This window comes from Hypomesus transpacificus, chromosome 11 (genome assembly GCF_021917145.1).
Source record: "Hypomesus transpacificus isolate Combined female chromosome 11, fHypTra1, whole genome shotgun sequence".
NCBI classification, from domain to species: Eukaryota; Metazoa; Chordata; class Actinopteri; order Osmeriformes; family Osmeridae; genus Hypomesus; species Hypomesus transpacificus.
Window position 1 is genome coordinate 2,949,519 of NC_061070.1, and position 139,990 is coordinate 3,089,508.

Below are 139,990 nucleotides of genomic sequence, written 5' to 3' on the forward strand. Positions count from 1 at the left end.
ATGTCATGCACTAACCTACATGAGAATATCACACGTGTTAGCAATGGACGTATAGCCCCCCCCCCCCCCCCCCCCCCCCCCCGAATGAACGAATGACTCGAAAAAAGATTTGTTCATTTTACTGAACGAGATTCAAAGAACCGAATCAGTAAAATGAAACGAACTTCCCATCACTATGAGCTATTAGCAATTATCTGGCTAACACGTCAATACAGCCAACAGCCACAACATGGTCAATTAATTGTTCATTCCATAAATGAACAACATGCATAACCAAAGACCTCATATTCAAACATCCGAACTGAATGCATCACACTGCAATTATAATTTTGACAATTTGAGCTTGCATTTTCCTTGCCTTCTTACCTTGGACTTAAGGTGCCTGAGGACGGTTGGTTTGGCTTTGCAAATCCCGCGTTGCATTGTTCAACCTGTCTTCTTTGTTGAGCAGCGCATTAGGTGCATTGCGCCACCTTCCGCTTCGGAGCGTTGAAAATTATACTTTTCGACCCATTTGGCAGGAGGATTACAGTTTTATTGCTGAGCTTCTAAACCAAATGTTTCCTTAATTATTCCCTCATATGTTGTCTTTCTTGATAATACTAAAGTAGCATTCAGTACGTGATTGCATGCATAGCCCCATGGGTTAGCGTTGGTGTTAGCCAACGGTCACCATCAGTGACTGTCATAAATGAGTAGCCTTTTAGTGGTCGCATGTTCAGGTAAATCAAAAAATAACAGTTCAATTAACTCAAAAGGTAGAAAATGTCACACAAACACAACATATTTAAGTAAGTTGGATTTTTTTTTTTTAATTAAGTTTACGCTACTCAAAATATTTAATTTCTTTGAACATTTGGGTTTACAGTGCAATAACAGGCTTAAATGAACTGACAACATAAGTTATACGACTTACAGTTCTCAAGGACGCACACGTGCAATCTCAACTGCGCTGTGAAGCGCGTCTGTGCTATTCTCCAACATGCGCTCTAATAATCACGGCTGATAGACGGACACATTTTTTTTACAGCTCTAGTTCTGATACGGTGGCAGCAGAAATTTAACCGTGGCGGGCCGCCACGGAAAAACCAACATAGGGGAAACACTGAGCCTCAGTTTGATATTTCCCGGCATGACCTCACTCTCGGTTAGTAAGTAGTTAATATTGTGTGTATATGTGTATATATATGGAGCCAACCACGTGCTCCATATTGTACCAGTATAATTCACAGCTGAATCTACCCACCCACCCCTCCATTCTCAAAGAGATCCATTTAAATGCAGAGAGGTTATACAAACAGCTGAATATCTTATATCAAGCAACAATGGTTTTAAAACTACAACAGTTATGTGTGTGAGTGAAGTTATTGCGCATATCAGATGAGAAAGTGTGCTTTTTGTGTGCCGTCTAGATGCAGCAAAGACAGACGATCCATTACCAACCAATCCTGCTAACTGGCCTGCACATCTCAAGGACACAATAAAGACAGAGCAGTTTGTTCGAAGAGGACCAAATCAGGTAACACCTGATTTCATTTTTTCGAGGAGAGATGATTGGAGAGAGGTTGCCACCACCAGTACTTCAGCAGGACCTTAGTAATGGAGAAAGGATTAAAAGAAGTTGGTTGACATATTCGAAAAATAAAAACAGTCTTTTTTGTTTTTGTTGTCAGCTTTTCTCCCCCCAAATGTGTTATTAACACATGGAGTACTGTCTGATTGGAAAAATACAAGTGCTGCTTTAAACAGCCATGAAAACAGTCGGGAACAGTTGGCGTCATGGAAAGAATTGGCAGTTTGATTAAAACAAGGTACAACCATTGACAAAAAAGAGCAGGCCCTCTTAGAGGCAGAGTCGGTGGAGAGCAGTACTGACAAGACTGGTTGCAATTGTACAGTCGCTCGCTGTGCGGAATATGGCATTTAGAGGACACGCAGAAATACTCCACTCTCCTTCAAATGGTAACTTTTTGAAAGAGGTTGAGCTTATGGCACAGTTTGACCCAGTGATGAAAGACCACATCCACAAGGTTAAATGTGAAACATCACACCAGAGTTACTTGGGCAAAACCATCCAGAACGAGTTGATCCAATGCGTCAGTGGAAAGATTCTCTCAACAATGGTGCAGGAAATAAAGGAATGCAAATACTTTAGCGTCATTTTAGATTGCACCCCGGATGTTAGCCACATTGAACAGCTGTCAGTTGTGATAATAATTTTGACAGTGGAAGAAGACCCCCAGGTTAAAGAGCACTTCATCAGATTCCTGGTGGCAGAGGACTCCACTGGGTCTGCCCTGATTTTGAAGAAGCTGGAGGAGTTGGAGATTACCTTCGATGACTGCAGAGGACAGTTGTACGACAATGGGGCAAATATGAGAGGAAAGAACAAGGGAGTACAGCCTAGGCTACTGCAATTAAACCCAAGAGCTTTGTTCATGCCTTGTGGGGAACATACACTTAATTTGGTCATTTTTGATGCTGCCAAAAGCACCAAAGATGTACTATTATGTTTTGGTATTGTGCAGAAGCTGTACTGTCTATTTTCTGCCTCTACACAAAGATTGGCCATCCTCAATTTTTTTTGGAACCTTTCGCTGAAAATTTGGTCAGAAACCAGATGAGAGAGCAGAGTGAAAGCTGTGGAACCTCTGCGATATGAAGCCGCAGCTGTGAGAGATGCACTGCTTGAGGTGAGAAACCAGCCCAAAGACCCAATTGTCAGGATTGAAGCCCAGTCTCTGGCAGAAGAAGTGGGATCATTCCGCTTTTCACTGTGCACAGTGTGATGCAGTTAAATTCAACGTACTAAGTCCTTGGATCAAAAATCTTTAAGTTTGAAACAGCACAGGAAATCCAACAGAGTTTGATGCAAAGTGTTTTATTAAAATCCAAAAAGGCAGGGTGATTCCACAAACATGAGTGTGATTCTGCAGAACCAGACTGAAGAAATTGTCACCTAACACTCTCTTTTATATCAAAACGTTATCAGTTCTGTAAGTTTACTATTGGTACTATATTTGTTTTGTCACAATTCATGTTCCTTCTTATTGGTCTCTCTCTGAGAGATTCAGATTGCAGGTGCATAGAGAATTCATCTATTTTTTGTAGACCTACTCTGACCTTGGAGGCCAGTTACACTGGGCTCCGGCCTTATCGCTGCTGGGTCTTGTAGTTTTTCTTATGATAGGAACTTGCTCACATAGCCTTCTCTCCCACCCAGTCCCAATCATCCAGATAAACACGTTGGGCTTAATTTTCCTTCTATATCTTTGGGGAAGTACTAAACAGTCAACAGCTTTGCATCAGGCTTTTCCAATAGTATAACATATAAAAGCATAAAGTATAAAGGTATAAAGTATAAAAGTGATTAAAAGACATTCTTAATTATATACTCCATACTCATTCTTCATCTTTATAATTACAACAGTGTGATATTATTCCACTTCAAGTGGTCTGGTATGATGTGTTGAATCAAATTCAGCACGTGAGCAAACTCTTGCAGTCCTAAACCATGCAAGTGGATGTAGCAGTAAGTCTACTGAAAAAGACAGAAAAAGCTCTTTGACTCCTACAGAGCCACAGGCTTTTTGGCTGCACAAACATAAGCCAAGGCCATGTGTAAAGAGATGAATGTGGATGCTGTCCTTGTGCAAAAGAGGCTGAAGTCCACAAAGTGGACTTCTCATGTGAGTCTTCTGATGAGCCATTGAGGGATGCCTTGCAAAATCTGGAGGTAACCTTCTTTAATGTGGTGGTGGATGCTGCAGTGTCAGCACAAAAGGAAAGTTTACCACACTTAAAGATGTGGAAGACAAGTTTGGCATTCTGTCAAACTTCCAAGACCTGACACACCAAGAGCTGATGAAGCAAGCAGAGGCACTTGCACACACCTTAAGCCATGGAGAGCAGTCTGATTTGGATGGGAAGGAGTTGGCCCAGGAGTTGGAAAATGTACCTGACTTGACATGCTTCAAAGAGCATGTCAACTCTTGAGTTGTTCAAATTCATTTAAACAAAGCAGCTCACAGAGATATATCCTAACCTTTGTATTGCTCTATGGATCAAGGCAACCCTTCCAGTTACAGAAGCTTCAGCCGAGATGAGTTTTTCCAAATTAAAACTTTTAAAGACATAACCGAGGTCAACCATGGCTCAAGTACGCCTCAGTGGTCTGGCTGTGATTAGCATCAACCATGAAGTTGGTGGTCAGATTTGATACAATGACGCAGGGCTCTCAAGTGTCACGCATTGAGAATGACAGTCACTCATTTCGGTCTTTAGTCACGCCCTCCCGCCACACATTGTATTTCTCACGCAGAAAAAAAATATTTATAAATATTTAATATGCCGCAGCACCCAACCACAATTCCTCTGGCTGCTCCACTCTCACTATGGAACCGGCAGTCAAGCGCGTCTCCCCTGGAGTTCTTAGTCGAGCCTGCCACTTATCGGCCAATCAAAAAAAAGAAAGGGTCTATACAATAGCCAATCGGAAAAAAGCACCATTGTATCTGGGTAAGTTTAATGCAACAACCAATGGAATAAAAGCATATCCTGTAATTGTTTGTGATTCTGCTACGTCTTCCAAAAGTTTTGTTCACCTACAAAGCAAACCGCTGGAGCTCGAGCTTCACTCTGAGCACAGTCATGATCTCCTGTTTTAATGTTACAACAAATTCACGCAACTTGTTTGACACAAACAATGACAACTTGACTGCTGTTAAAAAATGTTTCCCAGATAATTAGCATCAGTTTTTCACGAGTCTCTTAACCAACAGTTTTACAGCCTGTTCACTGACCTGCTCAGAACAAGTAGTTCATAGATGTAGCCGGTGTGTATCGGTGAAACTCACTTGTCAGATAAGTAAAATTCCACCCGCATCAACTGAGATTTAGCTTTTTGATGGCGTAGTTGGTAGTGGCGGTGCTTGGGATGTCTGTCTGAGGTGGCAGGATTGAACCAAGTGCAGGGTAAGTAAGGGTTATTATTTAAGGGTTAAATAATGTCTGCCTTTAAGATGTCAGGTAAAAAGCAATTAATTGATTAATTCATTTTGATCCCCTGACGGGGGGGGGGGGGGGGGGGGGGGGAAGAATGTAATTCTTGCTTGTCTTCAAAACTTGAGAGCCCTGATGACGTCATTGATGACTTTGCAGCGAGGAAGGCCAGAAGGGCTGCACTGTAGTTCTTGAAGTGTGGAGTGAAATGTATATAGTTCTTCATGCGTTTATTTGCACTTTTTATATTATACAATGTACTTGTTTATTTTTAATATTATATTTTGATTATTTAACTCTCTTAAATGTACATATATAATTGTATTGTTTGTTATTATTAGTGTTTGTTAACTAAGTTGTTGTTTGTTTTGATTCTATAGTGTACACTTTGCACTCTTGTTCTTGCAATGAAGAAAGCAGTACTTTACTTTGGGGGGGGGGGGGGGGGGGGGCGCTACGAGTGAAGCTCGGCCCTAGCTCCAAATATGCTAGGGCCACCCCTGGTAGCGACAGTTGCTAGCTTATTAACATTACCTGGCACAAATCACTCCCCTTAAAGCGCAAGCTCCTAACATTAGTCACTCCAACATTGTGACGTTGGACGAGGAGAGCTATGCTATTTCTCGTGAACAACAGGGCGCCTGTGAAGCTAGCTTTACAGTGCGTTCACACTGCTGCGACGCGAATTGCTTGCCATCGCTTGCCTTCCCACAGTTCACCACGCTCGGGGGCGTTTCAAACAGATAAATGTAGAATGTAGTTCTCTAAAGTCGCTATTGTAGTTGTCATGGCCAAGTGTGCAGACTTGGGTTTACGTAGTTGCAACATCGATCAAAATACAACTTGTATACAACATACAAAACTGTTTAATAGACATACACGTTGACATGTGTAAAAAACGTTTTACTATATTCCTCAGTCTCTGCTAATCTGTCGATACGATAGGGAGTTCCAGCCGGGCTAGCTAGCTAGTTACCACAGAACAAAGATACGTAATGTCACTAGACTGAATTAGAAAGTACAAGCACCAACAACTTCAGCAACCTTGCGCCATGCATTGTTTTTTTTAAATGAACATCTCTGTACAAATACAGCTATGTATCGTACAGGACTGGGTAAGCAGCCACACAAACGATTAGTTTATCCTTCACCTTTAAACCTAGAAAGCTAGAAATGTTTGCCATGGTTAGGAGAAACAAGAAAACACTCCGATTGGCCATCGCTAGCGAAAATCGCTCCTCATTTGCATAAAGTTGAGAAAATCTCAGCTCTGTCGCGTCGCTACCCACAATGCACTACGCAAGCGATTCGCCTGGCTTCATAGAAAATGAATGGAAAACATGTTGTCGCTTGCATCGCGTCGCTGCAGTGTGAACGCACTGTAACACTCACCTTTCTTTGAAAAAAAAATCGATGATATTCTGGGCTCCTAATATGCTCCTGGCCTCTTTTCTTCCTCTCCATGGGCAGAAATCCCGGGGGGAAATCCCTGGGGAAAATATGATTTGTCCCCCCCAAATAAATCACTGTAAACATAACTATGTAATTTCAATAACATTCTTAAAATGCAATGAAAGTGCTTTGCTGATTATGGACACAATGGCACTTTTTTAAGTTTTAAAAGATTGCGACCCCCGCCCTTGGTCCCGCAATGGTTCGATCCATGGCCCCAGCCCTCAGCGGTGATGCAGGTGCATGTGTGAAAATTGGACAGTGTCTGTGTGTGTCGTTGGTGGCTGATGTCCAGTGAGTAGTTGTAAGAAAGGATTGGTTTGACAATTTATTTCTACCACTCAGTACAATAAAGCATTCATAACTGTCACCATTTTCCCTGCATTGGTCACTATGTTAGCTAGCTAGCTAAGTAACATCACCAGCTGTTTGAATTACAGTCAGTGACTGAGAGAAGCTAGCAATTGAAGAAGTTAAAATTCAACGTACTAAGTCTTAAGTCTTGGATCAAAAAATTCTCTAAATTTGAAATAGCACAGGAAATCCGACAGAGTTTGATGCAAAGAATTTTATTAGAATCCAAAAAGGCAGGGTGTTACGGCCTTTCTGGCCTATCATAGAGGAAAGGGTGGTGCGGATAAAACGAAGCGCAGCGGTAACGAGGGAAACAATGGAACAACGAACGGTGCCAAAGAAAAACCCAGTAAGACCCTGTCTACAAAACCATAATTATCCCTACCTAAAAACATACATGGGGTGGCACCCGTTCCTTACCTAGTGTGCAAAACAGGAGGTCTACTGCGTGATGGTGTGTAAGCCCATGGGCAGCTTGCCTGTCCCAGAGCCCCCCCCGTGCGAGTGAACAACTGGCGAACAAATAATACACGATACAGAGTATCGGACAAAACGAAAATTAATCAGGGTTTTAGCGCTACTTTGGACCTGGACAACACAGCGTAAGGTCTCACAGACCGCAAACACGACTAAGGTCTCACTGGTGCCTTTTTCTCCTCAAACACACAACAACCAACAGGTCTCGATAAAACTGAAAGAACGCCCTCCTTCCACAGCGAACCGCGTCGGTCTTTTATGTGGGCAGCCGGACCGCTGATTCGAGGTGGGCCAATATGGGGGCTGGCCGCTGGTCCGCCGACATCCAACCACCGACACACCGGACAGACACACCCTGCAAGCAAGCTGATTGGGGAAAACAGAGGAGAACAGACACACAAAACATTCCCACACGGATGCAGAACAAACACAGTCCCATGAAGGACAGGAGTCCGTAACACAGGGTGATTCCAAGAAAACGTGAGTGTGATTCTGCAGAACCAGACTGACGAAATCCTCTCCAAACACTCTTTTATATCAAAACCTTATCAGTTTTTGTAAGTTTACTATTGGTACAATATTTGTTTTGTCACAATTCATTTTACTTCTTATTGGATCTCGCTCTCTGAGAGATTCAGATTGCAGGTGCATAGAGAATTCATCTATTTTTTGTAGACCTACTCTGACCTTGATGGTCAGTTACACTGGGCTCCGGCCTCATTAATGCTGGGTCTTGTAGTTTTTCTTATGATGGGAACCTGCTCACATAGATTTATCTCACATCCGCAATCATCCAGATTGACACTTTTGGGCTTAATTTTCCTTCTATTTCTTAGGGGAAATACTAAATACTATTATCTAGTAGTATCTAGCACCTGCCTTTCTCCAGTTCTTTCAAACAGATCATCTAGACAGGCGTTAGCAATAGGCCAGACTGCAATTCGTTTTCTGGCTCTTTTTTTGGAAGCTTCCCTTCTAATGCCGACTACAGCTGGTCTAGCTAGAGTCATTTGTAAGTAAGTAAGTAAGACTTTATTTGTATAGCACATTTCATACAAGAATTGTAGCTCAAGGTGCTTTACATAAAATCTATAAAAACAATAATACAAGTGATAAAAGTAATTATTAAAATAGCAACAATAATACAACTATTAAAAGTTTTAAAACCCTTCGGAGTTAAAATCACTTAAATGTTTCGGTAAAAAGTAAGGTTTTAAGATGTCTTTTAAAAATGTCTAGCGTGTTTGCTTCCCTAATATTTATGGGTAATTTGTTCCATAGTTTTGGGGCATAATTAGCAAAGGCCGAATCACCAATCTTCTTATGACTGCTTCTGGTGACCTCTAATAGGCCTGCATTTGATGATCGCAGTGTTCTAGCTGGTGTGTAGTTTATAAGTGAGTTAGCAATGTAGCTAGCTCCTTGTCCGTGTAGAGCTTTGTATGTGAGGAAAAGGACCTTAAAGTCAATTCTGAAGGTAACAGGGAGCCAGTGTAAAGTAGCTAGGACAGGACTAATGTGTTCTCTCCTTTTAGTTTGGGTTGGGTTAATAATCTAGCTGCAGAATTTTGAATGAGCTGTAGTCTTTCACTGGTTTTCTTGGGAAGAAGTAGTCCAGCCGGCTGGATATAAAAGCATGAATTAACTTCTTTGCATCATTTTGGTTTATGAATGGTCGTACCTTTGCTATATTCCTCAGGTGAAAGAAGCTGTTTTGGTCACTTTATTTATGTGAGAGTTGAAATTCAAATCTGAGTCCAGGATTACACCGAGACTTGTCACCTCTGGTTTAAGACAGGGGGTTAAGCCTCCTAGATTCTTAGTAAGCATCTCTCTTTGGGATTTGGGGCCACAGGGTAGGACTTCGGTTTTGTCTTCATTTAATTTAAGAAAGTTATCATTCATCCATTTGTTTAATGCCAACAGGCAGTTGGTAATGGAATTGATAGCCGTTGCATCGTTGGATTCAGTGGATATATATAGTTGTGTGTCATCCGCATAGCTATGGAAATCTATGTTATGTTCTCTGATTATGTCGCCGAGTGGTAACCTATAAAGAGAAAAAAGTAATGGCCCTAAGCAACTTCCTTGAGCAACCCCGTAGCAGTTCTCATGTTTCTTGGACCTATGGTCTCCTAAACTAACATAAAAAGTCCTTCCTGTGATATGATTTTATCCAGTTCAATACACTATCCGTGAACCCAATAAGCTTTTCCAGTCTATTGATTAGGATGTCGTGATCAATGGTATCAAATGCTGCACTGATATCTAGCAGGATAAGGATAGAGACTTTATTTGCATAAGAGTTTAGTCTGAGGTCGTTAATTATTTAGCTGAGAGCAGTTTCAGTACTGTGATATTTCCTGAAACCTGACTGCGGGACTTCCAGGATGTTATTTTCTTCAAGAAAATAATTTAATTTTACTAAAACTATCTTTTCCAGTACTTTACTAATAAATGGAAGGTTTGATATTGGTCTGTAATTTGCAAGTAGACTGTTATCCAATTTGGGTTTCTTTAATAGGGGCTTTACAACAGCTGTTTTGAAGGCATCTGGGAAGACTCCAGTTCTAAGGGATGTGTTTATAATATCTAGCACCAGACCTGAGACACTATCAAACACTCGCTTAAAGAATGTTGTGGGTGTAGGATCAATATCTGAGGTTTTGGAGTTAGATTCGCTGACAATTTCAGAAAGTTCACTAAGTGTGATACAGGTAAATGTGCTCATGGTTATGTTGCAGAATCTACTGATGTCAGTTTCGACCCCACTATTAATAATACTAACTCTGATCAAAGTTATTTTGTTCTTGAAGAACAAAGCAAGCTCTTCAGATTTAACTGCTGAGGATGGGGGTGGGACAGGGACAGTGTTGCTGGTCAATGGTGGAGAAAAGAACTCTGGAATCTCTGTCATTTTCTGTAATAATGTTTGAGACATATTTTCTCCTTACTAGACGGATGGTTTTGTCATAGGTGGTTAGTGTGTCTTTGTAGATACTGTAGTGGATAGTGATCTTTGTTTTCCTCCATTTTCTCTCTGCTGCACAGCATTTTCTTTTCGTTTCACAAACATTTTTATTTCTCAGCCATGGGGAGGTTCTGCTTGTGCACTTATTTTTGGTTTTCAGTGGTGCAACAGAGTCTTACACAGATAATAGTGCATCATTGAGGTTCTCTACCATTTCATTCAGAGAGCAATCATGATTAGTTGGCTCATATAGAGCAAATTGTTCTGAAAATTTCATTATAGCTGTATCGTCTAAATTTCTTCTTTGGACTAAGAATTATTTTGTATTTTTCGTTAGGATAATTTCCACATTAAAAAGTCTATAATGATGGTCTGAGATGGTCAGTTATCGAAATATTATTGATAATATTTCGATAACTGATCTACCCCATCAAATATCAATTGATATTTAGTCCAGTTGTTATCACTAGAGCGTGTGTGTGTGTTTCCTTGCTGGTGTGTTCGGTCTGTTATGTGTTGAGTTAGATTGAAACTGTCGAGGAGATTTAAGAGCTCAATAGTTCTTGGGTCTGCTTTTTTATTTACTTGGATATTTAAGTCTCCATTTAAAACGACTTTGTCATATCTGGTGACATATAGTGATAATAGTTCAGAGAATTATTGTATGATTATTGGCGAGTGCTTGGGTGGCCGATATATAATAACAAAAAGTATTGATTCGGTTTATAGCTCTATAGCAAGATATTTATATGATGTGAATTCACCTAGCTCTGTAATTTTGAACAAAAGTTTAGAGGAGGAAATAGCTGCGACTCCTCCACCTTTTTTTGATTTCCCAGAAACTTGGTGAATGCTGTAATCGGGCGGACACGCTTCTATCAGAGTTTCTGTTGCCGTGTCATTGTTTAGCCAGGTTTCTGTTAGACAGATGCAGTATAAGTTTTTTTTTTTTTTTTTTTATCAGATCATTAACTAGAAATGTTTTTTTATTTAGTGATCTAACATTTAGAAGGGCCAGTTTCATCTGTGGGGTATTAACAGATAGAACAGGAGTTGATAAATCTGTTGGAAGAATATGGATAGTTCTGTGAATTCTAACACTAGTTTCAGGTTTGTAACCATGCATTTTACCATGCCATTTTCTGTTTGTGATGATGACAGGTATGTCTAATGAAATAGACCAATTATCACCCTACGTCACAAAACAGTCAAGCAGGCTCAACTGTGCATGTCGGTTGCAAAAGACAAACTTCTCCCCGGTCTATTACACTTGGAGGGTCGATCAGGTCATCATATATCTCTGGCAACTGGATTGCAGGGCTTGATATTAACTTTTTGAGGCTCTTGGCCTTTGGACAAATACATTTACGTTTCACTTGTCTATGCACAAAAGTCACTTGACCCCGATACCCTTAAATAGCCTGACCAAGTGATCGGACAAAACTAGCCTGGCTAACGGAGGTCGCTTTCTCAGGCAAATGACGAATTAAACAGGCTTGGTTAAAGAAATCCGAGATGCTGGCTATCTTCATCAGGCTCGTATCTACATTAGGCAGTCCTCCCTGACGTTTCTGGTGTATAATGGAGTGAAATACAACATTGTGCACACTGCCAGTGAGCGAGTCTGACTGAGGCTAACGTCAAAACTGTGTAACGGGGACACAGTCTCACTCAGATCGCCAGTTTAAACAAATCAGAAAAATAATCGGACCAGCTGGCTAAAAGCAGAATTCGCATATCTCTTGAAAGCTGCCCTGCTCGACTTTCTAGATGTAAAATTGACTGTAAAACTGTAAAATTATGAACTTTGTGACATGAAGTGAAGAAATGGATTGCCACTAAACTATACCGACCATGCGGTCTGTACCGGGCGACATTCTCACTCAAATCTCAAGATTTTCGTGACCCAAATCAAAATTCTGATGCGACAGGTCAATGGGTAATCGCTTTCTCTCTTGTAGGCTCCTCCTCTACCTTTTTTGTCTTTTAAATCTAACTATTTGTATTATCCCTGTGGTCCTTTTGCCATTTAAAATGCTATCCTTTCCCGGTTTTCTGCAACCACGTTGCGCGCGCATCCTGAATGTTTACAAACAAATAATTGGTCTATAGCATGGTGGCTGTCCTAGCGTAGCTTTTCTTTGGGAAAGTCTATGTCACAGAGCTGTTCCATCACAAGGGAATTCGTCCGGGGGGTGCAGATCTGTGCACGGCCCATGTCCTTGCAGGAGGCATATTCTTATGAATGCGGAATGCGAGCCTACTGGCTTACATTTTGTTCGCACATTATGGGCTATGATGACTCAACACATATATTATTGGCTAATATGTGCTGTTCACAATAGATGTCCGTGCTAAAAAAGCGTTCATGAAGGCTGGAGCCAAGGAGCTGGTGATGGTTGGCCTGAAGACTGCAGCTTCCAAAGTTGTGGAGGACCTCATAGCAGCTGCAGTAGAGATGGTTCACATGACCACTCCCCTGGATACACAGGTCTGGCATCATTCATCAAAGCTAACTTTGCTGTTCAGACAACTGTACATGTAACTTATTTAAGTCTTTACACTGATTTGCTGTTTACAGATCTCTCAGACACGGAAGGTGGCCCTCATCATTGGGAAGTGTGAGATTGCTGCAGAGGATGTTCTTAATGAACTCCTGGAGAAGGTTGTGAAAGAGTCTGAGAAGATGAGATCCCTGGCCCTGATCTCTGTCTCTGACTGCCCCCCCTTGGCGACTCAACTTGTTCAGGTAAGAGACAATATGGGTTAAGATTTTTTAAGGTTTGTGCACCTTGCTCTTTTTTACTGAACACCATCTTCACCCTTGGATGTTCATTTCTGTGTCTCTGTATTCAGCTCACCGATCTTGTTCCTGAGCAGTACAGTGGAGAGGCTGCAAAGTGTGCTGGTGAGTTATTCAAAGCTCTACGATCAGTTGGCCACCATTACCTTAGTTTGAAATGCGTGAAATTAATTCCATGATGTATGCTGTTAGTATTCAACACATGAAGACAAACGGGTGAAGAAGAAGAAGAAGAAGGAGAAGGGAATCCGTGCATTCTTCAGAGGGCTTTGGAAGAGGATGATATGTTCCTCTGGAATCCCCAAGGATGACTGAGGCCCTGTCACCTACGATTGTCTGTGCCCCTACAATTAGCACACAAAGTTTTTAACATAATTCATTAATATGTGATACAAAAACCCAACAAACATTCAATTGAAAAAAAAAAAACTGTTGAACTGAATGTTTCTTAAAAAGTTCTCCTCTTAAATCCTTATGATCTAATTAGTAATAAAAATTGTCGAATATTGAAATAACATGTTATAAAATTAAAGAAAGAATTCTGTAAAACATACATCATACTGATGATTCTGTGTGCTGACAATCATATCACAAAAGTTCATGTGTCTGTTACTTAAAAAAATCTGAGATTGTGCATGCATGTGTCTTTATTTTTATTTAGTAGGTAAGTTTTACGAACAGAGTAACCCACATTGACATGAGGACTACACTAACTGCACCAGTAGAGGGCATTGCGTTATTCACAGGAAAAATAGTGGTGGCTTTTGTAGTCACAGGACGAATATTGGTGGATTGTGTAGTCACAGGACGAATATTGGTGGATTTTGTAGTCACCGGACCAGCAGTGGTTGCTGTGGTAGTCACTGGACCAGTATTGGGGCTGTGGTAGTCACATGACCAGTAGTGGGGGCTGTGGTTGTCACCAGATCAGTAGTGGGGGCTGTGGTAGTCACTGGACCAGTAGTGGGGGCTGTGGTAGTCACCAGCCTGGTAGTGGGGGCTGTGGTAGACACCGTACCAGTAATAGGGGCTGGTTAGACCAGGCACAAAAGCAGCCAGGAGAGACACGGTGCACATATTTGAGGATACACAGCCCTTGAAGACACCATTGCCTGCTGTAAAAGAAGAACAAACATACAGACCATCTCTTCAGTGCACACACGGTTCAGTAGTACAGTTAGTACTCCAACACATGTTCATGATAATTTCATCGTTGAGACACTCACCTCGCCACCTCGCCACAGCACATGTATCCTCCAGTCTGACACAGTATGCCGGGGTGTTAAACACAGTGTCTGAGGGATTGCTGCAGGAATCACACTGTATGCCATTTGGCACTGAATTTGGGACTGCAGAGAAACAAAGATACCATCAGATTGATTTAATGTCAGCTTCCCACCTGTAATCAGACTCCTCCCCACAAAAGATGAGCCTAATGTGGCTGGTGTCATCCGCAAACATCAGGTGGATGACTGACGACTGGAGCTGCAGCTGTTGGTGTACAGGGAGGGATGTCCATAGGTCTGGTGCTGATGAGCCGGGTGTCAGAGACCTAAGATGTTTACTTCTAGCCCTTGATTATCAATTTAACTAAAAAAAACATACCGTTTTTCTGAATGTTTCCTAAAAAGTTCTCCTCTTAAATCCTTATGATCTAGTTAGTAACAACAATGGCGAACTATTGAAATAACATGTTGTACAATAAAAGAAAGAAATATCTCAAAATAAAATAGGAGTAAACAAGTGCATTCTGTAAAACATACATCATACTGATGATTCTGTGTGCTGACAATCATATCACAGTCGATATGTTTCTGTTACTTCTGTTACTTACTTAACAAATCAGAGATTGTGTATGCATGTGTCCTTTTGTTTATTTAGTAGGTAAGTTTTACCAACAGGGTAACCCACATTGACATGAGGACTACACTAACTGCATCAGTAGAGGGGTTGTGTAATTCACAGGACGAATAGTGGTGGCATTTGTAGTCACAGGACGATTAGTGGTGGCTTTTGTAGTCACCGGACCAGTAGTGGGGGCTGTGGTAGTCACTGGACCAGTAGTGGGGGCTGTGGTAGTCACCGGACCAGCTGTGGGAGCTGTGGTAGTCATCTCACAAGTGCAGGAAATCTGATCACTTGTTAGACCAGTTAAAATAATGCCCAGAAGAGACAACAGTGCACATATTTGAAGATACACAGCCCTTGAAGGAAGACACCCTTGCTTGCTGTAAAAGAAGAAAGAACAAACATACTGACTTTCTCTTCGGTGCATACAGGGTTCTACAGTTCAACTTCAACACATGTTAATGATAATTTCATCATTGAGACACTCACCATTGGCCACAGCACATGTATCCTCCAGTCTGACACACAGTGCAGGGGTGTTACACACAGTGTCTGAGGAGCTACTGCAGGAATCACACTGGAGGAACTAGTGACTGCAGAGAAAAACAGAACACATCAAATCTACTAGACTGTCCTGTTTCAGTTATATTCATTATTGTCTCCTCATCTTTAGGAAAGTTGTTTTGCAGTTTTTACTACCCAGTCAATTTGTTTATGTACTTACTGTATTTCAGATTCCAAATTGTTCCTGTCCAACTCCCATTCTCCCACAGTATTTATTGTTCAGAGAAAAATACTTTTCATTTCAATAAATACATACATGATATATTTATACATATAAATCTTACAGATTTTTTTGCTGACAGGGTTGAGCTAAAAATATAACTTTATACATATAAACTATGAATTTTAAAAGTAGTTCTTACCAGGTTGAGACTGCTGGTTGCATCTGTCTGAGTCACAGCAGAGCTCAGATCCAGACTGCTGGAAGAAACCAGTGTTGAAGGAATAAGAAAACCGAACGTTCAAAGTTCAAGGATGAACAACGTTCAATCCAAGGATGGTCTGCAGCTCTTCATTACTGCACCTGTGTTTCCATCTGGCAAAAAGAAAATTCCAACACAGATCAAATCAGAGCATTTATTAAAATGTTCTCATTTTTGATACTAAACAAAATACTAAATCCAATGAATGCTAAATGAAACGTATATAAGTAAACCGTTTGGATGGTGGAAAACAGTGAAAGAAAAACAAGGCCTCAAACAGTGACAAATAAATAACTTTACCTAACCTGGTCGTCGTCATGCATACTGAGCCTGATATACAAGAAGTTAATCCTGGATTTGTGCATGGTGGATCACATGAAAAACACTGCAATGGTTCCACTGGAAAAACAGAATAAGACAAATAAACATTTAGAACAATTGTTAAAAAAAAACTGATTATAAAAAGTCTATAGAATATACAGTATAGTAAGGACTCAATCAAATCCATACTTAACACCTCCTTTCACCTGCATCCCACCATCATTCATGTACATTTTTGAGAGCCTCCTTGGTTGTGGGTCAGCTAAGTAGAGTATGTTGCGTTACCTGTGAGGAGAAGAGCCCAGGTAAAGCAGAGAGTCAGGATCAGCTTTACCTTGGATCTGCAGGTGATCATCTGAACATTAAATTTGGAGCAGCTCTTTAAAAAGTACACTATACTCACTATAGGAATGTGGACCAAGACAAAAGAATGTGAGATGACAAATAATGCTGCGATGTTGTCAACGTTCTCAATGTTCCTAAAAAATAATTGTCTGACTTTTTAAAATAGTTTTTCTTTTTTAACAAGATGCTTGATTGGAATATGATGTTCCTGAATGACCTTTTGATTGCTTTTATAACAAGCTTCCGACTGACCAGTGAAGGTGGTGGCCTGTTACCACATGAAAGAGACAAAACACTAACTGCTTTTAGTTATCACTAGTTTAAATTCATCACTAAAAAAGATACATTTCAGTTTGAATCTCTTGGTGTCTTGGCCTGAGTCAGGAAACTGTTTTACACTCCTAGACATCACACCCTACACAAACTCAAACATTCACTTTTTGATTCAAAGCTTTAGTGTTGTCTGGAACAAGGTTTTGTAAAGGTTAGTTCAACTTGGTCTGACAAATTGGTAGTTTCAAAACTGTAGCTATCAGAACACCTCAAGTACATCTGCTGCTGGCTTACAAACTTTACCCTACAGACCTTACCATAGCTCCTTACCCTGTCTGGCTGAACGATGGCGTCCAAGTCCCTCCTCTCCATTATGCTACTTTTCATATACTGAATGTGTTTGCGAGGAATAATGGATAGATAAGGGGAAGGTTCTGACTCTCACTATTCTTATAAATAATAGATCTTCAATATTTACATCCCCTTTACATTTGATCCATATAGAAGATGCTGTTCTAACAATGTTTGAGTGGTTAGTGCCAAGGAATGGTGTGCATGTGAACCAGAGAGCAAACATAACAAACCCTATGACCATGTTACATAACTATATTCATAGTACAGTGTACTAATACAAATAAATATAATACTGTGCTGTGTTTCGAACACAGTGCTACAGATCTATTTCTAGATGAAGCCAACACCTTTCAGTGCTTTCAGTACTAATGTCCAATTAACATGTCATTGTAAACTATTCAGAAACCATCCATCTCTAAGATGATTGTGTGCTCCTGTTACAGCTTCTGTGTGTTTGTGAGTGCATGTCTGTGTGTGAAGTGAACACATTCTACTGATTACTTTGCCTCTGTGGTTGCGTAGACAGACATTAATTTACTGCAAAACAAAGTGTGAAATCTTTTTACTTTATAACTAAGAGAACAGAAACTAGGCTGAGTGTGCATGTGTTTGTGTGTGCTTTTAAGGTGCAGGTTTTGCTTGAAAGTTGGAAGGGACCCATGGGTGGTGTGGAATGTGAGAAGGAGGTAAACCACAGGTTATACTACATGAGGAATATTTTCTGAATAAATAAAAAAAACTAATAATGCCAAACTAGTAATGCCAAACTAGTAATGCCAAAGAGTTTGCGGTGGACTTCCGGAGAAAAGACAGAGAACACAGACCCATCACCATCAATGGCACACCGGTGGAGAGAGCCAACAGCTCCAAGTCCCTTGCTGTCCACATCACTGAGAAGGTCACATGGTCTGTCCACATCACTGTCAAGATGTAAATTATGTTCCTTGTACTTATATGTTATGCCAGGTGCTTGCGTTGTCTTGTCTTACGAATTTCAGTGCCCAGTCTAACCTTGTGTTGTTCTGTGTACCTGACAAATAAAAGACTTGAACATGAACTTGAAGGTCACATGGTCTGTCCACACTGAGCCTGTTGTGAAGAAGAGACAGCAGCGCCTCTTCTTCTTGAGACGGCAGAGGAAATTCAGAATGAACCACCACATCCTCACGATGTTCTACAGCAACACTGTGGAGAACCTCCTGACTGGCTGCATCGCTGCCTGGTACGGCAACAACACTGCCCTCAACTGCATGTATTGTGTTGTGTATTTTATTGTACCTGTGTATTGTCTATACATATTTTTATTTGTTAGGTGTATATTGTACATTGTGTTGTGTAACGGATGTGTAAATAAGAAGTTCATGTCAATTGTTATAATTGTTATATAAAGCTTATTTGCCAGAAACTGTACCAAATACTTTCCCATCTCTGTTGCAGTCCTGTATGGTTGAGTGAAAATAAAAGGGTGTGATTTGATTTTGATATGATCAAAGGCGCCTCCCTATGGAAATAAAACCCAAGAGTACTGCTTCTTTTCATTTATCCATTTAATTTATCAGGGATAAACTAGCATTTTGTAAACCATTGTGATCCACAGTCATTTTGTTTGTGATTATATGGTTTGACTGGAGATTTTAATCATACAGGTAAAAAGAAAACAACTATGTACTTTGTCAACATCATCTTCACATATTTTTTCCCCAGTTTTGAGTTACTTCCTTTCTAAATGCACTAGATTCTTCTTTTGACTCATTTATATTTAAAGTTATTGGTATCCTTATCGTTTTGATTAATTTATTTATTTATTTTCGTTGTTATTGTTTTGTTTATTGAACTGTAATGTTATTTTTCACCATCAGTGATTGACAACTATGTACTTTGTCAACATCATTTTCATATACTTTTTCTCCAGTTTTGACTTACTTCCTTTCTAAATGCACTAGATTCTTCTTTTGACTCGTTTATATTTACAGTTATTGGTATCCTTATCGTTTTGATTAAACTATGTATTTATTTTCGTTGTTATTGTTTTGTTTGTTGAACTGTTATGTTATGTTTCACCATCAGTGATTGACAATAGAACCGCACGGATCTGTTAACATTGAGTTATTGGAATAAATACGTCATAATGGGTACGTCAAAGGTTAATATTATAAATGAAAAGACAACACTTTGAGTCACCAGAAGTTATTTGACATCGATCACGTTACGACCAATGTCGCGTTCAGTTGAATAATTTACTGCAAGAGAAGAAGAAAAACACAACGAATTCGCCTATTTAAATAACCAAATTCTCAGCTAAGGCTTACGGTATGTGGTATTTTATTTATTGCTTAAAAAGATTAAGTCTTCTTTTCTATGTCAGTCCATAAATGTTGATTTGGGTTCATGTGGTTCGAAAGCAATCTCGGACAGGCCTGTGCCGATATCTGGAAGTGACTGTCACCTTTTGAACGTATGCCATATCAATTTAAGTCAATTTGTGGTAGAGGCAGTTTAAATGTTTGATGGACTGATGGCGCTGGTAGTTTCCCATGATTACAATTTTCAAACATGTATACAGCTTATATGAATGTACAGTATAAGCTATGGCTTATATAAATGACCCATACTGTGCATCATAATATTTCTTTAGTTGGCATTATCATTGACTTCCACATCTAAATGTATGTCATTAACAGTAGGCTACCCTAATCAATATTCAGTTTCTGTGTACAGTTGTTAAGGTTTTGACAAGAACTATGATGCATCAATAACTGTGATGTCACAATGTCTTAATATTCCATTATGTCATTACATTCTGAAGTACTAAAGTAAAAGCTTATTTGTGTCCTCTTCACAACAGCACCAGAATTGTAGTAAATCGTATCTGCAATAAGTATCAGTAAACTGTAATGGACGTTATTTAGATTTCTAAAACTGGTTGTTCCCATCCTTGATTGTGATTGGCTATATCGCGTTCCATGCCGTTGTAAAATTCAGCATAACCTCACAGGTTGTCCTCATAACATTCTTTAACACTCCATATTACTGCGCATCGAATATTTCAAATGGAAAAAGACGGCAAAGATGTCCATCTGGCTGTTGCGTGGCAACGATTTATATAGGAACTATACTTTGTAGTAGCGGAAGAATGACGGTTTATTATTAAACTATTTTGTTTCTAATTGTTTTTATTGATGAAACCATATCAAATATTTGTAGTAACAGTTTTAGAAAAGCAATAAGCCCCGCGAGTCCATGGTTTACGCTGATTTTAGAACAGGTAAGGGGGTTTTCGGCACTCCGCTTCGCGTCGTGCCTAACTACTCCCCTTACCTGTTCTAAAATCAGCGTAAACCACGGCCTCTTGGGGCTTATTGCTTAATTCTAAAACTGGTTGTTCCCGTCCTTGATTGTGATTGGCTATATCGCATTCCATGCCGTTGTAAAATCCAGCATAACCTCACAGGTTGTCCTCATAACATTCTTTAATATTACATATTACTGCGCATCGAATATTTCAAATTGAAAAAGACGGCAAAGAAGTCCGTCTGGCTGTTGCGTGGCAACGATTTATGTAGGAACTATACTTTGTAGTAGTGGAAGAATGACGGTTTATTATTAAACTATTTTGTTTCTAATTGGTTTTATTGATGAAACCATATCAAATATTTGTAGTAACAGTTTTAGAACTGTTCCCGCTTCGCGTGGTGCCTAACAACTCCCCTTACCTGTTCTAAAATCAGCATAAACCACGGCCTTTTGGGGCTTATTGCTTAAATATTTTTATAGACGATTTGATTGCCTATGTCATTCTTTAGGTAAATGACTGTTTCACCAAAATGGACAGAGAAGATGAATATGATGAGTTTGAGGTAATATTACACAATAGCAATTAATTTAATCCTGCTATTGCTGAATACTTAATATGTTAAAGATTAAGTAACCAATACTTATTCAAAATGTAATGTGTGTGTGTAAAGAAAAGCAAAAGGCTCAGAAGTCATTATTTGAGTGACAATTTGGAGATGATTATTCAGTGTTAAGAGTTTCAAATGTTGGATTCAGGAGGAGAACACCAAAATGCGCAAGCTAGTTTGTGAGCTGGAGAACATTCTCAGTGAAATGCAAGCATACGAACGTCGTTTGTCGGAGCTGTTTGACGGAAAGGTATGAATGACAACAGCATTTGTTTCTGTCTTCAGCCTCTCTCATGACACTGAGAAGATTTAGTTTGGTGACTAAAATATCTCAATTAGATCTCCTTATCTCTTTTTGTCTCTCCGTGAAGATCACAGTGGAGGGTCTGGACACGTTCCTCCAAAAGATCCGGTCTGCGGCAGCTCAGGATGTGAGGAAATGCCTCTCTCCGGCCTTGAAAGGCCTTCCTATTATGGCAACAGGGAGCATGAAGAGCACTTCCACATCATCGTCTGGACAAACTGAACCAGAGTCTTTAGTCCTGACCATGCCTGACTTTACCATGGGAGCTGAGGTCCTGGTCCCAGGCATGATGACCTGTTCCCTGAAGCACCTGCGGGAGAAATCCCTGGTTGCTCCCCTGGATACTGAGGTGAGTAATAATTACCTCAACATGACACAGTCAACCTTCCCATTTTATGTTGGGTTTGTAGTGTTTTTTTGAAGAACAGATATATTTAACTGGTTTCTTTCAACTTTTTACAGATCTCTCAGACCGAGAAGGTTGCCCTCATCACTGGCAAGGCTAAGTCTCAGGTTACAACTGAAAATGTTCCTGATGACCTCCTGGAGAAGACAGAGAAAAAGTCTGAGGAGAAGGCTGCTGTCTCTGAACATCTTTCCCTGGCCTTACTGCCTCCTGAAGCCATACAGCTTGTGGCAACTGGACACGTCGCTGATGTCCGTGCTGAAAAAGCTCTGGTGAAGGCTGAAGCCAAGGAGTTGGTTATGGACGGCCTGAAAACTGCAGCTTGCAAAGTTGTGGAGGACCTCATAGCAGCAGCCAATGAAATGGTTGGCATGGATGCTCCCCTGGATACTGAGGTGAGTAATAATTACCTCAACATGGCACAGTCAACCTTCCCATTTTATGTTGTGTCTGTAGTGTTTTTTTGTACAACAGATATATTTCACTGGTTTCCTACAACTTTTTACAGATCTTATCATCGTCTGGACGAACTGAACCAGAGTCTTTAGCCCTGACTGTGCCTGACTTCACCATGGGAGCTGAGGTCCTGGTCCCAGGCATGATGACCTGTTCCCTGAAGCACCTGCTGGAGAAACCCGGAGAGATGGTCCAGCAGTCTCTGGCTAAGCTAACCATACAATTCAGTAACCTTGGCCTTGTCTCTGTTGTGGGAAAGAAGGCTGTGGCAGCCACATGTGAAATGTATAATCTTGTCATGAGAGTGGTTTCCATCTTCCTATCCCATTGTGGCAACTGCTCCTGGCACATCTTGTCCTCAGTTACAGTTATAATTGCACGGGACAAAATGGCCGCTGTGCTTCGGTGCTTCACAGAAACAACCAAGACCTTCAACCAACTGGGCTTCAACAGCACCTTCTTCCAGTTGAAGCCTGTGGTCCAGGCGGTGGTGACCTATCTGGGAAAGATTTACCAAAGCAAAATGGCTGCTGCCTTCAAGTGCCAGCTACCCCTGGCTGATGATTATTCCTCTGAGCTTCGTGAGGAGGAAGAGTTTTGTGGGAAGATCGAGGCACCCATCATTGTTGAGGAGGTCCCCAGTGAGCTCCTGGGGAAGGTGGTGGACTCAGAGCAGAAAACAATTCTGTCTGACCTCTCTTACTGTCACAGGCCTATCCTGGCCAAACAGCTGGTATGCACCTAGACATATCTAAAGTTATTTTACCGTCCTTGTCATGTTCAATGTTCATATTGCAACATGTTCTATGTTTACGTTGTTTTTTTAAGAAAGAAGAGCTTGCTGCAGCTGAATACATCATTTATTATGATGTTCCTGATGAACTCCTGGAGAAGACAGAGAAGAGGTTGGTGGAAAAGGGATCCCTGGCTGCTGTCTCTGAACATCTTTCCCTGGCCTTACTGCCTCCTGAAGCCATACAGCTTGTGTCAACTGGACACATCACTGATGTCCGTGCCGAAAAAGCTCTGGTGAAGGCTGAAGCCAAGGAGTTGGTTATGGACGGCCTGAAAACTGCAGCTTGCAAAGTTGTGGAGGATCTCATAGCAGCAGCCAATGAGATGGTTGGCATGGATGCTCCCCTGGATACTGAGGTGAGTAATAATTACCTCAACATGGCACAGTCAACCTTCCCATTTTATGTTGGGTTTGTAGTGTTTTTTTGAAGAACAGATATATTTAACTGGTTTCCTTCAACTTTTTACAGATCTCTCAGACCGAGAAGATTGCCCTCATCACTGGCAAGGCTAAGTCTCAGGTTACAACTGAAAATGTTCCTGATGACCTCCTGGAGAAGACAGAGAAAAAGTCTGAGGAGAAGGCTGCTGTCTCTGAAAGTCTTTCCCTGGCCTTACTGCCTCCTGAAGCCATACAGCTTGTGGCAACTGGACACATCGCTGATGTCCGTGCTGAAAAAGCCTTTATGAAGGCTGAAGCCAAGGGGCTGGTGATGGACAGCCTGAAGACTGCAGCTTCCAAAGTTGTGGAGGACCTTATAGCAGCTGCAGTAGAGAAGGTTCACATGACCACTCCCCTGGATACCCAGGTCTGGCATCATTTATCAAAGCTTACTTTGCTGTTCAGACAACAGTACATATAACTTATTTAAGTCTTCACACTGATTTGCTGTTTACAGATCTCTCAGACACGGAAGGTCGCCCTCATCAATGGGAAGTCTGAGATTGCTGCAGAGGATGTTCTTAATGAACTCATGGAGAAGGTTGTGAAAGAGTCTGAGAAGAGGAGATCCCTGGCCCTGATCTCTGTCTCTGACTGCCCCCTCTTGGCCACTCAGCTTCCTCAGGTAAGATACATTATGGGTTAAGATTTTCTAAGGTTTGTGCACCTTGCTCTTTTTTACCAAACACCATCTTCACCTTTCGATGTTTTTAGACACATGTTCATTTCTGTGTCTCTGTGTTCAGCTCACCGATCTTGTTCCTGAGCAGTGCAGTGGAGAGGATGCAAAGTGTGCTGGTGAGTTATTCAAAGCTCCACGATAATTTGGCCTCCATTACCTTAGTTTGAAATGCTTGAAATTAATTCAGTGATGGATGCTGTTATTATTCAGCACATGAAGACAAACAGGTGAAGAAGAAGAAGGAGAAAAAGGAGAAGGGAATCCGTGCATTCTTCAGAGGGCTTTGGAAGAGGATGATATGTTCCTCTGGAATCCCCAAGGATGACTGAGGCCCTGTCACCTACGATTGTCTGTGCCCCTACAAGCCGCACACAAAATATTTAACATCATTCATTAATATGTGATACAAAACCCCAACAAACATCCAATCGGAAAAAAAACATACTGTTTTTACTGAATCTTTCTTAAAAAGTTTTCCTCTTAAATCCTCATGCTATCATTAGTAAAAAAAATTGTAAACTATTGAAATAACATGTTGTACAATCAAAGAAAGAAATATAAAAAAATAAAATAGGAGTAAACAAGTGCATTCTGTAAAACATACATCATACTGATGATTCTGTCAGTCATATCACAAAAGTCCATATGTTTCTGTTACTTAAGAAAGTCAGAGATTGTGCATGCATGTGTCTTTATGTTTATTTAGTAGGTAAGTTTTACGAACAGAGTAACCCACATTGACATGAGGACTACACTAACTGCACCAGTAGAGGGCATGGCGTTATTCACAGGAAAAATAGTGGTGGCTTTTGTAGTCAGAGGACGAATATTGGTGGATTTTGTAGTCACCGGAGCAGCAGTGGTGGCTTTTGTAGTCACCGGACCAGCAGTGGTGGCTTTTGTAGTCACCGGACCAGCAGTGGTGGCTGTGGTAGTCACTGGACCAGTACTGGGGGCTATGGTAGTCACATGACCAGTATTGGGGGCTGTGGTAGTCACCAGATCAGTAGTGGGGGCTATGGTAGTCACAGGACCGGTATTGGGGGCTGTGGTAGTCACTGGACCAGTAGTGGGGGCTGTGGTAGTCACCAGCCTAGTAGTGGGGGCTATGGTAGACACCGGACCAGTAATAGGGGCTGGTTAGACCAGGCACAAAAGCAGCCAGAAGAGACAACAGTGCACATAGTTGAGGATACACAGCCCTTGAAGACACCATTGCTTGCTGTAAGGTGTGATGAGTCCTGTAATTTTTTTATTCCTTTTTTGAAGCAGTGGGAACTTTACAGTTCTTCAAGAGATGGGAGAGGGTGTCCGAGTCTTAGGCATTAGGCCTCAGTAGACACCACCGGGTATTGAGTAAAACGAGAACGTAGCTTTTTTTGTAGCCTATCAGATTACTATCTATGAGACCTGTCAGTTTTCGCAGTGTTGTAAAGGCTTTGGAATGACAAAATCCAATCTAAAATAAAACAGGCAAACTAATTTCTAATCTATAATCTCATTATAATTGCATGATCAAATTTAAAGTTTTTCTCTCTGGCACACAATTAGATGAAACACAGGTGCTGCTCACACTACTGTTGTTTGAAACCCTAAAGATGGAAAATGTGGTGAAAGTGTTTATGATTTCTAATAAATGCTGTCAAGTTACTTACAGGAAACACAGTGAGGCAGTTTAACCACAGTTTGATCAAAACATAATTTATCGTACAGATGAGTTTCAAATGATGATAGGCGATAATGATGATGATGATGATTATGATGATGATGAAGGTAAAAACCGAATGTTACAACCTTTGGCAAATACCCATCTATCACATCACAAAGTGTATTTTAATCATATGTCCTTATAAATACACATTTAAAAACATGACTGTAAATACATTTTACAAATCCATAACTTTCGCCGAAAAGGTAGTGTTGTGGAAGCTACTATAAAAAAGTTATATCTTTACATTCACAAGGGAAGCTTAAACAACACTGTATCGCAATATAGTTACGAACAATACTTCATGTATTTAACTTAAATTCTAAATGTGTTATCAGTTTATATCTAAACTTAATAATAATATCTCACCAAAACAGATTTTAATGGCCTACTGCACGTGGACACTGGATCAAGGATATGAATTACACCTTAGCTGAGCAATTTAACTGCATGTTCTTACCATAACATCAATGCAACATGTTATCAAACAGTGGTTGCTCTTCAGTGCAGTGAATAAACCACAAACAACACTATGCAATATCCCCCCATCTTTTGGACAGACATAGATCACACATGCAGTTCTGGTGATAACCTTTGAACACAATCCTTTTGTTTGTAAAATGGTATTCTCCATCATAATTATGTCCCTGCCTGTCTAGTCATTGTTTTATGGTTGACTTTTAATTCATATTTGTTTGTGTTTAAATTGTAGTTGTCTTGCTTAACCTATGCTTTCCAAATATGTCTTACCTGTACATGCATCAGTTTTCAGTTTTCCTATATTGGTTTTGTTACATTGTCATAATGTATTGATTATCTTACTATTTTGATAATGAACAATGTTTTTGCATTTAAAGTCACTTTTCTTTGTGGCTGCTTTCAATGTTTGGACAATATAATTTGCTGGAGTCCTAAGTCACTAGCAAGATAGAGACTTTTTATGTGTCCCTGACAAACAAGAGGTGAATATGAGTTGTATGTGCTAGTTTGAAAATGTAATACTATTTCATGTATTTTAAGTTGTTTTGTGTCCACAGGAGGATTGGTTTTCACCACTGTCCTACCATTTAGTCTGATTGTTAGTTGAGTTCCAGTTCCAGTATTTTATTGTCAGATCCACAGAACAACACACGGTCAGACTGGGCGCTGAAATTCTTAGGACACGACAAAGCAAAGCAACCTGGCATAACATAACATATAAGTATTCTGAACATAGATTACATCTATGTTAAGAACATTAAATAACAACTCCTAAATATACAAAATAATATACAATACAGTATACTAAACCTGTAATAATACACATATTAACCTGTACTAACCGTATAAACCTATAATAACCTAAAGAAAGTGGAGTAACAATTAGTGCAATATTGCTGATAGTACAACCAGTAGCTGAAAGTGACAGTGTGTAAAGTGGTTGGTGAGAAAGTGATGAGAATGTATCAGTGTCCATTCAGAAGCCTGATGGCCCATGGAAAGAAACTATTCTCCTGTCTGCGTGTGCAAGACCGAATGCTTCACTATTGCCTGCCAGAAAGCAGCGGGGTAAAATGACTGAAGGACTGGTGGTAACAGTCTCTTTGAATCCTGCCAGCTTTCCTGAGGCATCGTGTGTGGTAGGTGTCCTGTAGGGCTGGGAGCTTCCTGTCGAGGATGAACTCGGCAAACCTGACCACACTACGTAGGACCTTGCGGTCCCTGTCTGTGCAGCTCCCGTCACCACACTGTGATCCTCCCAGTATCTCCAGAGACAGGAACATCTGCCGTGTAAGTACTCCAATCCATAATCCATAACATTGATTACCAAATCAATACATTACTTACACATGGCAATTTATTTAGTGTGATAAATGACTAGCATGACAGAGGTTATTTAATTCTTTTTTTTCTTCAGCAAAATACATCCATCAGAAACCATCAGCCAGGAAATTGAATAGGCAGATTAAGAAGCAGGGGTGGACAGCCAACCATCCAACTCCAGAAGAGATCCGGCACATGTGGAAACCAGCCTCCAAACTGTCCATTGAGGGTGATGCTCACACCTACAAGAATGCATTACTGTACCACGTAATGTAAGGGGCCCCATTATCGTCCACTCTAGTCTAAATCTCCAACGTTCGGGGCCCCATTATCGTCCACAACCGTTTCTTCCGTTAATTTCTTAAAGAAGATATGCAGCAGCAACGAAAGAAAGTAACTTATCGATATGTACACATCTTATTTTGCTGCACACCAAATTACATCTTCTTACTTTGAGATTTGAGTGTCTTAAATACGCTCTCAAACCGTATGTAGCATCTGCCTTGCGCAGCGTCAAACTGACATTTCTCCATTTAAAGTGGTTGGGTGGATGATAATGGGACCCCCTGGCTAACTGCTCAAATCAGGAAAATAGCTAGCTAACGTTATACTTTGACAGTATCGTGCAGTGGCAGCGATTGCGTTTGACTATTTACAGTAAACATACAAAAAACATAATCAAAGTTACAATAACTCATTGTATTTCAGTTATATACATATTATGATTGTGTAAAACGTACAGTCATAAACGTACTTTCTACAAGTTTCACACGACAGATCGATAATACATTAAACTTCACAGCTATTTGACAGTTGCTATGTGAACGATGCCCAGTTTGTGTGCGTTCCAAACTTCCTTTGCTTTCCCGATCTCAATGGGCGTCAAAGTAAAAGTCCCATTCACCGTTTACACTTAATCATATTCTGTGAAAGAGTATAAGCGAGAGCCAGGCGTGCGCCAAGCGTTTTTTTCTCATTGAATAAATTTCCCTCACAAGACATTGAAAGACAAGCTTGAGTTTTGATATCGTGCATTTATTATAAGGCTCTCAGAATGTTCCAAAAAGTTTTGTTCCGTTGATCGCGTCTGGGTCCTGTTCGGCCCGTCGGTATTTGTATTACATTATCCCTTACATATGTGGGGGGAGGGGGGGGGGGGGGGGGGGGGGGGGGGGGGGGGTCTCTCAGACTCATTCTGCGGAGGGCCTCATGTGTTTCCGTTACGGGCCTGGATGAATATGAACATATTTAAATGATCCTTTTATCACTTTGAGCTCCACCCATAAGAAAAACATTGAAATGTTTGCCAATATGTAATGTCTATTTAGTAGGTGTGGGGGGGGGAAATCGATTCACATATAAATCGCGATTCCGTTTTCTACCGATTCATATCGATTCACAAGTGGCAAAATTCAGTTTTTACATGTATTTATTTATTTACTTATTTATTATTTTTTTAACAATGAGTTTACTAAACTGCAAGAAAAACAATACATTTCAAGGCTTTCAGGCATTGGGATTTTTTTTCTTCAACACTTAACTGCCTATCACAGACAAATAGAAACAAGTAACACTCAACAGCAAACTACAATGACATGTACGCATATATTGAGTTGTAAACCAACCAATCAGCGCGCAGCTCATCTGTATAGTCATGACCATGCGATCAAATTGGAAAACAGAGCATTGTTTTCCGAGGAAACTTTCACTGGATGTATCAGGGGGCATACAACAGCACCCGGGCCATTTTCAGCCCAACCAACGTTACATTGGTAAGGAACAGTGTGAAGTACACCAAAAAAACAGTCAACCACCCCTTTAACGAATGTAAAATATATAATTATATGTACAAATATGTCAACTTGAATCTGCTAAAGGAATGAAACGTAAAATATACATATTTTCCCTCTCTGACTCAAGTTCCCTCCCTTTGCAACGCCCTCCAAATAAGGGACTGGGGCCTCCTTCACGTCCGCTTACAGAATATAAATATCCTGGCTCTCGTTAAGTTGAACCATTCTCATCTGTGGAAACGTCAAACGTATTGTACCATGTCAGGAAGAGGCAAAGGAGGTAAGGGACTCGGTAAAGGAGGCGCCAAGCGCCATCGCAAGGTTCTCCGTGATAACATCCAGGGTATTACTAAGCCCGCCATCCGCCGTCTGGCACGCCGCGGTGGCGTGAAGCGTATTTCAGGCTTGATCTACGAAGAGACCCGTGGTGTACTGAAGGTGTTCCTGGAGAATGTCATCCGTGATGCCGTGACTTACACCGAACACGCTAAAAGAAAGACCGTGACCGCCATGGACGTGGTCTACGCTCTGAAGCGCCAGGGACGTACTCTGTACGGCTTCGGCGGCTAAAACATCAAGTACAAGCACCGAGGATCAATACAAAGGCTCTTTTAAGAGCCACCCACATGTTACGTATTAGACATGCTTCCATAATGCAGGTGTTCGGTGTCTAAATTGAACAACCCTTTTAAAGTGAGTTGTGTATCTAGAACGCATCCGAGGTGAATAATTCAAAATGAACAACTGAGTTGACTGGCCTGGTTTCGTCCCCCAGTTTTTGGCGCACTTTTAACTTCAATGCAATACCAGTCTAGGCTAGGAATCCATCTAAGGCTAATAAAGCACCAACTATATTGAAACGTTCGATTTGTATTTCGGTGGTCATTGCGGATCTGAAGCATTTGAGCAAAGGGTATTGTAAAGGGATCATTACTCACGCTTCAACTGAGGCTACTTGGGCTATACAATTTATAAATGGGTTATCTTAGCCGGACAGGTTTTACCGAGATGCAATGGGTTCAAATCACCCGGTACTGTCCGTCACTTTAGATAGTAGCATCTGCTCAATGAATGCTTTATTAAAACAGTTGTAGAAAACATTGACTCAAGCCTGGATGCATGGGGGTTTGCATTGTACTGCAACTTAACAAAGCTTCTGACGTCAATAACCACGTGTTTCGGGTTCAACTAGGCGGTAAACTGCCCAGAGATTTCGTCGTAACTTCCGAGCTTGATCCCTTGAAGTGTAAAAGGTACTTCGAAGTGTAAAATGGTTTCAAATATATCCTTTGAGTAATCCTGACTGTCAGTTTATGATTACTGAAGGATAAGAGGGGTCGGTAAATCCCACGCACGCGCAGTAGATTTCAGAATATCTTGCAAAATTCACTTCCCAGCTGTGTGCTGCGACTAGCAGGAGGCGTGCCTTAAAATGTGCATGTCTCCCGGTACATAAACCGGGTAGCCAACCAGCCCTCATCATTCGTTTCTGAGAAGCAACGACAACTGACAATGCCTGAACCAGCAAAGCCCGCGCCCAAGAAGGGCTCCAAGAAAGCCGTTTCTAAGACCGCCGTAAAGGGCGGGAAGAAGCGCAGAAAGTCTAGGAAGGAGAGCTACGCCATCTACGTGTACAAGGTACTGAAACAGGTCCACCCCGACACCGGCATCTCATCCAAGGCTATGGGAATCATGAATTCCTTCGTCAACGATATTTTCGAGCGTATCGCCGGAGAGTCGTCTCGCCTGGCTCACTACAACAAGCGATCAACCATCACCTCCAGGGAGATCCAGACCGCCGTCCGCCTGCTACTCCCCGGTGAGCTGGCCAAGCACGCCGTGTCCGAGGGAACCAAGGCCGTGACTAAGTACACCAGCTCCAAGTAAACTGCCTCTTTCAAATTCACCCCAAAGGCTCTTTTAAGAGCCACCCACTGGTCTCTAAAATTGAGGAAAGTCCATCACATTTGCTTGATTGTCTTCCTGTATTATATACTAACCTTCGTGAACAAGGAGAGGTTATTCTACTCTTCTATACAGACGAAAGTTTATATTCTTCCCTAACATCACCTCATTAAACGCCATTGAATTGCTCGGATGATATTATTCGTTTCTCCCTGTATGATGCATGATGGTGGACCACGCCTAAATAGGAACCGATTGCGGTGCAACATCTCGATAGCAATGTATGATGAACACAAATCGGCTACTATCAGTGCAATACTAACATATCAATCCCTAAACAGCGGCTTCCAATGGAGAGCTTTACAAAATTGCATAGGTCACTGATCATAACGAGATTACCGCAAATAAGTGCCAATGGGAAGAACCATAAGAGCATGTAGTTGCACAAGTTAAACAACATGAACCTCAAAAAGTGCAAGAGTGTACCAACAACGGATGTAGCCCAGGTTACAACAAGCCTAAGTGAATTAGATATACATTATCGATACATTTGCTTATCATATATCATTCTTTCAATATTCAATAAGTGCATACATTGGCTGTTATTTTCATTAGTAACCATGAGCCGTTGGCACCACTGTTGCAGCTCTGTAGTTTATCTCGTGGCTGCAATGTTATCGGGCGAGCGACTTCAGCGTCCTGTTGAAAGGCGAAAATTGAGAGAGAAGGAAATATCTATAAACAAGTAGGACTACAATGAAGTTTAGGATTTGAGTTGAATGGAACTGAGTTAACACTGTGGAAACACAGTGAAAGGAGAGGCGAAGCCTAAAACAGAGTAGATGAAAGCAGAGAACAATATTGTACAGTAGAGTATGGTAGCGTCCTCAACAAGTACGCATCTAAGATGCGAACTTTTTTTTTCAGCACAAAGAATCAATAACCATAAATAATATTGATCATGCAACCAAATACAGATTGAAACTAAAGGAACATGCCTGGCTTGGAAATTTAAGAAGTAGAAAGTATAGATATTTGTGTAAAAAAATTAAGGATAAATAATGACCTAAAGTACTGATGCAAGAAAAATCTATAACACACTGTCACGTTCAGCTACTGATTGCACTATTTGCAATATTGCACTAATTGTACCCCACTTGTCTTTAGGTTACTATAGGTTTCATAAGGTCAGTGTAGGTTATTATGTGTATTAAAGGTTTAGTATTTTGTACCTATATTATGTTGTATTTTTGTGAGGTTTATTATATGTTTAGCTTATTATCGATGCAATCTATGTTCTGAGTAATTATATGTCATGTTATGCCAGGTTGCTTTGCGTTGTCTTGTCCTAAGAATTTCAGGGCCCTGTGTGACCTTGTTGTTCTGTACATCTGTAAATAAAAGACTTGAACTGGAACTATTTCAGTACAGTGAGAAAGTATTTGTCCGTTGTTATTTCCCATCTCTGCTGACTATGAAAGTGTCACATGCTGGTTACTCATACTAGTCCCCTCAATGTACAGTCAGAATAATTTGAACAATTTGATACCGGGATATACGGAACAGAAATTACATTGGGGGTGCATTTCAGGGCAGGGCTGTTATATGTCTTGCCAAGAAATGAAGCAACAGCAAAAAATCTTTGACCTAGATCATATTCCAGAATCCTGCTTGCTTTACCTTTCTTGACCTGTGTGTTTGGTCACCCAGTGTTTTGAAAGGTTTGTTCTAGTTCAAAGCTATCTTGCTCCTGTTTCTGTAAAAATTCTGAAAAACGACTGAAATGACTTCTGGATATACTGAACTCTTACATTCTCTAAGCTTCTTTCTCATCCATAATACTTGACCATTTCATGTGTGTAAATGTGTTTTCCCCATGCAATCACATAATGTGGATGTGAGTTTTCCGTCGTATGGATGTGTGTGTGTGTGTGTGAACATACGCGTATGTATTTCATATGTGTCTGTGTGAGGACAGTCTGAATCATTTCCTAAACGACCCCTCATACAAACAGGCTATTAGGAACGAAAGACAACCACTAGTCCAACCTCATGAAATAAATGAAAATTCCTTAAGACCCAAACATTCCCCATTACCAACAACATGGATAATAACATATACTGGATCGGACGAGTCCGACTCTGAGCAGGAACACCATGACACACCATGGAATACGGTCACGCTAGCCTACAGTATGTCTCACACCAACAAGTAACAAGTCTTACAGTAGGTTAACTGTTAGACTTACAGTAAGGATTGTGTCCTTGGAGATGAAAAACTAGGGAAGGGAGAGCAATAGGGAGACCACGATTTCCCCGACCTCCACCCGGTCCACGGCCCCGCACTGTGTTTTGTGTCCCCCCAAATTGACCAGCTTTAAGCCCCATGGCACCCCAGCTGTGTATTCTAAAGCAGTTACCTTTCTAGACAGATTGTGTGGCTCACTGGAAAACGTTTTCCCGTTTTAAACGACTGCCATTTCAGACACTTTTGGGGGCAAATGGCACCGACAACAAGGTGCGCATTGCTCCCTCAGCGAGGCCAACGGCGATGATTTGAGCCTACCGCAACAAAACACAGAGTGCCTCCGGTCCACATAACGTCTTATTTTGAACATTGAAAAGGCTGCTTGCGGCCCGATTTACTTTTAGAACGTAGTGCAATTCCAGCAGGGATTGTTATCCCGTTGTTCACCGGGAGAAAACACAAGTGCGAACGGATGGCAGCAACTGAGAGAAACCGGGCCGGCGGTTGAGTCTACACAGTTCTCATGTCGTATTTAAACCCAGGGCTCTGATCGCCGCAGCGCTCCACAGCAGCCTCGCACGTTCAAATCGCACACGTCCCACGAGTGATTAGACATGGCAGAAGTCGCTCCAGCTCCCGCTCCTGCAAAGGCACCCAAGAAGAAGGCGGCAGCCAAGCCCAAGAAGGCTGGACCCAGCGTCGGCGAGTTGATCGTCAAGGCCGTGTCCGCTTCCAAAGAGAGAAGCGGCGTGTCCCTGGCAGCAGTCAAGAAAGCCCTGGCGGCCGGCGGCTACGACGTCGAGAAGAACAACTCGCGCGTCAAGGTCGCAGTGAAGAGCCTTGTCACCAAGGGAACCTTGGTCCAGACCAAAGGGACTGGCGCTTCTGGGTCTTTTAAGATCAACAAGGGGGCTGAGGCCAAGGCAAAGAAGCCTGTTAAGAAGGTCGTCACTCCGAAAGTCAAAAAGCCAGTCGCCAAGAAACCCGTGACTGCCAAGAAGCCCAAGAAGGTCGCTGCGAAGAAGCCCGCGGCTGCCAAGAAGTCACCCAAGAAGGCTAAGAAGCCTGCGGCAGCCAAGAAGGCAACCAAGAGCCCCAAGAAGGCGAAGAAGCCCGCAACACCCAAGAAAACAGTCGCCAAGAGCCCCAAGAAGACAGTTAAGGCAGCCAAGCCCAAAGCCGCCAAGCCCAAGGCGGCCAAGGCAAAGAAAGCTGCGCCCAAGAAGAAGTAAACCTTGGTCCGCGTCTGTGTCCGTATTACAAAAAAGGCTCTTTTAAGAGCCACCCACCTGTCCTGAAAAGTGCATGTCCATGTGCTAAATCCCCGGGACGGCCAATATGAAAACAAGTAGCCAGCCAGTACCAGGGGTAGAAGTGATACTTGTTATGCACCCGCCACAAAACGATGATAAATAAGATACAAAAAAACAAATGGACTAGTTGCAATGGCACTTCCCATTTGGGATAATCTAGCCAGAAAACCATGTGACAAATGAAGAACATACAATGACACAGCTAGATAATTTGAGAAAAAAGACTTGCATGAGAATTTCATTGGTGAAAGTGCTTCGTGGAACTGTAGAGCTGCATATAAATGGTGCTTCTGCTATTAGCAACTTGCAAGTAGTTGCTTGGAAGGGTGCAAATCCCATTTAAAACCACTATCACCAACTGCATAATTGTAGGCCTATATCTCTGGTAAATATGTATGTGGATGTATGAAACTGTTCTCACTACACGATTGACGATTGTACAATGGACTTTGCATCCATCCATCCATCCATCCATGCCACATTACTGTATGTGATTGGCGCCTTAAACGAGGAGCGACTGGATGAACAACGAGAGTTGAGGAGGGTGGGTAGACGAGACGACTAAACGCGCCTTCTGCGGGAGAAACAGAACGGCTCCACCCCCGAGTTTGTCGCCACCTACGATTGGATCAAAACCCAACTGACATTGTGACCAATGGAAGCCGTTTACCATCAGCTAGACTATAAAGTCTGTACTCCGACGTAGGCTTTTCACTTCTCGTTTAAACAGAAATAGCAATAAGATGAGCGGAAGAGGCAAAACCGGAGGCAAGGCAAGGGCTAAGGCCAAGACCAGGTCATCCCGCGCCGGGCTGCAGTTCCCCGTGGGTCGTGTTCACAGGCTTCTTCGCAAGGGCAACTACGCTCAGCGTGTGGGAGCTGGCGCACCCGTCTACCTGGCAGCCGTGCTCGAGTACCTAACCGCTGAGATCCTGGAGTTGGCCGGCAACGCGGCTCGTGACAACAAGAAGACTCGTATCATCCCCCGTCACCTGCAGCTGGCCGTCCGCAACGACGAGGAGCTCAACAAACTGCTCGGTGGCGTTACCATCGCTCAGGGTGGAGTGTTGCCCAACATCCAGGCGTTCTATTTCTTGGAGCTCCGCCCCATAGGGGAGCTCTGCTCCTAATGGTTTACCCGCTGCCTAGTGCAGCCAATGACTGAAGATCAAAATGTATCCGCACCTATCACTCACACAGGTGCCCTATATAAGGGGGTGACAGCCGTCACTCATCCTCCCAAAAAATTCAGCACGGGTTGCTTGAATTCACTGGCTTGAAGATAGAAGAGTATCGCGAAGAAAAGAAAAATGAGCTTTTCCATGCCACGCTCCCGCGCAAGGCTCTTTTAAGAGCCAAGTGCAGGTGCCGTTACCTGGAGGCTGAGGGGGACCGCCACAAATTCTGTTTCGTGTGCATGGGACCCCGGCATGCCAGGGACGGGTTGGTGGATTCCCCTGACTGCGAATCATGCGCTTGCCTCTCCGTTTCGGAGAGGCGGCTGCGCTTTGATTTTTTCCAGGTGGAAGAGCCCCTTGAAGATGTGGTCTCGGCCCTGCTCTCCGACGAGGAGAGTTCGGAGTTTGAGGACCACCTCGAGGCGGCAAATGAGGCGCAACCGTCTAATAGGGACCCTCCTGTGGAGGTTATCCTGAAGAACGTGTTGCGCACAGCCCCCCTGTCCTTTCCTGATGTGGAAGGGTTCAAGTCTTTTATTTGTCAGGTGCACAGAGCAACACAAGGTTAGACTGGGCACTGAAATTCTTAAGACAAGACAACGCAAGCACTTGGCATAACATATAAGTACACAGAACAAATTTACATCTATGCTGAGCTTAGATAAGTGAACTTCCTAAATATACAGATAGCAATAAATAAACGACTATACTAACCCTAACACTAAAACTTCCTAAATTACAGATAACAAAAAATAGTACGCTATACTAACCCTAATACACAAAAAAAAAAAAAACCTGTTACAACCCTATAAACTAATCTAACCTAAATGGAGTACAGTGCAGTAGTGCAAATTTACAGATCAGTGACTTTGTCAATGACCAAACAGGAGCCTGGTGGCGAGGTACAGTAGTGCAATGTTACTGAAAGAGCAACCAGTAGCTGAAAGTGACAGTGTATAAGTGACTAGTGTGCAGTAAAAATGTCCATATCAGTGTCCATTGAGAAGCCTGATGACCCTTGGGTAGAAACTGTTGTCCAGTCTGCGTGTGCGTGACCGGATGCTGCGGTAACGCCTGCCAGAAGGCAACGGGGTAAAGAGACTGTAGGATGGGTGGGAACAGTCTCTTAGAATCCTGCTGGCTTTCCTAAGGCAACGTGTGTGGTAGGTGTCCTGTAGGGCTGGGAGCTTCCTGCCGATGATGAACTCAGCAGAACGGACCACACTTCGTAGGGCCTTGCGGTCCCGGTCTGTGCAGCTCCCATACCACACTGTGATACAACCAGTCAGAATGCTTTCTATAGTGCATCTGTAAAAGTTAGTAAGGATGACTGAGTCCATACCAAACTTCTTCAGTCTCCTCAGGAAGAAGAGGCGCTTACGGGCCGTTTTGACCACCTTGTCCGTGTGAACAGACCAGGTGAGGTCATTGCTGATGTTCACCCCGAGGAACTTGAAGCAGCTGACCTTCTCCACTTCCGATCCATTGATGAATAGGGGTGCATGCTCCTCCTCCTGCCGCCTCCTAAAGTCCACAATCATCTCCTTGGTCTTGCTGATGTTAAGAGAGAGGTTGTTGTCCTGACACCATGATGTCAGGGTGTCAACCTCCTCTCTGTAGGCTGACTCGTCACTGTCAGAGATGAGGCCCACGATGGTTGTGTCGTCAGCAAACTTAACGAGGAGGTTGGAGCTGTGCGTAGCCGCACAGTCGTGGGTGAACAAGGAGAACAGGAGAGGGCTGAGCACACAGCCCTGGGGGGTGCCTGTGTTGGTGATCAGTACAGATGAAGTGCGGTCACCGATTCTCACCACCTGTGGCCTCCCCGTCAGGAAGTGGAAGATCCACTTGCAGAGGGAGGTGCTTAGTCCCAGGTCCACAAGCTGAGGGCGGGCGCTGAGTTCAATTTCGGAGGATGACGAGGAGCCGGCTCCCGGCCCTACTGTCACTTCTGCACTGTCTCGAAGGGCGGATTTCCCTGCAATCATTAAGAAAGCAGCGGAGATCATGGGCGATCCGCTGCCGGCCTCTCCTCCTGTGGAGGAAGAGGACCCGTGGGAGGTTGGCCCCCATGCAAAACGCATGAAGACTTCAAAACCCCTGTGCCCCACTATGCCAAAGCTGGCTGATTACGTGCAGGGCTCCTGGGAAGCGCCTTTGATGGCTAACGCGCCAGTCAAAGCGCTGCTCCCTTTCACGAGGGTGACCGGGCTGGGAGAGGCGGTTAAGACCGGCCCCCCGCCCTTGGAACCGTCCCTCGCGGCATACCTGGTTCCAGGGGCCAGCGCGTGGATGACGGCTAAGAAGGCAAACCTGCCGTCCTCCCGTGACAAGCTTACTGCCTCTCTGGCAGACAAAGCTTATGTCTGGGGTGCGCAGGCAGCGGCAGCCTCCGGCAACGCCGCCCTTTTAACGGCGGCGGTCTCAAAGCTCTCGACAGAGAAACCTGAGGGCCTGTCGCCGGAGGAGACGTCGTGGGTGGCCAGGATGGCGTCCGCGGCGCTCCACCTGAATCAGGGGGCGGCTATTTGTGCAGGCAGAGCAATGGGCAACAGCCTTGTTGTTCATCGCCACCTCTGGCTGTCCCTGACGGCCATGAGAGAGGCGGACAAGTCTGCCCTGCTGAATGCCCCGGTGACGGGCGAGGGCCTGTTCGGACCGGCTGTGGCTGCAGCGTCCGAACGCTTCTCGCGCCTGGAGGAGGAGAGGAAGCACCTGCTGGGGCATATGCCCCTGCAGAAAAAGGCTAACGCTGCTCCCTTCTCTATCCCTGCAGGTGCCACACAAGGTAGAAGGAAACGAGCTCGCCGTCCGGTGGCACGAGCGGCCACTGCGACGCAGGCTGCTCCTCCCGCGACACCTGTTCCACCTTTGGCTGTTCCCCCCGAGAGAGCGGGTTACAGCCGTCCACCTAATCCCAGCTGGCGTGGTGGCGGAGGTGGGAAAAAGAGGAGGGCGTGACTGGCGGCGGGGACCGAGGCTTTGGTTCCCACCCCTGTTTGTAGGGATGAAATAAAGAGGCTTGGACCTCCGCTTTACTCTTTCCCAGAAAGACAAGTGTTCCATCCAGTGCCTCTTGCAATCTCGACAGTTACTGAGCTGAGCACTCGTACTGTTGTCGAGCGGAGTAATGAGTTGGTTTCGTTTCGCGAGTTTCCCACTACTAGCGATGCCAAACCATCGGGCACGTACATAGCGGAGTCTGGCCCAGCTAGCAAGCGTGTGGCCAGACCGCTAGCCGCCCCCATGCGCCATAACACAGCGTGTGACTCTGTTATCACGTTACACGAGCCACCGCTGCAACGTTACGCGCAGACCTCTGGTCGCGCTGTGAGTCTTCTCGAGGATCATAATGAGGACAGCACTCAGGCCTCTTTTGGCCTTGAGACGCTGCTCCAGCCCTTTCGAGTTGACCCCGCCTTGGGCTGTGTCGCCGAGTCGGTGCACAGCGGCGGCTGGGGTCAGACGAGAGTACGGCCGTTTCCTGTCTGCGGCTCCGCAGCTGAACGCACGCCCGCTCTCTCTGCATTATGCAGAGTGGCGAGAGTCATGCTCACTGTCAGGCTGGCTAGACAGGATACTGAGAGAGGGTTATACCATCCAGTTCATGCGCACTCCTCCTCCTTTCAGAGGAGTGAGGGAGACACGCTTGTCCTGCCCGCTGAAAGCGCTCGCACTTCGGAAAGAGATAGCGAGCTTGCTGACCAAAGGGACGGTGATCCCTGTCCCCAGAGATCAAGAGAACTCGGGTCTCTACTCCCCTTATTTTTTGGTTCTCAAGAAAAACGGGCAGATGAGACCGATTTTAGATCTGAGGGTGCTCAACGAGAGTGTGGCCAAACGGCCCTTTCGCATGCTGACGATAAAGCGTTTGCTGACTTGTGTGCAGCGGAACGACTTTGGGATCAGCATAGATCTGAAGGACGCGTATTTCCATGTGCCTATCAAACTGAAGCACAGGAGATTTCTGCGTTTTGCCTTCGAGGGGAAGAAGTACGAGTACACGCGCCTGCCGTTTGGGTACGCGCTGGCTCCTCGAACTTTCTCCAAGTGCGTGGAAGCAGCTCTAGAACCGTTACGGCGGAGGGGTATACGCATTCTGGCGTACCTCGACGACCTGTTAGTTCTGGCTCAGTCTCCAGACAGAGCTATCCAGGACGCGATCTCACTGGTGACTCAGCTCAGCCAGTTGGGGTTCGCGTTCTGGGAGAAGAGCGCTCCATGGCCCGCTCAGCAGTTTACCTACCTAGCTATCCATTTGGACACTGTTGGGATGAGAGCCAGACTGTCGGCACCACGGAGAGAGGCTATTTCGATAGCTCTCCGTGCGTTCCCGGGTCTCACGCACAATCACCGCACTGTCGGTGATGTCCCTGTTGGGGTTGATGGCGGCGGCTCATGTAGTAGTGCCATTGGGCTTGTTATACATGCGCAAGCTGCAGAGATGGTTCGCTCAGCTGCGATTGGATCCGGTGCGACACCGCCGCAGACTGCTAGTGATACCGAGATCAGTCAAAGCCGATCTGAACCATTGGAGAGACCCGCGTGTCTTGACGCGCGGAGTCGACATGGGCAGAGTGACATCTCTCTACCCGGTCTTTACGGACGCGTCCTTGACCGGGTGGGGTGGAGTTTGTCAGGCGGGCTCAATAGGAGGAAGATGGGAACCGTCAGAGACGCGTCACATCAACCTCCTGGAGCTCGAAGCGGTTCGACTGACTCTGTGCCTTTTCGCGCTGGTGTTGAAGGATCAAGACGTTCTCGTCAGATCCGACAACAGGGCGACGGTGGCTTACATCAACAGACAGGGAGGGGTGCGCTCTCCATCTCTTCATCGCTTAGCGGAGGAAGTGTGGACTTGGGCTTTCACGCACCTGCGCTCCCTGAGAGCTCAGCACATTCAAGGTCTGCTCAACGAAGGAGCGGACCTGATGTCAAGGGGCGGCCCGAGAGAGGACGAGTGGAGGTTGAAACCGTCCATCGTTTCTCTGATCTGGGCACGCTTCGGCCGAGCACAGGTGGATCTGTTTGCGTCACGAGCCAACACACAGTGTCCTCTATGGTTCTCTCTGCGCACACAGGACAGACCTCCGCTGGGAGTCGATGCGTTCGCGCACCGTTCCTGGCCGAGAGGTCTACTGTACGCATTTCCACCTCTGGCCTCCATCCTTCCCTTGCTGGCTCGGGTGAGGTCGGAGGGGCTGTCGGTCATTCTGATAGCCCCCGATCGCCCCGGAGCCCCGTGGTTCCCGGAACTGATGGGGATGCTGGTAGGCGGGCCTTGGCCCATACCTCACCAGATGGATGCGCTCTCTCAGGCCGGAGGCCTGGTGAAGAGCCCTCCAGTGATCGGAGGCCCACTTATGGCCTGGCTACTGAGAGGGAGCTCTTAGAGCGCAGGGGTCTGTCTGATGCTGTCATTCAGACCATTCTGGGTGCGCGCGCACAATCTACTGCTAGAGGGTACGCGTCGCGCTGGCGAGCCTTTGCACAATGGTGTGGAAAACGGAACCTTGACCCGGTCTCATGTCCGGTCGAAATGTTCTTGTGTTTCTTACAATCGTTGTTTGACGAGGGCTTAGCCGCGAGCACTGTGCGTGTTTACGCGGCTGCCATTTCGGCATGTCACGAAGGGTTCGCCAAGACAACACTGTTCAGCCACCCGCTGGTCAAGCGTTTTCTGGCTGGGGTGTGTAGGCTCAGGCCACCTCCGAGAGCGTCAGCACCTACATGGGATTTATCTCTGGTGTTAGACGCTCTGTGCGGACCACCTTTCGAGCCCATAGACAACGTGTCATTACGTTTGCTTTCTCTCAAGACGAGTCTGCTCCTCGCTTTGACTACGGCTAAGCGAGTGAGCGACTTGTGCGCTCTGTCAACGCGAGCGGATTGTTTGATCATCTTGGGTGATCGAACGAGAGCAGTGTTGCGTCCTAATCCAGCCTTTACCCCCAAGGTGATTAGCTGAGCGTTCAGGGCACAGAGCTTCGAACTGAGAGCCTTTTTCCCGCCTCCGCACAGCGGAGAGGAGGAAAGACGCTTACATGGGCTGTGCCCAGTGCGCGCTCTGTCGCGCTATCTGGAATGCACAGCAAGTATCAGATCTTCTCCCCAGTTACTGATCTGCTACGGTGGATCGAGAGCTGGCTTGCCACTCTCCAAACAGAGACTTTCTCACTGGCTCTGCGAGGCTAATGGTCTCGCATACGAGTCTATGAGATGTCCCGTGCCACCTGGCATTCGGGCTCATTCCACCCGAGGAGTGGCAGCCTCAGCCGCCATCCTCAGGGGTGTGGGAGTGGAGGAGATTTGTGAGGCGGCGTCTTGGTCGTCGCCTTCACCATTTGTACGATATTATCTGTTGGACGTTTCCTCCTCATCTTTTGCGCATTCTGTCCTCAGCATGGCTGGTGGATCAGGTGTAGCGAGATGACAACTTGCTAGGTTCTTGTGGGCCCTAGATGCGAGTTGTTCATTGGTTATATCGCCAAATGTGGGACAGGCAGACGTTCTCAGTTGAGATGTCTTTACTGTATGTATTCTGTTGCCCCTCCAGCTATGCTGTTGTGCAGGCGAGAGAAACAACATGAGTTTCTAAGTAAACTTCCCCTGTTTTTCTTACCCTGGACGGCTCTCTGTGTCACAGTAGGGGCCTGACCAGGAGGACAGACCCTATGTATTATTTACATCAGCAGGTCTGTCCTCGGTGTCTTGTGAGATGATGTGTCTTTTTAGATCTAGTCTCGCTGGGGGTATATCTGGCCTCGCTCGCTCCGCCTAAACCAGTAGGAGCAGAGCTCCCCTATGGGGCGGAGCTCCACGAAATAGAACGATAGTTAATGGAGGTAACTCCAGTTCTATGAGTGGAGCGGAGCCCCATAGGGCTGCAGGCCCAGCTCGACTTATTCAACCCGGCTGTATTTAATACTTTTGGGAGGATGAGTGACGGCTGTCACCCCCTTATATAGGGCACCTGTGTGAGTGATAGGTGCGGATACATTTTGATCTTCAGTCATTGGCTGCACTAGGCAGCGGGTAAACCATTAGGAGCAGAGCTCCCCTATGGGGCTCCGCTCCACTCATAGAACTGGAGTTACCTCCATTAACTATCGTTTCCAACCATATAACAAAACACATGCACTCTTGCACAGTCTTTTTGGTTTCTTAATTAAAATAAAATAAAAAACTCAAATAAAGTAAAATTATAACAATAACAATAAAAACTACAGAATAACAAAATACAATAATCAACAAAATGTATCAAATGTAACACATAAGCAATAGTGCAAGTCAAACACAAGCCGCAATCTTTGTGGGAATACAAAGCAAATCTATAAAAACAATAATATAACTACTACCAGTTGTAAGGCCCTTCTGAGATAAAAATTAGTTAAATGCTTTGGTAAAAAGGTAGGTTTTAAGCTATCTTTTAAAAATGTCTAGCGTATTTGCTTCTCTGATATTTATGGGTAATTTGTTCCATAGTTTTGGGGCATAATTGGCAAAGGCTGAATCACCAATCTTCTTATGACTGCTTCTGGTGACCTCTAATAGGCCTGCATTTGATGATCGCAGTGTTCTAGCTGGTGTGTAGTTTATAAGGGAGTTAGCAATGTAGCTAGCTCCTTGTCCGTGTAGAGCTTTGTATGTGAGGAAAAGGACCTTAAAGTCAATTCTGAAGGTAACAGGGAGCCAGTGTAAAGTAGCTAGGACAGGACTAATGTGTTCTCTCCTTTTAATTTGGGTTGGGTTAATAATCTAGCTGCAGAATTTTGAATGAGCTGTAGTCTTTCACTGGTTTTCTTGGGAAGACCAGTGAAAAGTGCGTTACAGTAGTCCAGCCGGCTGGATATAAAAGCATGAATTAACTTCTCTGCATCATTTTGGTTTATGAATGGTCGTACCTTTGCTATATTCCTCAGGTGAAAGACGCTGTTTAGGTCACTTTATTTATGTGAGAGTTGAAATTCAAATCTGAGTTCAGGATTACACCGAGACTCGTCACCTCTGGTTTAAGACAGGGGGTTAAGCCTCCTAGATTCTTAGTAAGCATCTCTCTTTTGGATTTGGGGCCACATAATAGGACTTCGGTTTTGTCTTCATTTAATTTAAGAAAGTTATCATTCAGCCATTTGTTTATTGCCAACAGGTATTTGATAATGGAATTGATAGCCGTTGCATCGTTGGGTTCAGTGGATATATATAGTTGTGTGTCATCCGCATAGCTATGGAAATCTATGTTATGTTCTCTGATTATGTCGCCGAGTGGTAACCTATAAAGAGAAAAAAGTAACGGACCTAAGCAACTTCCTTGAGCAACCCCGTAGCAGTTCTTATGTTTCTTGGACCTATGGTCTCCTAAACAAATATGATTTTATCCAGTTCAATACACTATCCGTGAACCCAATAAGCTTTTCCAGTCTATTGATTAGGATGTCGTGATCAATGGTATCAAATGCTGCACTGAGATCTAGCAGGATAGAGACTTTATTTGCATAAGAGTTTAGTCTGAGGTCGTTATTTATTTTGCTGAGAGCAGTTTCAGTACTGTGATATTTCCTGAAACCTGATTGCGGGACTTCCAGGATGTTATTTTCTTCAAGAAAAGAATGTAATTTTACTAAAACTATCTTTTCCAGTACTTTACTAATAAATGGAAGGTTTGATATTGGTCTGTAATTTGCAAGTAGACTGTTATCCAATTTGGGTTTCTTTAATAGGGGCTTTACAACAGCTGTTTTGAAGGCATCTGGGAAGACGCCAGTTCTAAGGGATGTGTTTATAATATCTAGCACCGGACCTGAGACACTATCAAACACTCGCTTAAAGAATGTTGTGGGTATAGGATCAATATCTGAGGTTGTGGAGTTAGATTTGCTGACAATTTTGGAAAGTTCACTAAGTGTGATACAGGTAAATGTGCTCATGGTTATGTTGCAGAATCTACTGATGTCAGTTTCGACCCCACTATTAATAATACTAGCTCTGATCAAAGTTATTTTGTTCTTGAAGAACAAAGCAAGCTCTTCACATTTAACTGCTGAGGATGGGGGTGGGACAGGGACAGTGTTTAGCAGCTGGTCAATGGTGGAGAAAGAACTCTGGAATTTCTGTCATTTTCTGTAATAATGTTTGAGACATATTCTCTCCTTGCTAGACAGATGATTTTGTTATAGGTGGTTAGTGTATCTTTGTAGATATTGTAGTGGATAGTGATCTTTGTTTTCCTCCAATTTCTCTCTGCTGCACGGCATTTTCTTTTTGTTTCACTGACATTTTTATTTCTCAGCCATGGGGAGGTTTTGCTTGTGCACTTCTTTTTGGTTTTCAGTGGTGCAACAGAGTCTAACACAGATAATAGTGCATCATTGAGGTTCTCTACCATTTCATTCAGAGAGCAATCATGATTAGTTGGCTCATATAGAGCAAATTGTTCTGAAAATGTCATCATAGCTGTATCGTCTAAATTTCTTCTTTGGACTAAGATTTATTTTTTGTTTTTTGTTAGGATAATTTCCACAGTAAAAAGTCTATAATGATCTACCCCATCAAATATCAATTGATATTTAGTCCAGTTGTTATCATTAGATCTAGTGTGTTTCCGTGATGGTGTGTTGGGTCTGTTATGTGTTGAGTTAGATTGAAACTGTCGAGGAGATTTAAGAGCTCAATAGTTCTTGGGTCTGCTTTTTTATGTACTTGGATATTTAAGTCTCCGTTTAAAACTACTTTGTCATATCTGGTGACATATAGTGATAATAGTTCAGAGAATTCTTGTATGATTATTGGCGAGTGCTTGGGTGGCCGATATATAATAACAAAAAGTATTGATTCGGTTTATAGCTCTATAGCAAGATATTTATATGATGTGAATTCACCTAGCTCAGTAATTTTGAACAAAAGTTTAGAGGAGGAAATAGCTGCGACTCCTCCACCTTTTTTTGATCAGTTTCCTAGAAACTTGGTGAATGCTGTAATCGGGCGGACACGCTTCTATCAGAGTTGCTGTTGCGGTGCCATTGTTTAGCCAGGTTTCTGTTAGACAGATGCAGTCTAAGTTTTTTTTTTTTTATCAGATCATTAACTAGAAATGTTTTGTTATTTAGTGATCTAACATTTAGAAGGGCCAGTTTCATCTGTGGGGTATTAACAGATAGAACAGGAGTTGATAAATCTGTTGGAAGAATATGGATAGTTCTGTGAATTCTAACACTAGTTTCAGGTTTGTAACCATGCATTTTACCATGCCATTTTCTGTTTGTGATGATGACCGGTATGTCTAATGAAATAGACCAATTATCACCCTACGTCACAAAACAGTCAAGCAGGCTCAACTGTGCATGTCGGTTGCAAAAGACAAACTTCTCCCCGGTCTATTACACTTGGAGGGTCGATCTGGTCATCATATATCTCTGGCAACTGGATTGCAGGGCTTGATATTAACTTTTTGAGGCTCTTGGCATTTGGACAAATACATTTACGTTTCACTTGTCTATGCACAAAAGTCACTTGACCCCGATACCCTTAAATAGCCTGACCAAGTGATCGGACAAAACTAGCCTGGCTAACGGAGGTCGCTTTCTCAGGTAAATGACGAATTAAACAGGCTCGGTTAAAGAAATCCGAGATGCTGGCTATCTTCATCAGGCTCGTATCTACATTAGGCAGTCCTCCCTGACGTTTATGGTGTATAATGGAGTGAAATACAACATTGTGCACACTGCCAGTGAGCGAGTCTGACTGACTAACGTCAAAACAGTGTAACGGGGACGCAGTCTCACAGATTGCCAGTTTAAACAAATCATAAAAATAATCGGACCAGCTGGCTAAAAGCAGAATTCGCATATCTCTTGAAAGCTGCCCTGCTCGACTTTCTAGATGTCAAATCTACTGTAAAACTGTAAAATTATGAACTTTGTGACATGAAGTGAAGACATGGTTGCCGCTAGACTATACCGACTATGCGGTCTGTACCGGGCGACATTCTCACTTAAATCTCAAGACTTTCGTGACCCAAATCAAAATTCTGATGCGACAGGTCAATGGGTAATCGCTTTCTCTCTTGTAGGCTGTCCTTCTCTACCTTTTTTGTCTTTTTAAATCTAATCTAAAACTATTTGTATTATCCGTGTGGTCCTTTTGCCAATTAAAATGCTATCCTTTCCCGGTTTTCTGCAACCACGTTGCACGCGCATCCTGAATGTTTACAAACAAATAATTGGTCTATAGCATGGTGGCTGTCCTAGCGTAGCTTTTCTTTGGGAAAGTGTATGTCACTGAGCTGTTCCATCACAAGGGAATTTATGAGTTACTGGTCCAGTAGTGGGGGCTGCGGTAGTCACAGGACCAGTAGTGGGGGCTGTGGTTGTCCCTGGACCAGTAGTGGGGGCTGTGGTAGTCACCAGATCAGTAGTGGGGGCTGTGGTTGTCCCTGGACCAGTAGTGGGGGCTGTGGTAGTCACCAGATCAGTAGTGGGGGCTGTGGTAGTCACCAGATCAGTAGTGGGGGCTGCGGTAGTCACAGGACCAGTAGTGGGGGCTGTGGTAGTCACCAGATCAGTAGTGGGGGCTGTGGTAGTCACCAGATCAGTAGTGGGGGCTGTGGTAGTCACAGAACCAGTAGTGGGGAGTATAGTAGTCACCAGACCAGTAGTGGGAGCTGTGGTAATCATCTCACGAGTGCAGGAAATCTGATCACTTGTTAGACCAGGCAAAATAACGCCCAGAACAGACAACAGTGCATATATTTGAAGATACACAGCCTTTGAAGACACCCTTGTTTGTTGTAAAAGAAGAAGAACAAACATACTGACCTTCTGTTCGGTGCATACAGGGTTCTACAGTTCAACTTCAACACACGTTCATGATAATTTCATCATTGAGACACTCACCTTTGGCCACAGCACATGTATCCTCCAGTCCGACACACAGTGCCGAGGTGTTACACACAGTGTCTGAGGAGCTACTGCAGGAATCACACTGTAGGCCATTTGGCACTGAACTAGTGACTGCAGAGAAACACAGATCACATCAAATCTCCTGGACTGTCCTGTTTCAGTTATATTCATCATTGTCTCCTCCATTTTAAGAAAGTTGTTTTGCAGTTTTTACTACCCACTCAATTTGTTTATGTACTTGTATTTCAGATTCCAAATTGTTTTTGTCCAACTCCCATTCCCCCACAGTATTTATTTTTCAGAGAAAAACACTTTTCTCTTCAATAAATACATACACGATATATTTATACATATAAATCATACAGATTTTTTGCTGACAGGGTTGAGCTAAAATTATAACTTTATAAATATAAACTATGAATTTTGAAAGTAGTTCTTACCAGGTTGAGACTGCTGGTTGCGTCTGTCTGAGTCAGAGCAGAGCTCAGATCCAGACTGCTGGAAGAAACCAGTGTTGAAGGAATAAGAAAACCGAACGTTCAAAGTTCAAGGATGAACGCATTGAATGTTCAAACGTTCAATCCAAGGATGGTCTGCAGCTCTTCATTACTGCACCTGTGTTTCCATCTGGAAAAAAGACAATTCCAACACAGATCAAATAAGAGCATTTATTAAAATGTTCTCATTTTTGATACTAAACAAAATGCTAAATCCAATGATTGCTAAATTAAATGTATATAAGTAAACCGTTTGGATGGTGGAAAACAGTGAAAGAAAAACAAGGCCTCAAACAGTGACAAATAAATAACTTTACCTAGCCTGGTCGTCGTCATGCATACTGAGCCTGATATACAAGAAGTTAAACCTGGATTTGTGCATGGTGGATCACATGAAAAACACTGCAATGGTTCCACTGGAAAAACAGAATAAGACATTAAACATTTGGAACAATTGTTAAAAAAACTGATTATAAAAAGTCTATAGAATATACAGTATAGTAGGGACTCAATCAAATCCATACTTAACACCTCCTTTCACCTGCATCCCATCATCATTCATGTACATTTTTGAGAGTCTCCTTGGTTGTGGGTCAGCTAAGTAGAGTATGTTGTGTTACCTGTGAGGAGAAGAGCCCAGGTAATGCAGAGAGTCAGGATCAGCTTCATCTTGGATCTGCAGGTGATCATCTGAACATTAAATTGGGAGCAGCTCTTTATAAAGTACACTATACTCAATATAGGAATGTGGATCAAGACACAAGAATGTGAGATGAAAAATAATGCTGCAATGTTGTCAACGTTCTCGATGTTCCTAAAAATCACTCCCCCCAAAGTAAGTTAGGACACATACATTGTATGACTTTTTAAAATCGTTTTTCTTTTTTTAACAAGATATTTGATTGGAATATGATGTTCCCGATTGACCTTTTGATTTATTTTATAGCAAGCTTCCGACCGACCAGTGAAGGTGGTGGCCTGTTACCATGTCAAAGAGACACAATACTAACTGCTTGTAGTTATCACTAGTTTAATTTCATCACTAAAAAAGATAGATTTAAGTTTGAATCTCTTGGTGTCTTGGCCTGTGTCAGGAAACAGTTGTACACTCCTAGACATCACACTCAACACAAACTCAAACATTCACTTTTTGATTCAAAGCCTTAGTGTTGTCTGGAACAAGGTTTTGTAAAGGTTAGTTCAGCTTGGTCTGACAAACTGGTAGTTTGAAAACTGTATTTATCAGAACACTTCAAGTACACCTGCTACTAGCTTACACACTTTACCCTACAGATCTTACCATAGCTCCTTACCCTGTCTGGCTGAACGATGGCGTCTAAGTCCCTCCTCTCCAGTATGCTACTTTTCATATACTGGATGTGTTTGCGAGGAATAATGGATAGATTAGGGGAAGGTTCTGACTCGTCTTATAAATAATAGATCTTCAATATTTACATCTCCTTTACATTTGATCCGTATAGAAGATGCTGTTCTAACAGTGTTTGAGTGGTTAGTGCCAAGGAATGGTGTGCATGTGAAGCAGAGAGCAAACATAACAAACCCTATGACCATGTTACATCATTATATTCATAGTACAGTGTACTAATACAAATACATATAATACTGTGCTGTGTTTCGAACACAGTGCTACAGATCTATTTCTAGATGAAGCCAACACCTTTCAGTGCTTTCAGTACTAATGTCCAATTAACATGTCATTGTAAACTATTCAGAAAACCATCCATCTCTAAGATGGTTGTGTGCTCCTGTTACAGCTTCTGTGTATTTGTGAGTGCATCTCTGAGTGTGAAGTGAACACATTCTACTGATTACTTTGCCTCTGTGGTTGCGTAGATAGACATTCATTTACTGCAAAACAAAGTGTGAAATCTTTTTATTTTATAACTAAGAGAACAGAAACTAGGCTGAGTGTGCATGTGTTTGTGTGTGTTTGTAAGATGCAGGTTTTGCTTGAAAGTTGGAAGGGACCCATGGGTGGTGTGGAATGTGAGAAGGAGGTAAACCACAGGTTATACTACATGAGGAATATTTTCTGAATAAATAAAAAAAACTAATAATGCCAAACTAGTAATGCCAAACTAGTAATGCCAAAGAGTTTGCGGTGGACTTTTCCGGAGAAAAGACAGAGAACACAGACCCATCACCATCAATGGCACACCGGTGGAGAGTCAACAGCTCCAAGTCCCTTGCTGTCCACATTACTGAGAAGGTCACATGGTCTGTCCACATCACTGACAAGATGTAAATTATGTTCCTTGTACTTATATGTTATGTTATGCCAGGTGCTTGCGTTGTCTTGTCTTAAGAATTTCAGTGCCCAGTCTAACCTTGTGTTGTTCTGTGTACCTGACAAATAAAAGACTTGAACATGAACTTGAAGGTCACATGGTCTGTCCACACTGAGCCTGTTGTGAAGAAGAGACAGCAGCGCCTCTTCTTCTTGAGACGGCAGAGGAAATTCAGAATGAACCACCACATCCTCACGATGTTCTACAGCAACACTGTGGAGAACCTCCTGACTGGCTGCATCGCTGCCTGGTACGGCAACAGCACTGCCCTCAACTGCATGTATTGTGTTGTGTATTTTATTGTACCTGTGTATTGTCTATACATATTTTTATTTGTTAGGTGTATATTGTACATTGTGTTGTGTAATGGATGTGTAAGTAAGAAGTTCATGTCAATTGTTATAATTGTTATATAAAGCTTATTTGCCAGAAACTGTACCAAATACTTTCCCATCTCTGTTGCAGTCCTGTATGGTTGAGTGAAAATAAAAGGGTGTGATTTGATTTTGATATGATCAAAGGCGCCTCCCTATGGAAATAAAACCCAAGAGTACTGCTTCTTTTCATTTATCCGTTTAATTTATCAGGGATAAACTAGCATTTTGTAAACCATTGTGATCCACAGTCATTTTGTTTGTTTTTATATGGTTTGACTGGAGATTTTAATCATACAGGTAAAAAGAAAACAACTATGTACTTTGTCAACATCATCTTCACATATTTTTTCCCCAGTTTTGAGTTACTTTCATTCTAAATGCACTAGATTCTTCTTTTGACTCATTTATATTTTAAGTTATTGGTATCCTTATCGTTTTGATTAAATTATGTATTTATTTTCGTTGTTATTGTTTTGTTTGTTGAACTGTAATGTTATTTTTCACCATCAGTGATTGACAACTATGTACTTTGTCAACATCATTTTCACATACTTTTTCCCCAGTTTTGAGTTACTTCCTTTCTAAATGCACTAGATTCTTCTTTTGACTCGTTTATATTTACAGTTATTGGTATCCTTATCGTTTTGATTAAATTATGTATTTATTTTCTTTGTTATTTTTTTTCTTTGTTCTTTGTTTATTTTTGTTGTTTTGTTTGTTGAACTGTAATGTTATTTTTCACCATCAGTGATTGACAATAGAACCGCACGGATCTGTTAACATTGAGTTATTGGAATAAATACGTCATAATGGGTACGTCAAAGGTTAATTTTAAAAATGAAAAGACAACACTTTGAGTCACCAGAAGTTATTTGACATCGATAACGTTACGACCAATGTCGCGTTCAGTTGAATAATTTACTGCAAGAGAAGAAGAAAAACACAACGAATTCGCCTATCTAAATAACCAAATTCTCAGCTAAGGCTTACGGTATGTGGTATTTTATTTATTGCTTGAAAAGGTTAAGTCTTCTTTTCTATGTCAGTCCATAAATGTTGATTTGGGTTCATGTGGTTCGAAAGCAATCTCGGACAGGCCTGTGCCGATATCTGGAGGTGACTGTCACCTTTTGAACGTATCAAGCAAAGCCAGTGATCAGCTCTGAACTAAATCTTTGTTGGACAAACTGTTGCGCTAATGCTGTAATCAGGCTACCCTAAATAACTGCCATCTATTATTACCAATTATGCCATATCAATTTAAGTCAATTTGTGGTAGAGGCAGTTTAAATGTTTGATGGACTGATGGCGCTGGTAGTTTCCCATGATTACAATTTTCAAACATGTATGCAGCTTATATGAATGTACGGTATAAGCTATGGCTTATATAAATGACCCATACTGTGCATCATAATATTTCTTTAGTTGGTATTATCATTGATTTCCACATCTAAATGTATGTCATTAACAGTAGGCTACCCTAATCAATATTCAGTTTCTGTGTACAGTTGTTAAGGTTTTGACAAGAACTATGACGCATCAATAACTGTGATGTCACAATGTCTTAATATTCCATTATGTCATTCCATTCTGAAGTACTAAAGTAAAAGCTTATTTGTGTCCTCTTCACAACAGCACCAGAATCGTAGTAAACCGTATCTGCAATAATTATCAGTAAACTGTAATGGACGTTATTTAGATATCTTTTTATAGACGATTTGATTGCCTATGTCATTCTTTAGGTAAATGACTGTTTCACCAAAATGGACAGAGAAGATGAATATGATGAGTTTGAGGTAATATTACACAATAGCAATTAATTTAATCCTGCTATTGCTGAATACTTAATATGTTAAAGATTAAGTAACCAATACTTATTCAAAATGTAATGTGTGTGTGTAAAGAAAAGCAAAAGGCTCAGAAGTCATTATTTGAGTGACAATTTGGAGATGATTATTCAGTGTTAAGAGTTTCAAATGTTGGATTCAGGAGGAGAACACCAAAATGCGCGAGCTAGTTTGTGAGCTGGAGAACATTCTCAGTGAAATGCAAGCATACGAACGTCGTTTGTCGGAGCTGTTTGACGGAAAGGTATGAATGACAACAGCATTTGTTTCTGTCTTCAGCCTCTCTCATGACACTGAGAAGATTTAGTTTGGTGACTAAAATATCTCAGTTAGATCTCCTTATCTCTTTTTGTCTCTCCGTGAAGATCACAGTGGAGGGTCTGGACACGTTCCTCCAAAAGATCCGGTCTGCGGCAGCTCAGGATGTGAGGAAATGCCTCTCTCCGGCCTTGAAAGGCCTTCCTATTATGGCAACAGGGAGCATGAAGAGCACTTCCACATCATCGTCTGGACAAACTGAACCAGAGTCTTTAGCCCTGACCGTGCCTGACTTTACCATGGGAGCTGAGGTCCTGGTCCCAGGCATGATGACCTGTTCCCTGAAGCACCTGCTGGAGAAACCCGGAGAGATGGTCCAGCAGTCTCTGGCTAAGCTAACCATACAATTCAGTAACCTTGGCCTTGTCTCTGTTGTGGGAAAGAAGGCTGTGGCAGCCACATGTGAAATGTATAATCTTGTCATGAGAGTGGTTTCCATCTTCCTGTCCCATTGTGGCAACTGCTCCTGGCACATCTTGTCCTCAGTTACAGGTATAATTGCACGGGATAAGATGGCCGCTGTACTACGGTGCTTCACAGAAACAACCAAGACCTTCAACCAACTGGGCTTCAACAGCACCTTCTTCCAGTTGAAGCCTGTGGTCCAGGCGGTGGTGACCTATCTGGGAAAGATTTACCAAAGCAAAATGGCTGCTGCCGTCAAGTGCCAGCTACCCCTGGCTGATGATTATTCCTCTGAGCTTCGTGAGGAGGAAGAGTTTTGTGGGAAGATCGAGGCACCCATCATTTTTGAGGAAGTCCCCAGTGAGCTCCTGGGGAAGGTGGTGGACTCAGAGCAGAAAACAAATCTGTCTGACCTCTCTTGCTGTCACAGGCCTATCCTGGCCAAACAGCTGGTATGCACCTAGACATATCTAAAGTTATTTTACCGTCCTTGTCATGTTCAATGTTCATATTGCAACATGTTCTATGTTTACGTTGTTTTTTTAAGAAAGAAGAGCTTGCTGCAGCTGAATACATCATTTATTATGATGTTCCTGATGAACTCCTGGAGAAGACAGAGAAGAAGTTGGTGGAAAAGGGATCCCTGGCTGCTGTCTCTGAACGTCTTTCCCTGGCCTTACTGCCTCCTGAAGCCATACAGCTTGTGGCAACTGGACACATCACTGATGTCCGTACCGAAAAAGCTCTGGTGAAGGCTGAAGCCAAGGAGTTGGTTATGGACGGCCTGAAAACTGCAGCTTGCAAAGTTGTGGAGGATCTCATAGCAGCAGCCAATGAGATGGTTGGCATGGATGCTCCCCTTGATACTGAGGTGAGTAATAATTACCTCAACATGGCACAGTCAACCTTCCCATTTTATGTTGGGTTTGTAGTGTTTTTTTGAAGAACAGATATATTTAACTGGTTTCCTACAACTTTTTACAGATCTCTCAGACCGAGAAGGTTGCCCTCATCACTGGCAAGGCTAAGTCTCAGGTTACAACTGAAAATGTTCCTGATGACCTCCTGGAGAAGACAGAGAAAAAGTCTGAGGAGAAGGCTGCTGTCTCTGAAAGTCTTTCCCTGGCCTTACCTCCTCCTGAAGCCATACAGCTTGTGGCAACTGGACACATCGCTGATGTCCGTGCTGAAAAAGCCTTTATGAAGGCTGAAGCCAAGGGGCTGGTGATGGACAGCCTGAAGACTGCAGCTTCCAAAGTTGTGGAGGACCTTATAGCAGCTGTAGTAGAGAAGGTTCACATGACCACTCCCCTGGATACCCAGGTCTGGCATCTTTCATCAAAGCTTACTTTGCTGTTCAGACAACAGTACATATAACTTATTTAAGTCTTCACACTGATTTGCTGTTTACAGATCTCTCAGACACGGAAGGTGGCCCTCATCAATGGGAAGTCTGAGATTGCTGCAGAGGATGTTCTTAATGAACTCATGGAGAAGGTTGTGAAAGAGTCTGAGAAGAGGAGATCCCTGGCCCTGATCTCTGTCTCTGACTGCCCCCCCTTGGCCACTCAGCTTCCTCAGGTAAGAGACATTATGGGTTAAGATTTTCTAAGGTTTGTGCACCTTGCTCTTTTTTACTAAACACCATCTTCACCTTTCGATGTTTTTAGACACATGTTCATTTCTGTGTCTCTGTGTTCAGCTCACCGATCTTGTTCCTGAGCAGTGCAGTGGAGAGGATGCAAAGTGTGCTGGTGAGTTATTCAAAGCTCCACGATAATTTGGCCTCCATTACCTTAGTTTGAAATGCTTGAAATTAATTCAGTGATGTATGCTGTTATTATTCAGCACATGAAGACAAACAGGTGAAGAAGAAGAAGGAGAAGAAGAAGAAGGGAATCCGTGCATTCTTCAGAGGGCTTTGGAAGAGGATGATATGTTCCTCTGGAATCCCCAAGGATGACTGAGGCCCTGTCACCTACGATTGTCTCTGCCCCTACAAGCAGCACACAAAATATTTAACATCATTCATTAATATGTGATACAAAACCCCAACAAACATCCAATCAGAAAAAAAACATACTGTTTTTACTGAATCTTTCTTAAAAAGTTTTCCTCTTAAATCCTCATGCTATCATTAGTAATAAAAATTGTAAACTATTGAAATAACATGTTGTACAATAAAAGAAAGAAATATAAATAAAAAAATAGGAGTAAACAAGTGCATTCTGTAAAACATACATCATACTGATGATTCTGTCAGTCATAACACAAAAGTCCATATGTTTCTGTTACTTAAGAAAGTCAGAGATTGTGCATGCATGTGTCTTTATGTTTATTTAGTAGGTAAGTTTTACGAACAGAGTAACCCACATTGACATGAGGACTACACTAACTGCACCAGTAGAGGGCATGGCATTATTCACAGGACAAATATTGGTGGATTTTGTAGTCACCGGACCAGCAGTGGTGGCTTTTGTAGTCACCGCACCAGTAGTGGTGGCTGTGGTAGTCACTGGACCAGTATTGGGGGCTGTGGTAGTCACCAGATCAGTAGTGGGGGCTATGGTAGTCACAGGACCGGTATTGGGGGCTGTGGTAGTCACATGACCAGTATTGGGGGCTGTGGTAGTCACTGGAACAGTAGTGGGGGCTGTGGTAGTCACCAGCCTAGTAGTGGGGGCTATGGTAGACACCCGACCAGTAATAGGGGCTGGTTAAACCAGGCACAAAAGTAGCCAGAAGAGACAACAGTGCACATATTTGAGGATACACAGCCCTTGAAGACACCATTGCTTGCTGTAAGGTGTGATGAGTCCTGTAATTTTTGGATTCCTTTTTTGAAGCAGTGGGAACTGTACAGTTCTTCAAGAGATGGGAGAGGGTGTCCGAGTCTTAGGCATTAGGCCTCAGTAGACACCACCGGGTATTGAGTAAAACGAGAACGTAGATTTTTTTGTATTCTATCAGATTACTATCGATGAGACCTGTCAGTTTTCGCAGTGTTGTAAAGGCTTTGGAATGACAAAATCCAATCTAAAATAAAACAGGCAAAATAATTTCTAATCTATAATCTCATTATAATTGCATGATCAAATTAAACGTTTTTCTCTTTGGCACACAATTAGATGAAACAAAGGTGCTGCTCACACTGCTGTTGTTTAAAACCCGAAAGACGGAAAATGTGGTGAAAGTGTTTATGATTTCTAATAAATGCTGTCAAGTTACTTACAGGAAACACAGTGAGGCAGTTTAACCACAGTTTGATCAAAACATAATTTATTGTACAGATGAGTTTCAAATGATGATAGGCGATAATGATGATGATGATGATTATGATGATGATGAAGGTAAAAACCGAATGTTACAACCTTTGGCAAATACCCATCTATCACATCACAAAGTGTTTTTTAATCATATGTCCTTATAAATACACATTTAAAAACATGACTGTAAATACATTTTACAAATCCATAACTTTCGCCGAAAAGGTAGTGTTGTGGAAGCTACTATAAAAAAGTTATATCCTTACATTCACAAGGGAAGCTTAAACAACACTGTATCGCAATATAGTTACGAACAATACTTCATGTATTTAACTTAAATTCTAAATGTGTTATCAGTTTATATCTAAACTTAATAATAATATCTCACCAAAACAGATTTTAATGGCCTACTGCACGTGGACACTGGATCAAGGATATGAATTACACCTTAGCTGAGCAATTTAACTGCATGTTCTTACCATAACATCAATGCAACATGTTATCAAACAGTGGTTGCTCTTCAGTGCAGTGAATAAACCACAAACAACACTATGCACTCTTTTGGACAGACATAGATCACACATGCAGTTCTGGTGATAACCTTTGAACACAATCCTTTTGTTTGTAAAATGGTATTCTCCATCATAATTATGTCCCTGCCTGTCTAGTCATTGTTTTATGGTTGACTTTTAATTCATATTTGTTTGTGTTTAAATTGTAGTTGTCTTGCTTAACCTATGCTTTCCAAATATGTCTTACCTGTACATGCATCAGTTTTCAGTTTTCCTATATTGGTTTTGTTACATTGTCATAATGTATTGATTATCTTACTATTTTGATAATGAATAATGTTTTTGCATTTAAAGTCACTTTTCTTTGTGGCTGCTTTCAATGTTTGGACAATATAATTTGCTGGAGTCCTAAGTCACTAACAAGATAGAGACTTTTTATGTGTCCCTGACAAACAAGAGGTGAATATGAGTTGTATGTGCTAGTTTGAAAATGTAATACTATTTCATGTATTTTAAGTTGTTTTGTGTCCACAGGAGGATTGGTTTTCACCACTGTCCTACCATTTAGTCTGATTGTTAGTTGAGTTCCAGTTCCAGTATTTTATTGTCAGATCCACAGAACAACACACGGTCAGACTGGGCGCTGAAATTCTTAGGACACGACAAAGCAAAGCAACCTGGCATAACATAACATATAAGTATTCTGAACATAGATTACATCTATGTTAAGAACATTAAATAACAACTCCTAAATATACAAAATAATATACAATACAGTATACTAAACCTGTAATAATACACATATTAACCTGTACTAACCGTATAAACCTATAATAACCTAAAGAAAGTGGAGTAACAATTAGTGCAATATTGCTGATAGTACAACCAGTAGCTGAAAGTGACAGTGTGTAAAGTGGTTGGTGAGAAAGTGATGAGAATGTATCAGTGTCCATTCAGAAGCCTGATGGCCCATGGAAAGAAACTATTCTCCTGTCTGCGTGTGCAAGACCGAATGCTTCACTATTGCCTGCCAGAAAGCAGCGGGGTAAAATGACTGAAGGACTGGTGGTAACAGTCTCTTTGAATCCTGCCAGCTTTCCTGAGGCATCGTGTGTGGTAGGTGTCCTGTAGGGCTGGGAGCTTCCTGTCGAGGATGAACTCGGCAAACCTGACCACACTACGTAGGACCTTGCGGTCCCTGTCTGTGCAGCTCCCGTCACCACACTGTGATCCTCCCAGTATCTCCAGAGACAGGAACATCTGCCGTGTAAGTACTCCAATCCATAATCCATAACATTGATTACCAAATCAATACATTACTTACACATGGCAATTTATTTAGTGTGATAAATGACTAGCATGACAGAGGTTATTTAATTCTTTTTTTTCTTCAGCAAAATACATCCATCAGAAACCATCAGCCAGGAAATTGAATAGGCAGATTAAGAAGCAGGGGTGGACAGCCAACCATCCAACTCCAGAAGAGATCCAGCACATGTGGAAACCAGCCTCCAAACTGTCCATTGAGGGTGATGCTCACACCTACAAGAATGCATTACTGTACCACGTAATGTAAGGGGCCCCATTATCGTCCACTCTAGTCTAAATCTCCAACGTTCGGGGCCCCATTATCGTCCACAACCGTTTCTTCCGTTAATTTCTTAAAGAAGATATGCAGCAGCAACGAAAGAAAGTAACTTATCGATATGTACACATCTTATTTTGCTGCACACCAAATTACATCTTCTTACTTTGAGATTTGAGTGTCTTAAATACGCTCTCAAACCGTATGTAGCATCTGCCTTGCGCAGCGTCAAACTGACATTTCTCCATTTAAAGTGGTTGGGTGGATGATAATGGGACCCCCTGGCTAACTGCTCAAATCAGGAAAATAGCTAGCTAACGTTATACTTTGACAGTATCGTGCAGTGGCAGCGATTGTGTTTGACTATTTACAGTAAACATACAAAAAACATAATCAAAGTTACAATAACTCATTGTATTTCAGTTATATACATATTATGATTGTGTAAAACGTACAGTCATAAACGTACTTTCTACAAGTTTCACACGACAGATCGATAATACATTAAACTTCACAGCTATTTGACATTTGCTATGTGAACGATGCCCAGTTTGTGTGCGTTCCAAACTTCCTTTGCTTTCCCGATCTCAATGGGCGTCAAAGTAAAAGTCCCATTCACCGTTTACACTTAATCATATTCTGTGAAAGAGTATAAGGGAGAGCCAGGCGTGCGCCAAGCGTTTTTTTCTCATTGAATAAATTTCCCTCACAAGACATTGAAAGACAAGCTTGAGTTTTGATATCGTGCATTTATTATAAGGCTCTCAGAATGTTCCAAAAAGTTTTGTTCCGTTGATCGCGTCTGGGTCCTGTTCGGCCCGTCGGTATTTGTATTACATTATCCCTTACATATGTGGGGGGAGGGGGGGGGGGGGGGGGGGGGGGGGGGGTCTCTCAGACTCATTCTGCGGAGGGCCTCATGTGTTTCCGTTACGGGCCTGGATGAATATGAACATATTTAAATGATCCTTTTATCACTTTGAGCTCCACCCATAAGAAAAACATTGAAATGTTTGCCAATATGTAATGTCTATTTAGTAGGTGTGGGGGGGGAAATCGATTCACATATAAATCGCGATTCCGTTTTCTACCGATTCATATCGATTCACAAGTGGCAAAATTCAGTTTTTACATGTATTTATTTATTTACTTATTTATTATTTTTTTAACAATGAGTTTACTAAACTGCAAGAAAAACAATACATTTCAAGGCTTTCAGGCATTGGGATTTTTTTTCTTCAACACTTAACTGCCTATCACAGACAAATAGAAACAAGTAACACTCAACAGCAAACTACAATGACATGTACGCATATATTGAGTTGTAAACCAACCAATCAGCGCGCAGCTCATCTGTATAGTCATGACCATGCGATCAAATTGGAAAACAGAGCATTGTTTTCCGAGGAAACTTTCACTGGATGTATCAGGGGGCATACAACAGCACCCGGGCCATTTTCAGCCCAACCAACGTTACATTGGTAAGGAACAGTGTGAAGTACACCAAAAAAACAGTCAACCACCCCTTTAACGAATGTAAAATATATAATTATATGTACAAATATGTCAACTTGAATCTGCTAAAGGAATGAAACGTAAAATATACATATTTTCCCTCTCTGACTCAAGTTCCCTCCCTTTGCAACGCCCTCCAAATAAGGGACTGGGGCCTCCTTCACGTCCGCTTACAGAATATAAATATCCTGGCTCTCGTTAAGTTGAACCATTCTCATCTGTGGAAACGTCAAACGTATTGTACCATGTCAGGAAGAGGCAAAGGAGGTAAGGGACTCGGTAAAGGAGGCGCCAAGCGCCATCGCAAGGTTCTCCGTGATAACATCCAGGGTATTACTAAGCCCGCCATCCGCCGTCTGGCACGCCGCGGTGGCGTGAAGCGTATTTCAGGCTTGATCTACGAAGAGACCCGTGGTGTACTGAAGGTGTTCCTGGAGAATGTCATCCGTGATGCCGTGACTTACACCGAACACGCTAAAAGAAAGACCGTGACCGCCATGGACGTGGTCTACGCTCTGAAGCGCCAGGGACGTACTCTGTACGGCTTCGGCGGCTAAAACATCAAGTACAAGTACCGAGGATCAATACAAAGGCTCTTTTAAGAGCCACCCACATGTTACGTATTAGACATGCTTCCATAATACAGGTGTTCGGTGTCTAAATTGATCAACCCTTTAAAGTGAGTTGTGTATCTAGAACGCATCCGAGGTGACTAATTCAAAATGAACAACTGAGTTGACTGGCCTGGTTTCGTCCCCCAGTTTTTGGCGCACTTTTAATTTCAATGCAATACCAGTCTAGGCTAGAAATCCATCTAAGGCTAATAAAGCACCAACTATACTGAAACGTTCGATTTATATTTCGGTGGTCATTGCGGATCCGAAGCATTTGAGCAAAGGGTATTGTAAAGGGATCATTACTCACGCTTCAACTGAGGCTACTTGGGCTATAACATGTATAAATGGGTTATCTTAGCCGGACAGGTTTTACCGAGATGCAATGGGTTCAAATCACCCGGTACTGTCCGTCACTTTAGATAGTAGCATCTGCTCAATGAATGCTTTATTAAAACAGTTGTAGAAAACATTGACTCAAGCCTGGATGCATGGGGGTTTGCATTGTACTGCAACTTAACAAAGCTTCTGACGTCAATAACCACGTGTTTCGGGTTCAACTAGGCGGTAAACTGCCCAGAGATTTCGTCGTAACTTCCGAGCTTGATCCCTTGAAGTGTAAAAGGTACTTCGAAGTGTAAAATGGTTTCAAATATATCCTTTGAGTAATCCTGACTGTCAGTTTATGATTACTGAAGGATAAGAGGGGTCGGTAAATCCCACGCACGCGCAGTAGATTTCAGAATATCTTGCAAAATTCACTTCCCAGCTGTGTGCTGCGACTAGCAGGAGGCGTGCCTTAAAATGTGCATGTCTCCCGGTACATAAACCGGGTAGCCAACCAGCCCTCATCATTCGTTTCTGAGAAGCAACGACAACTGACAATGCCTGAACCAGCAAAGCCCGCGCCCAAGAAGGGCTCCAAGAAAGCCGTTTCTAAGACCGCCGTAAAGGGCGGGAAGAAGCGCAGAAAGTCTAGGAAGGAGAGCTACGCCATCTACGTGTACAAGGTACTGAAACAGGTCCACCCCGACACCGGCATCTCATCCAAGGCTATGGGAATCATGAATTCCTTCGTCAACGATATTTTCGAGCGTATCGCCGGAGAGTCGTCTCGCCTGGCTCACTACAACAAGCGATCAACCATCACCTCCAGGGAGATCCAGACCGCCGTCCGCCTGCTACTCCCCGGTGAGCTGGCCAAGCACGCCGTGTCCGAGGGAACCAAGGCCGTGACTAAGTACACCAGCTCCAAGTAAACTGCCTCTTTCAAATTCACCCCAAAGGCTCTTTTAAGAGCCACCCACTGGTCTCTAAAATTGAGGAAAGTCCATCACATTTGCTTGATTGTCTTCCTGTATTATATACGAACCAAATACTAACCTTCGTGAACAAGGAGAGGTTATTCTACTCTTCTATACAGACGAAAGTTTATATTCTTCCCTAACATCACCTCATTAAACGCCATTGAATTGCTCGGATGATATTATTTGTTTCTCCCTGTATGATGCATGATGGTGGACCACGCCTAAATAGGAACCGATTGCGGTGCAACATCTCGATAGCAATGTATGATGAACACAAATCGGCTACTATCAGTGCAATACTAACATATCAATCCCTAAACAGCGGCTTCCAATGGAGAGCTTTACAAAATTGCATAGGTCACTGATCATAACGAGATTACCGCAAATAAGTGCCAATGGGAAGAACCATAAGAGCATGTAGTTGCACAAGTTAAACAACATGAACCTCAAAAAGTGCAAGAGTGTACCAACAACGGATGTAGCCCAGGTTACAACAAGCCTAAGTGAATTAGATATACATTATCGATACATTTGCTTATCATATATCATTCTTTCAATATTCAATAAGTGCATACATTGGCTGTTATTTTCATTAGTAATCATGAGCCGTTGGCACCACTGTTGCAGCTCTGTAGTTTATCTCGTGGCTGCAATGTTATCGGGCGAGCGACTTCAGCGTCCTGTTGAAAGGCGAAAATTGAGAGAGAAGGAAATATCTATAAACAAGTAGGACTACAATGAAGTTTAGGATTTGAGTTGAATGGAACTGAGTTAACACTGTGGAAACACAGTGAAAGGAGAGGCGAAGCCTAAAACAGAGTAGATGAAAGCAGAGAACAATATTGTACAGTAGAGTATGGTAGCGTCCTCAACAAGTACGCATCTAAGATGCGAACTTTTTTTTTCAGCACAAAGAATCAATAACCATAAATAATATTGATCATGCAACCAAATACAGATTGAAACTAAAGGAACATGCCTGGCTTGGAAATTTAAGAAGTAGAAAGTATAGATATTTGTGTAAAAAAATTAAGGATAAATAATGACCTAAAGTACTGATGCAAGAAAAATCTATAACACACTGTCACGTTCAGCTACTGATTGCACTATTTGCAATATTGCACTAATTGTACCCCACTTGTCTTTAGGTTACTATAGGTTTCATAAGGTCAGTGTAGGTTATTATGTGTATTAAAGGTTTAGTATTTTGTACCTATATTATGTTGTATTTTTGTGAGGTTTATTATATGTTTAGCTTATTATCGATGCAATCTATGTTCTGAGTAATTATATGTCATGTTATGCCAGGTTGCTTTGCGTTGTCTTGTCCTAAGAATTTCAGGGCCCTGTGTGACCTTGTTGTTCTGTACATCTGTAAATAAAAGACTTGAACTGGAACTATTTCAGTACAGTGAGAAAGTATTTGTCCGTTGTTATTTCCCATCTCTGCTGACTATGAAAGTGTCACATGCTGGTTACTCATACTAGTCCCCTCAATGTACAGTCAGAATAATTTGAACAATTTGATACCGGGATATACGGAACAGAAATTACATTGGGGGTGCATTTCAGGGCAGGGCTGTTATATGTCTTGCCAAGAAATGAAGCAACAGCAAAAAATCTTTGACCTAGATCATATTCCAGAATCCTGCTTGCTTTACCTTTCTTGACCTGTGTGTTTGGTCACCCAGTGTTTTGAAAGGTTTGTTCTAGTTCAAAGCTATCTTGCTCCTGTTTCTGTAAAAATTCTGAAAAACGACTGAAATGACTTCTGGGTATACTGAACTCTTACATTCTCTAAGCTTCTTTCTCATCCATAATACTTGACCATTTCATGTGTGTAAATGTGTTTTCCCCATGCAATCACATAATGTGGATGTGAGTTTTCCGTCGTATGGATGTGTGTGTGTGTGAACATACGCGTATGTATTTCATATGTGTCTGTGTGAGGACAGTCTGAATCATTTCCTAAACGACCCCTCATACAAACAGGCTATTAGGAACGAAAGACAACCACTAGTCCAACCTCATGAAATAAATGAAAATTCCTTAAGACCCAAACATTCCCCATTACCAACAACATGGATAATAACATATACTGGATCGGACGAGTCCGACTCTGAGCAGGAACACCATGACACACCATGGAATACGGTCACGCTAGCCTACAGTATGTCTCACACCAACAAGTAACAAGTCTTACAGTAGGTTAACTGTTAGACTTACAGTAAGGATTGTGTCCTTGGAGATGAAAAACTAGGGAAGGGAGAGCAATAGGGAGACCACGATTTCCCCGACCTCCACCCGGTCCACGGCCCCGCACTGTGTTTTGTGTCCCCCCAAATTGACCAGCTTTAAGCCCCATGGCACCCCAGCTGTGTATTCTAAAGCAGTTACCTTTCTAGACAGATTGTGTGGCTCACTGGAAAACGTTTTCCCGTTTTAAACGACTGCCATTTCAGACACTTTTGGGGGCAAATGGCACCGACAACAAGGTGCGCATTGCTCCCTCAGCGAGGCCAACGGCGATGATTTGAGCCTACCGCAACAAAACACAGAGTGCCTCCGGTCCACATAACGTCTTATTTTGAACATTGAAAAGGCTGCTTGCGGCCCGATTTACTTTTAGAACGTAGTGCAATTCCAGCAGGGATTGTTATCCCGTTGTTCACCGGGAGAAAACACAAGTGCGAACGGATGGCAGCAACTGAGAGAAACCGGGCCGGCGGTTGAGTCTACACAGTTCTCATGTCGTATTTAAACCCAGGGCTCTGATCGCCGCAGCGCTCCACAGCAGCCTCGCACGTTCAAATCGCACACGTCCCACGAGTGATTAGACATGGCAGAAGTCGCTCCAGCTCCCGCTCCTGCAAAGGCACCCAAGAAGAAGGCGGCAGCCAAGCCCAAGAAGGCTGGACCCAGCGTCGGCGAGTTGATCGTCAAGGCCGTGTCCGCTTCCAAAGAGAGAAGCGGCGTGTCCCTGGCAGCAGTCAAGAAAGCCCTGGCGGCCGGCGGCTACGACGTCGAGAAGAACAACTCGCGCGTCAAGGTCGCAGTGAAGAGCCTTGTCACCAAGGGAACCTTGGTCCAGACCAAAGGGACTGGCGCTTCTGGGTCTTTTAAGATCAACAAGGGGGCTGAGGCCAAGGCAAAGAAGCCTGTTAAGAAGGTCGTCACTCCGAAAGTCAAAAAGCCAGTCGCCAAGAAACCCGTGACTGCCAAGAAGCCCAAGAAGGTCGCTGCGAAGAAGCCCGCGGCTGCCAAGAAGTCACCCAAGAAGGCTAAGAAGCCTGCGGCAGCCAAGAAGGCAACCAAGAGCCCCAAGAAGGCGAAGAAGCCCGCAACACCCAAGAAAACAGTCGCCAAGAGCCCCAAGAAGACAGTTAAGGCAGCCAAGCCCAAAGCCGCCAAGCCCAAGGCGGCCAAGGCAAAGAAAGCTGCGCCCAAGAAGAAGTAAACCTTGGTCCGCGTCTGTGTCCGTATTACAAAAAAGGCTCTTTTAAGAGCCACCCACCTGTCCTGAAAAGTGCATGTCCATGTGCTAAATCCCCGGGACGGCCAATATGAAAACAAGTAGCCAGCCAGTACCAGGGGTAGAAGTGATACTTGTTATGCACCCGCCACAAAACGATGATAAATAAGATACAAAAAAACAAATGGACTAGTTGCAATGGCACTTCCCATTTGGGATAATCTAGCCAGAAAACCATGTGACAAATGAAGAACATACAATGACACAGCTAGATAATTTGAGAAAAAAGACTTGCATGAGAATTTCATTGGTGAAAGTGCTTCGTGGAACTGTATGTAAATGGTGCTTCTGCTATTAGCAACTTGCAAGTAGTTGCTTGGAAGGGTGCAAATCCCATTTAAAACCACTATCACCAACTGCATAATTGTAGGCCTATATCTCTGGTAAATATGTATGTGGATGTATGAAACTGTTCTCACTACACGATTGACGATTGTATAATGGACTTTGCATCCATCCATCCATGCCACATTACTGTATGTGATTGGCGCCTTAAACGAGGAGCGACTGGATGAACATAGAGAGTTGAGGAGGGTGGGTAGACGAGACGACTAAACGCGCCTTCTGCGGGAGAGAGAGCATGGCTCCACCCCCGAGTTTGTCGCCACCTACGATTGGATCAAAACCCAACTGACATTGTGACCAATGGAAGCCGTTTACCATCAGCTAGACTATAAAGTCTGTACTCCGACGTAGGCTTTTCACTTCTCGTTTAAACAGAAATAGCAATAAGATGAGCGGAAGAGGCAAAACCGGAGGCAAAGCAAGGGCTAAGGCCAAGACCAGGTCATCCCGCGCCGGGCTGCAGTTCCCCGTGGGTCGTGTTCACAGGCTGCTTCGCAAGGGTAACTACGCTCAGCGTGTGGGAGCTGGCGCACCCGTCTACCTGGCAGCCGTGCTCGAGTACCTCACCGCTGAGATCCTGGAGTTGGCCGGCAACGCGGCTCGTGACAACAAGAAGACTCGTATCATCCCCCGTCACCTGCAGCTGGCCGTCCGCAACGACGAGGAGCTCAACAAACTGCTCGGTGGCGTTACCATCGCTCAGGGTGGAGTGTTGCCCAACATCCAGGCGGTACTTCTCCCCAAGAAGACCGAGAAGGCCGTTAAAGCCAAGTAAAAATTAAACCTCGGTCTCACTTTCCCCAAAGGCTCTTTTAAGAGCCACCCACTTAACTCTTCAAAAGCGCATTGTCTCGAACTTTTGACTAGATAGCGTTGCACTGGACTCTATTCAATTATAGACATAGTAAATAAAGGAAATGCTATCGCTACACTTCAATCACACCTTTAAGTTCCACCATTCAGTAAACCTACATGGGTTGCAGCGCTGGTCATTCTTCATGTCAAGTAGCCTGCATGCCAACATTGTAGAAGCCGGTGCTCATCCCTTAGGAATGGTCAGGAAACGTTTACCTTTGGTCAATATGCCAAGTCATTTGACATCATTTAATGCTGCATTTGTTTAGCTTGTCACTGGTGTGAACTAGGTCGATCAGAAATGCAAGTATGCATTTAGGCCGCATGTTCTGTACACATTTTCTAATCGACTACGTGCCCGCCACTGGGGCAGCGGTGCGAAGGATCAGGGCGGAGCCAGAAGGTTTCAAGTGTGGGCGGGAACGGACGCTAGGTCCCCGCGTCCAATTGCCAAAGGAGAAAGCGTCGACGGTCTGCCAATCAGTCTGCTCGGGAGAGCAGTCCAATCAGCGGACGACAAACCGACCATATAAACTTTTACTTATGCTCTAGGATTTAACATCCACTCGGAAACGAGAAGACAAGCATCATGGCCAGAACCAAGCAGACCGCTCGTAAATCCACCGGTGGCAAAGCCCCGAGGAAGCAACTCGCCACCAAAGCCGCTCGCAAGAGTGCACCAGCCACTGGTGGCGTGAAGAAACCTCATCGTTACAGGCCCGGGACCGTGGCTCTGAGAGAGATCCGTCGTTACCAGAAGTCCACCGAGCTGCTTATTCGCAAGCTGCCTTTTCAGCGCCTGGTCAGGGAAATCGCTCAGGACTTCAAGACAGACCTGCGTTTCCAGAGCTCCGCCGTGATGGCTCTGCAGGAGGCTAGCGAGGCTTACCTGGTCGGTCTGTTCGAGGACACCAACCTGTGCGCCATCCACGCCAAGAGGGTCACCATCATGCCCAAGGACATCCAGCTTGCCCGCCGCATCCGCGGAGAGCGCGCCTAGTCTCTGCCCGAGATCAATTGGCCTCAACCCACAAAGGCTCTTTTAAGAGCCACCTCACTGTAAACCAAAAGACAAACGCCTTCTCTGTCAAACTTCTTGGTCATGCGTGTTGACATGTTCTTGGGTCAAAACATTAACTACTGGCACTCGGAAAGCAAACTACCGTCATTGCAGAAAAAAAAAAATGGTACATGTAAAATGCTAGCTTTTCAATCAAATTGGCTGTGTAAGTTAACTCGAACAGGGAATTTCTCTAGCAGGATGTTGCATACAATGACCATAGAGATCTTAATTTAAAATGTCGACTTTGTAAGTGAAGTATAATAAAGAGCTAATATTTAAAACAAAATGTATGTAAATGTTACAAAAAATATAAAATAGTACATTATGACATGGAAATAGGTGGTGGATAAACTTGTATAGATACAAGTGTTATGTCAGTGTGAGTCCTTGGCCTTGTTGAAGAGGCCAGCAGCGGACGGGGAGAAACTGTTCTTTTGGCGTGGCGTTTTGGTCCTGATGGGCCGCAGCCCTCTGCCAGAGGGGTGTAGATGGAACCGTGTCCAGGGTGGGAGGAGTCAGCCACAATCTTCCCGCTGGCCTCGGGGTCAGTGGCGGAACCTGACTTTTATATATGGGGTGGCCAAGGGGTGGCCAGGGCTACTTCAGGGGGTCCACAGACCAAGACTGAAAATGTGTGTGTAATGTGTGTAACCTTAGCCTGGCGTCTAAGCAGTGTAAATGACGTGTTGCCCACGAACACAAGCTAAACATGGCATGTGACTAACTGCTGAAGGATTCAAAATCTTTGCGTCTAATCCAATATGTAATGATGGTATTCAATGACACAAAGATGTATTGTGGAAAAGATACATATTAATAGATTTTGTCTTTTTGCTTTTTGTTCCATCTGCATGTAAGTAAGACTTTATTTATATAGCACATTTCATACAGGAATTGCAGCTCAAGGTGCTTTACATAAAATCAACAAAAACAATAATACAAGTGATAAAAGTAATAGATCTAAAACATATAACAACCCAGACAAGCCGCACTCTATCTGCGGTCTCTCGAATCCGTCTTAGATCCGAGCTGCCGCTTGCAGTTTCCACACACATAACAACCCAGACAAGCTGCACTCTATCTGCGGTCTCTCGAATCCGTCTTAGATCCGAGCTGCACTTGCAGTTTCCAACCATATAACAAAACACATGCACTCTTGCACAGTCTTTTTGGTTTCTTAATTAAAATAAAATAAAAACTCAAATAAAGTAAAATTATAACAATAATAATAAAAACTACAGGATAACAAAATACAATAATCAACAAAATGTATCAAATGTAACACATAAGCAAGAGTGCAAGTCAAACACAATCCGCAATCTTTGCGGGAATACAAAGCAAATCTATAAAAACAATAATATAACTACTACCAGCTGTAAGGCCCTTCTGAGATAAAAATTAGTTAAATGCTTTGATAAAAAGGTAGGTTTTAAGCTGTCTTTTAAAAATGTCCAGCGTATTTGCTTCTCTGATATTTATGGGTAATTTGTTCCATAGTTTTGGGGCATAATTGGCAAAGGCCGAATCACCAATCTTCTTATGACTGCTTCTGGTGACCTCTAATAGGCCTGCATTTGATGATCGCGGTGTTCTAGCTGGTGTGTAGTTTATAAGGGAGTTAGCAATGTAGCTAGCTCCTTGTCCGTGTAGAGCTTTGTATGTGAGGAAAAGGACCTTAAAGTCAATTCTGAAGGTAACAGGGAGCCAGTGTAAAGTAGCTAGGACAGGACTAATGTGTTCTCTCCTTTTAATTTGGGTTGGGTTAATAATCTAGCTGCAGAATTTTGAATGAGCTGTAGTCTTTCACTGGTTTTCTTGGGAAGACCAGTGAAAAGTGCGTTACCGTAGTCCAGCCGGCTGGATATAAAAGCATGAATTAACTTCTCTGCATCATTTTGGTTTATGAATGGTCGTACCTTTGCTATATTCCTCAGGTGAAAGACGCTGTTTAGGTCACTTTATTTATGTGAGAGTTGAAATTCAAATCTGAGTTCAGGATTACACCGAGACTCGTCACCTCTGGTTTAAGACAGGGGGTTAAGCCTCCTAGATTCTTAGTAAGCATCTCTCTTTTGGATTTGGGGCCACATAATAGGACTTCGGTTTTGTCTTCATTTAATTTAAGAAAGTTATCATTCAGCCATTTGTTTATTGCCAACAGGTATTTGATAATGGAATTGATAGCCGTTGCATCGTTGGGTTCAGTGGATATATATAGTTGTGTGTCATCCGCATAGCTATGGAAATCTATGTTATGTTCTCTGATTATGTCGCCGAGTGGTAACCTATAAAGAGAAAAAAGTAACGGACCTAAGCAACTTCCTTGAGCAACCCCGTAGCAGTTCTTATGTTTCTTGGACCTATGGTCTCCTAAACAAATATGATTTTATCCAGTTCAATACACTATCCGTGAACCCAATAAGCTTTTCCAGTCTATTGATTAGGATGTCGTGATCAATGGTATCAAATGCTGCACTGAGATCTAGCAGGATAGAGACTTTATTTGCATAAGAGTTTAGTCTGAGGTCGTTATTTATTTTGCTGAGAGCAGTTTCAGTACTGTGATATTTCCTGAAACCTGATTGCGGGACTTCCAGGATGTTATTTTCTTCAAGAAAATAATGTAATTTTACTAAAACTATCTTTTCCAGTACTTTACTAATAAGTGGAAGGTTTGATATTGGTCTGTAATTTGCAAGTAGACTGTTATCCAATTTGGGTTTCTTTAATAGGGGCTTTACAACAGCTGTTTTGAAGGCATCTGGGAAGACGCCAGTTCTAAGGGATGTGTTTATAATATCTAGCACCGGACCTGAGACACTATCAAACACTCGCTTAAAGAATGTTGTGGGTATAGGATCAATATCTGAGGTTGTGGAGTTAGATTTGCTGACAATTTTGGAAAGTTCACTAAGTGTGATACAGGTAAATGTGCTCATGGTTATGTTGCAGAATCTACTGATGTCAGTTTCGACCCCACTATTAATAATACTAGCTCTGATCAAAGTTATTTTGTTCTTGAAGAACAAAGCAAGCTCTTCACATTTAACTGCTGAGGATGGGGGTGGGACAGGGACAGTGTTTAGCAGCTGGTCAATGGTGGAGAAAGAACTCTGGAATTTCTGTCATTTTCTGTAATAATGTTTGAGACATATTCTCTCCTTGCTAGACAGATGATTTTGTTATAGGTGGTTAGTGTATCTTTGTAGATATTGTAGTGGATAGTGATCTTTGTTTTCCTCCAATTTCTCTCTGCTGCACGGCATTTTCTTTTTGTTTCACTGACATTTTTATTTCTCAGCCATGGGGAGGTTTTGCTTGTGCACTTCTTTTTGGTTTTCAGTGGTGCAACAGAGTCTAACACAGATAATAGTGCATCATTGAGGTTCTCTACCATTTCATTCAGAGAGCAATCATGATTAGTTGGCTCATATAGAGCAAATTGTTCTGAAAATGTCATCATAGCTGTATCGTCTAAATTTCTTCTTTGGACTAAGATTTATTTTTTGTTTTTTGTTAGGATAATTTCCACAGTAAAAAGTCTATAATGATCTACCCCATCAAATATCAATTGATATTTAGTCCAGTTGTTATCATTAGATCTAGTGTGTTTCCGTGATGGTGTGTTGGGTCTGTTATGTGTTGAGTTAGATTGAAACTGTCGAGGAGATTTAAGAGCTCAATAGTTCTTGGGTCTGCTTTTTTATGTACTTGGATATTTAAGTCTCCGTTTAAAACTACTTTGTCATATCTGGTGACATATAGTGATAATAGTTCAGAGAATTCTTGTATGATTATTGGCGAGTGCTTGGGTGGCCGATATATAATAACAAAAAGTATTGATTCGGTTTATAGCTCTATAGCAAGATATTTATATGATGTGAATTCACCTAGCTCAGTAATTTTGAACAAAAGTTTAGAGGAGGAAATAGCTGCGACTCCTCCACCTTTTTTTGATCAGTTTCCTAGAAACTTGGTGAATGCTGTAATCGGGCGGACACGCTTCTATCAGAGTTGCTGTTGCGGTGCCATTGTTTAGCCAGGTTTCTGTTAGACAGATGCAGTCTAAGTTTTTTTTTTTTTATCAGATCATTAACTAGAAATGTTTTGTTATTTAGTGATCTAACATTTAGAAGGGCCAGTTTCATCTGTGGGGTATTAACAGATAGAACAGGAGTTGATAAATCTGTTGGAAGAATATGGATAGTTCTGTGAATTCTAACACTAGTTTCAGGTTTGTAACCATGCATTTTACCATGCCATTTTCTGTTTGTGATGATGACCGGTATGTCTAATGAAATAGACCAATTATCACCCTACGTCACAAAACAGTCAAGCAGGCTCAACTGTGCATGTCGGTTGCAAAAGACAAACTTCTCCCCGGTCTATTACACTTGGAGGGTCGATCTGGTCATCATATATCTCTGGCAACTGGATTGCAGGGCTTGATATTAACTTTTTGAGGCTCTTGGCATTTGGACAAATACATTTACGTTTCACTTGTCTATGCACAAAAGTCACTTGACCCCGATACCCTTAAATAGCCTGACCAAGTGATCGGACAAAACTAGCCTGGCTAACGGAGGTCGCTTTCTCAGGTAAATGACGAATTAAACAGGCTCGGTTAAAGAAATCCGAGATGCTGGCTATCTTCATCAGGCTCGTATCTACATTAGGCAGTCCTCCCTGACGTTTATGGTGTATAATGGAGTGAAATACAACATTGTGCACACTGCCAGTGAGCGAGTCTGACTGACTAACGTCAAAACAGTGTAACGGGGACGCAGTCTCACAGATTGCCAGTTTAAACAAATCATAAAAATAATCGGACCAGCTGGCTAAAAGCAGAATTCGCATATCTCTTGAAAGCTGCCCTGCTCGACTTTCTAGATGTCAAATCTACTGTAAAACTGTAAAATTATGAACTTTGTGACATGAAGTGAAGACATGGTTGCCGCTAGACTATACCGACTATGCGGTCTGTACCGGGCGACATTCTCACTTAAATCTCAAGACTTTCGTGACCCAAATCAAAATTCTGATGCGACAGGTCAATGGGTAATCGCTTTCTCTCTTGTAGGCTGTCCTTCTCTACCTTTTTTGTCTTTTTAAATCTAATCTAAAACTATTTGTATTATCCGTGTGGTCCTTTTGCCAATTAAAATGCTATCCTTTCCCGGTTTTCTGCAACCACGTTGCACGCGCATCCTGAATGTTTACAAACAAATAATTGGTCTATAGCATGGTGGCTGTCCTAGCGTAGCTTTTCTTTGGGAAAGTGTATGTCACTGAGCTGTTCCATCACAAGGGAATTTATGAGTTACTGGTCCAGTAGTGGGGGCTGCGGTAGTCACAGGACCAGTAGTGGGGGCTGTGGTTGTCCCTGGACCAGTAGTGGGGGCTGTGGTAGTCACCAGATCAGTAGTGGGGGCTGTGGTTGTCCCTGGACCAGTAGTGGGGGCTGTGGTAGTCACCAGATCAGTAGTGGGGGCTGTGGTAGTCACCAGATCAGTAGTGGGGGCTGCGGTAGTCACAGGACCAGTAGTGGGGGCTGTGGTAGTCACCAGATCAGTAGTGGGGGCTGTGGTAGTCACCAGATCAGTAGTGGGGGCTGTGGTAGTCACAGAACCAGTAGTGGGGAGTATAGTAGTCACCAGACCAGTAGTGGGAGCTGTGGTAATCATCTCACGAGTGCAGGAAATCTGATCACTTGTTAGACCAGGCAAAATAACGCCCAGAACAGACAACAGTGCATATATTTGAAGATACACAGCCTTTGAAGACACCCTTGTTTGTTGTAAAAGAAGAAGAACAAACATACTGACCTTCTGTTCGGTGCATACAGGGTTCTACAGTTCAACTTCAACACACGTTCATGATAATTTCATCATTGAGACACTCACCTTTGGCCACAGCACATGTATCCTCCAGTCCGACACACAGTGCCGAGGTGTTACACACAGTGTCTGAGGAGCTACTGCAGGAATCACACTGTAGGCCATTTGGCACTGAACTAGTGACTGCAGAGAAACACAGATCACATCAAATCTCCTGGACTGTCCTGTTTCAGTTATATTCATCATTGTCTCCTCCATTTTAAGAAAGTTGTTTTGCAGTTTTTACTACCCACTCAATTTGTTTATGTACTTGTATTTCAGATTCCAAATTGTTTTTGTCCAACTCCCATTCCCCCACAGTATTTATTTTTCAGAGAAAAACACTTTTCTCTTCAATAAATACATACACGATATATTTATACATATAAATCATACAGATTTTTTGCTGACAGGGTTGAGCTAAAATTATAACTTTATAAATATAAACTATGAATTTTGAAAGTAGTTCTTACCAGGTTGAGACTGCTGGTTGCGTCTGTCTGAGTCAGAGCAGAGCTCAGATCCAGACTGCTGGAAGAAACCAGTGTTGAAGGAATAAGAAAACCGAACGTTCAAAGTTCAAGGATGAACGCATTGAATGTTCAAACGTTCAATCCAAGGATGGTCTGCAGCTCTTCATTACTGCACCTGTGTTTCCATCTGGAAAAAAGACAATTCCAACACAGATCAAATAAGAGCATTTATTAAAATGTTCTCATTTTTGATACTAAACAAAATGCTAAATCCAATGATTGCTAAATTAAATGTATATAAGTAAACCGTTTGGATGGTGGAAAACAGTGAAAGAAAAACAAGGCCTCAAACAGTGACAAATAAATAACTTTACCTAGCCTGGTCGTCGTCATGCATACTGAGCCTGATATACAAGAAGTTAAACCTGGATTTGTGCATGGTGGATCACATGAAAAACACTGCAATGGTTCCACTGGAAAAACAGAATAAGACATTAAACATTTGGAACAATTGTTAAAAAAACTGATTATAAAAAGTCTATAGAATATACAGTATAGTAGGGACTCAATCAAATCCATACTTAACACCTCCTTTCACCTGCATCCCATCATCATTCATGTACATTTTTGAGAGTCTCCTTGGTTGTGGGTCAGCTAAGTAGAGTATGTTGTGTTACCTGTGAGGAGAAGAGCCCAGGTAATGCAGAGAGTCAGGATCAGCTTCATCTTGGATCTGCAGGTGATCATCTGAACATTAAATTGGGAGCAGCTCTTTATAAAGTACACTATACTCAATATAGGAATGTGGATCAAGACACAAGAATGTGAGATGAAAAATAATGCTGCAATGTTGTCAACGTTCTCGATGTTCCTAAAAATCACTCCCCCCAAAGTAAGTTAGGACACATACATTGTATGACTTTTTAAAATCGTTTTTCTTTTTTTAACAAGATATTTGATTGGAATATGATGTTCCCGATTGACCTTTTGATTTATTTTATAGCAAGCTTCCGACCGACCAGTGAAGGTGGTGGCCTGTTACCATGTCAAAGAGACACAATACTAACTGCTTGTAGTTATCACTAGTTTAATTTCATCACTAAAAAAGATAGATTTAAGTTTGAATCTCTTGGTGTCTTGGCCTGTGTCAGGAAACAGTTGTACACTCCTAGACATCACACTCAACACAAACTCAAACATTCACTTTTTGATTCAAAGCCTTAGTGTTGTCTGGAACAAGGTTTTGTAAAGGTTAGTTCAGCTTGGTCTGACAAACTGGTAGTTTGAAAACTGTATTTATCAGAACACTTCAAGTACACCTGCTACTAGCTTACACACTTTACCCTACAGATCTTACCATAGCTCCTTACCCTGTCTGGCTGAACGATGGCGTCTAAGTCCCTCCTCTCCAGTATGCTACTTTTCATATACTGGATGTGTTTGCGAGGAATAATGGATAGATTAGGGGAAGGTTCTGACTCGTCTTATAAATAATAGATCTTCAATATTTACATCTCCTTTACATTTGATCCGTATAGAAGATGCTGTTCTAACAGTGTTTGAGTGGTTAGTGCCAAGGAATGGTGTGCATGTGAAGCAGAGAGCAAACATAACAAACCCTATGACCATGTTACATCATTATATTCATAGTACAGTGTACTAATACAAATACATATAATACTGTGCTGTGTTTCGAACACAGTGCTACAGATCTATTTCTAGATGAAGCCAACACCTTTCAGTGCTTTCAGTACTAATGTCCAATTAACATGTCATTGTAAACTATTCAGAAAACCATCCATCTCTAAGATGGTTGTGTGCTCCTGTTACAGCTTCTGTGTATTTGTGAGTGCATCTCTGAGTGTGAAGTGAACACATTCTACTGATTACTTTGCCTCTGTGGTTGCGTAGATAGACATTCATTTACTGCAAAACAAAGTGTGAAATCTTTTTATTTTATAACTAAGAGAACAGAAACTAGGCTGAGTGTGCATGTGTTTGTGTGTGTTTGTAAGATGCAGGTTTTGCTTGAAAGTTGGAAGGGACCCATGGGTGGTGTGGAATGTGAGAAGGAGGTAAACCACAGGTTATACTACATGAGGAATATTTTCTGAATAAATAAAAAAAACTAATAATGCCAAACTAGTAATGCCAAACTAGTAATGCCAAAGAGTTTGCGGTGGACTTTTCCGGAGAAAAGACAGAGAACACAGACCCATCACCATCAATGGCACACCGGTGGAGAGTCAACAGCTCCAAGTCCCTTGCTGTCCACATTACTGAGAAGGTCACATGGTCTGTCCACATCACTGACAAGATGTAAATTATGTTCCTTGTACTTATATGTTATGTTATGCCAGGTGCTTGCGTTGTCTTGTCTTAAGAATTTCAGTGCCCAGTCTAACCTTGTGTTGTTCTGTGTACCTGACAAATAAAAGACTTGAACATGAACTTGAAGGTCACATGGTCTGTCCACACTGAGCCTGTTGTGAAGAAGAGACAGCAGCGCCTCTTCTTCTTGAGACGGCAGAGGAAATTCAGAATGAACCACCACATCCTCACGATGTTCTACAGCAACACTGTGGAGAACCTCCTGACTGGCTGCATCGCTGCCTGGTACGGCAACAGCACTGCCCTCAACTGCATGTATTGTGTTGTGTATTTTATTGTACCTGTGTATTGTCTATACATATTTTTATTTGTTAGGTGTATATTGTACATTGTGTTGTGTAATGGATGTGTAAGTAAGAAGTTCATGTCAATTGTTATAATTGTTATATAAAGCTTATTTGCCAGAAACTGTACCAAATACTTTCCCATCTCTGTTGCAGTCCTGTATGGTTGAGTGAAAATAAAAGGGTGTGATTTGATTTTGATATGATCAAAGGCGCCTCCCTATGGAAATAAAACCCAAGAGTACTGCTTCTTTTCATTTATCCGTTTAATTTATCAGGGATAAACTAGCATTTTGTAAACCATTGTGATCCACAGTCATTTTGTTTGTTTTTATATGGTTTGACTGGAGATTTTAATCATACAGGTAAAAAGAAAACAACTATGTACTTTGTCAACATCATCTTCACATATTTTTTCCCCAGTTTTGAGTTACTTTCATTCTAAATGCACTAGATTCTTCTTTTGACTCATTTATATTTTAAGTTATTGGTATCCTTATCGTTTTGATTAAATTATGTATTTATTTTCGTTGTTATTGTTTTGTTTGTTGAACTGTAATGTTATTTTTCACCATCAGTGATTGACAACTATGTACTTTGTCAACATCATTTTCACATACTTTTTCCCCAGTTTTGAGTTACTTCCTTTCTAAATGCACTAGATTCTTCTTTTGACTCGTTTATATTTACAGTTATTGGTATCCTTATCGTTTTGATTAAATTATGTATTTATTTTCTTTGTTATTTTTTTTCTTTGTTCTTTGTTTATTTTTGTTGTTTTGTTTGTTGAACTGTAATGTTATTTTTCACCATCAGTGATTGACAATAGAACCGCACGGATCTGTTAACATTGAGTTATTGGAATAAATACGTCATAATGGGTACGTCAAAGGTTAATTTTAAAAATGAAAAGACAACACTTTGAGTCACCAGAAGTTATTTGACATCGATAACGTTACGACCAATGTCGCGTTCAGTTGAATAATTTACTGCAAGAGAAGAAGAAAAACACAACGAATTCGCCTATCTAAATAACCAAATTCTCAGCTAAGGCTTACGGTATGTGGTATTTTATTTATTGCTTGAAAAGGTTAAGTCTTCTTTTCTATGTCAGTCCATAAATGTTGATTTGGGTTCATGTGGTTCGAAAGCAATCTCGGACAGGCCTGTGCCGATATCTGGAGGTGACTGTCACCTTTTGAACGTATCAAGCAAAGCCAGTGATCAGCTCTGAACTAAATCTTTGTTGGACAAACTGTTGCGCTAATGCTGTAATCAGGCTACCCTAAATAACTGCCATCTATTATTACCAATTATGCCATATCAATTTAAGTCAATTTGTGGTAGAGGCAGTTTAAATGTTTGATGGACTGATGGCGCTGGTAGTTTCCCATGATTACAATTTTCAAACATGTATGCAGCTTATATGAATGTACGGTATAAGCTATGGCTTATATAAATGACCCATACTGTGCATCATAATATTTCTTTAGTTGGTATTATCATTGATTTCCACATCTAAATGTATGTCATTAACAGTAGGCTACCCTAATCAATATTCAGTTTCTGTGTACAGTTGTTAAGGTTTTGACAAGAACTATGACGCATCAATAACTGTGATGTCACAATGTCTTAATATTCCATTATGTCATTCCATTCTGAAGTACTAAAGTAAAAGCTTATTTGTGTCCTCTTCACAACAGCACCAGAATCGTAGTAAACCGTATCTGCAATAATTATCAGTAAACTGTAATGGACGTTATTTAGATATCTTTTTATAGACGATTTGATTGCCTATGTCATTCTTTAGGTAAATGACTGTTTCACCAAAATGGACAGAGAAGATGAATATGATGAGTTTGAGGTAATATTACACAATAGCAATTAATTTAATCCTGCTATTGCTGAATACTTAATATGTTAAAGATTAAGTAACCAATACTTATTCAAAATGTAATGTGTGTGTGTAAAGAAAAGCAAAAGGCTCAGAAGTCATTATTTGAGTGACAATTTGGAGATGATTATTCAGTGTTAAGAGTTTCAAATGTTGGATTCAGGAGGAGAACACCAAAATGCGCGAGCTAGTTTGTGAGCTGGAGAACATTCTCAGTGAAATGCAAGCATACGAACGTCGTTTGTCGGAGCTGTTTGACGGAAAGGTATGAATGACAACAGCATTTGTTTCTGTCTTCAGCCTCTCTCATGACACTGAGAAGATTTAGTTTGGTGACTAAAATATCTCAGTTAGATCTCCTTATCTCTTTTTGTCTCTCCGTGAAGATCACAGTGGAGGGTCTGGACACGTTCCTCCAAAAGATCCGGTCTGCGGCAGCTCAGGATGTGAGGAAATGCCTCTCTCCGGCCTTGAAAGGCCTTCCTATTATGGCAACAGGGAGCATGAAGAGCACTTCCACATCATCGTCTGGACAAACTGAACCAGAGTCTTTAGCCCTGACCGTGCCTGACTTTACCATGGGAGCTGAGGTCCTGGTCCCAGGCATGATGACCTGTTCCCTGAAGCACCTGCTGGAGAAACCCGGAGAGATGGTCCAGCAGTCTCTGGCTAAGCTAACCATACAATTCAGTAACCTTGGCCTTGTCTCTGTTGTGGGAAAGAAGGCTGTGGCAGCCACATGTGAAATGTATAATCTTGTCATGAGAGTGGTTTCCATCTTCCTGTCCCATTGTGGCAACTGCTCCTGGCACATCTTGTCCTCAGTTACAGGTATAATTGCACGGGATAAGATGGCCGCTGTACTACGGTGCTTCACAGAAACAACCAAGACCTTCAACCAACTGGGCTTCAACAGCACCTTCTTCCAGTTGAAGCCTGTGGTCCAGGCGGTGGTGACCTATCTGGGAAAGATTTACCAAAGCAAAATGGCTGCTGCCGTCAAGTGCCAGCTACCCCTGGCTGATGATTATTCCTCTGAGCTTCGTGAGGAGGAAGAGTTTTGTGGGAAGATCGAGGCACCCATCATTTTTGAGGAAGTCCCCAGTGAGCTCCTGGGGAAGGTGGTGGACTCAGAGCAGAAAACAAATCTGTCTGACCTCTCTTGCTGTCACAGGCCTATCCTGGCCAAACAGCTGGTATGCACCTAGACATATCTAAAGTTATTTTACCGTCCTTGTCATGTTCAATGTTCATATTGCAACATGTTCTATGTTTACGTTGTTTTTTTAAGAAAGAAGAGCTTGCTGCAGCTGAATACATCATTTATTATGATGTTCCTGATGAACTCCTGGAGAAGACAGAGAAGAAGTTGGTGGAAAAGGGATCCCTGGCTGCTGTCTCTGAACGTCTTTCCCTGGCCTTACTGCCTCCTGAAGCCATACAGCTTGTGGCAACTGGACACATCACTGATGTCCGTACCGAAAAAGCTCTGGTGAAGGCTGAAGCCAAGGAGTTGGTTATGGACGGCCTGAAAACTGCAGCTTGCAAAGTTGTGGAGGATCTCATAGCAGCAGCCAATGAGATGGTTGGCATGGATGCTCCCCTTGATACTGAGGTGAGTAATAATTACCTCAACATGGCACAGTCAACCTTCCCATTTTATGTTGGGTTTGTAGTGTTTTTTTGAAGAACAGATATATTTAACTGGTTTCCTACAACTTTTTACAGATCTCTCAGACCGAGAAGGTTGCCCTCATCACTGGCAAGGCTAAGTCTCAGGTTACAACTGAAAATGTTCCTGATGACCTCCTGGAGAAGACAGAGAAAAAGTCTGAGGAGAAGGCTGCTGTCTCTGAAAGTCTTTCCCTGGCCTTACCTCCTCCTGAAGCCATACAGCTTGTGGCAACTGGACACATCGCTGATGTCCGTGCTGAAAAAGCCTTTATGAAGGCTGAAGCCAAGGGGCTGGTGATGGACAGCCTGAAGACTGCAGCTTCCAAAGTTGTGGAGGACCTTATAGCAGCTGTAGTAGAGAAGGTTCACATGACCACTCCCCTGGATACCCAGGTCTGGCATCTTTCATCAAAGCTTACTTTGCTGTTCAGACAACAGTACATATAACTTATTTAAGTCTTCACACTGATTTGCTGTTTACAGATCTCTCAGACACGGAAGGTGGCCCTCATCAATGGGAAGTCTGAGATTGCTGCAGAGGATGTTCTTAATGAACTCATGGAGAAGGTTGTGAAAGAGTCTGAGAAGAGGAGATCCCTGGCCCTGATCTCTGTCTCTGACTGCCCCCCCTTGGCCACTCAGCTTCCTCAGGTAAGAGACATTATGGGTTAAGATTTTCTAAGGTTTGTGCACCTTGCTCTTTTTTACTAAACACCATCTTCACCTTTCGATGTTTTTAGACACATGTTCATTTCTGTGTCTCTGTGTTCAGCTCACCGATCTTGTTCCTGAGCAGTGCAGTGGAGAGGATGCAAAGTGTGCTGGTGAGTTATTCAAAGCTCCACGATAATTTGGCCTCCATTACCTTAGTTTGAAATGCTTGAAATTAATTCAGTGATGTATGCTGTTATTATTCAGCACATGAAGACAAACAGGTGAAGAAGAAGAAGGAGAAGAAGAAGAAGGGAATCCGTGCATTCTTCAGAGGGCTTTGGAAGAGGATGATATGTTCCTCTGGAATCCCCAAGGATGACTGAGGCCCTGTCACCTACGATTGTCTCTGCCCCTACAAGCAGCACACAAAATATTTAACATCATTCATTAATATGTGATACAAAACCCCAACAAACATCCAATCAGAAAAAAAACATACTGTTTTTACTGAATCTTTCTTAAAAAGTTTTCCTCTTAAATCCTCATGCTATCATTAGTAATAAAAATTGTAAACTATTGAAATAACATGTTGTACAATAAAAGAAAGAAATATAAATAAAAAAATAGGAGTAAACAAGTGCATTCTGTAAAACATACATCATACTGATGATTCTGTCAGTCATAACACAAAAGTCCATATGTTTCTGTTACTTAAGAAAGTCAGAGATTGTGCATGCATGTGTCTTTATGTTTATTTAGTAGGTAAGTTTTACGAACAGAGTAACCCACATTGACATGAGGACTACACTAACTGCACCAGTAGAGGGCATGGCATTATTCACAGGACAAATATTGGTGGATTTTGTAGTCACCGGACCAGCAGTGGTGGCTTTTGTAGTCACCGCACCAGTAGTGGTGGCTGTGGTAGTCACTGGACCAGTATTGGGGGCTGTGGTAGTCACCAGATCAGTAGTGGGGGCTATGGTAGTCACAGGACCGGTATTGGGGGCTGTGGTAGTCACATGACCAGTATTGGGGGCTGTGGTAGTCACTGGAACAGTAGTGGGGGCTGTGGTAGTCACCAGCCTAGTAGTGGGGGCTATGGTAGACACCCGACCAGTAATAGGGGCTGGTTAAACCAGGCACAAAAGTAGCCAGAAGAGACAACAGTGCACATATTTGAGGATACACAGCCCTTGAAGACACCATTGCTTGCTGTAAGGTGTGATGAGTCCTGTAATTTTTGGATTCCTTTTTTGAAGCAGTGGGAACTGTACAGTTCTTCAAGAGATGGGAGAGGGTGTCCGAGTCTTAGGCATTAGGCCTCAGTAGACACCACCGGGTATTGAGTAAAACGAGAACGTAGATTTTTTTGTATTCTATCAGATTACTATCGATGAGACCTGTCAGTTTTCGCAGTGTTGTAAAGGCTTTGGAATGACAAAATCCAATCTAAAATAAAACAGGCAAAATAATTTCTAATCTATAATCTCATTATAATTGCATGATCAAATTAAACGTTTTTCTCTTTGGCACACAATTAGATGAAACAAAGGTGCTGCTCACACTGCTGTTGTTTAAAACCCGAAAGACGGAAAATGTGGTGAAAGTGTTTATGATTTCTAATAAATGCTGTCAAGTTACTTACAGGAAACACAGTGAGGCAGTTTAACCACAGTTTGATCAAAACATAATTTATTGTACAGATGAGTTTCAAATGATGATAGGCGATAATGATGATGATGATGATTATGATGATGATGAAGGTAAAAACCGAATGTTACAACCTTTGGCAAATACCCATCTATCACATCACAAAGTGTTTTTTAATCATATGTCCTTATAAATACACATTTAAAAACATGACTGTAAATACATTTTACAAATCCATAACTTTCGCCGAAAAGGTAGTGTTGTGGAAGCTACTATAAAAAAGTTATATCCTTACATTCACAAGGGAAGCTTAAACAACACTGTATCGCAATATAGTTACGAACAATACTTCATGTATTTAACTTAAATTCTAAATGTGTTATCAGTTTATATCTAAACTTAATAATAATATCTCACCAAAACAGATTTTAATGGCCTACTGCACGTGGACACTGGATCAAGGATATGAATTACACCTTAGCTGAGCAATTTAACTGCATGTTCTTACCATAACATCAATGCAACATGTTATCAAACAGTGGTTGCTCTTCAGTGCAGTGAATAAACCACAAACAACACTATGCACTCTTTTGGACAGACATAGATCACACATGCAGTTCTGGTGATAACCTTTGAACACAATCCTTTTGTTTGTAAAATGGTATTCTCCATCATAATTATGTCCCTGCCTGTCTAGTCATTGTTTTATGGTTGACTTTTAATTCATATTTGTTTGTGTTTAAATTGTAGTTGTCTTGCTTAACCTATGCTTTCCAAATATGTCTTACCTGTACATGCATCAGTTTTCAGTTTTCCTATATTGGTTTTGTTACATTGTCATAATGTATTGATTATCTTACTATTTTGATAATGAATAATGTTTTTGCATTTAAAGTCACTTTTCTTTGTGGCTGCTTTCAATGTTTGGACAATATAATTTGCTGGAGTCCTAAGTCACTAACAAGATAGAGACTTTTTATGTGTCCCTGACAAACAAGAGGTGAATATGAGTTGTATGTGCTAGTTTGAAAATGTAATACTATTTCATGTATTTTAAGTTGTTTTGTGTCCACAGGAGGATTGGTTTTCACCACTGTCCTACCATTTAGTCTGATTGTTAGTTGAGTTCCAGTTCCAGTATTTTATTGTCAGATCCACAGAACAACACACGGTCAGACTGGGCGCTGAAATTCTTAGGACACGACAAAGCAAAGCAACCTGGCATAACATAACATATAAGTATTCTGAACATAGATTACATCTATGTTAAGAACATTAAATAACAACTCCTAAATATACAAAATAATATACAATACAGTATACTAAACCTGTAATAATACACATATTAACCTGTACTAACCGTATAAACCTATAATAACCTAAAGAAAGTGGAGTAACAATTAGTGCAATATTGCTGATAGTACAACCAGTAGCTGAAAGTGACAGTGTGTAAAGTGGTTGGTGAGAAAGTGATGAGAATGTATCAGTGTCCATTCAGAAGCCTGATGGCCCATGGAAAGAAACTATTCTCCTGTCTGCGTGTGCAAGACCGAATGCTTCACTATTGCCTGCCAGAAAGCAGCGGGGTAAAATGACTGAAGGACTGGTGGTAACAGTCTCTTTGAATCCTGCCAGCTTTCCTGAGGCATCGTGTGTGGTAGGTGTCCTGTAGGGCTGGGAGCTTCCTGTCGAGGATGAACTCGGCAAACCTGACCACACTACGTAGGACCTTGCGGTCCCTGTCTGTGCAGCTCCCGTCACCACACTGTGATCCTCCCAGTATCTCCAGAGACAGGAACATCTGCCGTGTAAGTACTCCAATCCATAATCCATAACATTGATTACCAAATCAATACATTACTTACACATGGCAATTTATTTAGTGTGATAAATGACTAGCATGACAGAGGTTATTTAATTCTTTTTTTTCTTCAGCAAAATACATCCATCAGAAACCATCAGCCAGGAAATTGAATAGGCAGATTAAGAAGCAGGGGTGGACAGCCAACCATCCAACTCCAGAAGAGATCCAGCACATGTGGAAACCAGCCTCCAAACTGTCCATTGAGGGTGATGCTCACACCTACAAGAATGCATTACTGTACCACGTAATGTAAGGGGCCCCATTATCGTCCACTCTAGTCTAAATCTCCAACGTTCGGGGCCCCATTATCGTCCACAACCGTTTCTTCCGTTAATTTCTTAAAGAAGATATGCAGCAGCAACGAAAGAAAGTAACTTATCGATATGTACACATCTTATTTTGCTGCACACCAAATTACATCTTCTTACTTTGAGATTTGAGTGTCTTAAATACGCTCTCAAACCGTATGTAGCATCTGCCTTGCGCAGCGTCAAACTGACATTTCTCCATTTAAAGTGGTTGGGTGGATGATAATGGGACCCCCTGGCTAACTGCTCAAATCAGGAAAATAGCTAGCTAACGTTATACTTTGACAGTATCGTGCAGTGGCAGCGATTGTGTTTGACTATTTACAGTAAACATACAAAAAACATAATCAAAGTTACAATAACTCATTGTATTTCAGTTATATACATATTATGATTGTGTAAAACGTACAGTCATAAACGTACTTTCTACAAGTTTCACACGACAGATCGATAATACATTAAACTTCACAGCTATTTGACAGTTGCTATGTGAACGATGCCCAGTTTGTGTGCGTTCCAAACTTCCTTTGCTTTCCCGATCTCAATGGGCGTCAAAGTAAAAGTCCCATTCACCGTTTACACTTAATCATATTCTGTGAAAGAGTATAAGGGAGAGCCAGGCGTGCGCCAAGCGTTTTTTTCTCATTGAATAAATTTCCCTCACAAGACATTGAAAGACAAGCTTGAGTTTTGATATCGTGCATTTATTATAAGGCTCTCAGAATGTTCCAAAAAGTTTTGTTCCGTTGATCGCGTCTGGGTCCTGTTCGGCCCGTCGGTATTTGTATTACATTATCCCTTACATATGTGGGGGGGGGGGGGGGGGGGGGGGGGGGGGTCTCTCAGACTCATTCTGCGGAGGGCCTCATGTGTTTCCGTTACGGGCCTGGATGAATATGAACATATTTAAATGATCCTTTTATCACTTTGAGCTCCACCCATAAGAAAAACATTGAAATGTTTGCCAATATGTAATGTCTATTTAGTAGGTGTGGGGGGGGGAAATCGATTCACATATAAATCGCGATTCCGTTTTCTACCGATTCATATCGATTCACAAGTGGCAAAATTCAGTTTTTACATGTATTTATTTATTTACTTATTTATTATTTTTTTAACAATGAGTTTACTAAACTGCAAGAAAAACAATACATTTCAAGGCTTTCAGGCATTGGGATTTTTTTTCTTCAACACTTAACTGCCTATCACAGACAAATAGAAACAAGTAACACTCAACAGCAAACTACAATGACATGTACGCATATATTGAGTTGTAAACCAACCAATCAGCGCGCAGCTCATCTGTATAGTCATGACCATGCGATCAAATTGGAAAACAGAGCATTGTTTTCCGAGGAAACTTTCACTGGATGTATCAGGGGGCATACAACAGCACCCGGGCCATTTGCAGCCCAACCAACGTTACATTGGTAAGGAACAGTGTGAAGTACACCAAAAAAACAGTCAACCACCCCTTTAACGAATGTAAAATATATAATTATATGTACAAATATGTCAACTTGAATCTGCTAAAGGAATGAAACGTAAAATATACATATTTTCCCTCTCTGACTCAAGTTCCCTCCCTTTGCAACGCCCTCCAAATAAGGGACTGGGGCCTCCTTCACGTCCGCTTACAGAATATAAATATCCTGGCTCTCGTTAAGTTGAACCATTCTCATCTGTGGAAACGTCAAACGTATTGTACCATGTCAGGAAGAGGCAAAGGAGGTAAGGGACTCGGTAAAGGAGGCGCCAAGCGCCATCGCAAGGTTCTCCGTGATAACATCCAGGGTATTACTAAGCCCGCCATCCGCCGTCTGGCACGCCGCGGTGGCGTGAAGCGTATTTCAGGCTTGATCTACGAAGAGACCCGTGGTGTACTGAAGGTGTTCCTGGAGAATGTCATCCGTGATGCCGTGACTTACACCGAACACGCTAAAAGAAAGACCGTGACCGCCATGGACGTGGTCTACGCTCTGAAGCGCCAGGGACGTACTCTGTACGGCTTCGGCGGCTAAAACATCAAGTACAAGTACCGAGGATCAATACAAAGGCTCTTTTAAGAGCCACCCACATGTTACGTATTAGACATGCTTCCATAATACAGGTGTTCGGTGTCTAAATTGATCAACCCTTTAAAGTGAGTTGTGTATCTAGAACGCATCCGAGGTGACTAATTCAAAATGAACAACTGAGTTGACTGGCCTGGTTTCGTCCCCCAGTTTTTGGCGCACTTTTAATTTCAATGCAATACCAGTCTAGGCTAGAAATCCATCTAAGGCTAATAAAGCACCAACTATACTGAAACGTTCGATTTATATTTCGGTGGTCATTGCGGATCCGAAGCATTTGAGCAAAGGGTATTGTAAAGGGATCATTACTCACGCTTCAACTGAGGCTACTTGGGCTATAACATGTATAAATGGGTTATCTTAGCCGGACAGGTTTTACCGAGATGCAATGGGTTCAAATCACCCGGTACTGTCCGTCACTTTAGATAGTAGCATCTGCTCAATGAATGCTTTATTAAAACAGTTGTAGAAAACATTGACTCAAGCCTGGATGCATGGGGGTTTGCATTGTACTGCAACTTAACAAAGCTTCTGACGTCAATAACCACGTGTTTCGGGTTCAACTAGGCGGTAAACTGCCCAGAGATTTCGTCGTAACTTCCGAGCTTGATCCCTTGAAGTGTAAAAGGTACTTCGAAGTGTAAAATGGTTTCAAATATATCCTTTGAGTAATCCTGACTGTCAGTTTATGATTACTGAAGGATAAGAGGGGTCGGTAAATCCCACGCACGCGCAGTAGATTTCAGAATATCTTGCAAAATTCACTTCCCAGCTGTGTGCTGCGACTAGCAGGAGGCGTGCCTTAAAATGTGCATGTCTCCCGGTACATAAACCGGGTAGCCAACCAGCCCTCATCATTCGTTTCTGAGAAGCAACGACAACTGACAATGCCTGAACCAGCAAAGCCCGCGCCCAAGAAGGGCTCCAAGAAAGCCGTTTCTAAGACCGCCGTAAAGGGCGGGAAGAAGCGCAGAAAGTCTAGGAAGGAGAGCTACGCCATCTACGTGTACAAGGTACTGAAACAGGTCCACCCCGACACCGGCATCTCATCCAAGGCTATGGGAATCATGAATTCCTTCGTCAACGATATTTTCGAGCGGTACATACAAATACAATACAAAAAATATAAAATAGTACATTATGACATGGAAATAGGTGGTGGATAAATTTGTATAGATACAAGTGTTATGTCAGTGTGAGTCCTTGGCCTTGTTGAAGAGGCCAGCAGCGGACGGGGAGAAACTGTTCTTTTGGCGTGGCGTTTTGGTCCTGATGGGCCGCAGCCCTCTGCCAGAGGGGTGTAGATGGAACCGTGTCCAGGGTGGGAGGAGTCAGCCACAATCTTCCCGCTGGCCTCGGGGTCAGTGGCGGAACCTGACTTTTATATATGGGGTGGCCAAGGGGTGGCCAGGGCTACTTCAGGGGGTCCACAGACCAAGACTGAAAATGTGTGTGTAATGTGTGTAACCTTAGCCTGGCGTCTAAGCAGTGTAAATGACGTGTTGCCCACGAACACAAGCTAAACATGGCATGTGACTAACTGCTGAAGGATTCAAAATCTTTGCGTCTAATCCAATATGTAATGATGGTATTCAATGACACAAAGATGTATTGTGGAAAAGATACATATTAATAGATTTTGTCTTTTTGCTTTTTGTTCCATCTGCATGTAAGTAAGACTTTATTTATATAGCACATTTCATACAGGAATTGCAGCTCAAGGTGCTTTACATAAAATCAACAAAAACAATAATACAAGTGATAAAAGTAATAGATCTAAAACATATAACAACCCAGACAAGCCGCACTCTATCTGCGGTCTCTCGAATCCGTCTTAGATCCGAGCTGCCGCTTGCAGTTTCCACACACATAACAACCCAGACAAGCTGCACTCTATCTGCGGTCTCTCGAATCTGTCTTAGATCCGAGCTGCACTTGCAGTTTCCACACACATAACAACCCAGACAAGCTGCACTCTATCTGCGGTCTCTCGAATCCGTCTTGGATCCGAGCTGCCTTGTGCAGTTTCCAAACATATAACAAACCAGACAAGCCGCACTCTATCTGCGGTCTCTCGAATCCGTCTTAGATCCGAGCTGCCACTTGCAGTTTCCACACACATAACAACCCAGACAAGCTGCACTCTATCTGCGGTCTCTCGAATCCGTCTTAGATCCGAGCTGCACTTGCCGTTCTATTTCGTGGAGCTCCGCCCCATAGGGGAGCTCTGCTCCTAATGGTTTACCCGCTGCCTAGTGCAGCCAATGACTGAAGATCAAAATGTATCCGCACCTATCACTCACACAGGTGCCCTATATAAGGGGGTGACAGCCGTCACTCATCCTCCCAAAAAATTCAGCACGGGTTGCTTGAATTCACTGGCTTGAAGATAGAAGAGTATCGCGAAGAAAAGAAAAATGAGCTTTTCCATGCCACCGCTCCCGCGCAAGGCTCTTTTAAGAGCCAAGTGCAGGTGCCGTTACCTGGAGGCTGAGGGGGACCGCCACGAATTCTGTTTCGTGTGCATGGGACCCCGGCATGCCAGGGACGGGTTGGTGGATTCCCCTGACTGCGAATCATGCGCTTGCCTCTCCGTTTCGGAGAGGCGGCTGCGCTTTGATTTTTTCCAGGTGGAAGAGCCCCTTGAAGATGTGGTCTCGGCCCTGCTCTCCGACGAGGAGAGTTCGGAGTTTGAGGACCACCTCGAGGCGGCAAATGAGGCGCAACCGTCTAGTAGGGACCCTCCTGTGGAGGTTATCCTGAAGAACGTGTTGCGCACAGCCCCCCTGTCCTTTCCTGATGTGGAAGGGGGGGCGCTGAGTTCAATTTCGGAGGATGACGAGGAGCCGGCTCCCGGCCCTACTGTCACTTCTGCACTGTCTCGAAGGGCGGATTTCCCTGCAATCATTAAGAAAGCAGCGGAGATCATGGGCGATCCGCTGCCGGCCTCTCCTCCTGTGGAGGAAGAGGACCCGTGGGAGGTTGGCCCCCATGCAAAACGCATGAAGACTTCAAAACCCCTGTGCCCCACTATGCCAAAGCTGGCTGATTACGTGCAGGGCTCCTGGGAAGCGCCTTTGATGGCTAACGCGCCAGTCAAAGCGCTGCTCCCTTTCACGAGGGTGACCGGGCTGGGAGAGGCGGTTAAGACCGGCCCCCCGCCCTTGGAACCGTCCCTCGCGGCATACCTGGTTCCAGGGGCCAGCGCGTGGATGACGGCTAAGAAGGCAAACCTGCCGTCCTCCCGTGACAAGCTTACTGCCTCTCTGGCAGACAAAGCTTATGTCTGGGGTGCGCAGGCAGCGGCAGCCTCCGGCAACGCCGCCCTTTTAACGGCGGCGGTCTCAAAGCTCTCGACAGAGAAACCTGAGGGCCTGTCGCCGGAGGAGACGTCGTGGGTGGCCAGGATGGCGTCCGCGGCGCTCCACCTGAATCAGGGGGCGGCTATTTGTGCAGGCAGAGCAATGGGCAACAGCCTTGTTGTTCATCGCCACCTCTGGCTGTCCCTGACGGCCATGAGAGAGGCGGACAAGTCTGCCCTGCTGAATGCCCCGGTGACGGGCGAGGGCCTGTTCGGACCGGCTGTGGCTGCAGCGTCCGAACGCTTCTCGCGCCTGGAGGAGGAGAGGAAGCACCTGCTGGGGCATATGCCCCTGCAGAAAAAGGCTAACGCTGCTCCCTTCTCTATCCCTGCAGGTGCCACACAAGGTAGAAGGAAACGAGCTCGCCGTCCGGTGGCACGAGCGGCCACTGCGACGCAGGCTGCTCCTCCCGCGACACCTGTTCCACCTTTGGCTGTTCCCCCCGAGAGAGCGGGTTACAGCCGTCCACCTAATCCCAGCTGGCGTGGTGGCGGAGGTGGGAAAAAGAGGAGGGCGTGACTGGCGGCGGGGACCGAGGCTTTGGTTCCCACCCCTGTTTGTAGGGATGAAATAAAGAGGCTTGGACCTCCGCTTTACTCTTTCCCAGAAAGACAAGTGTTCCATCCAGTGCCTCTTGCAATCTCGACAGTTACTGAGCTGAGCACTCGTACTGTTGTCGAGCGGAGTAATGAGTTGGTTTCGTTTCGCGAGTTTCCCACTACTAGCGATGCCAAACCATCGGGCACGTACATAGCGGAGTCTGGCCCAGCTAGCAAGCGTGTGGCCAGACCGCTAGCCGCCCCCATGCGCCATAACACAGCGTGTGACTCTGTTATCACGTTACACGAGCCACCGCTGCAACGTTACGCGCAGACCTCTGGTCGCGCTGTGAGTCTTCTCGAGGATCATAATGAGGACAGCACTCAGGCCTCTTTTGGCCTTGAGACGCTGCTCCAGCCCTTTCGAGTTGACCCCGCCTTGGGCTGTGTCGCCGAGTCGGTGCACAGCGGCGGCTGGGGTCAGACGAGAGTACGGCCGTTTCCTGTCTGCGGCTCCGCAGCTGAACGCACGCCCGCTCTCTCTGCATTATGCAGAGTGGCGAGAGTCATGCTCACTGTCAGGCTGGCTAGACAGGATACTGAGAGAGGGTTATACCATCCAGTTCATGCGCACTCCTCCTCCTTTCAGAGGAGTGAAGGAGACACGCTTGTCCTGCCCGCTGAAAGCGCTCGCACTTCGGAAAGAGATAGCGAGCTTGCTGACCAAAGGGACGGTGATCCCTGTCCCCAGAGATCAAGAGAACTCGGGTCTCTACTCCCCTTATTTTTTGGTTCTCAAGAAAAACGGGCAGATGAGACCGATTTTAGATCTGAGGGTGCTCAACGAGAGTGTGGCCAAACGGCCCTTTCGCATGCTGACGATAAAGCGTTTGCTGACTTGTGTGCAGCGGAACGACTTTGGGATCAGCATAGATCTGAAGGACGCGTATTTCCATGTGCCTATCAAACTGAAGCACAGGAGATTTCTGCGTTTTGCCTTCGAGGGGAAGAAGTACGAGTACACGCGCCTGCCGTTTGGGTACGCGCTGGCTCCTCGAACTTTCTCCAAGTGCGTGGAAGCAGCTCTAGAACCGTTACGGCGGAGGGGTATACGCATTCTGGCGTACCTCGACGACCTGTTAGTTCTGGCTCAGTCTCCAGACAGAGCTATCCAGGACGCGATCTCACTGGTGACTCAGCTCAGCCAGTTGGGGTTCGCGTTCTGGGAGAAGAGCGCTCCATGGCCCACTCAGCAGTTTACCTACCTAGGTATCCATTTGGACACTGTTGGGATGAGAGCCAGACTGTCGGCACCACGGAGAGAGGCTATTTCGATAGCTCTCCGTGCGTTCCGGGTCTCACGCACAATCACCGCACTGTCGGTGATGTCCCTGTTGGGGTTGATGGCGGCGGCTCATGTAGTAGTGCCATTGGGCCTGTTATACATGCGCAAGCTGCAGAGATGGTTCGCTCAGCTGCGATTGGATCCGGTGCGACACCGCCGCAGACTGCTATGTACTGCTGTGATACCGAGATCAGTCAAAGCCGATCTGAACCATTGGAGAGACCCGCGTGTCTTGACGCGCGGAGTCGACATGGGCAGAGTGACATCTCTCTACCCGGTCTTTACGGACGCGTCCTTGACCGGGTGGGATGGAGTTTGTCAGGCGGGCTCAATAGGAGGAAGATGGGAACCGTCAGAGACGCGTCACATCAACCTCCTGGAGCTCGAAGCGGTTCGACTGACTCTGTGCCTTTTCGCGCTGGTGTTGAAGGATCGAGACGTTCTCGTCAGATCCGACAACAGGGCGACGGTGGCTTACATCAACAGACAGGGAGGGGTGCGCTCTCCATCTCTTCATCGCTTAGCGGAGGAAGTCTGGACTTGGGCTTTCACGCACCTGCGCTCCCTGAGAGCTCAGCACATTCAAGGTCTGCTCAACGAAGGAGCGGACCTGATGTCAAGGGGCGGCCCGAGAGAGGACGAGTGGAGGTTGAAACCGTCCATCGTTTCTCTGATCTGGGCACGCTTCGGCCGAGCACAGGTGGATCTGTTTGCGTCACGAGCCAACACACAGTGTCCTCTATGGTTCTCTCTGCGCACACAGGACAGACCTCCGCTGGGAGTCGATGCGTTCGCGCACCGTTCCTGGCCGAGAGGTCTACTGTACGCATTTCCACCTCTGGCCTCCATCCTTCCCTTGCTGGCTCGGGTGAGGTCGGAGGGGCTGTCGGTCATTCTGATAGCCCCCGATCGCCCCGGAGCCCCGTGGTTCCCGGAACTGATGGGGATGCTGGTAGGCGGGCCTTGGCCCATACCTCACCAGATGGATGCGCTCTCTCAGGCCGGAGGCCTGGTGAAGAGCCCTCCAGTGATCGGAGGCCCACTTATGGCCTGGCTACTGAGAGGGAGCTCTTAGAGCGCAGGGGTCTGTCTGATGCTGTCATTCAGACCATTCTGGGTGCGCGCGCACAATCTACTGCTAGAGGGTACGCGTCGCGCTGGCGAGCCTTTGCACAATGGTGTGGAAAACGGAACCTTGACCCGGTCTCATGTCCGGTCGAAATGTTCTTGTGTTTCTTACAATCGTTGTTTGACGAGGGCTTAGCCGCGAGCACTGTGCGTGTTTACGCGGCTGCCATTTCGGCATGTCACGAAGGGTTCGCCAAGACAACACTGTTCAGCCACCCGCTGGTCAAGCGTTTTCTGGCTGGGGTGTGTAGGCTCAGGCCACCTCCGAGAGCGTCAGCACCTACATGGGATTTATCTCTGGTGTTAGACGCTCTGTGCGGACCACCTTTCGAGCCCATAGACAACGTGTCATTACGTTTGCTTTCTCTCAAGACGAGTCTGCTCCTCGCTTTGACTACGGCTAAGCGAGTGAGCGACTTGTGCGCTCTGTCAACGCGAGCGGATTGTTTGATCATCTTGGGTGATCGAACGAGAGCAGTGTTGCGTCCTAATCCGGCCTTTATCCCCAAGGTGATTAGCCGAGCGTTCAGGGCACAGAGCTGCGAACTGAGAGCCTTTTTCCCGCCTCCGCACAGCGGAGAGGAGGAAAGACGCTTACATGGGCTGTGCCCAGTGCGCGCTCTGTCGCGCTATCTGGAATGCACAGCAAGTATCAGATCTTCTCCCCAGTTACTGATCTGCTACGGTGGATCGAGAGCTGGCTTGCCACTCTCCAAACAGAGACTTTCTCACTGGCTCTGCGAGGCTATTGGTCTCGCATACGAGTCTATGAGATGTCCCGTGCCACCTGGCATTCGGGCTCATTCCACCCGAGTAGTGGCAGCCTCAGCCGCCATCCTCAGGGGTGTGGGAGTGGAGGAGATTTGTGAGGCGGCGTCTTGGTCGTCGCCTTCACCATTTGTACGATATTATCTGTTGGACGTTTCCTCCTCATCTTTTGCGCATTCTGTCCTCAGCATGGCTGGTGGATCAGGTGTAGCGAGATGACAACTTGCTAGGTTCTTGTGGGCCCTAGATGCGAGTTGTTCATTGGTTATATCGCCAAATGTGGGACAGGCAGACGTTCTCAGTTGAGATGTCTTTACTGTATGTATTCTGTTGCCCCTCCAGCTATGCTGTTGTGCAGGCGAGAGAAACAACATGAGTTTCTAAGTAAACTTCCCCTGTTTTTCTTACCCTGGACGGCTCTCTGTGTCACAGTAGGGGCCTGACCAGGAGGACAGACCCTATGTATTATTTACATCAGCAGGTCTGTCCTCGGTGTCTTGTGAGATGATGTGTCTTTTTAGATCTAGTCTCGCTGGGGGTATATCTGGCCTCGCTCGCTCCGCCTAAACCATTAGGAGCAGAGCTCCCCTATGGGGCGGAGCTCCACGAAATAGAACGATAGTTAATGGAGGTAACTCCAGTTCTATGAGTGGAGCGGAGCCCCATAGGGCTGCAGGCCCAGCTCGACTTATTCAACCCGGCTGTATTTAATACTTTTGGGAGGATGAGTGACGGCTGTCACCCCCTTATATAGGGCACCTGTGTGAGTGATAGGTGCGGATACATTTTGATCTTCAGTCATTGGCTGCACTAGGCAGCGGGTAAACCATTAGGAGCAGAGCTCCCCTATGGGGCTCCGCTCCACTCATAGAACTGGAGTTACCTCCATTAACTATCGTTGTTCTTGCCTACGCGTCCCACCTGCTCGGGTGCTGTGTCAGCCCGGTTTCAAGGTTGCTTCTGAAATGGAGAGATAACGACACAAAATACAGACTGTTTCCCACACCCTGTGTGAGACACAATGGTTGAGCCTGAGCGAGCACACGTCTAAGTTCATAAGACATAGATGTAATAAGCACAATACAAAACTTTAATACATGCTTCCTTTATAAAGTCGTACAAGCATTGTTCCCGTTGCTTTATTCACCAGTGCACAGTGCCCGTGATGCATTTGGTGATTAAGATGTCACAAATATTCATAACTGGAATTATGGATAGTGCCGTGCCCGTGATGCAGCTGGTGATGACAGTTCATAAATTGTACTGTAATGTATTATAAATTCTCTACTGCCTAGTATGCTCTGACCTGGTGCCTGTAGCCTTGGGGAGGGAGCTGCTCTGAGGTCTTGGGGTGGTGCAAGGACTGGGGTCTATGGTAGGTGTTATTAGTGATGTGTCGTTCGCAAACGATCCGGCTCTAAGAGCCGGCTCTTGAAGGTGAACGTCGGGAGCTGGCTCGCATATCTGAAGAGCCGACTGTATTTTTAATAGATTAATAAAGCCTATAAAAACTAAATGATTATGAAATAATGAATTTGAATTGTATTTAAAATAATTGACAAATTCAAAGAACAACAAAAAAATACATGTAGGCTTAAAGACGCACACAATCATCCTCACAATCTGTTCCTGTCAATCCTGCATGAGGGAGGGCCGAGCCAACTCACACACAGTCAGACGAGTAGTCATAACTCGGAGGAGAACCATGACAAATCAATGCATTTTTAATGTCAAAAGATACCCAAAAGAATGCAACAACTGAATTGCAAGCCAACTCTTGTCTCAAGTGCTGAGGAGGTTAAAACAGCCATTGTATTATATTATTAAATGTCAATTCTCTCATTTACTTTATGTGTACTTTAAACTAAGCAAAATTATTTAGTTTCAATTTAGCTTATCTTGGGAATTTCACCAAACCTCTGAACAAATCAAGCCCAATGGTATTTCAGAGTTTGTCAAACTTGAAAAAAGGTATTTTGAACTTAACAGAAGGGTTAATACTTCAAACATCTGGTTTTACAATAATCAAGTCCTATCACAAACCGATGAAACATATACATGTACTTTATTTGTCATTCTGTATTCTCTACCAAAGGCTTTGAAGGCTACTTTCCACAAAAAAAATTCCGAGCTGTTGGCTCTCCCATCCCCCCAAATCACAGTGGACTGCAGCGTATGATCCGCACTGCTGAGAAGGTGATCGGCTTCAATATGCCTACCCTCGAGGACCCTGAGCAGTCGCGGAGCCAGAGGGGTGGCCGGGGTGGCACTGGCCCCCCCTGATATCGGACTGGCCACCCCAGGTGCCACCCCAAAATGTCATTCGCCATCCCTGGCAATTGGATGCTGATTGACATTTAATTTATCTGGTTAAAAGACGCGTTCATTTTAACACTTGGCAGCGGGTTTTTTTCAATCGAGGATATTTCCACAATTTACCAGTCAGTCACAAATCACTACGCCATCGTCTGATACAGCGCCAGCGACGGAAGACAAGAGCATCATATTACAGTTATCGTTTTTACATTTATTCATTTTTCATTTAGCAGACGCTTTAATCCAAAGCGACTTCCAAAAGTGCATAGGTCACTGATAATAACAACAAGATAGCCCCAACTGAGGACATTCTGCACTTAACCTGTAACTTGGCAGGAAGAGAAAGGTCCTTCAGTATATTCAAAATCATAAAAATGACTTGTGCTCCACAATGAGCCAAGAGAGGCTCAATCGCAATACTTTCCATTGAGTGTGAAATGGCTAAACAAATTTACTTCAAATACATTATAAAAGACTTTGCATCCAGAAAGACAAGGAAGATGTGTTGCGTTGTACACGTTAAGGTAGGAAAACCGGTTTACTTATCTACACATTTACGGAGGAATAAAGGACACAGCTCGCCATCGGAATTACTTTACCGGAAAGGAAAGAAACGTTTATCGTGCACGTAGTTATATACCATACAGCTACACGTAACGTCCAATCAGAGCACTGTATGAGAGCATATGACCCCCACTCAAATCAACAAGATGGCTGTATAATAGGCAAAGATGAAGGTAGGTCATGTGGTAAGTGTAGCAGATCTCAGTGTGTCAAATTGTTGTGTGTGTGTGTGTGTTTGTGTGTGTGTCTGGCCCAGCGCCACGCAAGTTGTTAAGGACTCTCAGTTATATTTATAAAACTTTATGTTTAAATTTTATGTATAAGGATGTATTTGTTTTGCTATAATGTAGTTCCCATCACTAAGTAAGTCTCTACGTTTACATATGTTTTATGTAGGAGAGAGAGAGCAAACGCGCATGCGTTAATAAGTAAAGACCTATTTGGGGGGGGCCCATTCACTGGACCTTTTCAGGGGCCCAGCAATTTCTATGGGCGTGGGAGTGTCTGGGTAGATTGTAGACCAGGCGGGCCGCTGCGTTTTGAATCCTCTGAAGAGAGCGGGTTGCGCATGCTGGGAGACAGGCGAGCAGTGAGTTGCAGTAGTCCAACTTGGAGAGGACAAGTGCTTGGACAAGCAGCTGGGTGGAGTGCTCAGACAAGTATCTCCTGATCTTCCGGATGTTGTAGAGCAGTGGTTCTCAACCCTGTCCTCAGGGCCCCCTGTCCTGCTTGTTTTAGATGTTTCCCTGCTCCAAACACACCTGATTCAAATGCATTTTCGTTACCAGGCTTCTACAGAACTAGATAACGACCCTGTTATATGGAGCGTGGGGAAGAGAAGGAAAATAAATAAATAACACGAGTAGCGGCGTTTAAAGTTTGAAGGGGATAGAAGTGTGTGTGTGGGGGGGGGGGGGGGGGGGAGGGTTTTGAAATGAAAACCTCTCGGTAATGAAATATCTAGAAAGCGGCAGCTTCGCTCACCCCATTCAGGGTGATGGGGGTGAGTGGGGCTGTGTTCTTCCTGAAGTCCACAACCATCTCCACTGTTTTAAGAGCATTGAGCTCTAAGTTGTTCTGGCTGCACCAGGTCACCAGGTCAGCCGCTTCCCACCTATAATCAGACTTGTCTCCACCAGAGATGAGCCCGATAAGGGTGGTGTCGTCCACAAACTTCAGGAGTTTGACGGACGGATGACTGGAGGTGCAGCTGTTGGTGTACAGGGAGAAGAGCAGAGGAGAAAGAACGCAGCCCTGAGGTGATCCGGTGTTGATGGACCGGGAGTCAGAGACTTTGTTCCCAGCTTAACGCACTGCATCCTGTCAGACAGAAAGTCTGTGATCCACCTGCAGGTGGAATCAGGCACGTTCAACTGGGAGAGCTTGTCCTGAAGCAGGGCTGGGATGATGGTATTGAAGGCACAAGGCATGTAGCTGTCGACAAGTTAACTTGGCTATAACCAATAATGGCAGCGTTTCTCAGATTCGATCATTCTTAAGGACTTAAGAAGGCTCTTAAGTAGGGTTCGGCTAAGAAGGAGCACAAAGATAGGGTGTTTCCCTGACGCGTTCTTAACTGCCTTCTTAAGATCCCGCCAAAGAAGCCTCTTAAGAAGCTCTTAGTGGGAGCTATCTACCGCCGTGGTGTTGAAACTAAATCAATTGATGCCAGAAAAATCGATCACCCACCACTTTATCAGCGCATGAATCACACACAACACCATGTAAGGCCGTAATCATAATACATATTGGAGGGACACATCCCCTCCAATATTCAAATCTGGTCAAAATGTCCCCCCCCAATATATTGATATAAAAATATAAATGTGCTACGCTACGACAGGCAACCACGCACGCTGTCCGAAATTATCATAAAAAATGTAATTCGTACCCCCCAATGTTGACTCCATGGCTACGGCCTTGAGCCCATACATGATAGTTGATATGGGTTGTGTGATGGTAGTGGTAGTGGGTTTATTGTTGGGAGAAGGGTGGTGCTGATATCCGTGCTTGGTGACTGGTGGTGACGGCGTAGGGGCTGATAGACATCAAAGAGATTGACAAGCTCCTCTCTGGTCTGGACACCAGCTTGGTGGAGTGCTGCTCGGGATTCGAGGGGGGCGAGGTTGGGGGCTTCATCTTCCGATGATTCCCCATCTTCATCCTCAGGAGGCGGCTCATCTGCTCCAACGCGCATTGCTTTGTTGTGCAGCATGGCTGTGACAACAATCACGCGCCAACATTTTACAGGTGACAAGCGCAGCCCCCTCCGACGAACGATGGATACATCGGAAACGACACTTCCACCTGCCAAACACCCGTTCAATGTGGGTCCTGGTGTGTGTGTGGGCCTCATTGAACCTCTCCTCCTGTGGTGTTGCTGGGTTGATCATCGGTGTCACAAGGTAACTCCGGAGAGGGTAGCCACTGTCCCCAAGGAAGATGCTCCTGCCGAACTCTCCTCTGCCAGCCTCAGCCACAGCTGATTTGGCCCACACGAAGCTGTCGTGTGTGCCTCCTGGCCTCCTGGCAACGATGTCCGTGATGAGGCCATCGTGGTCCACTGCAACCTGGGTGTTGATGGCAGCGTAATGTTTCCTCCCAATCCAGCACGGATCCACCAGGGAGGGATTGTGAATTGGGATCAGTGTGCCATCCACGACACCGATTACCCGGGGGATCCCAGCCATGGCATGAAATCCACTGTGGACCTGGCGGACCTCGTCCCTTGTGGTGGGCATTTGGATGTGTGTCCGGGCATGGCGCAGGAGGATCGGTGTCACGGCTGCCACACCCCGTGAAACCGATGCCTTGCTGAGGATGGTGCCGTCCCCCACCACATCCAGGAAGCTCCCCACTGCGTAAAAACGCAGCAAGGCCAGGAGCTGCACCTCCGGGATGAGGGCAAAATTGCAGCGGGTTACCCTCCGGATGTGTGGTGACACTAGCGTGACGAGGCGTTGGCTCTCCATACGGGGAAGCCGGTACTTGGACTGGACAGCCCGGTCCGACAGCACATTCAGTGGGGAGAAGTGCTGACGCACATAGGCATTTATATAAACTATCTGGCTTTGCGCACGGCGACGCTGTTGATTAGCAGCGAGAATATGCTGTATTGCAGCCATGGTCTCACTCACGTGGACTTCAGCAACGCCTTTATATATAGACTGAGGTGGAGCCTCGATATCTTGATGAGGTTCCAGCCAAGTTCAATTACACCTGTCAGTTTCCCTGATATCTGTGAAATACCACAGGGTTGTTGATGTTTTTATAACTAATGTAAACTCATGCAGATGCAGAATGTTTGTGAAAACGTAATGAGTGATAATAATGATGATTCATTTTATATATGTAGCTACAGGAACACATGGGCAATTATTTATTTTTGGTGACACACGCATTTCAACAATTTTTCACGCTCTCACGCCACACCTTGTATATCTCAGGCTGAAAAGACAACGCGAAGCAAGTAGCCAATCTAACGTTGTAAACAGTAACGGACGACGCGCAGGTTGACGGAGTGAAGCAACATTGACGCACAAACAGCCGTGTAAACTCGCATTGTCTCTCCCCCCACTCCATGGCGAGAGTTACATTGAGGGGGGGGGGGGGGGGGGGGTGAAGCCCGCGAAAGCTTGCCCCTCGCACCAAATCTCACGCCAAGGTTTTGGAAAAAGTTGGCAGCCCTGTATTTGTGAATGTATATCTATAATTTTCGATCTATGGTTGGTTGTACAATTAGTAAAATATGTTGAAAGTGATAGCTAAGTCAAGGAATACGGATAATATTATGGTTTACTAGGTGGCGTGAGTAAAAGCGTGAGTTATTTTTGGTTAGCTGTTAGCTAACATTAGCTAAACGACATTGTCTGAACGTTTTCATTAAGATAATAAAGGTAAACCTTTTCAAAATATACAGTAAATGGAGTCTTATGTTCATAACGTAGGCTAATGTTGAACTCTCTATTGTGACGTTTTTAAGCAGAACTGGACGTTCTAAGGACGCGTTCTAATCACACCTGTGTGATCGTACTCTCCTGGGCCCAGCCAGAACTGATCACACAGGCGTGATCATATTCTTCAAAGAGAGCCACCCCTACACCCTTCAAAAGTGCATAGACTTTTTTTTGACCATCAATTAAATATCAAACTGACTACTTCGATATAACTAGCTTGGTCACTTTAAATGATGACCCTTGTTATGAATGCATGATTCGAGGGCCATTGGCCTATCGCAAGCCGTTGTTGGTAAACGAAGCGATTGGGGTCTAGCTGTGAACAGTCGCTGTGTTCTTACCAACATGGAACTCAAGATATTTGATGTAGCTGTGATTTTTGGTATACTGGGATCATCCACAGGGCCAGCCCAAGGCATAAGCGAACTAAGCGGCTGCTTAGGGCCCCTGTGGCTATCAGAGGGCCCCCAAGAGCAAATGAAATTACAGTTTAATGTATTATGTAAAAATATATATAATCTTCTTTTTTTTTCGGCAACGATAAGCGACGCCGAGGGGCCCCCAAATCAATTATGCTTAAGGCCCCATAAAGGCTTGGGCCGGCCCTGATCATCCATATACCTCATCAGTCATTTTAATTAGTATTTTTATATTAATGTAGTATTGATATAGATGGCGCATTAAATTAACAAACAACACTTAACCATTCTGTTTTTTTACAGCAAATTTGATTTGATTCAATTATGTAATTTGGTCCAGGTAGCCTACTGTTGGCTACCTGTACAGTGCTAACTTGTAGAGAAAGATCAGGCTATCATGGTGCTAACCTGTTGATGTGGATCAAGACAGCATAGTGCTAGCATGGCACTACCCTGTAAAAGACAAATCAAGCTAGCTTGCCAATAAAAAAATGAGGGAAATAAGACAGTGAAGATATTGCGTGACAGAATCTAAAACTAAACATAACTTGGTCAAATAAAGATTTTAATAGTTACATTTAACACAACTGAACAGCTGATCTGCAGATAAGCAGCAGATCGTAATGTTCTGGTTAGACTTTGTTATCCTGATCCTACCAACACCAGGGGCCTATTCCATAATGGCCGCTCAAAAAAGCTAGACTTAAAGTCCTAAACCAGACTTGAATAAGTTTAATTAGTCAAGCGGGGCTTAAGCGGTTCCATAAAGGCCAATTTCAGCTCACGCAGTCCTTCTAATTCAAGTCCGATTTACGTAGTCAAGCTAATTGCGAGTGCACCCTATTTTTTAACAGCCCGAGAGGTAAAACATGGATCATACAATCCACCACGGCAAAAGCAATGCACACGGCCACATGACTTCTTCCAGAAAGAACGTCCCCTTTAAATCGTGTATGACAGCTCCCTCATCCATCGCTTCAATAAAAGTAAAATGACACGCCATGATTGACGTCGTGAACGATATAGGCTTCGTGGTTGAGGACCTTTTTAGACCTTCGTTAATTACAAAATACCCTTTAAACTAATCTACATGGACTTTTTGACATCGTTTAAAATAAAAAGCCTACTATTAATTAAAACATTATCCAGTAGCCTAACTTTTTAACATGGGTTTTGTGTTAGGGAAATGGAGGGCGGATTTAGGTTCGTTTTGCAATTGTAGGCTACTGTTAACAATTATATTGCTATGATACTTGTACTCGGGTAATTTAGATTGAGATATAGGCCTATGCCTGATGCCTAAACATTTAAAATCACAAACTAACATCCATACATTTAACGGCTATGGTGCGTAGCCTTCCAAGCATTGTTCATCATTGTTTAATGCATTAGGCTAAATGTTGTAGCCTATGTAGGCTATTTACGTTGATTTTCTATCAATGTTGAACATATTGAACTGATGAGACTAGGAAAATTAGAATATACGTGGTAAATCATCATCTTCCCATTGGGTCACTGTTACAGGAACGTCTGGTTCAGCACCAAGTCACGCTAAGCCTGACAGTTAGTCTGACCCTGACCAGACTAGTTTCGCAGCCTAAGTTGCCATAGTAACCGAGTTCGAACTACGTTGAGCTAGCTTTATGAAACCGAATGAACAAGAAATGAGTCCGACTAACTGACTTAAGGCTGGCTTATTCGGTAAACTCGCTTTATGGAACAGGCCTCTGGTAGGTTCATGTGGTGGTAAACGTTAGAGCACTAGTCATTAAATATGTCCTCACACCCCAGAACCAGCAGGTAGTCCTATGGAGAAACCTGTCCATACGCTGCCCACCTATCAACTAAACACAAGATGATTAGGAGTCAGTCTGGAGGTCTCCAAGCCGGTGGACAGGTGCTTCTACACAGGTGAGGAGGACCATTCCAGGCAGCACCACCAGGTGAGTCAGGACTACAGCACCACCCCACTAGGTGTGTGAGGACTGAGAACTACCATCAGGTGTGGGTCCTGCAGATGTCACCACCCAGGTCTCCTTCTGGCCTCTCTGTGAAACCAGCCAGATAACCAACCAGCGAGACAGTCAGATAATTTTGTAAAACCATTGTTTTTGTTGGAATTTAAAAATAAATACAAATGGAGAAAAAAAAAAGATGAGCACCAGGCTTCATGAACATGTGAGTAGGGATGTCATGTTAGAATGAGTCTCATAGCAGCACAAACCATTCAAATAGGACCAGTATTGCTTTTTATTTTACACAGGACAGAAGATCTAACGCATAACACACACCTTCCTGCGTTAGCCTAAACACACACCTCATTAAAACACAAACACCTCTCACCATCACACACACCTTCCAAACGTACATCTGCTTTCATTGATACACACCACTTTAGTTCAACATTCTCTCACACACCCTGTGCCTTCCGAGTCGAACATGAACACTTCTCTTCCTACTGCTTTATTCACACACATTGTATGAATCGTGTCCCAGCCTTGACAAACAACACACACACACAGTATATACAATGTGTGTGTAAATACACACAAATACGCATTCTTTCACATTCATGTACAGTCACACACGTAAACAAGACCAGTCACATTATATCTTAACATAAAAGGGATGCAGCATCCCTTAGTGAGAAGCAGAACTAGAACACCTCCAGTCTAGCTTGGAGATAACCAGTCTGGATCTCCAAAATACCTCCACTCAGAGTCACTAAAACAAAAATAAATACATCCTGTAATATAATGTGAACTATTGCCTTTGGAACAGAAGGCTCTTTCCAACTAGGAGCTTTGCATGGAGAAAAGTGCACGTGTGGTCGGTGGTCAGTCAGATGGCTTTTGTAATCATTGTTGCCTCTGTCTGTTGCTATCATCATGGTGGTGTCTAGGAGAGTCTGAGAGGAAGGCAGGCAGAGGTGGAGCCTCCAGCCCAGACCCCCCCCCCCTCACACACACACTCTGGAGGAGAGGGTTCTCCAGGAGAGGAGAGGGTTCTCCAGGAGAGGAGAGGGTTCTCCAGGGGAAGGTTCTTTAGGAAAGGGGTTCTAGAGGAGAGGGTTCTGGAAGAGAGGGTTGTCCAGGAGAGGAGAGGTTCTCCAGGGATGAGAGGGTTCTCCAGGGGAGGAGAGCGTCGTCCAGGAGAGGGGTTCTCTACGAGAGGAGAGGGGGGGGGGGGGTCCTCCCATCTACTCCATCTTGGACATCTCATACTTGGTGGTCATGATTTCCTGGATAGGAAACACAATAGAAAACATGTAAAGGGGTTTGCTCTGGTTCTATAAACAGCAAATGTTTACTCCACGACAGGTCTGCAAACGCCTTTGTAAACCAAGATTTGTTGAAACGTTTGTTAACCGAGACCGTAGGTCAACAAAGCGTTTGCTGACTTGTCGAAGAGTAAACATTTGGTTTCTTATATACTACAACAATACGTGGGAAGATCCCAGTCAAACACGTTGATTCTGGAGCAGACGCTATGTTGTCAGAGCAATCAGCTGCACTTAAACTGGTGACGACACTACATCTCCAAGGCAACATATCAACAACTGTGGAGTTTCAATAACAAATACTTTATAAAAGAACAACTTTCTGGTTGGTTAAAAACGTATTTATCTCTGCAAATATTCGGGAGGTCCATAAACGGATTTATTAACTTTTGAGAACGTCTTCTAGACCAATAGGAACAGCGTATTGGTCTAATTCTTACACTAGTACATAAGAAACACTTTTGGGCTCTTCAATCATGTGTCTATGTGTGATATGAAATAAACTCATGTTTATGTTAATCCAATAGGACTAGTCACTTACCTCATCAGAGTCCAGCAAGACTGGCAGAGCTCTACACACACACACACACACACAATACAGGGAAGAGAGAATAAAGGGGAGAGAGAGTTAGTATCTAGTCAGATCTGGTGCTGACAGACGGGTGATGAACTGATTCTCAACAACTATGTGACAGTTCATGTGCTGCTGCTTACACGTCTGTCAGAGAGGTAGGAATGTTGTCTTCCACCCACTTCAAGTCTTCATCCTGGAGAGGGAGACACAGAGACAGGAGCTGATAGGTGTTGTCAGTCACGGAGCTGCTGCTCCAGACAACAACAGACACATCTTCAAATATGAATCGATCTGGAACCTCAGTTCATTTCTGATATCAAAGGGACGTCATCGACGGGCACAGACCAAAATGCTTTTGTACACAATTGAATGGATACAACTAATCAAAGCAAGAGACAGACAGCGAGAGAGAGATGTAGAGAGTGACACAGTGTGACAGAAAGAGAGAGAGGAAGAGAGACAGACAGTGTGACAAAAAGAGAGAGAGCACAAGAAAAAGAGCGAAAGACAGCACAAGAAAAAAAGAGGTAGAGAGACAGACAGCCAGCGAGAGAGAGCGAGCTAGAGGGACAGAGTGTGTCAACAGTCGGGTGGAGGTCAGTGAGCTGCAGCTGTACTCACAGGGCCAGCTCCTGGGGCCGCAGGGGGGGGCTTGGCTGACCCGTTGGACTCATTCTTATTGGTGGCGCGCAGCTTGATCCCATCAGCTGAGGAGCCAAACAGACCATAATAACCCCAGAGCACAGGTAGCAGGAGTGCCAAGCCAGCTGACGAGGTCTGGATCTGGTCATGATTGTGTGTGTGTGTGTGTGTGTGTCAGCGTACATGTATAAGCACACAAGGGGTGAATAACAGAGGATCAGATCAGGGGGGTGGAGTCATGTCAGAGGTCACTATGTTGGGGTGGGTTCAGGGTTCACCATGTGGGGTCAGGGTTCACCATGTGGGGTCAAGGTTACCTATGTTAGCTGACACCAAGAACTCCTCTATCTCCTCATCGTCCGAGTCGTCCATCAGCGGAGTGAAAGCGTACCTGAGAGGGGTCAGGGGGGTCATGAGTCAAACTGTACCAGGGAGACACTGCAGTGCGGACTGTTTGACTAGAGACTCTCAAATAAAGAATATACATTTTTTTTGAGGGGGTTTGTTTTCTTTACTTCATGTAAAGCCCTTTTTAAAGGCAAGTTCACAGAGGGCTTCTCAGTCCTGTCCGACTATGTTCCAGCATCTCACCTCTGGTTGTTGGCGGACGGTCGCCATAGGAACATGATGACGAGAAGGATGATGGAGAAGAGGAACCTCCAGAAGGCATCATCCACCCACAGCTCCATCCAGTCCTGTCAACAGAAACATACCACATCCACCCTCCTATGAAAAGCCAGCAGTAATCATCACCATCAACCTCCAGCTTGGTCTGCTATACTCACTGACTGGCAGTCTGCTAGCCTGAACTTCTTAGTGGTCCACACCATGAAGATGATGGAAGCTGAGCAGGACAAACAACAACTTTATTTCAGTGCTGCGCCATCATCACACCACTAGGTCAGCTGTCACCAATCAGACACCTCTCATCTGTTTTGAATGTAATTATATTCATTCATAAAAAAAATTACCATCAGCTTAACAATTTCAGTGAAAAGTTGAATATTTGACGTCCTCCTTTTTTGTGCTTTAAAGTCAGGATAGGCACATTTTGCGAGCCTAGCAATTTTAGCTTGAGTTTGAAAGGATTTAAACCAAAATATTCCACCCCCACCCTTAAAAGCCACTCCCACAAAATACATGAACACGCTGCCTGATAACTACCGGGAGGTAGGCAGACACACCAGTTGACAAGTTGTTATTATCACTCACGTCATAATTAGACCACGTCATTACGGCTTGGATAAAAAGTGCTTGATGTGTTTTGGATTTGCCTCACAATCAGCACTTATGGGTTTGCTCCATTTGTTACATTACAGTGCGAGTCTCTAATCAACTTCACCCAATGATTCGACAGTATCGCCCCTTGTCTGGTAAAGACCATGGTTAGGACTAGGAGTGGAGCATATTACCCACCTAACACAGCGAAGATAAGGGTGTTGGTGAAGTGCCGGTAGAGCGACAGCTTGACCGGGTTCCTCCGCAGCTTCAGGGTCTTGATGGTCTGCGCCAGGCTCACGAAGATGTGTCAGGTAGTCAAGGAAACAAGTGACCCTAAACCAAACACTGTCTGGCCCCAGACCAAACACTGTCTTGCCCCAGACCAAACACTGTCTTGCCCCAGACCAAACACTGTCTGGCCCCAGACCAAACACTGTCTGACCCCAGACCAAACACTATCTGGCCCCAGACCAAACACTGTCTGGCCCCAGACCAAACACTGTCTGGCCCCAAACACTGTCTGGCCCCAAACACTGTCTGGCCCCCAACACTGTCTGGCCCCAGACCAAACACTACACCAGGTGTCAGACCTCATGTCACCATGCAGATGAAACCAGAGGGTTAGGGTTAAACAACAGGGATGAATGTCATGCCAGGTAAGAAGATGTGCCTCTACTTTTTTCCCTCAGCAGCACCTGGAGGTTGGGGGTTAAAGCTGAAGGAGGCAGAGTAAATGCTGGAGGCACACCCAAGATAGAAAGAGTAGAGGCTACAAGCAGACCCAAAACAGTGGCGGAGTAGAGGCTGGAGGCAGGCCCTAAATAAAAAAGGTAGAGGCTGGAGGCAGACCCAATATAGAGGCAGGCTGGAGGCAGGAGGACAGGAACAGAGACAGTAGAACCAAAGGATATCCACCAGCAGAGAGAGGAGTCAAGTAGAGCCAGGGGGATGCTGGCCAACAAGGCCAGGTCAGAGTCTTTAGCCTGGGAAACGAAAGGGGGAGAGGAAAAAGGGAGAGGAGGGAGATGGAGGGGGGAGGGAGAGGGAGGAGTAAAAGGGGGAAGAGAAGGGTGAGGAGGACAGAGAGACAACACACCCATTCCCCACAGTAAAGAGTCAACTTTCTTCCCCAAAGCAATGAGAGAATGTGGAGGCTCAGGCTGGAATGGCGTAGCATTCAGTCCATGTTTGTGTGCGTGTGTGTGTTTGTGTGTGTGAGAGAGACGTGTCCGTTGGAAGGATATGAACCACACGCAGCAGGAGTCAAACACAGCTAAAACTATGGCTGTGATGAGGGCTGGTCCATTATCCTGACCCTTCAGCCAACACACATACACACACACAACCCATGAAATAGTACATCGGAACTGTCTCCACTGACACGACGGGCTCAGCGAGAGGTGGCTCTCCTCACCCCAGTGATCCTCAGGACCCCTTCAATGCTGGCGAAGGCAAAGTACAGGACTCCTAGCCCCACCACTCTGTGCATAACCGTGCCTAGGCGTGGCCTGGTTCACAAAACAAACAAGGGAAAAAACTGCTATAAACCTAATTATTCTACACCGTTAACATTTGTTATAAATAAATATATAAAACAATATTCTAGAGAATTTGTGACAACAACAGTTATAACAACAATAATAACTAAAAAATATGACGAGGTGGTGTAGGACCTACTTGACGATGCCGTAGCCCAAACTGACGATGATGACCAGCAGTCTGGCCAGGGTCCTCTTCAGAGCAGACACCAGCTCCGCAAAGATCAGCAGGCCTGGGGCTGAGACCACCACACACACACACACACCAGCTCAGCAAAGATCAGCAGTCAGTGTGTCTGAACTGGTGTGTACGTTGTGTCTGATCTGGTGTGTGTGTGTTGTGTCTGAGCTGGTGTGTGTGTTGTGTCTGAGCTGGTGTGTGTGTTGTGTCTGATCTGGTGTGTGTGTTGTGTCTGAGCTGGTGTGTGTGTGTTGTGTCTGAGCTGGTGTGTGTGTGTTGTGTCTGAGCTGGTGTGTGTGTTGTGTCTGAGCTGGTGTGTGTGTTGTGTCTGATCTGGTGTGTGTGTGTTGTGTCTGAGCTGGTGTGTGTGTGTTGTGTCTGAGCTGGTGTGTGTGTGTGTGAAAAAAAAATGAAAACACCCCCCCCGCCTTCCTTTCTCTCACACACACACACCAGAAACAGACACACAAGCCCAAACGAACAAGCTCAAACACACTGCAAGGTTAGGAGACTCACAAGCAGCCCCCATGGAGTTTGTGTTCTCATACTCGGCGCAGAACACAGCCTTCTCCACCATGCCCAGGAAGATCACCCCGGCGATCCAGAACTGGATCCTCAGCAGGTCCTTCCAGTAGCAGGCCGACCACAGCAGCCACAGCAGGCCCAGCAGGATGTACACCACACACATCACCATGTAGAACTGAGAACACACAGCACCATGTAGAACTGAGAACACACTGCACCATCTAGAGCTGAAAACACACAGCACCATGTAGAACTGAGAACACACAGCACCATGTAGAACTGAGAACACACAGCACCATGTAGAACTGAGGAAGAAGAGGGTGTGGTGGTGTCTATAGTTTTCATACCAGGGTGTAGTTCCATAGAACGGTCCTGGCAGTAGTGAGTGTGTGCATGTGTATATGGGCGTGTGTATGTATATGGTGTGTGTTCGTATATGGACATGTGTCAGCCACAGCAAACACCTCTGAAAGGCACAGACTCAGGTATGTGACACGTCTCCTGTCTAAATATTTGGCATCAGGGCTGTGGTTTCCCACAATGTCCTAATGGGCTCCCTGTTAGACACGCTAGATCCTGGTTAGACCAGTAAGGTCCCAGTCCAACCAGTGAGACCCCAATCCGACCAGTGAGACCTCAGTCCGACCAGTGAGGTCCCAGTCCGACCAGTGAGGTCCCAGTCCATGTCATGTTGTCATGTTAAGGACCAAGTTAGCGTCTTGGTTGAGAGACTCCTGATCTGGCCTCTCCACATGGCAGAGGTGTGTTTGGTTCGTGATACAGAGAGAGACGGGGTTTACTCACGATCATGAGAGGCCACTCAGTGACAGAGATGAAGCCGTGGGACCCCTTCATCACCACACTCACTGGGACACCAGAGAGAGGAGACAGACAGAAGGATATATCATTAGACAGTGAACCGCAAACAGTATCAGACAGTATCTTAATTGTCGTCTAAATCAAACAGCAGTAGATAGCGTTGAACATCAAAGCCCCCTTTCATCTTGGTATGTACGTACAGTATATGAATGTGATGCTACATTTCAACCTGCGTTTGGATCTAGCTCACAGAGCATCAATACATTCGTATTAAATAATTAATATATAATTCAATTCACTGTATTGGTTCCGACGTAAATTCATAAATAAACCTAGATAAACACTGATAAACAGACAAAAATTATGTTCAATTATCCTTATTGATCCCTAAAGCTTAATTTATACTTAGGTCGCCGACACTTTTGAAATGGTCGCCGACAAAAAAATAAAATGTCGCTCAGGCTGCTGCATTTATGCTTCGGAAAACAGTCGCCTGTGCTCAAGGTTCGCGTGACGTAAACAGAATCATTTTACCGTTACATTCATAGCTATGGTTACATTGTTAATGCTTTGTAGCCTAGGTGATCGATTGGAGAAACTGACAATTTTAATTTCACACTATGTAACGACATCAGCGCCAGTAGAAATGTATCCTGGTAGGCGACACTTCCAAGCGACGGTTAAAAGTGTCGACCGTGCGTCATTTCTGTCGGCGACATTTTCAAAAGTGTCTGCGACCTAAGTATAACTTGGGCTTAAGGATAATCAGTAGATAGCCTTGTAAACCAGGCAGGCTGTGTGGGGCTGCTACCGGTCAGGTTCCAGCCGGCGGCGGGCCGATCAGAGGAGATCTTGACCACCAGCAGGTAGGGCCCGTCCCTCCAGGTGGTTGCTATGACGTCACTCTTGGCAGGCAGGCTGGCATTCCTCAGAGGTGCGGAGCCACGCTGGTACTCCTCCATTGTCCATCTGGTGTAGTTCTGGTCCTGGAACAGACAGCATGAATAATACACAACACAAACACACGACAGCACAAACACAAGCAGACTAGCACGTTACAGAGAAGTATCTGATATGACACAGCAGGCTCCACCCCCCCCCCCCCCCCCCCCACCCCCCCCCCCCCCAGTTTCCTACCGGTTCCGCCCCCTCCGCATGTAGCACTAAGGGACGAGGTTCAGCCTTGGCTTTCTGGAACAAACACACACAACACACAGTAAGCTAGCAGAGGGCTGACAAGACAGATAGCTAGCACAGGGCTAACAGACAGATAGCTAGCACAGGGCTGGACCAGACAGATAGCTTGCACAGGGCTGGACCAGACAGATAGCTAGCACAGGGCTGGACCAGACAGATAGCTAGCACAGGGCTGACAAGACAGATAGCTAGCACAGGGCTAACAAGACACAGATAGCTAGCACAGGGCTGGACCAGACAGATAGCTAGCACAGGGCTGACAAGACAGATAGCTAGCACAGGGCTAACAAGACACAGATAGCTAGCACAGGGCTGACAAGACACAGATAGCTAGCACAGGGCTGGACCAGACAGATAGCTAGCACAGGGATGACAAGACATAGCTAGCACAGGGCTAACAAGACAGAGATACCTAGCACAGTCTGACAGACGGGTGACGCTGGGTTATCAAAGGCAGACAGATGGGTGATTCTGGGTTATCCCAGGCTGACAGACAGGTGATGTTGACAGACAGATTATGTTGGTTTATCACAGGCAGACAGACAGGTTTGTGTTGTGTTGCTTACGTTGAGCATGGGGAAGAAGCGCAGGCTGCTGTTGCAGGTGAGGGGCTGGTGCATGTGCAGGATGCCCTCTCCCTGCCCCAGGGGGTTGGGGTCCAGCCCCTCACCTCGGCTCAGGGGCGTCCTGTCATACATCTCCTGGAACACAACATGACGACAGCTTCAGACAAATCAGATTTCTTAAGGGGAAAGGTTGGCTGTATAGAAGGACAATTATGGCTGCTGTGCACGGCAACATCCCCTCCCTCAGGGCAAAGCGTTTGTGACAAAGGGCTCTGGAAACAAAGGCTACCACCACCACAATCATTACACACCCTTGAGGTATAACCCATGGCTGACATCAGATATGTGTTCTACTAACCTCTATGTTATTGAACTCGTTGTGACAAGGATAAAACTTCAGATACCACTTAATGGTAAACGTCACCTTCTCTGGACAGCTGAATGACACAACTGGAAATAGAATATTAAAAATTAGCATGCACAAGCAAGATTCCTGAGACATGAGGTGTGAGCAAGTAGTGTTTCTCCTTAAGTCTACAGCATGGCAGAGTAGTGTGTTTCTCCTCAAGTCTACAGCATGGCACAGTAGTGTGTTTCTCCTCAAGTCTACAGCATGGCAGAGTAGTGTGTTTCTCCTCAAGTCTACAGCATGGCAGAGTAGTGTGTTTCTCCTCAAGTCTACAGCATGGCAGAGTAGTATGTTTCTCCTCAAGTCTACAGCATGGCAGAGTAGTGTGTTTCTCCTCAAGTCTACAGCATGGCAGAGTAGTATGTTTCTCCTCAAGTCTACAGCATGGCAGAGTAGTATGTTTCTCGTCAAGTCTACAGCATGGCAGAGTAGTGTGTTTCTCCTCAAGTCTACAGCATGGCAGAGTAGTGTGTTTCTCCTCAAGTCTACAGCATGGCAGAGTAGTGTGTTTCTCCTCAAGTCTACAGCATGGAAGAATAGTGTGTTTCTCCTCAAGTCTACAGCATGGCAGAGTAGTGTATTTCTCCTCAAGCCTACAGCATGGCAGAGTAGTGTGTTTCTCCTCAAGTCTACAGCATGGCAGAGTAGTGTGTTTCTCCTCAAGTCTACAGCATGGCAGAGTAGTGTGTTTCTCCTCAAGTCTACAGCATGGCAGAGTAGTGTGTTTCTCCTCAAGTCTACAGCATGGCAGAGTAGTGTGTTTCTCCTCAAGTCTACAGCATGGCAGAGTAGTGTGTTTCTCCTCAAGTCTACAGCATGGCAGAGTAGTGTGTTTCTCCTCAAGTCTACAGCATGGCAGAGTAGTGTGTTTCTCCTCAAGTCTACAGCATGGCAGTACCTTTCAACTGGACATCTGTGTCTTTGTACATGGACTTTCTCAGCAGCAGTGGTTTTGTGGTCTGTGGAGAGAAGCGTGAGAAGAGTGTTTACATTGGCACTGCTGAGAGGGCAAGACAAGCCTGGCAGTCTAGTAGTCCAATCTATCACCGGTACACACTACACAGGCGTCTTTGAGAACTGGGTGTCTGCCTGTCTCACCTTACTGAGCAACAGGATATGGAACAGGGCAATGGCAGTTACCTCTGTGGAAAATGGGCACTTAGGCTAGTTGAATTAATATTTAATACGACTCGTCTTAGTTGCCTCGTGCCTGGTCGTTTGCAACAGCATTGCCATGCTAATCTGAAACACCTATTCAACCTAACACCTAGTCCAGCCGACAAGTTAATAAACACCATGAATTTTCCTTGCATCTCGGTATCACATCGTATGTAACTATGGAGCAATACTAGTATAGACAGTGACTGAGGAAGTGCGGTTTGGTCATGTTATCCACGACGTTTTAACTAGCTAACTAACTAGACTAGCTGTACAGCGACTTGCTTTGAGCTATGGAACAATCCGTTTACAATCCAGTTGCTAGCAAGGGAGCAAAGACTGCTTGCTTGCATTTTATTCGAATTGTCAGCATGTCACTGGCACAGCTAGTCGAGTAGACAAGCTACACTCGAATATAAAGATGACATTACGTTATGATTTACAACAAAAACGGTAGACTGCTAGCTAACTAACAACATTGGTCAGGGTGTTAGCTTTATTCCAGAAGATGCTAGCTATATAGCTAACTGTTAGCCAGTTAGTTAGCACTAGCGAGGATAGAAGATTGCTTTGGATCTTGCATTGGACCGCAGCTGAACAAACGTTACTCACATTGACAATAGTCACACTCCATTGTCCGGTCTCGGGGGCTGCCATGACCCCCCGGTTCTCAACGCTGAGTAAAATCCCAGAGACAAGCATGAGCCACGGTCTCAGTGTGCCAACACTGCAGCACCACGTCTGCATCTTGTCACGGACAGCCATGTTCTTACGTGCTGTGCAGATGTGTGGCTTCCCGCTTCTGACAGCCTGCCAGGAACAAGCTCACCTGAGCCCAAGCGACGTCACATACCTGGGCAGGGTTTGCAAGTCCAAGAACATCTCCAGCCCAATGACAACCCAAAACCCGCCCAAAAGGAATACAAATAACTCAGTTTTTACCCCTCCAATCAGACTCTGATTCAGAGACAACTGCATTCCAACAAAAAAAGCCTTCAAATACATTTTGACCATTGCGTTGCATTCTATACCCATAAAGAAACGATCCCATTTTTTATTTTTATTTGTTCACAATCTCAAAATATACGAAAGATTGTTGCAGTCTCGGCTCTTGTCTTTGTGAAAATAGCCCCCACAAAAAACGTTGACAACTTAATGTGTTCTCAGTTATGTGATAACCAATGAGATGCGCTGCGATGTGCCCTGTCCCCGTGCATATCTGTAAGCGAGCGTGTGCCAATAAATTCAGTCTTCTGATGTTACAAGCAGAGCTGATACCCCAATCTATGGTTTATTCCGTGGAATAGTATTGTGATATTACTGGGTAAAAGACATAGAATCACATACAGTTCTGTACATTTCGCTCTGAGACACCCGGCTCTATAATCTTTTCCTGCGACAGCGAACCTGGCTACACACCGACTCTACTGGCAGAGAGGGTATTAGAATAGTCAATAGAATGCACCCTTTAATACATCAAAAGGCTTATTCCATCATGAAAAATATAATGCAAATTTCTCAATTATTCAACTCGTTGGTCAATGTTTAACTTATTGACAAGTAAACTTACACAGTTAAGTCAGCTGAATCACCAGCATACACTAATACTTACATATATACAAATTCTTACTATACATTATACACACTTTATATGTACAGTTCTATTTCAAATGTCAACAATTTGCATAGTTCCATGAAACTATTTAACCACACTCTGATGATAGTGTCAAGTATTAGCTGGAAACATTTACACAGACTCTAGTTTCAGTCTTTAGCATCGTTTGCTGGAGACCAACTTCCTTCTTCAGAAACAATTATTCATTGGACCAATAAGATACAAAAAAAAAAAAATTGCATGAGGGGTTACCATGATAGGTGTATATAGGCAATAGCAAACAGGGGCCAGTACTGCAGACCATTAGGAATTAAACTTCAACTCCTAGCTTGAGGTTGAATTAAATTCTGTCAATATCCTTCAGTCGTCAAAGTATCATCAGTCGGTCATCAAGGTGCCGTCAGTCTGGCAGTCAAAGCAGCAGTGTTGTCTCGCCCGAGTTCTGATCTGCCCCACAGCACTCCCCTCCTGCTTCCCCATTGGCCAGACCCGAGACGTCACTCGACAGTAGGAGCGTGTCCACAGGAGTGGCTGTTCTCCTGGTGGGGTCTGTGGAGGACATGACCACAACATAGCGGTCGTCCTCCTCCTCCTCCTCCTGGCTCTCATGGATGTCCACCCGGACCAGCGAGCAGTCTGGGGCCTGGCGGCTGCAGGAGGGGGACGAGCTAAAGAGGGGTGTGTCTAGACGTGTCTCCTCTGCAGCCTGGGGCTCCTCCTCAGGGAAGGAGGTGTTGATGTAGATGATGTCCTCCTTGCTGGAAGCTTCCGGGAGCCTCTCGGTCATCTTCTCCAGCCTCTCCCGGACCTGCGTGAAGGGGGGCCGGTCCAGAGGGTCGGACCTCCAGCAGCTGTACATGATCCCATACCTGCAGGGACACACACACACAAAGGGGTCCTGGTTGGTCTGTACTGATGGAACTGAAACATCATACCAACATTCCCCTCACACACACGCACTCGTGCACACCCATAGCCTCCGATCCCAGTCACACACACGTGCACACACACACACTGACAGACACTACAGCCCCACCCAGCAGGACTCACAGCTCGTCCAGGCAGTCTGCGGGCTGCTTGAGTCTCTGGCCCTCCAGCAGGTAGTCGTAGATCTCGTGGTTCTGAACCCCCGGGTACGGGGTCATGCCCCGCGTAGCAATCTCCCACATAGTCACGCCAAACGCCCACTGACACACACAGGGACACAGTCACACTTCCTTTAGTCATAATTTCATTATTTCTACAAAGCAACATTAAAATAGCGCAAATAGGAGAAAGCAGAAAATCAAAGATCAGAAGTGCATCGTTCTACAGTATTTCGGTGGTCCGAGTCAAGGAGCATTCCAGACACGGTGTGAGGTAACCAGGTCTCAGCTATCAGCTCAGACATCTCCTAGCTACATTAAAACTTCACCTCCTCTTAGAGGGCTCAGTGATAGAGCATGTACCTGCAGATCAAGAAATTGAAGGTTAAAATCCCCACTGTATGTTGTTTAAAAAATAGCATGTGCTAACAGAACACATTATTGTTCATCAATGGTACAGCTTCCCCTCCTCTTGAACTTCTGCCCTGCCTAGATGTGTGTCCTGCTGTAGATGTGGGGTGTTTACTGGATGACAGATTTACTGAGGTGAGAAGCATGTTCAAGAGGATCTGGTAGTTTCGCAAACCCAACACTACAGTCTGTGGATGCACAAGGTAGACACTCTTACATCCAGGTAAACACCAGACACGCTCTCATCCAGGTAAACGCACTCATCCAAGTAAACGCTCCCTCATGCAGGTGAACACACACTCATCCAGGTAGACCAGGTGACCCAGGACAAACCGAGAGGGTCATTACCACGTCGCTCTTGACCGTGAACACTCTGTCGGCAAGGCTCTCCACGGCGATCCACTTGACGGGCATCTTGGCAACGCGGCCCTGGCGGTAGTAGTCCCCGCTGTAGATCTTCTTGGACAGGCCGAAGTCTGCCACGCACACCGTCATGTCGTCACGCAGCCTGAACACACCACAGGGAGGAGGGGGTAGTCAAAACAAGGCATAGCTTACTGGTGGGGTATATAGCTCACTGGTGATGGGTATAGATCACCGGTGAGGGGTATAGATCACTGGTGAGGGGTATAGATCACTGGTGAGGGGTATAGCTCACTGGTGACGGGTATAGCACACTGCTGAGGGTAATAGCTCACTGGTGATGGGTATAGCTCACTGGTGATGGGTATAGCTGCAGATCAATAAGTCAGTTAAAATCCCCCTTGTCTTTGCTTTCTATTACAATATGTGACCCTGCTTGTAAAAAGCCTTTACAGAAAAATTCAGGTTAGTTTCTGCTGCCTACATGCAGTTGCGAGCAGCCAGGTCACGATGCAGGAAGTTCCGCCCACTGAGGTACTCCATCCCCATGGCAATGTCAATCATGAACTTGAGCAACGTCTGGGTGGGTAGGTACTGAGGATGGACAGAGTCATCATCATCATCTTCATCATCATCATCATTCATCAGAATCATCATCAGAATATCAGAGAGAGAGAGAGAGAGAGAGAGAGAGAGAGAGAGAGAGAGAGAGAGAGAGAGAGAGAGAGAGAGAGAGAGACGAAGAACGAGAGAGACAGGAGACAGAGAGAGAGAAAGGGAGAGAGAGGTAGAGGGAAATAGAGAGAGTCTTCAGTTTCACCAGTGGGCTGTCCCTGAGGCGTGAGCGCAGCAGGAAGCTGTGCAGGTCACCGTGGGTCATGTAGGGCAGGATGACCATGGGCCTGGGGGAGTGGGCTGGCCCTGTCTCCAGACACACACCTGGAACACAGCACAGTCAGTCCCCTCCACACACACACCTGGAACACAGCACAGTCGGTCCCCTCCACACACACACACACACACACCTGGAACACAGCACAGTCAGTCCCCTCCACACACATCCACTGTGCTAACCCACCTCAGCAGATATAATCAGGAACACACACCCAGACACACACACACACACACGTCCTTTTACATGCAGTTCTGATCCCAGTCATACACACCCAGCAGCCTGATGACGTTGGGATGGTGGAAGTCCTTCATGCAGGCTGCCTCGTTCAGAAACTCCTCTATCTCCCTCTGAGAGAAGCTGTCCACTAGAGAGACAGCACACACCAAGCCTGCGTCAACTACACTGATCAAACACATTTGAAAGTAGCTGAGGTATGTTTGATTTGAATCACAGGTGTGCACCATGTGAGGGAGGGCTGCAAGCAGAGGAGCCTCACATTTCATGGTCTTCACAGCCACTTTCTCAGAAGATCCGTCCTCTTGTTTAAGTCGCCCCTCCACCACCGAACCAAATTCACCTGGTCAACAACAGCAACTTCATGTCACATGTTCTTATCACATAACAGTTGTATATAATGTTAGACCAGTGTTACTCAAACTTTTTCAGACCAAGGACCACTTGGCCAATAAATAAAAACTTGCGGACCGTCTAACTAGAGAGTAGGCTATATCCCCGGAACAAAAGGCCTCCAGACCTGGAGCCATACAATTGTTGGCGGCACATGATTCTCTAATGGATAATGTAGGCTATTCTAATGGATAATGTAGGCTATTCTAATGGATAATGTAGGCTATTCCACTAATTAGGCCTATAATTTCCGCACAAAAAAAAAAAAAGTTTTAAGACTGCTTAACGATCCAAGTGTTAATCAAGCACGAAGCCAGACGTTGTAAATGTTCTAGCCCAAACCTAGGACATTTGGATTTGATGTGATGCAGAATAGCGCAAAATAGTTTTTGGAGATCCGTTTTTCAATATAGTGTGTAGCCCATTTTAATAGGCTACTACTGACTGTGTTTTCTTCGTTCTGAGTTGTATGTTAGAAATGTTGCAATAATTTACTTGTGGCCGTCGCAGACCACTACGGGGGCAGTGGCAGACCACACTTTGAGAACGACTGTGTTAGACCAATAATAGATAACTTATATATAGCCTTGGACCTATATAGTGAACTTTTCAACCTTTGTTGTAACTGCTGAGCTTTTGAGACTAAGGTCTGTTTAAGAGTCCTATGACACAGTCAAAGTTAAATGAAAAAAGAACAATGCACCAGAAGAAAAAAACATAAAAAAGAACATAAACAAATACGACAAACACATTTTTAATAAGGGTAAAGATAGCTTTTTCACCAAGACAAGAGATGTTCAGATGTAGGAGGTGGGTCAAGCCGCTATAATCAAGTAGGGAGACAGACTAGAGGACAAACTGGTGTTTGGTGTTACCTTCTCCCAGGACCTTCCCTATGGTCAGCAGAGTCCTCAGGACCATCACATCCTGAAGCTTAGCCTGCAGCTCACCACTCACCCCCAGATTGGCAACTGGAGTGCGGACACAGGCGCGCACACACACACACACACACACAAACAGTTATCATATGCCTGGAGCACCTGGGTGAAGTGATCCAGACTCTCGGCTGTGTGTCCAGCATGGTTTAGGAGGGGTCATACGTGTAATCTCGATGTCTGAGCGGTTGTAGGATCTCTGGGGTCTGTACTGGACCACGGGCTGCAGCTTCTCTGCACTGCCGAACAGCTGCCTGCCAGGGGGCGCCAGAGAAGAGCAGCGTTACAGAGCGTTACAGGCTCACTCCAGAGAGAGTCCTTCTCACGTTTACAGCTGTTCAGCTGAGCTGTTTCTCACAGGCAGCAGGGCAGGTTGCAGGGTTAAATAGCAGTGCATCATGTCCATGACACAATTATCTGTCTCAGGAGAGGACGAACTGATTCAGAGGCTTGTTAATGGACTCCAGAAAGGAGGGAGAGGAGAGGAGGGAGAGGAGGGCAGGAGAGGAAACGACAAGGAGAGGGGGGAGGGGGAGGACTGCTGTCTCAGCTGTGTGTGCCGTAGCTGCAGCCCAGACAGCAGCTCCTCTGCTTAATGAACTGAGCATCCGGACACACACAGTCACTTACAGCTGCACCAGCAGCCAGATGGGCCTCCGGTGAGGAAAACAGACCCCCACCCCACCCCCCAACCGGAAGTGTGTCCGTCATACCCGAAGCGTGTGTCCTGGAGATGGCGGCGCAGGCAGATGAAGGCCCAGAGCAGCAGCAGGAGCAGGCACACGCTCATCCCCAACCCCAGCAGGACAGAGAACCAGCCAGAGGCCTGGGGGTCCGGCCTGGCTGAGGGGGGAGGGACCCATCCTGCAGCGGAGGACAACACGCGCACACACACACACACGCACAAGTCTGATGTAATCAAGGGCACAGATGATTGACTGGCTAATCGTGATCATGTGTTGTTGGTAGACAGGAGGTTAGCTGTGGTCAGTGTTATCAGCCGGCTCTGCTCAAAACGCAGCATATCATACTTACACACTATCACATACAAACACAGGACACATCCACTCACTGTCTGCTGGTTGTCTTTCTGTGTGTCTGTGGGCATGAGTGTGTGTGTGTGTGAGTGTGCGTGAGTGTGCGTGAGTGTGCTGTACTCACTGCTCTCCGGGACATAGATGAAGGTGGGGGGGCTGAGCATGCCCTGGCCAGCCTGTGTGCAGGCGGCCACCTGGACGCTGTAGCTGCTGTTAAACACCTGGAGGACCAGGGAGGCAGACGTGCTGTAGCTGTGGATCTGGAGCACACACACAAACAGGGGCATTCATGTACTCACACACCACATCAGATTTGTAATATCTATGAAAAATATCCTAAAGTTATCAAGGTGCTTTTGATACGTCCCCCAGCTGAGACACCCACACCTGGTCACAGTTCCAGAACTCAGAACGCAGCGGAAAATCTCTGATGAGAAGGGAAGAATGTGGTTTCTCCTGCCTGGCAGCGGTGTCTGTGTGTGTATCTATATGTGTGTGTGTGTGTGTGTGGAGGTGGGTCATATGACAGGAGAAACCCAGCGTTGCTCAACCATGCACGGCAGCTTGTTGAGTTCCTCTCTGAATGGTCTTGTGCTGACGGAGCACTGGGGACAGGCTGTTCTAGGTGTGTGTGTGTGTCTCTTTCTCAAGGGTGCTTCGTGATTTACTACCAGGCAGCAGCAATTTCTAGGCAGCTTCACTACTGCAAATAATGAGTGGTTAGAGTCAACAGTTAGAGTGATAAACAAACAGGATGTGTTATAGCCCCTCTCCCCCGAAAGCAGCAATTATTCCCTCAGTATTCCTCTTCTCTCCCCCGTCTCCCCCTTTCTATACCTTCTATACCTGGGCCTGTTCCCCCCCCCATCTCCCCCCCCCCCAGTCTCCCCCCCCCAGTCTCCCCCCCCCCACCCATCTCCCCCTCTATACCTGAGGGCCTGTCTCCCCCCTCTCTCCCTCTCTATACCTGAGGGCCTGTCTCCCCCGTCTCTCCCTCTCTATACCTGAGGGCATGTCCCCCCCCTCTCCCCCTCTCTATACCTGAGGGCCTGTCTCCCCCGTCTCCCCCTCTCTATACCTGAGGGCCTGTCTCCCCCGTCTCCCCCTCTCTATACCTGAGGGCCTGTCTCCCCCCTCTCCCCCTCTCTATACCTGAGGGCCTGTCCCCCCCCTCTCCCCCTCTCTATACCTGAGGGCCTGTCTCCCCCGTCTCCCCCTCTCTATACCTGAGGGCCTGTCTCCCCCCTCTCCCCCTCTCTATACCTGAGGGCCTGTCTCCCCCCTCTCCCCCTCTCTATACCTGAGGGCCTGTCTCCCCCCTCTCCCCCTCTCTATACCTGAGGGCCTGTCTCCCCACTACAGCCTGTCATTTCCTCTAGCAGTACCTTCTGTGATTAATCCACTACCTCCCATAGTTGTGGTCTCTACTGCACAAACACAAGTAATGAACATGGATTTACTGTTCCTTTAATACATATTTTTTTGTCTTCTTCCAATCAATTCAATACACTGTAGCATATTCATGTGGATTTATAGTATATTTACCCCCATGACCTCTGTCTCCCCACCCCCCTCTCACCTTCTCTTCCACTTTCTCTCCCTTCCTCCCCTCTCTCTCCCCTCCTCCTCCTCCTTTATCCTCCCACATGTACGGAGGAACCGAATATGAAGAATGGAATACTATGACACATCCACACCAGTAACTGGTGATGTCATTCTTTAAATGTGCATCCTAAAGTCAACAAGAAATATTTTGCTTCTACAAAACATTTGAACACTCAAATCATATCTGAATAAGCAGAGATATGGGATGTTTGTGTGGTTTGGGTATTTTGAGCACGCGGGCGCGTTAGAGGAACACAGGGTGATCAGGCCTGTTGTGAGGCCCGCCCGGCCTGGGAGTCATCATGCTGAGGTGTGTCACTACAGTCCAGCTGCTAGCTTCATCAGCTTGCCGGGAAGCTACCATAGCTGACCCTGCGCATACCAGAACCAGGCCAGACACATATGACCTTCAGTCCCTGCTGCAGTTGTTCTTGTAAGCCTTTGTGTGTGTGCGGTGACGCAGCTGACACAGTTATGTGTTCTATTGTGTAGTCATTCCATTCACTCCTCCATGACTCAGAGCTGCACACTGGTCAAAACAGACAAAACACACATCCATGTTTCACAGCGTCAGCTTCCTGTTACCGCCACACAGACAGGAAGTGGAGGACGAACCATTGTGCCAGAGAGCAGCGTAGAGCTGGGCCAGTTATCCTGGGTTCACTAGGAAAGACATGACCCATCAGTCACACACACACAACATGAGTCATCTTTCCCTCCAACAGAACTGGCCTTCACCACCAGTACACACACACACACACACACACACACAGCACCAGTACACACACACACAGCACCAGTACAGACACAGCACCAGTACACACACACAGCACCAGTACAGACACAGCACCAGTACACACACACACACACACAGCACCAGTACACACACACAGCACCAGTACACACACACACACACACACACACACAGCACCAGTACACACACACAGCACCAGTACACACACACACACACAGCACCAGTACACACACACAGCACCAGTACAGACACACAGCACCAATACAGACAAATATTGTATTATTATGTATAAGACGTATTAATCACCACCATACCCCCTCTTCATACCCCTCCCCAAATTTCTTCTGAACCAACAGCGCAGATTGCAAACTTGATGTCCTTATCAGAAGTATTTCCACACCACTGACATGAAACAATATTTATGTGAAATCACCTGAGATTCAAATAAACAATCCAATGGGAGTGTATTATATAAGAAAAATTCAGATAGTTGGGAAATAGTCGAGGTTAGTAGGTCAAATTACCAAAAGCTAATGACATTTAAATGTAAACTATTTACATACAAATTTGTGACATTTTAATGAAACAACTTATGACTTTGTTGACGGCCCCTGCTGTTAACAGGTGTAGTGGACGTAGGGAAAACTAATAAGGAAAATCTGTCAATATCCATCCTGAAACTGACTTAACTTCTGAGCACTTATGCATGGCATATATTTTGGGCCGAAACGAAAATGGTATTTTCAGCCATAACTTCAGTGCATCCCTGATATTCACCACACAGATCTGTAGTCTCCCATCTATACTAACACACCTGCAAGACATGACCTGCTTGATGTCATCAACTGCCGGGAGATAGTTTTAAAAGACCAAAGGTCAGATCTAGTTGATATTTACAAGATCCGCCTGGCAGTTCAGCCGTGAGAAAATAAACTCTGCTCAGGTGCGGGACCAGCTGACAGCTCTCATAAAACCATAATGATCTGTTCCATTTGACTTTGGATAAAAGCGTCTGTGGTTTAAATATCTGCTACCAAAAATACCCAGGCAGAGCTCCAGTCATCTGGATAGAAGTACGAGGGGAAGTGTTGTGTCTGAGAAGAAAACAAGAGAAGAGGAAGTTGACCTCTGCACCAGCACCAGCCATCATGAGTTCAGCCTTCATTGGGCCTCAAGTGTTGACAGTATGAAAGTGCTGTATGTTGCAAGCTCTAGCACCCGTTCTCTATTCCGTACAAGGAAGGGCTGTTTAAGAGAATCCACACGTGGCCATAGTTTCATACTGTCTGTACAGTATGCAAGAGTATACTTAGAAGATGAGGCTGGAGGTGTCACTGAAAGAGGAACTTTAGTCTGCAGTTCTAACTGACCAGGTGTGTTCCTAACTGACCCTGTGTTTTTCTAACTGACCCTGTGTGGTCCTAACTGACTCTGTCTGCTCCTAACTGACCCTGTGTGTTTCTAACTGACCCTGTGTGGTTCTCACTGACCCTGTGTGGTTCTAACTGACCCTGTGTGTTCCTAACTGACCCTTTGTGGTCCTAACTGACCCTGTGTGTTTCTAACTGACCCTGTGTGTTTCTCACTGACCCTGTGTGGTTCTCACTGACCCTGTGTGGTTCTCACTGACCCTGTGTGGTTCTAACTGACCCTGTGTGTTTCTAACTGACCTTGTGTGTTCCTAACTAACCCTGTGTGCTTCTAACTGACCTTGTGTGTTTCTAACTGACCCTGTGTGTTTCTAATTGACCCTGTGTGTTCTTAACTGACCCTGTGTGTTCCTAACTGACCCTGTGTGTTTCTAACTGACCCTGTGTGTTTCTAACTGACCCTGTGTGTTCCTAACTGACCTTGTGTGGTTCTAACTGACCCTGTGTCTTTCTAACTGACGTTGTGTGTTCCTAACTGACCTTGTGTGGTTCTAAAGGAGAGTCCTGTCAGCTCACCTTGTCGACCACCAGACCGCGGCTGACGATGACATCATATCCTGTCAGGATGCCGTTGATCTTGTCTGCGGGAGGCGGCCGCCAGCGCACCACGAGAACCGACTCATTCAGTTGCAGCGACACATTCCCCGGGAACACCGACGGCACTGTGACATCACAGGACAGGGAGGCGGGGGCAAAGGTCACACTCAGCCGTGATTAACTTACAACAACACAGTAGTACAGAAGCACAATGTAAATGTCTGATAGTAATTAATCGTGTCAGAAACGGTCTTTATCAGGGAAGAAGCAACAGATTATGGTCAACACACTATGGTCAACTAGGCTAATTTCTCTGCCTACTGGAAAGTTTCTGGCAAGAGAGAATGTCAAGTTCCGAGGACAGAAATAACCCCCCCCCCACCCCATCTCTCTCTGGTAGCTCCCCAGGAAGGAAGCCCCGCCCTGTTCCTGGAGCTCCCAGCTTCCTCAGGGGCCACGCAGGAAGACTGGAGAGGGGGGAGGGGCCAGGACGCCGTCAACAACAACCCATTTGGGAAACAGCTCGAGAAGAAAAGGGGTTTCACACTGGTCAGAAACACAGGGCTCCATCTCTCAGGCCCCACATCCCTCTATCCTTTCATCTTTTCATCCCTCCCTCTAAACTTCCCTCCCAACCTCCATCCCCACATCCTGCTACCCACCTCCCTCGGTGGTGTTGCTCTGGATCCAGGGGCTGGGGCTTGACACCCCCACCTGGTTGCTACAGGAGACGCTCATGTTGTAGCGTGTCATGGCCGCCAGGCCGGAGACGGTCCACAGGAAGGGAGGGACGCTGGCGTTCACCACTCTGGTGGCGGTCACCTCCCCTCTCCTGCTGCTCACCTCCCTCACCTGGAGCAAGACACACATGTCAATCTCTTCCCTTCACACACAGTCCACACAGCTCTGCTAATCACACTGGGAGGGAGAGGGTGGGTTACCAGACACACGAAGCAGGTTTATACATTGATGAACGTAACACCGGTGTTGATGCTGGTGCAGAAGACATGCAGCATGTATGGGGACGGCATTAAATAGGACATACGTAAAAAAGAAACTGCGTCACAGACAATTTGGTCTGTGCGACCTCAAATATATTTGAGAGCATTTGTGGGAATGCAAATATTCGTCATGCTACAACCCGTTAATTTTTTTACAAAACGCTTGCTAATGAACCTACTGCACCATGTGTGCCTGCTGTGAGCTGATACAGTGACCGGTCCACCGTTCTATCCAACGTTCCATGACCAATTAAACTTCTTTATGTTTAAACTTGAATGCAGATTTTTGATTAGTTAATATTAGCCGTCAGTCACTCCTTGTCACTGCAATGGGTTGTCAGGTGACGAAGAGCTAACCAGCGCTCAAATTAAATCCAGGGCTCTTAAATCTCACGTATTAGCCCCGAGACTCGCGCATTTCAACCATTTCTCACGCAACACCTTGTATTTCTCACGCTGAAAAGTAAGGGATAACCTGTCCCGCTGTATACAGTTAATGGACGAGGCGCAGGCATGCAGAGGAAATGTATCTGCCGAGTTGAGAGCTTACTCGAATTATACAACTAGTCAGAAACAACAACCCCCCCTCCCCTCTAAAGCCTGTAAATCTATAACATAAACATGGTAGTTGTGGTGCTCCTAACTTTCTGCTGGTGTTCCTAATGCAAGTTGGGAGCACCAGTGCCACCAAGTAAAAAAGTAAATTTCAAGCCATGGCCTGTGAGCCGGCCTGTGAGCCGGCCTGGCCCGTAGGCTGGTCCTACCTTGATGTGGCAGGAGGTGAGGGGGGAGAAGCCATCATGGCCAGGGGTCCAGCTCAGGACCAGCTTGTTAGACTGCCTCTCTATCACTGTCACCTCGGAGACAGGAGCTGGGAGAACTAAGAAACACACACACAACCCGTCAGTCAACACACACACACCATCAGACACCACACACACCGTCAAATACCACTCACACCGTCAAATACCACACACACCGTCAAATACCACACACAGTCAGACAAAACATTGGCATACATTCAGAGGAAGTGGCCAGTTTGTTGTCTCTGCTTAGACCTGCACAGATGCTTCACAGTCAATTCTCATTTGTGTACCTGTGTGTGTGTATGCGTGTGCAAATTTATGTATGTGTATATTACAAGCAACACAAAACTATATTGCAATTTTAATATATAAAAACAGCATTACCTTTTATGTTGATGGTTGCTTCTTTGGAGGTACTGACGCCCTTTTGGTTGTGAGCTTCACAGCTGAACTGGGTGAACTGGTCCACTCCTGCAGAGACATACAAGGGAAGGTTAAACACAGGACAGCAAGACTAGCCTACTGGGGGAGAGACACTGAGGGAGTAGGAGGCACACTGAGGGAGTAGGAGACACTGAGGGAGTAGGAGGCACACTGAGGGAGTAGGAGGCACACTGAGAGAGTAGAACACACAGAGGGAGTAGGACACACTGAGGGAGTAGGAGGCACACTGAGGGAGTAGGAGGCCCCAAGGGAGTAGGAGACACTGAGGGAGTAGGAGACACTGAGGGAGTAGGAGACACACTGAGGGAGTAGGAAACCCCAAGGGAGTAGGAGACACTGAGGGAGTAGGAGACACACTGAGGGAGTAGGAGACACTGAGGGAGTATGAGGCACACTGAGGGAGTAGGAGACACTGAGGGAGTAGGAGACACACTGAGGGAGTAGGAGACACACTGAGGGAGTAGGAGGCACACTGAGGGAGTAGGAGACACTGAGGGAGTAGGAGGCACACTGAGGGAGTAGGAGGCCCCAAGGGAGTAGGAGACACTGAGGGAGTAGGAGACGCTGAGGGAGTAGGAGGCACACTGAGGGAGTAGGAGGCACACTGAGGGAGTAGGAGACACTGAGGGAGTAGGAGACACACTGAGGGAGTAGGAGACACACTGAGGGAGTAGGAGGCACACTGAGGGAGTAGGAGACACTGAGGGAGTAGGAGGCACACTGAGGGAGTAGGAGGCCCCAAGGGAGTAGGAGACACTGAGGGAGTAGGAGACACTGAGGGAGTAGGAGACACACTGAGGGAGTAGGAAACCCCAAGGGAGTAGGAAACCCGAAGGGAGTAGGAGACACTGAGGGAGTAGGAGACACACTGAGGGAGTAGGAGACATGTGTGAGGAGCAAAAAGGATGCATGACGGTAAACCGAGGCCTGTAGTCCTGAACAGCGGTGTGACCCAGAGGTGAAAAAGGCTCAGTGAAGCCTGACTGCTGCCTCATGCAGTCCTATCACAGGCGTCAACATCTCCACACCTCCGACATGTGACCAAGACTGCCTCTCTGTTCCCACCACGTCAGCTGTCGGCAGTACTGACTCGAGAATCAAGATCAATATCGCAAGAGGCCTAATGTTCTCTTTCAACTTCCTCAAAACCCTGGGAGTGAAAGCTAGCTTCACGGTTAAGACTACCATTATCACACTGTGACACCTTCTAGGTATGAAGTCAAAATGTTCAGTCCTGCTAAGATATGAAGAATGCTGTCTGTCAGCTACGAAGGAGGAGGAGGGACACTGTAGTCAGACAAGATAACACGATGACAAAACTTCCCACAGTAGATGACTCATCATCAATGGGTAAAAGGGAAATTTCATTACATTTACATTTAGTCATTTAGCAGACGCTCTTATCCAGAGCGACTTACAGTAAGTACAGGGACACTCCCCCCCGAGGCAAGTAGGGTGAAGTGCCTTGCCCAAGGACACATCCTCATTTTGCACAGCCGGAAATCGAACCTAAAACCTTCTGATTAGTAGTCCGACTCCCAAACCGCTCAGCCATCAGATCTCCAGATCCCAGTCAATGCCAGTTCAATTCAACCTTTCGATGTTTCCATCCTGCCAGTGTATGTCTGTTGTAAGGCTGGATGTCAACCTGCCCCCACCTCTCATATGCTAAAATCTGGAGTTGTTCGACAGGGTTTCAACTTGATAGCTCTCGCACCCCATTGTGTAACTTACTGTAGCATTGCTAGTCATATGTTGATATGGGTCAAGATTTGGTCTGATTGGTTGTTCTTGTGTATAAAGGAATTGTGAAGCATTGTTCTGTGGGTTCTTGATCTCCTGAGAACAGAGCTGATCTCCTCAGCTCTGGCTTGTCCTTGTGCTCATTCTCTTTGCTCACCTCTTGCTGTCTCTCTCTGGTTTACAATAACAATGGCAGCGTAGGTAAGAGTTCACCTTCAGTTTGTGACATGTTCGCCTTGTAATTGATTTAATACATTTACAATGTTATTAAATATATATTTCATTTCACCTTACTTTGACCATTCTTGATCTGATTTAACCCTTTGAGTCAAATAACTGTAATTCTATTGGTATTGGCATTATTTGGTTCATGCTAATACACTGTTCAGTTTCCCACATTCCTTTTAACCATAGGGTAATTAGTTTTGGTGGTTTGGCCAATATTAAACCCCAAACACTGTTCTGCCATACCAGTACAGCAGTCAGGATGCTCCTACGCAACGCCAGTATCATGCTGGCACAGGGAGGGGGAGGAAGGGGGGGGGACTGCAATGACAGCTCCATAAAGTCCCTTTGTTTCCACGGTGTCCCTGCTGGCTATTCATAAACCCCCCACAACATGTAGACTAGCTAGCTAGGACCCTTCCAGATACAGACTAGCTAACTAGGACCCTTCCAGATGCAGAGTAGCTAGCTAAGACCCTTCCAGATGCACCATGCAGATTAGCTAGCTAGGACTCATCCAGATGAACCATGCAGACTAGCTAGCTAGGACCCTTCCAGATGCAGAGCAGCTAGCTAGGGTCCTTCCAGATGCAGAGCACCTAGCTAGGACCCTTCCAGATGCAGAGCAGCTAGCTAGGATCCTTCCAGATGCACCATGCAGACTAGCTAACTAGGAACCTTCCAGATGCACCATGCAGACCAACTAGCTAGGACCCTTCCAGATGCACCATGCAGACTAGCTAGCTAGGAAACTTCCAGGTGCAGTCAGCAGAATAGTCGTAGGGAAGGGTGAGCTCTGGTGGTCATGGTGAGCGGCAGCTGTGAGCTGAGGCCAGAGGAGCAGCTCTGGATGTTCACTTGAATATGATTGGACGGTGAAAGGCGCTCGATATAAGATGTTATATCAGCAAGAAACTTGAGAAACCAAACTGCTGTGTGTTCTTGTTTGGGGGAAAAAGTACAACTTTCCTTTCTTTAAAGACCCCCTACTATCTTGCTCAGCTTTCGCAGCAGATTGTAAATACCACCAGCCCCTCTACAGCTATTGACACCCAAACGCCCTACCCCCACAACACAGGAGAGGGGGAGAGGAGTCAGCCTACCCCCTACAACACAGGAGAGGGGGAGGAGTCAGCCTACCCCCTACAACACAGGAGAGGGGGAGAGGAGTCAGCCTACCCCCTACAACACAGGAGAGGGGGAGAGGAGTCAGCCTACCCCCACAACACAGGAGAGGGGGAGAGGAGTCAGCCTACCCCCTACAACACAGGAGAGGGAGAGGAGTCAGCCTACCCCCACAACACAAGAGAGGGAGAGGAGTCACCCTACCCCCACAACACAGGAGAGGGGGAGGAGTCAGCCTACCCCCACAACACAGGAGAGGGAGAGGGGTCAGCCTACCCCCACAACACAGGAGAGGGGGAGAGGAGTCAGCCTACCCCCACAACACAGGAGAGGGAGAGGAGTCACCCTACCCCCACAACACAGGAGAGGGAGAGGGGTCAGCCTACCCCCACAACACAGGAGAGGGGGAGATGAGTCAGCCTACCCCCACAACACAGGAGAGGGAGAGGAGTCAGCCTACCCCCACAACACAGGAGAGGGGGAGAGGAGTCACCCTACCCCCACAACACAAGAGAGGGAGAGGAGTCAGCCTACCCCCACAACACAGGAGAGGGGGAGAGGAGTCACCCTACCCCCACAACACAGGAGAGGGAGAGGAGTCACCCTACCCCCACAACACAGGAGAGGGAGAGGGGTCAGCCTACCCCCACAACACAGGAGAGGGGGAGGAGTCAGCCTACCCCCACAACACAGGAGAGGGAGAGGAGTCAGCCTACCCCCACAACAGGAGAGGGGGAGGAGTCAGCCTACCCCCACAACACAGGAGAGGGAGAGGAGTCAGCCTACCCCCACAACACAGGAGAGGGAGAGGAGTCAGCCTACCCCCACAACACAGGAAAGGGAGAGGAGTCAGCCTACCCCCACAACACAAGAGAGGGAGAGGAGTCAGCCTACCCCCACAACACAGGAGAGGGAGAGGAGTCAGCCTACCCCCACAACACAGGAGAGGGGGAGGAGTCAGCCTACCCCCACAACACAGGAGAGGGAGAGGAGTCAGCCTACCCCCACAACACAGGAGAGGGGGTTCAACAGATGAAGAGAGGAGGAGAGAAAAGGAGGACAAGGTTGCTTGGAGATTGAAGGAAGGCTGGATTACGGTCACACAGAATGTTGCTCAATACCGCAACCAGCCAAATATGGCTCAACCTAACCTAAGCTCTATTTTAGGTTGCCACCGCATGGCTTGAAGTATACCAACAAAAGTGTCCCCGTCCCCCCTCCCTCAGAGAGAAAGAGACCATGTTTTACAGATTTCTCTCACTACTCCTTTCACTCATTAGTGGGCAGATAAAAACAGAGGTCTAGGGGTCAGAAACACACAGCCATTGACCCACGGTTCACTTCAGCTGTGGTGAGTTCTATAAAACAAAACAAGATATTCAAGCTGTAGGGAACTGACTCCAGTAACTCCAGTTGTGTGACCACTTTCCAGCCTTGGCAGTCTGGCCTTGTGATTTGTACAGTGTAATTATCAGGCCTGGCTTCGCAAACCTCCGTCCTCTTCAGCAGCCAGCCTGCCTTTCCATATCACTGCAGCACGATTTCATTTCCATCACCTGTTCTCAGCTTCAGCCTTCAGGGCCGGAACACAGCGGGCCCCATGTTAACAGGTGGATCATTTTTACCGCTAAATAGAGGCGCACTTTCACAGGCGTTTTTTGTACATACCGCGGAATAAATAATTAGGCACACTTTACGCATTCCCTCCCATCTCTTTATGGAAACTCCCACTTTCCCTTTGACCCTCCCGTGAATGCATATGCGTGACACGGAAAAGCGCAATTTGCCATTTTCAGTTCCCGCGACAGGCAGTCTGCGCTTTTAACTCAGTGCGGCATGTTTGTATATACCTCGCCATGCTTTTACGCACAAATTGCTAAACAAATACGCCAGAAGTGGGCCCAAAAACGTTAGTACATGAGGCCCAGAGTGTTTACATGGTGAATTCATCCCTGTTGCTGCTGGGCCCAAGCAAGGAGACAGCTGTTGGGGCTGGGCCGTGATGTCAGAGTGGTCTGCCATTCTCATCCACAACATGGGCAGAACTGGCTCTCCCAACAACCACCCTGCAGCAGCAGGATTAAGACACAAGGCATGCAGATCTTTTCCAAATCCCATCACTGCCGGCCTGTAATCTCCAGGTGTGCCTTGGTGCCATGTAGGGCAGCTCAGGCTGAAGGAGCTGTGTGAGTGCAGACGGCCGGGTCCAGCTGCTCAGCTGCAGCCTCGCAGGGTCCGCTGGAGAGGGGGCTCTGCCAGCCTGCCAGGCCCCTCCCTCCCCAGAACGGTGGGCTGGCCTGTCAATGAAGCCTTTGTGCTAGGAGCCTGAACTGCCTTTGTGTGCCCCAGCACAGCCCTGCTCCCTGCCCCGGCCCAGCACACGCTTGGCTCAAGCTCGGCTCTCTCGAATTTAACCCCTCCCCTCCCAGCCGCCCCACCAGAAACACCTCTCCTGCTGTGCCTTAACCCCCCCTCTGAGCCACCCCACCAGTCTCCTGTTGTAGTTGTGTTCCCTGTGACAACTGAGACAGGAATGTCCTGTGTCAGGACCCTGCTAGATGAAGACATGACCCCACACAAGAACAGTCTTCCTTTCAAGCACAGGGCTACACAAACAGCTGTCTTCCTAACACAAACATGATTTTATGACACATGCAGCTAACTTAGAGAAAATAATTAGCAATACTGGAAGCTGAGAAAGAGAAAAAGAAAGAAAGAAAGATGCATTAGGGAATTCCCAACTGAACAATCCAGTTCTCTTAAATACCAAACCGAGGTCACACTGAACTGACAAGTCTGACAAAGAGAAAAAGAGAGAGAGATTAAATAAGATCATAAAGATAGCTAAAGAGACCAATAATGACAGATCAGAAGACAGGGCAGAGGAGAACGAGAGATATGGATAGGCACCTCTAGAGATGACAGACCCATCTAACACATGGGAGTCACAGCACATGAACTCCTACACCTTGCTCCTCAGCCTTGAACACCCAGACAGCCTGTATCAGCAGAAAACACAGTGTATCAGTATAGGGAACTCAGCCTTGAGCAATATCGACAACTCAGACAGGGACACTCAGAAAGGAGAACATATACAGGAGAATGTAGAACAGGAGACCTGAAGACAGGAGAATGTACACCGAGAAACAGAGAGAGTGAGAGGACAACAAGACACCATGTAAAACCCTGACATCAATGCTACTGAGAGTTCACGTTCAAGTTACAGTGCAATTCTGTTTGTTTGTGTGTGTGTGTGTGTGTGTGGGTAGAAGGTTAATGCGTACTGTGCGTGTGTGTGGTGTGTGTGTGCGTACGTGTGCTTGTACCTACGTGTGTGTGTATGTGTGTGTGTGAGTGGTGTGTACCTACATGTATGCGTGTGTGTGTGGTGTGCACCTACGTGTGTGTGTGTGTGTGTACCTGTCACGTTGAGCTGGCTGGGGGAGGAGTGAAGGGCTCCGTCATGTACTCCATTGCGTAGCCAGCGGATCTCCACAGGCTCTGGAGGACCCACCGCCTCACACCACAGCCTGAAGGCCACGTTCCTGCTCACGTTCACGTCTTCAGGGTGCCTGACGAACGTCGGGAGACCTACACACACACACACACACACCGCTCAATCTCCGTGCCCTATGACAGATCTACGGCCATCACCAATAGTGTTGATGTGTGTGCTGTGTGAGCTTACCTTCAACCTTGATGCTGATTGGCTGAGACTCTATGATCGCATCACTGATGCTGATCATGCAGTGGTACTCTCCAGAATCAGCCCTCTGTACTTTGGTGATTCTGGAACACACAAACACACACAGACACATACACACACACATACTTTTAAAACTGAGAAGGGCCTTTAGGACACAGGACCAAAGCAGATGTGTGTGTGGCCCATCTGCAGACGCACCTGACGGTGGAAAGCAGGGTCATGACCCCGCCAGTGACCGTCTGAAGCTCGTTGATGACCACCTGCAGGTTCTCCGACAGCTCGCGGCCGTTCTTCAGCCACATCACCGCCAGGTCCAGCTTGGAGTCGGGGATGTCGATGGAGCAGTTGAACTTGGCCTCGTGGCCCTCGGACATATGCAGGCTGCCCACCGTGGGCTTGAAGTGCAGCCTGTGCAGGTCCTCCGGGCTGAGCTGCACACGGGGGGCACTAGCTGGGATGATCTGCCCCTCTGGGAGGCCTGTGGGCTGGGGAGGATGGCCCTGGCTCCCCCTTGGCTGGACCAGGCCCTCAGGATGCGGACCATGTGCATGATTCTCTGCAGTCAACATGGAAGCTGCCATCACACAATACCGCTATGAGAAATACTAATTTTGTTACAGGGGGAGTCCTCACATTTGATCCTACCTGTCGAATCGACCTACCAGAGCGTACTGCACTTGGGCAGATCAAAGTAAGGGTTATGCCTGATAGTGTTGCACTGTAGTAGGTAAATCTGACAACGTGGGACAAATCGACAGAACACCGGATCATCGGAGAGGAGGGGGGGTGGAATCTATGAAAGAATCTGGAATGCAATTAAGTGCTTTTTTCCAGCTGTAACCCAAAGAAGCAAAGCTGACAGCCTGGGAAAACCTTCACTACATCAGTGAAGTGTGTGATGAGAAAATAAATAACTTCTTAGCCTTGTGTTTGAAATAGCCTGTATGTAAGGTGTCAGTAGACATAATTTTATACCATCCTCTACCTTCTCTCCTCACCTCCCCTGTCGACCCCTGCATCCTCCCACTCTAACCCCATCCTATAGTCATTCTGCTCCTCCTAGCCTAAAAAGACTATCTCCATGTGGTTTTTGATGTTTATATTGTTTCGATTATTCATTTAAGGTTTGCATTGGCGTATAGTAAAACAGACCTTTAAACTCTGAATTGCAACACATCCAACCCGCCCCCTAATGTAGCCTGCAAATACCAGGCAGCGTAATGGATCCCATCTGGGGTTTCTCATCAAAGAGAGGGGGATAACATATTTAACACGTAGCTCTTAACATGCGAGCGCAGGAAGAAATGTAAGAAACACACAATAAATGTATCAAAGTAAGTGTTCTCCCGAGCTCTATTGAAATGCGTATAGAACGATCTAAATCCAAGAAACATTTACTTACCAGTCTCCAGATTTCCAAAAATCACAGAGATAATGTTTGTTGTTGAGAAGAAAACTGTCATTAAGTTTAACCTCGCCATTGGTAATCCTTCGTACAAAAGTGCGGTGTTTTAACACCCAAGACCAACTCTAGGCTACCGAAAGTATTAAGGCTCCTACGTTTACTTGACAAATTCTGAGCAATCTGACACGACGCAGCAAATAATAACGAACATCGTTGTTGAACACAACAATACTTCACACAACAAAACTTTCAAAACTCCCCCGAGTTTCAGTTCCGAGACTAAAGCAAATGTATTACGTTTTTCTGGAGCAAAAGGTAAACTTTTGCACTCTACTGACGTCACGAGAGGGATCCCATTTAGGGCGGGACTTCAGGATTGATAAATAAAGACCGTTACAACACAACGTTATCTGACTACAACCATTATAGAACAGACAATTTTTGCAAAAATGCCAGAAACTCATCATTGCCACACGCTGCACTGATTGGTTTCACGCAGATTAGCAGTTTTATCATGATTTAACGAAGTTAACCACAGCAAGACTACTTCATCTTCCATTCGACACGCATTGTAAATGTAACCACACATTGTTTTAGTCCATTTCAATTTTTCAAAAGCGCAATTTTCCCACAGCGTGGTGCCCTTGTGTCAACACGGCAGGTTCCTGCCTTTTGACATTCCTCTGGCCTGCCGCCACCACAGAATGAAACAAATAAACGCTGTATCCAGTGGCAAAATCTGCTCAAGTTTGGGGGGGACAATTATATGACATTTTCTCAAGAACAATTCTTGAGGGGGACACCCCTCTGCTGTTACACATAGCCTACATTGTAATAAGTTAAATGTATATTATTAATATGATTTAAATGTCATTATTTTTACAGTGATTTATTGGCCGGAACAAATCATATTTTTCCCAGGATGGGTGGGGTTGTGTACCCCCCGGGATTTCCGCCTATGGTTGTATCTCGTCTTGAATGGTTACCCTACGGTGGCCCTGAAGTGCAAATCACACCCCCTAATATGAGTACATCCCCCAAATAAAAACATTCCCCCCCAATACGAGTCAACTCCCCCCAAATCGGATGACTTGTTCACCTCCCCCCAATACAAAAACACGCTCCCCCAAATAGAAAACGACATTACATTAACTCAAAAACACATTACATTAACTCTGAACGGAAAGGGTAGGTACTACACTTTAGGGCTGATTGGATGCAGTAGGCTAACTAACAAGAAAAATGAAATTGTTCGACAGAAGTACAAAATGCCATAGCCTGGCAGAGTTACGTGCACCAGAACATTGGTTTGGCTATCGAAGAATGTAGCAAATAGTAGGCTACTCAGGCAAAAGTATTTCGTGTTAAATGTAAAAATCAATAGCCAAACAACTAGGTCCACGTTACTCTGTCATTGTGGCATTTCGTTCTTCTGTAGTGGACTATTAGTTTTTTCTTCTGAAAAGTCCTGCTTCCTTCAACTGCGTTCTTAGCGTGTGCATAGGCTACTTATATTGTGAAACGTTAACAGCATATCTGAGATTATTTCAGAGGAATGACCCTGATTAAAATAAAGAGTAGTGTCATGACTCTGAATTGTAAACATTAATGTTTCCTCTTTCCTTCCAACCAAAACGATCAAGTTCATGATAATGACAGAGTTACGTGGACTAGTTGTTTGGCTATCGATGTTTACGTTTAACACGCAATTTATGCTTTTGCATACGTAACCTATGCTACATGCTTCATACCCAAATAAATGTCCTGGTGCACGTAACTCTGTCAGGCTATTGCATTTTGTACTTCTGTCGATCAATTTGTTATTTCTTGTTAGTTAGCCTACTGCATCCAATCAGCGCTAAAGTGTCGTACCTACCCTTTCCGTTCAGAGTTAATGTAATGTGTTTTTGAGTTAATGTAATGTTGTTTTCCATTTGGGGGAGCGTGGTTTTATATTGGGGGGAGGTGAACAAGTCATCTGATTTGGGGGGAGTTGACTCGAATTTGGGGGGGAGTGTTTTCATTTGGGGGATGTACTCATATTAGGGGGTGTGATTTGCACTTCAGGGCCACCGTATTACCCTGTGTCCACTACAGCGAAGCGGGCGGCATGTCGGCGTCGGCTTCCAATTCATTGTCAATGAAACCGGGCGTTGACGCTCCCACAATGCCCTACGCGGGCGTCAATGGCCGGTTTAATTGAAAATGAATTGGAAGCCGTTGCCAACGCGCCGCCCGCTCCGCTGTCTAGTATATAGTAGTGGACACGCAGGGTTAAGGCTCTCAAATCTGGTTGGTGGCATTTAACTCTGTACAACTTTAGACAGTTTTCAACCAAGGACGGATCAACCATATGGGTAACGTGCCCAGGGGCCCTTGGGCATAGAGGGGCCCTCAGTGATCGGAGAAAATCTGAGAATAAATACTATTTTTGAAGGGGGGGGCTACATAAAAAATCAAAAAATAATAAATAAAAATCAGTCAACACAAGTGCTTGGCCCCTCGATCTTGAGAATTATCCAATCAGAATAAAATGAAAGTTGTTTACAAAAAATGAAGTATGATGGAGGGGGGGGGGGGGGGGCAAATGAGTAAGTAAGTAAGTACATTTTATTTATAAAGCACACTCACAACACAGCAAGGCTGACCTAAGTGCCGAACAAAAGCACAACAACAGTAATCCAAATACACTATAAAATACACAGTACAAACAAAGTACAAAACAGTCAACAACAGCAAAACAAGCAACAGCACAACTCAGGTGGTGGGAAACGCCAGAACATAAAGGTGGGTCTTAAGCCTGGATTTAAAAACAGACAATGAAGGAGCCTGCCTAATAGAGAGGGAAAGCTGATTCCACAGCTCAGGACCAGCAACTGCAAGGCCCTATCACCTGTGCGTACACAGCGTGATCGGGGAGTATATAAAAGAAGCTTGTCCGCAGACCTCGGTGACCTTATGGGTGCGTGCAATTTTACAAGGTCCGAGATATATGAAACGGCCTGTTCATTAAGAGCTTTAAAAACAAACATTTTAATTGTATTCTATATCTGACAGGAAGCCAGTGCAAAGAGGCCAAGACTGGGGTAATGTGGTCAAACTTTCTAGTGGACGATAACATTCTGGCAGCAGCGTTCTGCACCATCTGAAGACGGGCAATTGAGGCCACATGAGCTTTAGTGCCCCCTTTGGAGTAATAATGTGGCTTTGCTCTCAACTCGGCAGAAAACGTACCATTTGCCTGCGCCTCGTCCATTAATTGTATAGCTGGACTAGTTATCCCCTTACTTCTTAGCGTGAGAAATACAAGGGATTGCGTGAGAGCGTGAGAAATGGTTGGAGGGCGAATGCATGAGACTTGATCGTTTTTAAGAAAGCTCAAGATGCATGTCACCACAATAAAGACACAATATTTACCATACAAACTGACAGATATTAATCTTTTTTGCCTTGTTCAAATAAACCATTTCATGTGCATTCTGCATTTACATTTACATTTAGTCATTTAGCAGACACTCTTATCCAGAGCGACTTACAGTAAGTACAGGGACATTCCCCCGAGGCAAGTAGGGTGAAGTGCCTTGCCCAAGGACACAACGTCATGGCCATGGCCGGGAATCAAACCAGCAACCTTCGGATTGCTAGCCCGATTTCCTAACCACTCAGCCACCTGACTCCCCCATTCTAGACATGAATCACAGGTAACACTGCAGCCTTGGTTGTAGTCCAGAGCTCCCCAAGCCTTCTCAAGAACTACCTGCCAGTAGGTTTTTGATCCAACCCCAGTTGTACCTTAAGTGATTCAACACATCAACCAGGTAACTATTACAACCAAGTGTGCTAGATTATGTGGGAGTGAAAACCTAGCAGGAGGCAGCTCTGCGGAAGCAGGGCTCGACACCGGTGCTGAAGTGTTTAAGATGTCTCCTCCTCCTGGTTGAGGATGCAGGTCTGCTGCTGGATCTCGACCATCCTGAGGGCGGCGTGAGGACCCCTGAGGCTGGACCCGGAGCTGCTCTTCATCACGTTCTCGGAGCTGTAGGCCTTCATGCGGTACGTGCTGGCCTTGCTCTCACAGCAGCCCAGGCCACTCAGGGCCAGGTAGGCATCCCTGCGGAAAGCCCGCGTGAAGATGCCGTACAGGAAGGGGTTGGCGCAGGAGTTGATGGGGAAAAAGAGCACCAATAGGATCTTGGAGTTGGTGACGGTGATGAGGGGAGCCTT

General features: G+C 44.7%; 17 protein-coding genes and 3 long non-coding RNA genes across 23 annotated transcripts in view; 14 read left to right on the forward strand and 6 right to left on the reverse strand.

Annotated features, from left to right (window-relative positions):
* Window positions 1-15,968: 15,968 nt before the first annotated feature.
* LOC124474282 lies at window positions 15,969-16,513 on the reverse strand. The gene is made up of 3 exons (XR_006956801.1): window positions 16,403-16,513; window positions 16,193-16,291; window positions 15,969-16,005 (listed from the first exon to the last, which is right to left on the reverse strand). It is a non-coding gene; the product is annotated as an uncharacterized LOC124474282 (long non-coding RNA).
* Window positions 16,514-22,096: 5,583 nt separating this feature from the next.
* LOC124473689 lies at window positions 22,097-23,293 on the forward strand. The gene is made up of 4 exons (XM_047029322.1): window positions 22,097-22,192; window positions 22,306-22,986; window positions 23,082-23,158; window positions 23,278-23,293. The coding sequence occupies exons 1-4, from the start codon at window positions 22,097-22,099 to the stop codon at window positions 23,291-23,293; spliced, it is 870 nt and encodes a 289-aa protein (XP_046885278.1).
* Window positions 23,279-24,582, forward strand: LOC124474255. The gene is made up of 5 exons (XM_047030232.1): window positions 23,279-23,405; window positions 23,519-23,857; window positions 23,948-24,115; window positions 24,237-24,288; window positions 24,383-24,582. Exons 1-5 carry the CDS (start codon window positions 23,310-23,312, stop codon window positions 24,499-24,501), a joined length of 774 nt encoding a protein of 257 aa, XP_046886188.1. The 5' UTR covers window positions 23,279-23,309; the 3' UTR covers window positions 24,502-24,582.
* Window positions 24,583-29,702: 5,120 nt separating this feature from the next.
* Window positions 29,703-30,070, forward strand: LOC124474275 (histone H4). The gene has a single exon (XM_047030254.1). It carries the CDS (start codon window positions 29,735-29,737, stop codon window positions 30,044-30,046), a length of 312 nt encoding a protein of 103 aa, XP_046886210.1. The 5' UTR covers window positions 29,703-29,734; the 3' UTR covers window positions 30,047-30,070.
* Window positions 30,071-30,523: 453 nt separating this feature from the next.
* On the forward strand, window positions 30,524-32,801 carry LOC124474270 (histone H2B-like). The gene has a single exon (XM_047030246.1). The coding sequence runs from the start codon at window positions 30,989-30,991 to the stop codon at window positions 31,361-31,363; it is 375 nt and encodes a 124-aa protein (XP_046886202.1). The 5' UTR covers window positions 30,524-30,988; the 3' UTR covers window positions 31,364-32,801.
* A 1,399-nt stretch (window positions 32,802-34,200) lies between these two features.
* Window positions 34,201-34,980, forward strand: LOC124474257 (histone H1-like). The gene has a single exon (XM_047030234.1). It carries the CDS (start codon window positions 34,244-34,246, stop codon window positions 34,859-34,861), a length of 618 nt encoding a protein of 205 aa, XP_046886190.1. The 5' UTR covers window positions 34,201-34,243; the 3' UTR covers window positions 34,862-34,980.
* Window positions 34,981-35,679: 699 nt separating this feature from the next.
* On the forward strand, window positions 35,680-36,072 carry LOC124473690 (histone H2A-beta, sperm-like). Its single transcript, XM_047029323.1, has one exon. The coding sequence runs from the start codon at window positions 35,686-35,688 to the stop codon at window positions 36,070-36,072; it is 387 nt and encodes a 128-aa protein (XP_046885279.1). The 5' UTR covers window positions 35,680-35,685.
* An 11,945-nt stretch (window positions 36,073-48,017) lies between these two features.
* LOC124474155 lies at window positions 48,018-49,050 on the reverse strand. The gene is made up of 3 exons (XR_006956789.1): window positions 48,832-49,050; window positions 48,458-48,644; window positions 48,018-48,128 (listed from the first exon to the last, which is right to left on the reverse strand). It is a non-coding gene; the product is annotated as an uncharacterized LOC124474155 (long non-coding RNA).
* A 4,554-nt stretch (window positions 49,051-53,604) lies between these two features.
* Window positions 53,605-55,742, forward strand: LOC124473692. The gene is made up of 6 exons (XM_047029325.1): window positions 53,605-54,222; window positions 54,318-54,641; window positions 54,755-55,093; window positions 55,184-55,351; window positions 55,473-55,524; window positions 55,619-55,742. Exons 1-6 carry the CDS (start codon window positions 53,605-53,607, stop codon window positions 55,735-55,737), a joined length of 1,620 nt encoding a protein of 539 aa, XP_046885281.1. The 3' UTR covers window positions 55,738-55,742.
* A 5,119-nt stretch (window positions 55,743-60,861) lies between these two features.
* LOC124473343 (histone H4) lies at window positions 60,862-61,721 on the forward strand. Its single transcript, XM_047028658.1, has one exon. The coding sequence runs from the start codon at window positions 60,894-60,896 to the stop codon at window positions 61,203-61,205; it is 312 nt and encodes a 103-aa protein (XP_046884614.1). The 5' UTR covers window positions 60,862-60,893; the 3' UTR covers window positions 61,206-61,721.
* Window positions 61,722-62,057: 336 nt separating this feature from the next.
* LOC124473340 (histone H2B-like) lies at window positions 62,058-63,970 on the forward strand. Its single transcript, XM_047028656.1, has one exon. It carries the CDS (start codon window positions 62,147-62,149, stop codon window positions 62,519-62,521), a length of 375 nt encoding a protein of 124 aa, XP_046884612.1. The 5' UTR covers window positions 62,058-62,146; the 3' UTR covers window positions 62,522-63,970.
* A 1,395-nt stretch (window positions 63,971-65,365) lies between these two features.
* Window positions 65,366-66,145, forward strand: LOC124473337 (histone H1-like). Its single transcript, XM_047028653.1, has one exon. The coding sequence runs from the start codon at window positions 65,409-65,411 to the stop codon at window positions 66,024-66,026; it is 618 nt and encodes a 205-aa protein (XP_046884609.1). The 5' UTR covers window positions 65,366-65,408; the 3' UTR covers window positions 66,027-66,145.
* Window positions 66,146-66,606: 461 nt separating this feature from the next.
* On the forward strand, window positions 66,607-67,508 carry LOC124473339 (histone H2A). The gene has a single exon (XM_047028655.1). The coding sequence runs from the start codon at window positions 66,835-66,837 to the stop codon at window positions 67,219-67,221; it is 387 nt and encodes a 128-aa protein (XP_046884611.1). The 5' UTR covers window positions 66,607-66,834; the 3' UTR covers window positions 67,222-67,508.
* A 284-nt stretch (window positions 67,509-67,792) lies between these two features.
* LOC124473338 (histone H3) lies at window positions 67,793-68,722 on the forward strand. Its single transcript, XM_047028654.1, has one exon. It carries the CDS (start codon window positions 67,891-67,893, stop codon window positions 68,299-68,301), a length of 411 nt encoding a protein of 136 aa, XP_046884610.1. The 5' UTR covers window positions 67,793-67,890; the 3' UTR covers window positions 68,302-68,722.
* Window positions 68,723-74,273: 5,551 nt separating this feature from the next.
* On the reverse strand, window positions 74,274-75,306 carry LOC124473344. The gene is made up of 3 exons (XR_006956719.1): window positions 75,088-75,306; window positions 74,714-74,900; window positions 74,274-74,384 (listed from the first exon to the last, which is right to left on the reverse strand). It is a non-coding gene; the product is annotated as an uncharacterized LOC124473344 (long non-coding RNA).
* A 4,554-nt stretch (window positions 75,307-79,860) lies between these two features.
* Window positions 79,861-81,998, forward strand: LOC124473693. The gene is made up of 6 exons (XM_047029326.1): window positions 79,861-80,478; window positions 80,574-80,897; window positions 81,011-81,349; window positions 81,440-81,607; window positions 81,729-81,780; window positions 81,875-81,998. The coding sequence occupies exons 1-6, from the start codon at window positions 79,861-79,863 to the stop codon at window positions 81,991-81,993; spliced, it is 1,620 nt and encodes a 539-aa protein (XP_046885282.1). The 3' UTR covers window positions 81,994-81,998.
* A 5,114-nt stretch (window positions 81,999-87,112) lies between these two features.
* Window positions 87,113-88,665, forward strand: LOC124473342 (histone H4). The gene has a single exon (XM_047028657.1). It carries the CDS (start codon window positions 87,145-87,147, stop codon window positions 87,454-87,456), a length of 312 nt encoding a protein of 103 aa, XP_046884613.1. The 5' UTR covers window positions 87,113-87,144; the 3' UTR covers window positions 87,457-88,665.
* Window positions 88,666-104,142: 15,477 nt separating this feature from the next.
* tmem87b (transmembrane protein 87B) lies at window positions 104,143-114,935 on the reverse strand. 2 transcript variants are annotated; one of them, XM_047028637.1, is made up of 19 exons: window positions 114,630-114,935; window positions 113,758-113,818; window positions 112,809-112,900; window positions 112,451-112,585; window positions 111,825-111,878; window positions 111,499-111,673; window positions 110,673-110,734; window positions 109,860-110,043; window positions 109,302-109,401; window positions 109,039-109,132; window positions 108,536-108,607; window positions 107,820-107,928; window positions 107,189-107,247; window positions 106,995-107,098; window positions 106,721-106,794; window positions 106,383-106,468; window positions 105,902-105,954; window positions 105,729-105,759; window positions 104,143-105,148 (listed from the first exon to the last, which is right to left on the reverse strand). In XM_047028637.1, exons 1-19 carry the CDS (start codon window positions 114,780-114,782, stop codon window positions 105,107-105,109), a joined length of 1,740 nt encoding a protein of 579 aa, XP_046884593.1. In that variant the 5' UTR covers window positions 114,783-114,935; the 3' UTR covers window positions 104,143-105,106. The 2 variants fall into 2 exon arrangements, with proteins under 2 accessions (XP_046884593.1, XP_046884594.1); XM_047028638.1 differs by lacking the exon at window positions 108,536-108,607 and adding an exon at window positions 108,869-108,940 and having other exon boundaries at window positions 114,630-114,933.
* Window positions 114,936-115,287: 352 nt separating this feature from the next.
* Window positions 115,288-136,121, reverse strand: mertka (c-mer proto-oncogene tyrosine kinase a). Of its 3 annotated transcripts, none has more exons than XM_047028634.1 (19): window positions 135,764-136,117; window positions 134,560-134,917; window positions 134,344-134,444; window positions 134,076-134,246; window positions 127,503-127,589; window positions 127,077-127,192; window positions 125,974-126,163; window positions 125,291-125,436; window positions 121,110-121,245; window positions 120,662-120,812; window positions 120,114-120,202; window positions 119,889-119,984; window positions 118,883-118,963; window positions 118,658-118,750; window positions 118,312-118,430; window positions 117,976-118,085; window positions 117,477-117,636; window positions 116,683-116,819; window positions 115,288-116,501 (listed from the first exon to the last, which is right to left on the reverse strand). In XM_047028634.1, exons 1-19 carry the CDS (start codon window positions 135,840-135,842, stop codon window positions 116,045-116,047), a joined length of 2,877 nt encoding a protein of 958 aa, XP_046884590.1. In that variant the 5' UTR covers window positions 135,843-136,117; the 3' UTR covers window positions 115,288-116,044. The 3 variants fall into 3 exon arrangements, with proteins under 3 accessions (XP_046884590.1, XP_046884589.1, XP_046884591.1); XM_047028633.1 differs by having other exon boundaries at window positions 134,560-134,935; window positions 135,764-136,116; XM_047028635.1 differs by lacking the exon at window positions 115,288-116,501 and having other exon boundaries at window positions 116,808-117,080; window positions 134,560-134,935; window positions 135,764-136,121.
* A 3,281-nt stretch (window positions 136,122-139,402) lies between these two features.
* The window catches only part of lhcgr (luteinizing hormone/choriogonadotropin receptor), a 9,948-nt gene continuing 9,360 nt past the window's right edge, over window positions 139,403-139,990 (reverse strand). The window contains exon 11 of the mRNA XM_047028636.1: window positions 139,403-139,990. This exon is cut by the window's right edge and continues 898 nt beyond it. Coding sequence (XP_046884592.1) covers window positions 139,682-139,990 — 309 coding nt within the window. The 3' untranslated portion in view covers window positions 139,403-139,681.

Coding starts and splice junctions, on each gene's coding strand:
- LOC124473689 (XM_047029322.1), top strand. CDS start 22,097: ATGGACGGCCTGAAAACTGCAGCTTGCAAAGTTGTGGAGGACCTCATA. Junction 22,193..22,305: donor ATGCTCCCCTGGATACTGAG/GTGAGTAATAAT, acceptor AACTTTTTACAG/ATCTTATCATCGTCTGGACG. Junction 22,987..23,081: donor CTATCCTGGCCAAACAGCTG/GTATGCACCTAG, acceptor TGTTTTTTTAAG/AAAGAAGAGCTTGCTGCAGC.
- LOC124474255 (XM_047030232.1), top strand. CDS start 23,310: ATGGACGGCCTGAAAACTGCAGCTTGCAAAGTTGTGGAGGATCTCATA. Junction 23,406..23,518: donor ATGCTCCCCTGGATACTGAG/GTGAGTAATAAT, acceptor AACTTTTTACAG/ATCTCTCAGACCGAGAAGAT. Junction 23,858..23,947: donor CCACTCCCCTGGATACCCAG/GTCTGGCATCAT, acceptor TGCTGTTTACAG/ATCTCTCAGACACGGAAGGT.
- LOC124474275 (XM_047030254.1), top strand. CDS start 29,735: ATGTCAGGAAGAGGCAAAGGAGGTAAGGGACTCGGTAAAGGAGGCGCC.
- LOC124474270 (XM_047030246.1), top strand. CDS start 30,989: ATGCCTGAACCAGCAAAGCCCGCGCCCAAGAAGGGCTCCAAGAAAGCC.
- LOC124474257 (XM_047030234.1), top strand. CDS start 34,244: ATGGCAGAAGTCGCTCCAGCTCCCGCTCCTGCAAAGGCACCCAAGAAG.
- LOC124473690 (XM_047029323.1), top strand. CDS start 35,686: ATGAGCGGAAGAGGCAAAACCGGAGGCAAGGCAAGGGCTAAGGCCAAG.
- LOC124473692 (XM_047029325.1), top strand. CDS start 53,605: ATGGGAGCTGAGGTCCTGGTCCCAGGCATGATGACCTGTTCCCTGAAG. Junction 54,223..54,317: donor CTATCCTGGCCAAACAGCTG/GTATGCACCTAG, acceptor TGTTTTTTTAAG/AAAGAAGAGCTTGCTGCAGC. Junction 55,525..55,618: donor AGAGGATGCAAAGTGTGCTG/GTGAGTTATTCA, acceptor GTTATTATTCAG/CACATGAAGACAAACAGGTG.
- LOC124473343 (XM_047028658.1), top strand. CDS start 60,894: ATGTCAGGAAGAGGCAAAGGAGGTAAGGGACTCGGTAAAGGAGGCGCC.
- LOC124473340 (XM_047028656.1), top strand. CDS start 62,147: ATGCCTGAACCAGCAAAGCCCGCGCCCAAGAAGGGCTCCAAGAAAGCC.
- LOC124473337 (XM_047028653.1), top strand. CDS start 65,409: ATGGCAGAAGTCGCTCCAGCTCCCGCTCCTGCAAAGGCACCCAAGAAG.
- LOC124473339 (XM_047028655.1), top strand. CDS start 66,835: ATGAGCGGAAGAGGCAAAACCGGAGGCAAAGCAAGGGCTAAGGCCAAG.
- LOC124473338 (XM_047028654.1), top strand. CDS start 67,891: ATGGCCAGAACCAAGCAGACCGCTCGTAAATCCACCGGTGGCAAAGCC.
- LOC124473693 (XM_047029326.1), top strand. CDS start 79,861: ATGGGAGCTGAGGTCCTGGTCCCAGGCATGATGACCTGTTCCCTGAAG. Junction 80,898..81,010: donor ATGCTCCCCTTGATACTGAG/GTGAGTAATAAT, acceptor AACTTTTTACAG/ATCTCTCAGACCGAGAAGGT. Junction 81,350..81,439: donor CCACTCCCCTGGATACCCAG/GTCTGGCATCTT, acceptor TGCTGTTTACAG/ATCTCTCAGACACGGAAGGT.
- LOC124473342 (XM_047028657.1), top strand. CDS start 87,145: ATGTCAGGAAGAGGCAAAGGAGGTAAGGGACTCGGTAAAGGAGGCGCC.
- tmem87b (XM_047028637.1), bottom strand. CDS start 114,782: ATGGCTGTCCGTGACAAGATGCAGACGTGGTGCTGCAGTGTTGGCACA. Junction 112,586..112,808: donor ACGAGTTCAATAACATAGAG/GTTAGTAGAACA, acceptor GTTGTGTTCCAG/GAGATGTATGACAGGACGCC. Junction 111,879..112,450: donor GCTTCTTCCCCATGCTCAAC/GTAAGCAACACA, acceptor TGTTTGTTCCAG/AAAGCCAAGGCTGAACCTCG.
- mertka (XM_047028633.1), bottom strand. CDS start 135,842: ATGGCGAGGTTAAACTTAATGACAGTTTTCTTCTCAACAACAAACATT. Junction 125,437..125,973: donor GAGCAACACCACCGAGGGAG/GTGGGTAGCAGG, acceptor GTGATGTCACAG/TGCCGTCGGTGTTCCCGGGG. Junction 117,637..117,975: donor CTGGCTGCTCGCAACTGCAT/GTAGGCAGCAGA, acceptor TGGTGTGTTCAG/GCTGCGTGACGACATGACGG.